The sequence below is a fragment of the Cervus canadensis genome, chromosome 11, assembly GCF_019320065.1.
Source record: "Cervus canadensis isolate Bull #8, Minnesota chromosome 11, ASM1932006v1, whole genome shotgun sequence".
In the NCBI taxonomy this organism is placed as follows: Eukaryota; Metazoa; Chordata; class Mammalia; order Artiodactyla; family Cervidae; genus Cervus; species Cervus canadensis.
This window is the reverse complement of record NC_057396.1, coordinates 27,167,609-27,309,913: the sequence shown is the minus strand read 5'-3', so window position 1 is coordinate 27,309,913 and position 142,305 is coordinate 27,167,609. Positions and strand designations below refer to the sequence as shown.

The 142,305-nt window shown below is 53.0% G+C and overlaps 1 protein-coding gene across 1 annotated transcript; it reads left to right on the top strand.

Annotated features, from left to right (window-relative positions):
* Positions 1-57,603: 57,603 nt before the first annotated feature.
* On the top strand, positions 57,604-130,254 carry NECTIN1 (nectin cell adhesion molecule 1). Its single transcript, XM_043481662.1, has 6 exons — positions 57,604-58,014; positions 112,417-112,767; positions 113,265-113,567; positions 114,046-114,163; positions 115,741-115,892; positions 125,928-130,254. Exons 1-6 carry the CDS (start codon positions 57,936-57,938, stop codon positions 126,470-126,472), a joined length of 1,548 nt encoding a protein of 515 aa, XP_043337597.1. The 5' UTR covers positions 57,604-57,935; the 3' UTR covers positions 126,473-130,254.
* Positions 130,255-142,305: the final 12,051 nt, after the last annotated feature.

Genomic DNA, 142,305 nt, shown 5'->3' with positions numbered 1-142,305 from the left:
TGGAACTCCCCTACCCCAAAACTGCCCACTTTACCCATCCATCCAGGCAGCCAGGGCCGATAGGCATGGCCTCTCAGCCAGTCCAGGGTCCAGGGCCCCTCCTCTGGATAAAGGAAAATGGGCCAAAGAGCCAGAGAGTTGGGGACGGAGGTTCACACCTGCGGGCAGCCCAGCTGATCTCCCCGTGGTGTGTCTGGCCCTGGGCTAGAGGCTGAGGGATAGTGCCTGGAGGTGGAGATGAATGTAAGTCAGGCAGGAAAGGGGCTGAGAGGTCATCTGGGCCTCTTGAATGGGGACAACAAAGCTGGAGAGACAGGAGACCAGATTAAGAGTCAGCGGACTTCTGGTTCAGAGCACCACGCTCAGAGAGAAGCCTAGGTGGCACCAAATGGTGGCCATTGTAGCCAGCCTCAGTTCATCAAAGGTGACTTCCGTGGGGGCCCCCAGGGCTGCGGCCGTCAGCAAAGACTCCCTGGATGAGGTGCTTGAATCAGCTGCCTCTGCCCTCCTGGCTCTCTCCCCTCTGCCCTGTCCCCCACTTTCCACCAGGCAGGGACCCCAGCTCCCCCTTTGTCTGTGTGCCTCTTCAGCTCTGCAGTGAGCAGCCCACCTCCCCAAGGAGGGCAGCGCTTTGTGAGACCTGACCAGAGATCCCGGCAGCTTCCACCCAGAGCTGGAACATCCCAGCTCCCAGTCTGCCCCCTCCTGCCCTCACCCCTACCCTATTTTGCACACGTTGTTGAGCAGGAAGCTGTGTGTTGTAAGGAGCAAGTTCTTTATGGTGTGTGCCCTCAGGAAAGACACCAAACATCTCTGAGATTCATTTTCCTTATCTGTGGATGAAACGGACAGTTAATGACCGCCTTGTGTTGTCATGAGCATTAGACATAGTGCATGCAAAGAGCCTGGAAGCCCAGACACTCCATAAATGGTCATTACTAGCCTCGTGGTTGTCGTAACTCTGGGGTAGGGGTGGGAGAAGCCACAGGCACTCCCAACGAGGCGACGGTTAACAGAGAAATCGCTCAGAGAGGACAGGATGCCCCTGGGCCGTGTGCTTCCGCTCAGCACCCCTGGGCCAGGGCCAGCATGAAGAACAGAAACTGCAGCCCGCGGATAGCAGAGACGGGAGAGTCTGAGCAAGAAATGGCCCTGAAGACTCCTTCTCCTGGTCTGAGTCATAGAACATGGGGCTCAGAGGGACCTCAGGCACCACTCAATCCCAAGTCTCTCTCCCCATTTGACAGAGTAGGAAACTGAGGCCCAAGTCACCCAGTGTCTGAGAACAGAGCCCCTAGCTCTTGGTCCAGTGTTGTATTCGTGACTCAGAGCCAGCTGCCATGCTAACCTCAGTCACAGGCACACAGCCACCTCCTCATCCACTTCCCTGGAAACCCTGGATTTCTCTGATCTAGAAGAAAGACAGCCTGTTTGCAAGAGAGACCTCTGGGAAAAGATAGACTGAGTTGGAAAACACCACAGGAGGACACAGGCATTCCACCCATGAGACACCGCTGGGGTGGGTACCCGGGGCCGCTCCTGCAGCGCTGGAATTGCCCTCGCTGCCATTCAGAAACACCGCCAGGCTTCCTGACTGCCTGAGCCCAGAAACCATCAGCAGGGGGCGAAGGAGGCAGGAGCGCCTGAGCGCAGCAGACGCTGGGGAGTCTTGGGGGCTGCGGGATAGAGGGAGGTGCTGACACCAGGAGGAATGGTGAGGAACTCGAGAACCCAAACCCTGAGACAGGCGTTCTGAAAGGACACCCAGAAACAGAAAGGGTCTGAGAGGTCAGGCCCACTCACCATGACTCCCAGGAAGGTGCTGACTTCCCCTCCCCCACAAGGACTGGATCACATCTGTAAACCTTCATGGAAGGTACCGGTGAGTGGAGGGAGCAAGCCACCTCTCTCACTGGAGCTGACCTCGGGACTCAGTCACTCAGAGTAGGTGCAAGCATGACCTGGGTACTCAGCATGGGAGGCTGCTGGGAAGAGGGTGATCTGAACCTGAGCAGGAAGGAGGTGCAGGTCCGGGAGCAGAAGAGGAGAGGGTGGAGGCGATTGATCATGACCATGACCATTGACCACGATCATGACCAGCAGTGCTGGGGCCACTCTGCAAGGACACAGATCCAGGTGCCCTATTGTGGGCAGCTTGACCTCCTCACCCTGTGGCCAGCATGTCCAGAGCAGAGAGCCCCTCTAACCATGACCTCTGCCCCTGCCGTTGTGCTTAGCACCATGCTGGCACAGGCAGAGCCCACTTGACAGAAGCTGGGTCGGCTTTGAGCTGATCCACTCACCCGGAAGGTGCTAATTGAGCTGATTAATTGAGCCAATTACCTCAGCCTCCCAGGAGGGCCGAGAGCAGGCCTGGCTCCGGGGGACCAGGTGTGAGGCTGCAGGATGGGCTGATGGAGGGAGCTGCAAGAGGCGGAGGTTGTGCTCTGCACCCCCAGGCCAGGCAGCCCAAGCAGGGGCAGAGGGGAGGACTAAGGTGAGTGTGGGCTCCTGGAGAGAGCCGTCAGAAGAGCAGGCGGGGCCGGAGCAGATGCAGGACCTCAAGACAGGAGGGGAGTGCACCGGGTGAATGACTGCATGGGGAAGTGAATTACCCTTTCTGGCCACACCTTCTGCTAATTCTGGGGTGTGAATGAAAGTGAGAGTGAATGTGACGTGTGAGTCCTCGCTGGAGCACTGAGGACTGATGTGCAGGAACAGCACGAACCAGCCGCTGCCGGTCATCAATGGCTGGTCTGCCCAGCCACCTGGGAGGCAGGCCCCACAGTTGCTGCCAGTTTCCAGATAAGGAAAGTGGGGGCAAAGAGGGTGCCCCTGGGCTCAGGACACACTTAACCAGTAAGGGAAGCAGGATTCAGTCCAGTCCTCCCCTCAAAAGCTCTATGGTATAAATGCACAGTGTGCAGTGTGTGGGGGGCTTGAGAGTCAATGAATGTGAGCCTGGGTGTGCAGGAAGGTGGGATTGAGTGTCTGTGAGTGTGCAAACGGGGCGGCTGTCAGGGAATGTCTACCTACTCCAGTATTCCTTCCTAGAGAATTCCATGGACAGAGGCTACCGTCCATGGGGTCACAAAGAGTTTGACATGACTGACTGACAGACTAACATTTTCACACTTAAAATGGGTATATTTTATTTTATGTAAGTCATATGTCATATGACCATAAAGCCGGGCTCACGTGTGTATGAGGGCAGGGCGAGCGGAGCATGTCTGCCCACAGACAGGTGCCTCAAAGCACATGAGTCCTCTCCTGGGACCACCGGCTCCACCCCAGGCCCAGGCCTAGGCCTGGCTGACGGCCAAGGACAGTCCATTGACCTTGGGGAGGGGTGACACATTCCAGCCTGGGAAGGACACAGTGTCCTCTGTCTCCTGCCTCTCTCCTCCCCACCATCACCACAGTCCCCACCAACATCCTGGCTTGTCTGAACTTGTCCAGTGCTTTCCCACTTCCACACCTGCTCCCTTCCAATTTTGTCTCCATACACGAGCCAGAGGGCTTTAAAAAACACACAAATCTAATCATAACCTGTTTGTGTTTTGTCTGTGCAAACAGTGTGGACATCTATTTGGGTAACAAAAACCATAATCGTTTCAGGACAACAATGTACTGTTTTTCAGATATTAACTTTATTGACGTATGACTTACATAAAACAAAATACACCCGTTCTAGTCAGTCATGTTCAAACCTTTGCAACCCCATGGAGTGTGGCCTCTGTCCATGGAATTCTCCAGGTGAGAATACTGAAATGGGTTGCCATTCCCTTCTCCAGGGAATCTTTCCAATCCAGGGATCGAACCTGGGTCTCCTGCATTGCAGGCAGATTCTTAACCATCTGAACCACCAAGAAAGCCCATTTAAAGTGTATAGGTAATGAATTTTGACAAATATATTCACCTGGGTAACCACCAGCCCATTCCATTTCCATCATCTCAGAAAGTTCACTTATATCTCAGACCAGACAACCCCCAGCCCCCTCCCATGCCTGATCCAATTTCTGTAGTTGTTAATTTGTTTTGCCTTTTCTAGAATTTCACACAGTGTGCACTCTTCTGTCCCTGGCTTCCTTGACCCAGGGTAACAACAGTGTTGGATTCACCTACATTGCTGCATGTGTCAATCACTAATACATTCTTTTTTTTTTTTTTTAATACATTCTTTTCCTTGTTCTGTAGTAGTCCATTGTATGGATACAACGTTTGTTTATCTATCCACCAGTTAATGGATGTTTGAGTCATTTCAGTTTGGAGGCTATTTATGAATAAAGCTTCTATGAGTATTGCATACAGGTCTTTTCGTGTATATGTATTTTTATTTCTTTTGGGTAAATACGGAAATTGAAATAGAAACACTAGATACGGTAAGTACGCCTTTAATGCTATAAGAAACTGCCAAACTAGCCCTTAGGACAAATTCTGAGATTCTTTAGCCTGAATAAGGCCCTGCATGCCCTGGCCCCCCTTTCTTTTCAGTCCCATCTCCCCTCCCTTCTTCGCTTGCTTATTGCATATCAACCAATCTCTTTCTTGCTGTTCTTTGAAAATACGAGGCTTCTTTTGACCACAGGATCTTTGTATGTGCTGGTTCTGCTCCCTGAGTGCTTTTCCCACCCTTCTGTTCTTCAGGTCTCATCTTAATATTCATTTCTCATGGGGAGAGGGGGGGGGCTTCCTAACCACCCCTTACTTCATCTTCCTGTGGTGATCCTCATGCCTGCTCGAAGCTTCCTGTGCTTTTTTCCTTATAACACACATCATCATGTTTATCACATATGATTATGTGTATGATGTGTGATTTCATGTTTAAAGTTCCTCCCCTCCAGTCACCTCTAGGTCCTGTGAGTGCAGAAATCATGCACATTCCCTGCGGGTCTAGCACAGGACCTGACATATACGAGTGACTCAAAAGATATTTCAGGGAATTCAATTAAGAAGCCTGAACCCCACAGGCCTAGGATGGAGCTTCCCTGCCCTACTGAGGAGACTGGAAGCCCACCCCTTACAGAGAGGCCCAGGCAGCCAGGCTGGGCTGTCATATCACCCCGGATCCAGTGATCCAATGACTGGGTGGGGAAGGGAGGGAGGGAGCAGGGGAGGACAGGAGGGGGAAAGAGGATGATTCATCTGCAGAGACACATGGCGTGGGGAGAGGAAAGTGCAATTCAGCAGCTTCTTGACCTTCCCTTTGTGAGGGACAAATGCTCCAGCCCCAGTGAGAGGGGGCGGCAATCGGGTACTCCCAGGGCTAGGAGAACATTTGGCTTGGCCTACAAGCTGTAACAAGAGAGATTTCTCAGGCTCTGAGAGAAGTCTCCCCACCCTCAGGCTCTGCCGCTGCGTCCTTGTCCCCATGCTCCCCAAAGGTGGCTGTCCCCACCTCACCCCCAGAGGCTGTGTGTGGCTCTGAGACCGGGAAAGAGAGAATGGCTTCCTCCCAGGACCACTCAAATGCAAAGAAACCTTTTTTCCCAACAGGCAAAAGAGATATGAATGGCTGACCCCAGTACAGGGCACCAGGATGAGGTGGCAGGCAGGAACACCTTGGACATGAGCAAGGCAGGCCTGGGGGTAATTCTCAGAAATCCTCTGTGGTACCTGGAGAAGTCAGGCCCACAAAGGGGAGAGAGGGTGGACGCAGGAGCAGGTGTAGAGGCAGCAGTCCGTAAGGCAGAAGGCCTCTTGGCTCCGGATTGTGTGGCCTGACTCACTGGAGCAATTCCCCTATCCCTAAACAAGAAATCTAGATGGGAAGGGCAGGCTCTCAGCCCAGTGGGGAAATGGTCTGCAGGCTTCGCAGGGCCACAAGTGCTAATGGATGAGGACCTCCCTACAGGGTCATCACCCAGAGCTTAGCAAATCAGGCTTTTAACTTCTCACCGACCAGATCTCCCCCGGCATTCTGTAACCTTTTCTCCTTCATGTGGGGCTTGGTTTATCCTTCCTGAGATGGTTAGAGTGAGTCACCCCCATTCCCCGACCCAGACCCCTTGCTCCCATTCCCTCCTAGGACACACTCAAGATAAAGCCTGTTATCATGACTCATGCCGCCAAGGAAGCAGTCAGGATCTTGACCGTTGGAGAAGCCAGAGTCTTGGAAGGGTTGTTAGCAGATGAATGGGGCAGCCAGAGAAACTCAGCGAGAGAGCCCGGGGATATTCATGGAGGTCAGAAATTCTCTGGATTCTTCAGGGTATAAGTGGGGACAGTGTGAATGTGAGAGCACGGACTTCCAGGTGAGCCTTGGTTCCCTAATCCCAAGATGGGGACAGAAGCACCAACCTAATACTTGTCAGGATTAAAGAAAGTAAATATTCCAAAGAATGATAGTTCATATGATGAATGTACGTTAAATTCTATCACAGTCCATGTTTAATCTTGACATTTTAATCCTCACATGTACAAAGAGTTTCATTATTTATGAAACACTTTCACATTTATGATCTCATTTCATCCTGTAACAATCCTAGAAGCACACGGGACAAACACTGTTAGCCCCATTCTATAGACGAGATAACAGTGACCTAAAAGCATAAACAAATTGGGCAAATTCCACAGGAACTCATGAGTATACAAAACCAGAATGAAAACTTCCTGACTTCTGGTCTGGATTTTCTCCCCCAGGGGACTTCCACTTTGCCATGCACATCCCTAGCAGAAATTAGAAAGTGAATTAAAATCCTTTCCCACAAAATGTCAAATACTCGAGGAAGACAGTAAATACAGGAGTGTATTCATTAACATTCCTTAACCATTGCTGTGTAACAAGTAACCCCAAAACTTAAACAAAAAAAAAATATTTATCATCTCATAGTTTGTGGGGGTCATAAATTTGAGAGAAGCTTGGTGGACTGGTTCCGGCTCCAGCTCTCCTATAAGTTTACAGTCAAGATGCTAGCTGGTGCTTGAGCATCTCAAAGCTTGACTGGGGCTGAAGATTCACTTCCAAGGTAGCTCATTCAGATGGGTGTGGGCAGGTGGCCTCAGCTCCTCCCTACATCAGCTTCCTATAGGACTGCTTGAGTACCATGACATGGTAGCTGCTTCCCCAGAGTCAGAAGAAAGCCACAGTACTTTTTATGACCTAGTCTCAGGAGTCACATACCATCACTTCTGCCTTATTCTATTTGTTAGAAGCAAATCTCAAAGTGCAGCCCACACTCAGGAGAGGAGATTTGGGCTCCCCCATTTAAAGGGAGCATCTGAAAATGTGTGGACATATTTTAAACCACCATAAAGGATTGACCACCCTCAGATAGGCAGACTGTGCCTGGAGCAGGTGCAGGAAATAACCTGCAGGTTGGGACCAATAGGCTGGAGGCCCTCCCAGCAGCACCAGGAGGACCCCCTCACCCCAACCAGAGCCCCTGACTCCTGTCCTCACTGCCGCACAACTCGGGCTACCCTGGATCGAGGGGACCAGGAGCCCCAAGGCAGTAGCTGAGATGGAGGAGGAGAGAGTTTCCAGGATGTGGTGGAGGCTGCCTTCACTCAAGCCCGAGCATGTGCGGGAAGGAGAGATTGGGGTACTTCACGCTCCTGGTAACGGGCTACCCTGCCTGAAGCTGAGACGGGGGAGGGCTCCATCTCTACTCTGCCTGGGTAACAGGAACATTTCTCAGGACACCCTTGACAATGCTCAAGGATATGGAAAGGAATCTGCCTTCCACTGGACCCTGGCTGGCTTAGAGGAAACACTTAGGGTCCCCAACTCCCCCTTCCAACAAACCTGCCCACTTACAATTCCTGAGAAGCCAGCATCTTATACCACCTACCCGAAGCCTGCTGGCCTCATACTATTGGATGAGAAGTAGACACCTGACCCAGCAAGAGACAAGTCATTGGCTGACCAGCAGCCAATCAGATAGCTTCTCTTAAGATTTTTTTTTTTTTTTTTACACTAAAGGCCCAGAGTCTGGGAGTGAGTCTGGGGCAAGTCCTGGAGCTGGAGGTCAGGCAATCAGGGCAGGCTGTAGGGGGAGGCTGGAGCAGCTATTTTAGGAACATGTGTTGATGAGCAAGCGAAGAAAGCTGATCTGCAAAGTAAGGCAGGAAAACGGAGCACGGAGAGCATCAGGGCTGATTCACCGTGTGGCATCAGAGGGGAGAGCAGGCAGGAAGGGCAGTTCACTGGGTTCCCAGGTGCTTCTCAGCTCTCCTGCGACCTGGGTGTTCTGGCTGTGGGTCTCATGAGGCACTCTTGCATCCTTGGGCTAAATCCCTTGCTACTGAAGCAAGCTTGAGTGGTTTCTTTTTAGGCAAACAATCCTGCCTAAGACCTGAAGAAGGTGGAAGAAATAGAAGGACTGTAGCCTGGTTGCAACACCACCACGAAGGACATTTGGGTAAGGGTGTAACATTCACGCACACACTCTTGAAGCCCTGGGAATCCAGAGAAACAAAACATGGCACCTACTCAGCTCTCATGCTGATGTTTTTTTTCCCAATACCACCATCTCCCTGTGTTCCTCCTTACTCTTCCTATGGCTGGCTCCCAGCAGCAATGAGAAATGAAATCTGACAGATGATTCCCCTCCCAGTTCCTTCTGGACTGAGATGAACAGAAAGACAATATGGCCCTAAGTAGCAGGTGTTGGAAAGACAATATGGCCCTTGCTACAGACAAGGTGGCCCTAAGTAGATGGTGTCGGTGTTGTCCTGGGCAGTGACGCCAACAGCCAGTGGGAAGGAGAGGGGAAACAGAGGGACTGGTAGAGCACCTTAGAAAGCTACTTCCTTCATTGTTCATGGCTCCTCTTGCTCTGAGATTGCATCATTCAGCCTTAAAGCAACAGGAATTCCTGCAACAATAACCACACCCATCTTCAAATGAGAGTTAAGTGGAACAGACTTTTGAATTATTCATCGCCTCATTCAGCAAACACTTATTGAGCCCTTTCTATTTGTCAGGCCCTGAACTAGGTACCAAAATCTTGGGCTCCAAAATTACTGCAGATGGTGACTGCAGCCATGAAATTACAAGATGCTTGCTCCTTGGAAGGAAAGCTATGACAGACCTAGACAGCATAATTTAAAAACAGAGACATTACTTTGCTGACAAAGGTCTGTGTAGTCAAAGCTATGGTTTTTCCAGTAGTCATGTATGGATGTGAGAGTTGGACCATAAAGAAAGCTGATCACTGAAGAATTGATGCTTTTGAACTGTGCTGTTGGAGAAGACTCTTGAGAGTCTCTTGGACTACCAGAAGATCCAATCAGTCAATCATAAAGGAAATCAGTCCTGAATATTCATTGGAAGGACTGATGCTGAAGCTGTAGCTCTAATACTTTGGCCACCTGATGTGAAGAACTGACTCATTGGAAAGGACCCTGATGCTGGGAATGATTGAAGGCAGGAGGAGAAGGGGATGACAGAGGATGAGATGGTTGAATGGCATCACCAACTCAATGGACATGAGTTTCAGCAAGCTCTGGGAGTTGGTGATGGACAGGGAGGCCTGGTGTGCTGCAGTCCATGGGGTCACAAAGAGTCAGACACGACTGAGCAACTGAGCTGAGCTAGGTGCAAACTTTTTTTGACTGTGCTGCTGGGTCTTCCTTGTGGCACGCAGGCTCAGTTGTCACAGAGCACGTGTTTCTTTAGATGTGGAACATGGGCTTAGTTGCCCTGAGTCATGCAAGATCTTAGTTCCCCAACCAGGGATCAAACCCATGTCTCTTGCCTTGGAAGGTGGATTCTTAATCACTAAAGCACCAGGGAAGTCCCTGAACTGGATACAAACTTGAAACCAAGCCAATCCCTGACCTCAGGGAGCTCACAGCCCAGGAGGAGTGGTGGTGAGAGGTGGAGAGCACTCATAATTGACACTCATGACAGAGCTTTCAGAGCTCGTGGGAAAGAAGGGTCAGGCCATGAAGAATGGGCAAGATCTGTCGTGGGAGAGAAAGACATCATCATGAATGAGGCATTGGAGGGGCCAGCAGGATGCAGTGAGGAGAAACCTCACTGTGAGGTTGCAGGGGGCCCGGGTTGTAGTTCTGATTCTGTCATTAACTGAGAAGAACCCCTTCCCCTCTCTGGGCCTCAGTTTCCCATCCATCAACAAGGGAGCTTGACTTAGCAGCGCTGGCGTTGGAGAGTCTGTGGTGGCAGATGCTGGGGGGTGAGGGGAGGTTGGGAGGAAAGTTTCTACAGTTTGATTTTGTTCAGTGGTTTTCTAGGCAGCTTGCCTGAGCCAGATGGGCAACTGCCCCTAGTCCAGGCCAGGGCAGCCCCATCTGGTAAGACTCCACCTCATCCTTCTTTCTGTGAACACATTGTTAATTCAACAGGGGGTGGATTCTGCGTGCTAGCCCCTCCGGTAAGGGTCCAGGAGTGAAGTGCTCTGTGACCAAGAACCTTTGATAGTTTGGCAAGATCCAGTTGCCCTCAGGGAAGACATCCTTTTGTCCACCCTGTGCGGTGAGGTCGTTCACATGGGTTTGAGAGCAAAAAAGACAGCAGTAGGTTGCTCGACCACATTCTTACTGGGTGACCAGGCTCCCAGACATCTATAACTGCTCTGTTCCAAAGCCCACTCCTCAGCAAAGGGGACAATACACTTTGTGATTATGTTAATCTGCAATTTTCCTGAAATGGTTGGAGAAATGGTGGTGCGCTGACCACCTAAGGGGAACACGGGCAACATGATCCTGGGACTTGGACCGTGAACACAGGCTAGCCCAGCGTGACTGCTGCTGATGGTGCCTTGGAGGGAAATTAGGCCAGAGCAATCCACCAAGGTCAGATCATGGAAGGTCTTACATGCTGGGTTGAGGAGTTGGGTTTCAGAATGCAGGGGTGGCTGATGGGAGATGAGCTTAGGAAAATATGCTGACAACAGTGAGTGACACAGACTCAGAAGCCTGAGTGTCAGAAGGCAGGAGGGGGCCCCAGCAGCTGGGAGAGGGTCTTCCCCAGACAGAGGGAGAGGGGATGGAAAGGGGCAGGAGTGGGCAGATGGGAGAGATTCTACAGGAGGAGGAACCCACAGGACTTAGCCACTGTCTAGAAGGGGGAAGCCATGGAGAGGGAGAAAAGGGAGGTAGCCTGGGACAGTTCCAGCTTTCCTCCCAGCATGGATCCAGCAAATAATACCTCTCAAATCACAGAACACCATAAGGCTGTCTACATAGCACAAAATACGGACGACTCGAAACATTCAGAAAGCCCCTGGCTGCTATCAGGTCCCCAAATATCCGGAAAGCCATTCTGCTTTTCGTCTAAATGCTTGCAAAGGGCAGGGGAGTGATTTGGCTTCTCTGCCTTTAGCCCCCACGGTCCCCCACAAAGCATTCTGCAGGAAGGCAGCAGAGAGCCAAGGTGCCGGGCAAAGGGGGAGCCAAGCCCCTGCTCTCATCAGAAACCACGCCGGTATTTTTAGCACTGCAATCAACAACAGGGCCCGCCTCTGGATCGGCTCAGGCAGCCTGGGCCGAGCAGGGCTGTTAAAAATGGAACGGCACACACTGCAATCAGTTGCGGCGGGCGAGGGGCACCCGGCGGGGCAGCAGCTGTGGCATCTGAAGCTATTGGCCCTCGAGCTGGCGAGGGGGAGTAGGGGAATAGCCTCCCAAATCAGGCTAGGGTTCTGAGGTCACACATTCCGTACCTTCATGTCCCAGACCCACCTGTGATGCTCCTGAAGCATCCAGGAGTTAGACCCCTGCCCCAAAGCACTGCTTTTACTCCGGCTGTTTACTGTGCCAGAAACCCCACCATTAGCATCAGTACCTGCCCCCTCCCAGCAGGCTTGTCTGTCACAGCCAAGGGCAGGTGCCTGGGGAGCCGAGAGTGAGAGGGGGAAGGGATACAGACCAGGGATGCTCAGGGCCAGAGGATGGGGGAACCCCGAGGAAGCTGGGCAGCACAGGACACAGGGGGCCTATCGTGTCCACTAAAACAGGGGGGACCAACTCTTGCTGCCCCTGCTGCCACTCACTTTCCTGTTTTGATAGGAAAGGAGCTGCACAGGGAGCCCCAGCCAAGACAGTGTCCCTTCCAGGGCGGGGTGTTGTAGTTAGCAGCTGGGACAGTGCGTTCATCACACTGAGGCCCAGGAGGCCTGGGTTTGGAGCCAGTTCTATCTGTCTGTGATAGCCTTCGGGTCTCAAGCAAGAGCCTCCTCTCTCTGGCCGCCATGGCTTTATCTGTAAAATGACAAAGTGGGAGTAAGACATAGACACCCCATATTCTGAGTTGGCAGCAGGATGGGTGCAAAGCGACGGATGCTTCAGGGGTTCTGGTCACATCTCCTTCCCGATCTCAGAGTAGAGGACTCCTGGCCGGGGTAGAGATGGGCCCCGCAAGACAGGGGGACTCTCGGTGCCTCCTCCCAGAGCCCAAGGGACCAGTCAAATTGGGATACTTTTGGCATCATGATATCGCCCCAGTGGGAGCTGAGAGGGCTCTGTGGGGGTGCAGAGAGAACAGGAAGTGAAGCGGGAACCCAGAGTTATCAGAGCAGAAGGGACTCCAAAGGTCAGGCAGCCCCATACCCTTGTTGTGCAAACCCTGGAGCTGAAGTGAGCTTACAGACAAAGGGCACCAGTGACCCAGGCAGACGTGCGCCTGCATGAAGGCGGGCATGGGACAGCCGGAGCGAGGTCAACTCTTCCCGTCCTTCCTCTGGATGCTGGGTCCTTCAAGTGCTCCTTCCCTCGGGGTCTTTAGAACCCTCATTTGCCCCCAACTGAGCCCTCAGCCTCACAGACAGGCTGTGGGGGCTTTGCAGTCATCTGCCAGCCAGCGTGTGGGTGGGCAGACGGGATGGTGGTGTTTATTGAATCCATGGAGAAGCGTAAATCTGCATCAACCTGCCTCAGAAGTGTTCAGCTGGCAGACGTGCTGTCTCGGAAGATGCTTTACTGCTTGTCCTAGAACTCTTTACCCCCCCGCCCTCACACTTCCCCCAGTGGGACGGATTCAGGCCTGACAAGCCAGGCACCTCACATGAAGACGCCCCTTGACAGGTCACTCCTTCCATCCCCCTGCCTCACTCCCCTAGTTTCAGCCATGCCCTGTCAGCATCTTCTTTGCGGAATGCCCTGGACAAACGTGCTCCAGGGCTGGTGGGCCCTGCAGATGTTCAGCAGCTGGATGAGCCCCACTTCAGTCACGGAAAGCCCCCCCAACTGCCTTCTCTGCAGGGACCTGTGCTCCCGGAGTCAGTGGCAGGAGGAAAACACCCCAGTGCTCCCCGCCTGTCTCTGACTGCCCTGCAGGCATCACATCCTCCCACCTGGAAGGTGGACACCCACCCCCCCCCCCGGGAATGCAGACTCAAGCACCCAAGGCTGGCATATGGCAGAGCCATGTACGTCACTGTGGAGTGGGTTGATGGTGCATCTCGTGTTTCCTCAACACCTCAGAAGGCGGGATGAGAGTCTGCTGTCTGACAGCCTCAGGCCCCACAGCCTGCAGAAGGCTCAGTCACACACCTAGCGCTGCAGATGGCTGGGCAAAGTCGGGGGAGGGGGCGACTGGCTCTCTCGCTGCCACTGTTGCTCAGCCTGGGAGATGGGTGATGCCCGCCTACCCAGCAGCAAGGGAAGAGCCGAGTGCCACCCCCCATCCTGGGGCTGTCCTGCTGGGTAGCTGCAGACTTGGCCACTGCCCTCTCTGAGTCTTGGGAGGTTCTCTGCTGATGGCTCGAAGACCCCCAAAGCAGCCGACTGTGGGGGACCAAGAGAGGGGCTGGCTGGGATGCGGCAGAGGGTGAAAAGAAAGAAACTGCATGAAGAAGAAGATTGGCATTTCTCCAAAAACAGCCGAGGGAACAGTGACTTCTCCCAAGAGGAAAGAGGAGCATCCACCCTCCAGGCCAAGTAACAGTCAGAGCTGAGAGAGAGGAGGTCTCAGGAGGGGCAGACAACAGAAAGGGACGAGAAGGAGAGAGTGGGAGATGGGGGTGGGAATGCTTGTGTCTTTACCTGCACAAGGTCCCTGAGGTCTCTCCTGGGCCTGACTCTATGATTCTAGAAAGGCAGAGACGCCGATCAGCGACTTCATTCTCAACATCTCCCTCCAACCCTCTCTACTCTTCCATCCTTTGAGCGGCTCTCAGGGTCTGCCTGGGAGACCCTGCATGCCTCTGTCTTCCCCGATGTCTCCTTGTTCGGTTCTGCCTCTCTCTAGTGGCATGACCCCAACTGAGGGTCCTGTGCAAGGACGCACTTCATGGACATGAGGAAGCGAGCACCCACAGTTCAGAAACACTGGTTTATAACTAAGAACCAGCTCTGTAGAGAGGATAAAGCTGGTCACCAGTGCTGTGCAGAAAAGTAGTGGAGAGACATGAGAAGGGGACCCGCCTGCTGTCCTCTTTAGCACACAGGAGATTCTAGAGCAGCAAGCGGAGGGCTGCCTGTCCTGTAGGCAGTGGTGGAATCAGTGCCGGGTGATCCAAGACAGCAACCCGGGGCATCAGGAAATGTCTCGGAGACAGAACACAGCGCTAGGAGAAAGCATGGATTCTCCTCACTCACCTCCACTCTGTGCTGTGTCCAGGGCACCCTTGCTCTCTAAACTTAGGACTTATGCCAGCTCCTATGTTTTCTAGAGATTTCCTGTGTATCTGTTTTGTCTCCCCAGCTGAACTGTATATAGTCTTTGAGGCCAGAGACTGTATTTTATGTTTCTTCAGACAACCCACTATCTATTTCCACTCCGAGTACTTGATGGAATCATGGCATCTCAAAGTGGAAAGTGACTCCCTGAAGTTTTCTTGTTCAACTTCTCATCCATGCAGAATTCCCCTTTGCATCAGCCCAGCTGCAAGAATACATTGCCTTGGTCACCTCCAGTAATGGAGAGCTCAGCACCACTTAAATCATCTATTCCAGCATTGGATGGGCAATACCATTAGAATGAGGGCTTTTCAATATTCTAGGGCAGCTTGGGGGTGGGGGTGTGAGAGGAGGGAAAGGTGATGCAAAATAGAATGTAGGGTCATATAGGCTGAAATCTTTTATGCAAAAAGAAATATAGCACCTTCTATTTGTGGGAAAGCTGAGAAAGCAAGGTTAGAACCTTCTGGTGCTATAGAGAGGAAGCAGAAATGATCTCCCACTTTTACAGGAGCAGGTGACAGAGGCACAGAGGACCAGTCCCAGCTAGTTACAGAGTGAAGAACAGGAGAGATGGAGCATGAACCCAAGATATGGGCTCCCAGGGACTTTCTAGACCCTTGCCACCCAGCAAAGATGCCTGGGGTGGTGTGTATGCCACATGCACTCAGATGGCCTGTTCTCAGCACCAAGAGCTGTTTAAACATGCTGCCCACCCTACCTGGGGCTACTGAGCACTGGAAATGCAACCAGTGTGAAATGAGATGTGCTCAAGGTATAAAATCTGCCATAGATTTTGAAAAGAAGAGTGTAGAATATCCCATTAATATTTTTTAATATTACATGTTGAAATGATACTGTTGGGTAATGTATATTATTAATTTTTTTTACAAAAGAACTGCTTAAGTTGTGGCATGCCAAAATGGAACAAAGACACACACACATAAAATATGAACTCCTTGTCAGTGTTAAGGGGTCCAGAGAATCAGTGACCCAGGAGTTTAGGAAAGAGAAAGCTCACTGCAGTGTGAAGAAGGGGTTAGGGAGGGGTGATGAGGTGAACAGATGTCAAGAGGAAGAGACCCACATGGTGGGTCTTCCCCACATGGTGGGGAAGTGGGGTGCACTGGCAGGCCAGCATGGTTGGGGAGAGAGGTTCCTTGTGAGGGCAGTAGAAAATTCATCAGGGCAGGGATGATAGCTCCCAACAGAAGCCCATCCAAGGTCCTGTCTTTATTTATGTCAGGATCTCAATCCAAACTTCACTCTCTGTGGCCTCTTTTTGCAAAACTGGGTCAATACATTAATCACTGAAAAGTATTACCACCTGCCAGGCACTCTATTGTGTGTTAGGGGCACAGCAGTGAACAAGATCTCCTTCTCCATCCCTGTCTTCAAGGAGTTTACAGTTGGGACATCAAACAGGCAGAACGTGACCTCCACAAACCCAGTTCCAGCACCTGTAGTCCTGGAAACATGTCCATGAGCGCCCCCCCACCCCCACCTGAAGGACCAGCCCTACCCCAAGACTCCATCGCATTTGCTGACCAATCCTAGGCAGTCAAGATTTCTGAGGGTCCAGTCATGAAAAACCAGTTCACCCAGTATCTTCAGGGCCCAGTTCTGGATCTCCTGGGAGCTCTGAGCATTGACACCCATAAGCACTCGACCCACAGGCCTGGTGGGGGCACCAAAGGGCGTGAAGGGCGGTCCTGCCTTCGCAGCCCTGTCATGAGCCCTGTCCAAGGTGCTGAATTTACTGAGCTTCTCCAGAGGGGGAAAGCACTGCTTTGACTCTACTATCCAATCAGACACTCCTCAAGAAAATGGGGCCATGGACTTTAGCGTATGTTCTCAGATCTGCCAGACTTGAATTCTCAGTCCTGTCTCTCCACCTCTTTGCCAAGTTCACTAAAAGACAAAGTTGCAGAAGGTAGGAATATGAGGGCCAGGCCCAGCCCTCTCCCCAAACCTCCCAGCCTGACCCAGAGGAAGTCAAAAGATGCAGGAACAAAGCATTCCTTGGCTTTCCTGCATTGGATTCTGTCACCCATTAGCATGACTCATTGAATCTCCCCTAAGCAAGAGGAAGTGAATATCCCACTGTCATCCCACAGATCAGAAATTGGGCTTGGAGTTCTGCACACATACTGATACAATATGTGTGCAATTAATGTATATTCTGTGGCCCTTCCTGACTCCACTCCCCCCCACCCCCTGCAACACACACACACACACACACACACACACACGCATACCTGGACACAAAGAAAAGAATTAAGAAAACAGTCCACTGTGTGGAGGCTGCCTCAGTGTAAGAGGGTCTGTCACATCGCTGGCCCCATCAGGAGGCTTTTTGGCAGCCCGTTCTAGTCATTATGACAAGGGCCATCACTCAAGGAAGGAGCTAGATGAAGTTGCTCAGAGATGGGAATGGGGAGGAGCCATCTCATGCCTTAAATCTCCTTCACTAAAGTCCTTGATCCCTCTTTACCCTTTGCCCTGCAGTTCTGAACATCTGGTGACTGTCCCTGCTTCCAGAGAATAAAAGTACAGTGGGAGAAATAGAAGCTAGATAGGAAAGCAAACTCTGGAACAGAAGCCAAGGGAGGCTAGCTTTGTATGACCTTGAATAAGTCATTTTTCCTCTGGGCCTCCATCTCACTCTTTCTAGGAAAGTGAATGATTGCAGAGGTCCCTGACAGCCTCGACATTGAAGGCTCCAGGGTTACATGGGTTTGTCCTCTGGAGCCTGGCATGCTGACAACATGCACATCAGAGCCAACATGAACAACATATGTGCCAAAGGATGGCAATTGTGTCTGCAGGAAATCAGCCTGGCACTGCCCTCTATGGGGACATGGAAAGAACACAGCCCTCCCCTGCATCCCAGGACAGCCCACAGGATCTCTCTATGTACATTGTTAAATGAGAACAAATGCAAGAGCCTGGCTTGGTGCCTGACCCATCGCAGCTACTGCAGAAGGGCCCAATTCCCCTTCCTTCCCCTCTCATGCCTGGAATGTTTATCTATTTTGGAAAGAGGAGGGGGATGAACGAGGTCAGGGAGGCTGGGAGAGTGAGGGGGACAGCAGCTGCCATCATTAATCACCTTCCTTGGCAATCTGCATCTTGTGAATCAGCATCTGTGATACTGATAAAGGCTTCTGGAGGGATGGCAGTGACATAGTCACAGGCAGGATGTGATTGCCTGGGGGAGGAGGTAAGGGTGAGTCGTGCTTTCAGGGTTTAATCTCAGTTGGATACACACACACACACACACACACACACACACACACACATTGCCGTTCTGCAGGCTGCAGAGCCCCCTCCTCCTGCTGCCACCCCATCTGTGCTCAGGCTTCAGCCCCTCTGTCTATTCCCCTTGGCCAAGCAGGACAAGGAAGTATTTTACACATAAGAATTCCAGGAAGGCAGTCCTATTAGAGGGCCAAGGACTGTGCAATGAGGCAACCTGGCATACTGGAAAGTGCAAGAGATGGCCTAGGACACGAGTCCCCTCCCAGTCCTCACATGGAGCCTGCTGGCTGAATGAGACGCCTTTGGTTGGTTCCCAGTAAACCTTGCCACCAACTAGCTGTGTGACCTCGCACAACTCGCGTCTCCTCTCTGGGCCTTGGTTCCATCATCTGTGCGATGTTTGGGTTGGATTACAAGATCCCCAAAGCCCCTGCTGGCTCCAGCAGCCTGTAATCCTCTGATTCTATAAGCTATGTGTGTGTCCCAGCAGATGGCCAAAGGCAATAGTCATTGGTTGAGCTGGTTCCCACCAATTCCCTGTAAGAAATGAGCACATACAGCAAATGCTCTTTTTGGTTGCTATCCATGTGGCAGTCACTGTTTATAATTAAAATTTTGAATTATCAACTGTTTTCATTATAAGCAAGAAAGGGGAGAGCAGAGCAGAACAGAATTGCAGGTGGGGTCTGTGCAACTCTTTTGTTCTATACCTACCACTCTTTCCTATCTTTAAATATCCAATTTCTCTCTCTCTCAGTAAAATATTGTGATAGGCACAATTCTAAGGTAGCCCCAAGAACCCTTCCTCCTCATGCACACAGCCTGTATAATTCTCTTCCCTGCAGTGTGGGTGGGACTCATGAAGATGATGGAGTAAAGTAATTAAGGCCTCAAATCACTTCATTTTGAGTTAATTAAGTGAAAGGTTATCCTGAGTAGGCCTGACTTCACCAGTGAAAGCCCTTAAAGAGGGACTGGCCCTTCCTGAGCAAGGACAGAGTCTCCTGGTGACCTTAAAGAATTTAGCTGCCATGTGGGAAGCAAGCCTATGAGAGCACTACAGGGCGGCAAGCTGAGTGCTTCTAGGAGTCAAGAGAGGTCCCTGGGTCACAGCCAGCAAGAGAATGGGACCCCAGTTCTACAGCGGCAAGGCACTGAATTCTGCCAACAACCGCATGAGCTTAGAAGAAGATTCCACTCCAGAAAGAGATCCAGATGAGCTGACACCTAGATTTCAGCTTTGTGAGACCCTAAGTGGGGAACTAGTTAAGTTGGGCTTGGACTCCTGACTCACAGAATCTGGGAGATGATAAAATGCATGTTGTTTTAAGCTGGTAGTTTAGTGATGATTTATTACCCAGCAATTGAAAATGAATACAAATATCTAATAAATAAAACTCCACACACTAACACTACTTAATAGGATTTTACCTGTATCTGACTCTAATGCCAAGCAAGTGTGGCTCACCTTCTCTGCTATTTGAGAATGGATTAAGACCCTCCCTCTGACCCCAGTCACTGAGTCTAGGCTGCAAAGATGGCTATGCTACCCAGGGAGATGCTGCCTTCTCCCAGATGAAGGCTATGACATCTGTCCAATGCAGTGCCAACACAGGATGGCAGAGACCACCCCAGGGGACAAGTGCCCTTCTATTTCTCCCAGCCAATCTGGTGATAGCGTGCAAATGACTCTCTTAGCTCCCAGGGCAATTGATGGGCCAAGCCATGTGTTATGTAAATTGCCTCTAGGAGGATGTCCACTCCCACCTCCCATAACATAGCACCTTGGCACCTGATCCTGATGCCTGCCCTCTGTACTTCCTCCTCCTGTGTGCTCCCTCCTGCCCCCTCTCTGCCTGCCCCATGGGATACCAGCGCTCACTGCCTTTGCCTGCCACTTCTGCCTTACTGCAGCAGATGCCTCATCCAACGTGACACCAGAGGGCAGAGGGACAGGAAACCCAGCAGAGGGTTTGGAATGTGCCAAGACTCAGGGGATGAGAGGGGAGCAGAGGTTCCATCCCCCTTATCCAAGCGCCCCTCCCGCCCTCCTCTTATCCCCACTACAGATGCCCTCCTCCTTCCCTGATCTGCTCAGGTTGAGGTTGAGCCAGGAGAACTTCTGGAAATGAGTCAGTTCTGTGGTGCAGTCCCAGGGCCCAGAGTGTCTTGATTTTCCCCATGCCTTTGCCCCAACATGCCAAAAGGGCAGCTGCCCCCAAGTCACTGAACAGAAGTCCCTGTTGATTAATTCTTTCCCTGAAAAGTGCCCCCCCAAACTTCTCTGTTTCCCTATCTTCCTTCCTTTGTGTCCCTGTCCCTACTTCCCCTTGGAGCAAGCAGAAAGTGAGAAATGGCCGTACAGGGCAGTGGGGTTTCTAAGACTCACCCCAGAACAGCTTGAAAGACCCCTACAGTTTGTCGTTTTATTAAAAGCAAAGAAATAGCCCCTGTCTATGAAAACTTGAGAAACACAGGAATAGAGAGAAAAGAAACTGGCTCATCAAGAAGTCATTGGCCCTGAAAAAGGACTTGCTGTGTTTGATTTAGTCTTTGGGGCTTGTTGGTACATATCTACAAATGCCCACCCTCCAAGGCTGAGTTCCTGAACACTCAAAATTCACAACCATTCACTCTAGTGCTTCTGGGTCCATCTGTACCAAGTATCCCCTCCTCTGAACAGAGCAGACCTTTTGCTTCTCCTACCTCTGTATAGGCTGGGTCAGAGCCTCTAAAAATATGGAGCTATTAGCAGTGCAGATTCTTGGCCTTCAGCTGCATGCATATTGAAGTTTGAGACCCATTGTCTAGTTTCTCTGCCAGCATTACTCATATTTTGGTATCAAGTGAATACCCAGAGAGAAAACTATGTAGGAACAAGATTATATGCTTGGTTCATTTATTGGATTATGTGGTACATACTGGGAAATTTACTTAATCTCTCCAACACTCGGTTTATGCAACTATAAAATGGGAACACCCATGTTGCAGTGTTCTTACAAAGATTAAAATGACATTTACTTATTCCACAATTATGAATTAAGCCCATATTCTGTACCAAGTACAAAAATAAAGTGAGAGTCTCTGTCTTTCTAGAACATAGTCTTGTAGGCAGAGATGGCTTAGATATAATACCAAAATGCATGATCCATAAAAAAGGATATTGGAAAATTTGGCTTTAGCAAAATTAATAACTTCTGTTCTTTGGAAGACACTAAGAGAATGAAAAGACAAACCAGAGACTGGAAGAAAACATTTGTGAATCACATATATGATAAAGCACTTGTATCTCGAGTTTGAAAAGTACATTGCACTATTCAATAATAAACAACCAATTTGGAAACAACAACCCAATTTTGGAAAATGGATGTAAAATATTTAAACAGACAGTTCACCACAGAAGATCTACAAATGTCAAAGAAGAACAAGAATAATTCCTTAATATTAATTCATCATTAGGGAAATGCAAATTAAAACCACAATGGGCAACTACTCTGTAGCTGTTAGAGTAGCTACAAATAAAAAGATTGACTGCACGGAGGTTTGTCAGGAATGTAGAAGGACTGAACTCTCGTTCACTGCTGCTGGCAATGTGAAATGGTACAACCATTTTGGAAAAGAGCCCGTATAACTTTTTTAAAAGTTAAAGATGATCCAGGCCTTTTGTTCCTGGGTATTTACAAAAGAGAAACAACTCGTACATAAATGTTCATGCAGCTTAATTTATAACAGCCAATCCCTGAAAACAACCCAAAAGTCCATCAACAGGTGAATAGATAAACTAATGGTGGTTGCTCTGTACAATGGTGTGTTACTCAGCAGTACAAAGGGATAAACCATGGATTCATGCAACATGGATAATTCTCCAAATAATCATGCTTTGTGAAAAAAGCCAGACTTTCTCCCAAAACAGTACATGATTCCGTTTATACGAGATTCTTAAAAGTGAAAACTAATCTGTAGTGACAAAAGGCAGATCAGTGGTTGTCACCAGGTGGGAGAGAAAAGGTTGGGAAGGATAGGAGGAAGGAATTTCAAAGACACTAGAAACTTTGGGGATGATGGATACATTGACTATCTTGACAGTAGTTATGGCTTCACCAGTGTTACATATGTCAAAATGTATCCACTGAGCATTTTATCTCAATAAAGCTGCTTTTTAAAAATATAGTGGTAGAATAGAATGTCTCATGACTGCTAGAGATTAGCAATCATGGAAGGCTTCTCTAAGGAGGTGATATTAAGCTGAAATGGAGTGATGAGAAGCAGCAGCAGAGCAGATGTCTGGGGAAAAGCATGGTAGTCAGACGGACCAGAGCATGCAGAAGCCTTGGGAGGCAGGGACACTGGCTTGTTTGAGGAGCAGACTGGTCCACTGTTGGGGAGGGGGCAAGTGATGCAAAGTGGGATCAGAGGGGCAGGTAGGTCCCAAGTTAGGGAGAGCGTCATAGGTCAGGTAGAGAACTGCGGATTTGTATATGAGAAGTCAGATCGTAAGCAAAAGAGTGATATGACTCCCATTTTTAAAGCTAATCTATTTTGTACTAAGGGCATGTATTAACTAGTAAAGCTAAAATATGTATTTAGAGCAAAATCATTTTTGCTGTTACATGGAAGTTAGATGGCAAAAGGGGCCCCGTTAAAAGGCAGCTACAGCTGCCAAATGAGAGGAAGCTTGGCCTAGTGTGGTTGCCATGCACATGGGGAGGATGCCTTTGGTCTCTACTCTGGAGCTCTGGTCTAGAGCACATCTGTGGGGGCAGGGGTTGTGTAGATATCAAAGGGAGTCGGTGTGAGCTGTTGGCCCTCGGGACCCATTAGCTCCCTGATTTCCACAGACCTTCCCCATCGTTCTCTCCCCCCGGGCAGCCCCACAGCATCTGGTACAAACCTTGGCATTGCTCTGGCATGTCTTACGGTGGTTGGTATGTGTCTGGCCCAGGAACTCTTCTTCCAACCTCTGCACCCAATACAGCGCCTGGCACAAGGCTAGCACACAGTAAAGACTTGTGAAATAAATAAATGAAAGAACAAATGTCTAATCAGCAAATTTGCTCATGAGAGTGGAGCGAGGAAAACACTGCAACCTGCTTTGGCCTCAATGTCAGACCTTCTCCTCCACCCCCTGCCCCACCCACCCCAGCTTAAACCCCCGCCCTTCTCCGGCAGCTTCCCCGCTGTCACTCCCCAGGAGCAGCAACCACGTGGCCAGGCCGCTGGGCAGTCAGTGTTGGCCAACTCCTGCCGGCCAGCAGCAGGGCCTGACCTAGTTTGGAGCCGGCCGAGGTGGATGAGCCAGAGTGAAGCAGCTCCTCAGGGCTTAGCATGCTGAGCTCGGAGGCTGGAGTCAGCTTTGAATGTCAGATATTTGGACAGAGCAGTGTCCAGGGGGCTATCCGAGAATGATGTGGGGGACCTGTCCAGAGGAGCCTCTTTGGAGATGCTACTCTTTTCCTGGGAGCCCAGTCTTGGGTTTTTAACCCCTTTTAGGGGGTCCGGACTGTGGGCTCCAAGACTTGTCTTTCCTTGTCCCGTGGGGAGGACCAGGGGACACTGGGAAGGAACAGGGGGTGGAGACGACTCCTTGAGCATTTCTCCCGAAGTCCTTGTCATTGATCAGCTGACTAATCCAAGCATGTTCTAAACAGTTTTTAAATGTCAGCAATGTAGGCCAAGCATAGAGCTACAGTTGAGGGTCCCGAGGTGATGAAGACATTGTCCCAACCCTCAGTCACTCACTGTCAAGAGTCAGGCAGAGACAGCAACCAATCCACACGCAGACAGATGCAGTCACAGTGGAGATGAGCCCAACCAGGCAGCATTCCAGGGGGAGCAGAGGCCAGGGGAGGCCTCTCAGTGGAGGTGGATCTTAAAAAGAGATGCGAAGGACCTGTAGAATCTTTCAAGGTGGCGAAGTCAGTCCTGACAGGGGTCAGCCTTTGGGATGTTTGCAGCCTGATGGATGCAATGGAGGCATGAGGGTGTTAAGGCTGCAGGCAGAGCATGGGGAAGACTTAAGACGGTGGGGCGGAGTAGGGGAGGCCACTTGTGTGATGGAGCTGGAAGGGAAGGCTCAGGCCAGACCCTGAGGGGACAGTCAGGAAGGCCAGGGGAGGAGGGGAGGATGTGGTCAACCTCAATGCTCTGGCCCCGCTTGTGCCTTCTATCCCCAACTCCTCACTCTTTAGGCTGGGTACCTGCAAAGCCACGTGCCCCCCAAACACTTCCTTCCTCAGGGATGCGGACCTGTGCCCTCTCTGCTCTCCCTTCACTGCCCATGACCCCCTCCCCATCCTCAACCTACTGCTGGGTACAGGGAATGGTTGAGAGTGGCAGACACAAAGCTGAAGATGGGCAAGGCAGAAGGGGAGCAAAGCTGGGGGCGAGGGGCTGTAGGTCTCCCTAGAAGCCCATCAGGGTACTCTCTTGGGAGAGGTAAGGTCTAAGGATCTGCATTACAGGTTACCCCTGCATCCAAGAGTCTGTAGGGAGCCATATCTGGGCCAAGCCCACAGAGAGAGGCTGTGGGGTCCTCAAAGCCGGGATGCTGCCCATCAAACCAGGAGCTAGGAAAAGAGCCTGCACCTGGGGAAGATTAGACAGAATTATCGAGGGAACAAGGCTCCCTGTCCCTTGCTGAACACTCAGACCCTAAAATGTGGCCTCTCCCAAAGGCTGGGCACCCAGGAGCCTCTAACTGTATCCCAAAGGGTCAGGAATGCCACCTAGCATGGAACCCAGCAGCAGAAGGGAAAGAGGGCCAGGCAGCTGATCCCTTGGCTGGCGGGAGTAGGTCCTGAGTGCCTGCCTAATGTGGTGTGACACCCAGGACCCCATGGCAGCATAAATATCCATGTCATGGTAACTGAATCTGACATCTCCTCCTTGGCACTCCTGGTGTGCGCCTTCCCCAGCCACCTCTACCCTCAGACACAGCAGGGGCAGGGCCAGGCCAGGGAGGGCCCCAAGCCCCACTGTTATCACAACAGGCTTCCACTGCAGGGCAAGCCTGCCCCTACACCAGCATGGAGGTGGATAGAAGGGGATGCTCCCTGGCCTGTGAGTCAGCTAGGATGAAGCAACAGTTTAGGAGTGGAAGAGGGGCTGGGAGAAGACAAATGTGTTGGTACAACTGAGGCAGGTGAATAAAAGCAGTTTGGTGTGATGGAAAGAGCCCTGGAAATAAGACACCCAGGTCTCATCCTAGCTGGGACACTCACTTGGGCAAGTCTCTTAACCTCCCTGAACCTCAGTATCTTCATCGATAAAAGGGAGAGCAATATTTCTATTACAGAGGGATCTTGCAGAAAACAAAGTGGATACATATAGGGGAGCTCATTGAAAGGAAAATGCTGAACAAAGATCAATCAAGGTTATGGGGAGATGAAGCTAGATCCATTGGCAGTGAGTGCAGGGTGGGCCACCAGGATAGGCAGGAAAGTCAAGTTCTCCCTCTTGGAAACAGAGGTGATCTGCTGTGTGGGTCTGGCTTCATCCATTGCCCCAGGGAATCCTCAGGGATCAAGATTTTGGGGGTTCACCCTACCCAAGTCTTAATCAACTAACCCTTCCCACAGTCTGAAGATCAGACTGGGGACCCCCAAGAACACAGATAACTCCAACTGAGCTCACTCACCCTGGGCTTTCTGATGGGCAGTTTTAGAACCCACATTGACCTTCAAAAGCCTAAACATCTTTCTTACAGAAACCAGTCCATGAGTTAAACTGTATCAAGTGGGACAAAGTAAGAATATATATCCCATAGTAACAGTAGCAATGTGCATGTGTGTGCATGCTCAGTCAGGCAGTTGTGTCCCACTCTTTGCAACCCCAGGGGCTGTAGCCCATCAGGATCCTTCCTCTGTCCGTGGGATTTCCCAGGCAAGAATACTGAAGTGGGTGGGCTTCCACTTCCTCCTCCAGGGGATTTTCCTGACCCATGGATGGAACCCGCGTCTCCTGCATCTCCTGCCTTGGCAGGTGGTTTCTTTACCAATGAACCACCAGGGAAGCCCCAAGAGTAGCAATAGCTTCTAGCATTTGAACAGTATGGTAGAATTTACAAAGCAACTCCACTCTAATGACCTCCTTTTTAAACCTTACTGCCACCCTAGGAAGCAGGTGCTAAGTTATTATCCCCGTTTGCAAGTGAGGAAACCGAGGCTCAGGGAGTCAAATAACTTGCCTAAACTCACACAGCTGTGTGGCGACAGAGCCAGGCTCTGAGCGGCTTCTCTTTCCTGACACCACACCACCAGCCAGGTGACATCACCTGTGTAGCCACCAAGGTGCAGGCACTGTGGGGGCCACTGGTTATATGATGCCACATGGGACCCTCAAAGCCAGAGACAAAAGCCATGGCGGACAGAATCCCATGACTTCACATCAGGAAGCCTTGTGGGATCTAACCCAAGCTCCTCACTCCATAGATGGAGAAAGGAAGACAGAAGTTTCTAGAACGAGGGGTGGCAGACTTTTTCTGTGAAACACCAGGGTAAATATTTTAGGCTCTGCAGCCACACATGTCTCTGCAGCATATGATTCTTTGAGTTGTTTTTTTTTTTTTAAGCAATTCACCCCTTAAAAAATGTAGAAACTGTTCTTAGCTTGAGGGCTATACAAAATAGCCCAGCTGTAGGCAGGATTGGACCCACAGGCTATAGTTGGCCAGTCCCTGTTCTAAGGGATCCTACAACCAGTTGCTTCCTGAGCTGGGTTTCATTCAACTAAACAATTTTTTGAGCACCTGCTAAGTTCCAAGCACTATGCCAAGAGCTGGAGGTACAGAGAATGATGTCATATAGTCTGTGCCTTCAGGTTGCCTACAGCTGGTGGGGAGGTAGACAGGTGAGGAAATAAGGTCACCTCAAGGCATGATGTGAGGCTCTACAGGATAAGTACTCAGAGCAGACAAACCATCCACCTCTTCCTGGAGTCACCTGGCTGCCCCTCCTCATGACATCACAGTGTATTTTAATCTCTATTTACTTCTCTCTGCTCCTCCTCCTAGTCTGTATGTTACTTGGGGACAAGGACCTGTATCCATCCACGTTGTCCACCCTGCCAGCCCAGCACCCAGGACAATGTCTGGCAGTAGTAAGCACGCACTATTTGCTGAATGAATGAATGAGTAGCAGTGACTACAGAGCTACAGCTCTGGTGCTAGCGTGGGGTGGCTGGCGAGACTGAGGAGCGTTCACCCTGTCCACCTCAATTGTTGAACAAAGCAAGTTGATTGAGCCTGGAAATCCAGCCCCGGGCACCAGCAGCCTTCTGTTCCGCTCTATCTGCATCCCCCTGGTCCTCTCCACAACTCTGGCCCAATGCTGATTCACAGCAGCCGCTAATCACACCCCAGTCAAGCATGCTTAATTAAGCCCCAGTTACCCACAGCTTCCTAGCAAGAGGAAAGGATGGGACTCCAGTCAAGTGCCAGGCCAGAGGGGGCTGGGTTGGGTGTGTGAGCTGGCGGGGAGAGGCATGCAGGCGACAGTCAGCCATTCTCTGCGGTTCTGCAGTAGGAATGGTCATGATAATAAAAATGGCACAGCCCTCCAGACTGCGCTATGTCAGGCACGGCTCTCATACTTCCTGTGTGTTAACTGAAGCCTCCTCAGAGCAAACACGACATCAGTACTATTGTTTGCTCCACTATACAGGTGAGCAGATTGAGGCTCAGGAGGCTCTGTGACTTGTCCAAAGTCATACGTCCTAGTAAGTAACAGAGCTGAAAGGACTCTCCTTTTCCCGTTTTCCACTGCCATGGGGGAGGTAGTCTTCACAAAGAGGAAAGGCAGCCATATCCAGAGCCCTGACCTCACTGCCCAGTGGCCTGGGCTCCTCTGGATAGTAAAGCCACCCTGACTCACACAAAGAGATGTAATTCCACTTTAAACTCAACCCACATATATCATATACCTACTATGTGCCAGCTCCTGGAGACAGGAGCTGAAGAGACAGTGTCCCTCCCCCAGAAAGCTTGCAAACCCATGGGGTGGGCAATGTCCATACTGTGGGAGCCAGGCTACATGTACAATAAATATACACCCTTGTGCAATGGAACTGGGGAAGAAAAGTAGCACCTCCTGAATACCTCCTGGTATCAGACACCAGAGATATCACATCCTTTACTTTTCTATCATAACCTATGCATTGGTGTGATCATTTATTAAATATTATTAGTGTTATTGGTGTGATGGATTATTCCACACTAGACCATGTACTCCATGGTACTAGCCAAGTGTCCCAACATCAGACACAGTGCCTAATGTAAAGTTGGTGCTCAGTAAGCATTTTTAAATAAGTGAATGAATGAAACATAGTTCCTGCCCTCAGGGAACTTGCAGTCTAGCCAGGGAAGTGGAGATGTGAACCCACGGTTGCAATGCGGTGGGAGGGATGCAAGACGGGAACCAGAAGACAAAGGTGCATGGGAGCAGGAAGAACAGACACATCTGGAGCAGGGGAGCTAGCAAGGTGTCCCACAAAGGGAGATGCAAGAGCCCTGTCTTTTTAAAAAATATTTATTCATTTTAATTTTGGCTGTGCTGGGTCTTCATCATTGTATGCGGGCTTTCTCTATTTGCAGCGAGCAGGGGCTGCTCTCTAGTTGCAGTGCATGGGCTTCTCATTGCGGGGGCTTCTCTGGTTGTGGAACACAGGCGCTAGGCACGCAGACTCAGTAGTTGTGACACAGAATCTCAGTTGCCCCTCGGCATGTGCGATCCTCCCAGACCAGAGATCAAACCGGTGTCCCTTGCATTGCAAGGTGGATTATTAACCACTGTACCACCAGGGAAGCCCCGGGAAGCCTGGTCTTGAAGAAAGAGCCAGAGCGTCCCAGGGAGCTGGAGGAGAGGGAGGCAATGTGGGGAAGTCCTTAGAGCTGAGAGCACAGCCTGGAATAGACAGAGGTATGACCCATCAGCTTTATTAGAGAAACTCCCAGTGGCTTTGTGAGGCTGGTTTATGGGTGGGGTGTGAGTGAGAGGGAGTCAAGAGAGACAGCTGGAGAGGGGACTGGACCAGACCTCAGAGGGTTTTGCTGCTGTGCCAAGGAGATCGGACCTTATTCCTTAAGCAGTAAGGATTCTGGCAGGATTTAAGCAGTGGGATACGTGGTTCAATTCATTTTAGAAAATGGCCCTGGCAGGGTGTGGAGGATGTTCTGGATGGTGAGCTTTGGGGCAGGCAGCCCAGTCTCAGCCCAGAGACTGGAGAAGGACTGTGAGGGTTTAAAGTGACAGAACCAGTGAGGCTGGGCGTGGAGGCGAAAGGCATAAAATTGAGACCGAATGAACAGACTAAGTGACCATTTGAGGAAAGAGGTCACTTAAGCTCTTAGAGTCTCAGCCTCCTCCACCATCAAATGAGGATAAGATGATCTACCCAACAGGGTCATTGTGAGCCTTCTCGGAGCAAAGACTAAAGGCTCACACGGGGTCTGGCAGGCGGTAGAAGGCTTTCTCCTCTTTGTATCTCACTGTTCCTTTGTGCCACATTTTAGGCTTTTGCAGCAGAGTTTGAGGGAATGCACAATCCTGGGATAGGAGGGAGGCAGCCCTGGGCTCTGGCAGCACCAGGACACGTGCCCTGGCAGAGGGATGGGGTGGCTTGCCCAGAACAAGGCAGCCACGTCTGTAGGCCTCCAGGTCCCAGGCCAATCAACCCAATGAGACCTGCTGCTGGTACACAGCCTTTTCCCTGCAAGGAATACTCAGCACAGTCACTCATGCACCCTGCTCAGCTCACTGAGAAAATAGAAATCACACCAGGCCTTTCAAGCGGAGGGATTTAAATTAGGGATTTAGTTGTGCAGCTGGAGAACAGGTGAAGGTGAAAGTGCTAGTTGCTCAGTTGTGTCCAATTCTTTGCGACGCCGTGGACTGTAGCCCACCAGGCTCCTCTGTCCATGGGGTTCTCCAGGTGAGAGGACTGGAATGGGTTGCCATTTCCTTCTCCAGGGGATCTTCCCAACACAGGGATCAAACTGGGTCTCCTGCATTTCAGGTGGACTCTTTACTGTCTGAGTAGGACAACCCAGAGATCAACAAGAAGCCACCACCTTCCTAGCCCTGGATAGAGGGGGCAGTGTTTCAGGAGCCCAGGAGCCAAGGCCTCCAAGCAGAAATTGGACCAGCTGCTGGCCTGCCAGGAGGAGCTGGGCCATGCAAGAAGGGGTTTTTCCACAGGAGCCAAAGAGGAGACATGGATGTCGCAGAGATCTGGCTGGAAACAGAGTAAGGGGCAAAATATCCTGGCTTTCCCCCTCCTCCCACATTCTACCTTCCTCCAGCACTTCTGATTGGCTGAACCCATCCAGAAGCCAGTAGGTAAAGGCACCTGGGAAATGTAGTTCCCTGTGCCGCAAATCAGGGCAGAGAAAGGCTGGACATGTGTCTGGGAGCAACAAGGAAATGACCAGCATGCTCATTCATTTCTTCACTCACTCAGTAAACATTCATTGAGCACATAGGTGCATGCATACTCAGTCGTGTCCGACTGTGACCCCAGGCACTGCAGCTCGCCAGGTTCCTCTGGCCATGGAATTTCCCAGGCAAGAATGCTAAAGTGGGTTGCCATTTCCTTCTCCAGGGGATCTTTCCAACCAAGGGATCGAACCCATGTCTCCTACACTGGCAGGCAGATTCTTTACCGCTGAGCCACCTGGGAATCCCTAGGTGCTGAGGAGATAATGAATGATAAACAAGAATTCTGTGTCCTGCAACACCTGGACTGCACCCCTTCATGGCCCACGGCCGGCTGGCCATGGATACCTGCTCAACTAGGCTGCAAGATGGGGATGTTGTGGAGTTTCTGGAACCCCTGGGAAGCTGCCAGTATGCAGAGAAGATGGATCCAGGCTCTGCTTAGGCTCTGGATCTGGAGGAGCAAGACTCTCAGCCGGCTCTGCCTCCTCCCCAGCTGAAAGCGCACAGCTCAGAATGCAATGTCTCCAAAAAGGAAAGAAAACCCTTAAATCCCACTGTTTGTCTTTGGAGCCTGGGAAGCAAGGATCTAATGAACATGAAACGTGCAGGCCGCTCAGAAGTTGCCTTTGAAACCTCCCCAGGCCGGCTTTGTCAAGGAGCGGCATTGCCTTTCAAAGCTGCCTGGCTCCAAACTCCTCTCTCCTTCCTTGGTAGCAGGCAGTGGCTAATTAGCTGGAGATGTTAAATGCTCCCTAATTCACTGGAGAAGTCCCCAGGCTTCCAGGGAACTCGTAGCTGGGCTGGCGAGCTGAGTGCTTCCACTCCCCCTACTCTCTCCCCCAGGCAGTCCCCACCCCTGCCAGCCTGGGTCCTCTGGGGTCTCCCCTGTGGCTGGGCTCACCCTCCCCACTCCTTTGCATTGGCCTGTGTCGAACACGACTTATCTTCTGGAATCTGCCTCTTCCAAGAAGCCTCCCCAAATGTACCGCACACATGATGACCAGCCACACCCTGAGTTTTCACCCTCAGCGGGGCATTACATTTACCCTTCTTCATGGGAGCAGGCCAGGCTTCGCTCGCTGCCTACCACTCAGCACAGCGCCCCTGCAGGAAAGAGCCCCAACCCACCCCATGGGGAAGAGAGGCCACAAGGGAAGCACCTTCAGGGCTTCCCCACATAGATGTCCACAGACAGGTCATCTGGCCAAGAGTCAACCTGACCTCATGGTACTCTCCAAGACTTTGGATAAGATAGGCTCCTCTCTGGGCCTCTGTTCGTCGTGAATAACAAGGGCTTGTACTAGCCCAGTGCTTCTCAAACTACAGCTGCCATAGAATCATTGGAGGGTATACGCATAGATCACTGGGCCCACCCCAGATCTCTGACTCAGCAGAATTGGGGTGGGGGCTCCTGAGAACCTGCATTGCTATTAAGTCTCCAGCTATTGCTGCTGCTTCTGGTCCAAGGCCCATACTGGAGAAGCAGTGGGCTGGATGGATGGGTTTTAAGTTATATTTGTCAAAGCTCCATGGAGCTTCAGGAAGCTCACTCGCTCAAGAGACAGTAGGAGTAGGAATTGGGGGTGGGGGATGCTGAGTAGGCTGGCCCCCAGCCCCCAGCCCCCAGCCCCAGTAGTTCGACTCTAACCAGTGTTGTTTGTTTGTACATACAGGTAATGTTTAACCAGAAGCAAGTTTTCATGCTTTAAGTGAAATATTTTGAACCTGCGGACTAGACTAGTGGTCAATGTGGCCCCTTCCAGCTGCGATGTTCCAGGCTCCCATGTTCATTCCACACCTCTCCTGGGCTTCTCACCTATTTCTCTTGTTTACAGTCAAAGGGGGGTGGGGAGCACAGTAAGAACAAGACTATAGATTCAGGTCTTTACTCTTGCGGGGGATGTGGGGACGGGCAGCGAGGCTGTGATCTCGAGGTCATTGTCTTGGGGAGGGGGAACATTTCAACACAGAGATGCACCTCAAAGTGATGTGAGTGTGTGTGCACATGTGTGCAAGTGTGTGCATGCATGTGCATACATTTATATGCATATTCACAAGCCCACACACACGCACACATATGCTCCTCTGCTTACAACCCCCACCCTGAAAAGGAGCCTGGGGCCAGTTCCTGGAAAACATAGTGGAGCTGCTTTTCGGATGGGGTGCATGCCTGTATCTGTGTGTTTGCGTGGATGATGCCCGTGCATACAAATGAGCTACAGAGAGAGAGATGGGGAATGATCAGGGTGTGGACAGATTTTAAATAAAGCAGAGGTCTCCTAGAATCTCAGCCTTCCAGAACTTCACTGGAGACCATCAGCTCCAAACCCCTTGTGTACCCGATAAGGAAACTGAGGTTCTTTTGGAGCTAGAACCAGGGTTTCCTGGCTCCTGGGTCAGTGCTCTGCACCCCCCCTACCCCCACCTACATGGTCTGCAAGGATGTCAAGCCTCTCTCAGGCACCAGGATGATGTCAGCCGAAACCAATGAAACTTCATGGCAAATGGACAAAAATGTTCACCGAAAGGATTCCAAGGCAAACAAATCCCTTCCCAGCCCTGCCTGCCCCCACCCACATCGCCGTCCCCGGCCAGCTGCTCCCGGAGATGCCATTTCCAGGGGGCGACTGCCCAACCCTGCCGCCGGGCTGGGAGAGCCTTCGAGGAGACCACAGAGGAGGAAAACATGAGAAGAAACCACCCAGGCCTTTTAAAGATTCATAGGGTTCTCTGGGATTCAGAGTTGTGTGTGGACTGGAGAGACATTAAAGATCAGCAGACAAGCAGCTGAGAAGCAGAGGGACAAAAAGAGGGTGTGGAAGTGTGTGTCTGTGTGCACACGTGTAAAGAAGACACACAACAGATTATCAGACTGTGCATATGTGTTTGTGCAAACCCAAGAGAAATCAACAGACAGCAGAGTGTTCTGCAGGCTGAGGAGGAACACATATGCATGCGCACTCGTGCACACACACACACAGAGACTGGATGTCGGTGGGGCTGGGAACAGGGGAGCTGAGGTGAGGCCAGGAGGTGAAGGGCTGTTGGAGCGAGCCAGCATGCAGGCCATTTGTGTCTGCGATGGAGTGTGTGACACAGGATGTCAGGGCACGTCTGTACATGTGAACAGGGTGGAGCCCGCCCCAGGGACCCGGAGAGGGAGAGGGGAGGGCGGGCAGCCCACAGCACCCAACGCCCTGCACACACGTGCGCTCATACTTCTGGGGGCCAGGCAGCCCCCACACCGGGTCCCCTTCCCTGGGACCCTGCTGATGGCCACCCTCAGCTGCTGTAAATGTCCTCTCCCGCCTTTCCTCCCATGCTTGCACCCCACCCCTTGGCTGGGGAGTTTCCTCCTTCCGCCCCAGGAGTTAATGTCCCCGGAAAATGATAGTCTCCAGTCTGGGACAAGTCTCTGCTCTCTGCCAGCAACCATGAAATCCCTGCCCACACCCAACCCACCCCCCACTCCCACCCACTTCTGTCTCCCAGCAGGGCAACCAGCACAGACCTCCAGTTACACAACCTCGACTTCAGATCTTATCTCTGCCTCTTATACTGTGTGACCTTGAGCAATACTTAGGCCTTTCTAAGTTCTAGTTTCTTCTGTTTAGAAGAGGAAAAAAAAAGAATCGTGCTCTTGTGAGGATTACATGAGATAATGCGTGTGAAGTCCCTTGCCTTGTGCCAACCACAAAGTACCTTCTCTTTCTAGCTACTTAATGCATGCTCCCAGGGTCAAGGGTTTTGTTTCAAAGCCACAGGGCCTTCCCAAGCAGCCCCAACGCCTTGAAACCCTAAAGCTGGAAGTGACCTTAGAAGTCTTGTGGACTAAGCACCTCCTCCCTTGTTGTAAGTGAAAACACGAGGCTTGAAGACATGTAACTTACATTAATAATGGAACTGAGACCAGAACACAGATCCTCTGCTTGACAACCACCAACTTTCAGCTTTCTCCCTTCAGCCAGAGCAGAGGAAATTCACAGTGATGTTCTTGGAAGGTTTCCACTCCCTTGGTTTGGAGGTGAGCCTGAGCCCTGAGGTGTGAGCTGGGGCAGAGGGTGGAGAGAGATGGCTCTGCAGGACAGGGCCATGTCCCCCTCGAGTCCTGAGCAATACAGCTCTGGCCCCAAAGTTGCAATCCCCAGTAGCAAAGCCAAAGCTCTAGAAAGAATTGGATCCCCTCAGCACTTCCCTCACTGCCACTTAGAAGAAGCTTTCATGATCTGTCTCATGAGGTCCCTTGGGGGGTTAACTGCCCCCCATCCATTGTAAGTAATCAAAGGATTTCTTCCATCTACATCTCCTTGAAAGGTCATGGCAGGCTTCTCCACTTCTTAATATTTCTGTAGCACAGACCCACAATGCCAGGCAGCTGCCTGTCTCTCCAGACCCCTGTTAGGAAAATTAAAGTGGAGGAAGACTTGTCAGAGAGCAGGCCTCTGACTTGATTCTGACCTGCCTGGACACTATCTGGATTCCATGCCTGCCTGCAAGTGCAGCAAGTTAGGCAACACTTTAGATAAGAAAGGGAATGTGTATATGCTAAGTCACTTCAGTCGTGTCCATCTCTGTTCGACCGCATGGACAGTAGCCCGCCAGGCTCCTCTGTCCATGGGATTCTCCAGGCAAGAATACTGGAGTGAGTTGCCATGCCTTTCTCCAGGGGATCTTCCCCGCCCAGGGATCAAACCTGTGTCTCTTATGTCTCCTGCATTGACAGATGGGAGTGGATCTTAGAACTCTTGAGCCACTGAGGGTCTGACCAAGCCCCTGGGATCTAATGAAATCCTATGATTCATAAGGTGAAACACACAGCATCATTGTAAGAAGGTTAAAGTAAAACCAGAGCTACATTTTTGCACACAAACTGATGATGTTATCACTTTGTAGCCTGAGATTATAAGCAGGGGGCCCCCAAAACTGCAATTTGAAGTCTCATCCGTGTGGTGGACACACCGCCTGGGACCTCGTCCCAATTGGGACTCCAGATTGCTGTTAATGAGGGACTTCCCAGGACACTGTTTAAGTCTCGATGTTGGTTGGCCCAATTTGGTAATGTATGTGCTGTTACTTTTCACTGTTGTTTCTATATTTTTCTTCTTTTAATGACTGTATATTGAAGTTAGGTCAATTAATCCTCTATTAAATATTGAAACTGTTTATTGTCTGTGACGGGTGGTTTCTTTTGTTAACGAATCCTTTGAACCTGAAACAAAAGTGAAACTTTCCACAAAATAGCCCAACATCTGTCTCTTTATCTGGCTCTGTGTCCTTCTCATGATAAGGACCCCCAGAGCTGAGGAGATAGGATTACGCTGAAACACGCCCCCTCCCTGGAGGACCGGAGTCCCAGGGGAGGAGCTGAAGGCTGGTTCCCAAGAGGACAGCAGCAGTCATGCTCCTTGTGTTTGCTCATCACCCAGGACAGGAAGGCTCCTGGGAGAGGCTAGTGCATGGGCAGGAGGTGGGTGCAGCAAGGTGAGTTCTGTCCACAGAAAGAGCAGGGCATGCTGGAAAGTAAGCCAGGGGGGAGAGAAATGCTGAAGGAGGTGTGGGGGTCGGGGGGGGGACGGATGTGGCAGGAACCAGGAACGGGGAACCGCTGGGGAACCCATGTGGCAGGAACTTGGAACCAAAAAGTAGAAGCATTGCCAGATTCACCTTCCTCACCCACTCCTGCAGTGACAAAGCAGACCCCCACCCCTACCCAACAGCAGGAGGGACACCAGAGCCCTGGGAGGAGGTGGAGTTCAGGACAGGAAATTCAGGTTCCTGAGTCCAGGTCTGTTCTTGCACTTCCTTAATCCTAGAGAGAGGCAGCCAGGAACCAGGGCAAGTTAGAGACCTCTGAGTGCACAGTCACCGCCTGCCCTTCAGCAGCTGGCTGGGGAGAGGTTGAGCAATGGAAAGGAGACTTCCTCCAAGGAGTCTTTACAGGCCATTTGTGTCCTACTCATCAGGACCATGCAGCCTAATCTTCAGGGTCACACCATTCACTCCCTTCTCCAAAACTCATTTGTCCAAGTATAACACACGTGAAAAACATCTAATGTGTTTCATTCATTCATTTCTTTAGAGAAGAAAGTAGTAGTCCTTGAAAGCAAGGACTCTGGCTGGAGCCAAACTGCCTGGCTTGATCAGTTGATGGCTGTGTGATCTTGGGCAAGTAACTCAACCTCCTTGTACCTTCGTTTCCTCACCTACAAAGTGAGGCTATTAATAACTACCTCATAGGAACATTGTGAGGTTTAAACAGGTCAACAAATGTCAAGAGCTTAGGATAACGGCCAATACATAAGAAAAACTAAATAAGTACTAACTGTACTTATTTAGTACAAGTGTATTTAGTACAAAGTATTATTTATTCAAGCATCAAAAAGTCATTGAGCACTGACTGTGTACTAGATGCTGGTCTGAAATCTGGAATCCGATGATGAGCCATCCAGATGTGGTCCCTACACTGAGGAGATTACATTTTAGTGGTAAAGACAAACATTCAATAATCACTAATAAACTTTACATATTTACAAATTGCAATAAGAGACGTTAAAAACAAAGATAGAGAGCTCTGAGAGCATATAACATGGGACCTAACAAATTTGCTATTTGGGGTCTGATGTTTCTCTCATTCTTCCCTGCTCATTCTGACCATCCTGCGGGGCTGCCATCGCCATCGGCAGGCCCCCATTAAGGACAAAGCTCATCTGTGCCCTTCACGGTTCTGGCCACAACCATGCCCACCACTCATTCTCCGCATGAGAAGCCCAGGTAGGTTGAGTCCCCATCACCTTGCCTGCCACCACCACCACCACCCCATTTCTGGACCTGCTTCTGAACAGAGCCAAAGTCCTGCTCTGGGTGCTCACAGTGTCCAATCAAGAGCAATTGCTCCGAAGGTCATGACTATCAGTCAGGGGTCCTACACACTGGAGAAGACTCTTGAGAGTCCCTTGGACAGCAAGGAGATCAAACCAGTCAATTCTTAAGGAAATAAACCCTGAATATTTATTGGAAGGACTGATGCTGAAGCTGAAGCTCCAGTATTTTGGTCACCTGATGTGAAGAGCCAACTCATTGGAAAAGACCCTGATGCTGGGAAAGATTGAAGACAAAAGGAGAAGAGGGTGGCAGAGGATGAGATGGTTGGACAGCATCACCGATTTAATGGCCATGAACTTGGGCAAACTCCGGGAGATAGTGAGGGACAGGAAGGCCTGGCGTGCTGCAGTCCATGGGGGTCGCAAAGAGTCAAACAGGACTTAGCCACTGAAAACAACACCTGCTCCCTTAGAAACTGTCCTAAATCTAATATCTAGCCAGGAAGATGAAGCAAAGTATTGTGCTAGGTACATTACAATCCATTTAGCAAATGTATTTCAGTTGTCTCTTTTAATCATCACAACACCTCCATGAAGTTGGTATTATTATTATTAGATCTATTTTACAGAAAAGGAAACTGAGGCTCTGAAAGGTTAAATCACTTTCCCAAGGTCACACAGCTTATTCATTGGAACAGCTAGGACCCTGACCTAAGTCTGCTTGACTCCAGATCTGAAGTCTTAAAAAAGCATAGTATGATCTTTTCAATAGCATGAGTAATAATACAATAGCTAACACTTATATAACACTTCCTATGTAGTAGGTACCCTCTTATACACTTAATGTCATTAAATCACTTAACCCTCACAATAATCCTACGAGGAAGATGCTATGGTTATTCTCATTTTACAGGCGAGGAAACCAAGGCACAAAGAGGTGAAGCTGTGTGCCCAGGTCCATTTAGATGAGTCATAAGGTCAAGTCAACCATCTGAGGGTCGCAGAATGGTGGAGTGTAACAAGCTTAGCAGCCTTTCGTGGAGCCTGAGGGAGGAAGGGATGAGCTCACGGCTGTGGTGGAGCCGCTGGTACCTGGGCAGAGCCTGCGTCTCTGCCCCCTGCAGCCTCTCTCACCCACCTGCCTCCAGGGATGCATGTCTAGGCTTCCCCTGGGACCCGGCTGTCTCCTCCCCTCTCCTTGGTTCACCCATGTGAGCCAGGGCGTGGTCACCACCCCATCCAACTCTATCTCCCTCTGTGCACGGGACACACCACCTGGCCCCGGGCCCCCGTCACAGAGCTCTATCAGCAGCTGAGTCCAGTGAGGCTGAGAGTCCAGGGCTGCTCCGCCCACAGTGATGGAAGAAGCAAACAGAGCCGGTCAGCTGATGGCCGGCTCAGAGGCCTCAGGGCAGGACGGCCCCTCCACACCACTCTGGTCTCTTCCTCCAGAAGGTGACCTCAACCCAGTGCAGTGGGCCTATCCTAAGAAACCAAACCCCAGGCAGAGCAGTTGCAAAGGGTGTCCCCTGCAATGTCACAGCTCCCAGCCTGAGGAATTTCAGACAACCAGCTTTCCTGTTCCTGGGTACCCCTCCCTCCCATTCCAGCTAAATCTCTGTCCTTCTCAGGCCCTTCAGGGCCAGCCCTCCCCCAGGGAACAGGCTCTCCTCCATCCTCATCACAGGAAGAGCATGGGGTGATGAACCAGGGCATGGATTAAAGGTGCCAAGGACCTGGGGAGCTGGAGAATTCATTTTACTTTTGTCCTTGCATCTGTGGCACCATCCTGCCAACACCCCCAGGGCCGCAGGGCCCTCCTACTTGGCTCTGCATGGCTTCTGAGAGCTCAGCCTCCTGAAGACGGAAGGGTTCGATCAGGGGTTACCCCAGTGGGAAAAGGTGAGCCCTGTCAGCAGGAGGGCCGGGTGATGTGGGAGCACAGAGGGAGAGGAGCAGGGGCAGGGCGGTGAGCTGCCCACGGCCCTGCAAGGTGACTTGCTGTTGTTTCTCCCTCCTCCGGCCCCCGGGCTTGAGTCTCCAGAGGTCTTGTGTGGAGGACAGAGCAGAGATGAGGAGGAAGGAGCCGCTGCGTGAGGCAGAGAGGACCCCATGGACTAGCTACTGACCTGAGTGGCCCCCGTGGACAGGAAAGCAGGGCCTGTGCGGGTTGGGGTGGGAGCTGCAGATCCTATCGAGGGCATGCCCTCCCTCCAAGCGGCTTAGAAACATCTAGATGAAGCCTTGCGCTGAGCTGGCATGTTTCTACCTCCCAGCTGGACCACAAAACAGGAGGAAACATCCATAAAGTACCCAAGCCGCCTCTGAGGCCCCAAGCCCTGCCAAGGGGCTGCTGGTTCCCCTCTAATTGATCTTAATTTCCATGATTTGCAGGTCCCAGGCTCACCAAGGGCCCATTCCCCACCGTGATGGATGGCAGGAATAGTCGGCCTGGTGAGCTGGCTCCCAGGGGCTCTGGGCCAGTACAGCAGAGTCCTTCGGGGTACAGGACAACCCAGTCCTTCACCTGAGCCCACTCTTGCTGGGTTCCTGCTGATCTGTATGATGCCTCTGCACAAATGTGAAAAAAGATGTCTCTTTCTCCAAATGGATGCAGGCCCCGCCCCGGTCTATGACCCGTGAGAAGAGCATACTCTGGATTTCAGCCCCTGTCCACCTCTCAACTGGGTATCCTTGCACAGTGTACAACCTGCCCACCCGCACGGAGCTGTTAGACTTCAGGGAATACACCCACTGAAGGAGCCTAATAGACAAGTCTCAACCCCTCATTTCACAAGTGAGGAAGTACAGACCCAGGAAGGAAGGGTCATATAGCCAAGGTCACACACCAGGCTGGAGGCAGACCCAAGAGCAAAGATCCAGGCATCCCAGCTCCCAATCTAGGGCTTCTCCCTCCCCCTACTCTATCCAACTCTCACTCTTGGGGACAGATGGCAGAGCCGAGACAGCAGGAGAGCTCCTGAAAGCAGCGCCTGGGGAAGCCTTCTTGCACTAATTAGAGGAGAAGTGATAACCTCATCCCAAACTCTGTCTAGACATAAAATTGAACATAAAACTCTCTGAACCATGCACCACCTAACCCTTGGCTGGTGTGCAACGTGAATATAGCTCTTCTCCAGTTATTCCCTGTCTACAACCTCATCTATCCTAGGCTACTTCACTGTCCGGATGTCCCCGAATGTCTGTCTAGGCTAGTACATCTGTCTTGGCATGGGAACTCCCAAATGAATTTCTTGCTTCCAGAGAACTCCTGTATACATACAAGGGCTCAGAAGATGACTTTTAATTTAGACCAAGATGAAGGCAGTGGTGATGGAGGAGGAAAGGAGGAAGAGGGTTGGGAGAAGAAGAGAAAGAAAAAGATGAAGAGCAGTTTCTAATGCGTTAGTTCCCTGTCCTGGGATCCCAGTTGCCTGTAATATGACTGAGCTGTGCTTCAGGGAAATGGTGGTGAAGATACACACCTGTGTGTGTGCAGAGCGCGCTCCCTCTTGCTCTCATTCTCTGGCTGCTCCCTGCAGTATAATGTGGTGATTGACCTCAGGTGGAGCCAGACTTCCTGGTTCTGAGGCCTGGCTTTGCCACTACCCGGGTGTGAAATTTCAGGCAGAGGACTTAATTTTCCTGTGTGTCAATTTCTTCCTCGGTAAAATGGGCTAACGACAAACCTGACCTCAAAGAATTTTCTGAAGATTGTAAGGGTGAATTGATGGGCAACACTTAATGAGTGCCTCATTGACAGCAGGTATGCAGTAAACACTGGCTATAACATCTATATTGGGGTGCTGTTTCTTGACACCTTGTCTTGGCCCTGTTTTCCTACAGTGTTAGGTGGGCAGGGGTGGGAGGGGATTGTTCAGGCTGCCTGGAACAATTCCCAACTCAGTATTCCAATCGTCTAAGCAGAGATGGACTTCCTTAAGAAGTAGTGAGCTCCCTGTCACCAGGAAAAATCAAGTGGAATCTAGATGAATATTTGGCGTGGATGTGGCAGAAGTAGGGTGGGGGTGGAGGGGTCTCTTCCAAAGTCCCTTCCAAGACCAGTAGACTATGAATATATGAATAAATGTGCATCTCCTGTCACCCACATGGGCACAGCCTTGCCTACAAATGAGGGCACACATTCAAGGGTGCACTCTCCACACTGACTTTGGGGACCAGAAGGAAGTATTTCACACCAGGCAAGCCAGCGTCTCCAGCCAGCCCCTCCCCTGGCACCTGACCTATTCCTGTGTACACACAACAGCCAGGTGGCAGGCAGGACCTTTCAGGGAGGTGCTGAGTGGGAATTCAACAAACCTGTTTTCTACCACTCCCAGTTATCTTTTTACAGGCACCCACTGCCAAGCTCCCCGCCCCCACAGCAGGCCAGCTCCAAGACAGCGCGTGGAGCAGGTGACCAGGCATGGGACAAGGTAACTGGGTGTTGGTTTTACCTCTGATGTAGGTGGACTGATTTGGAACCTAGGCCAGTCCTGGGAACTCTGGCCTCTAAAGCACCAGAGTGTACAGAATTTGAATGCTACAAGAGGTTAGTTCAGTTCAGTTCAGTCACTCAGCCGTGTCCAACTCTTTGTGACCCCATGGACTGCAGCACGCCAGGCCTCTCTGTCCATCACCAACTTCCGGAGTTTACTCAAACTCGTGTCCACTGAGTCGGTGATACCATCCAACCATCTCATCCTCTGTTGTCCCCTTCTCCTCCCACCTTCAATCTTTCCCAGCATCAGGGTCTTTTCAAATGAGTCAGTTCTTCACATCAGGTGGCCAAAGTATTGGAGTTTCAGCTTCAACATCAGTCCTTCCAATGAATATTCAGGACTGATTTCCTTTAGGATGCACTGGTTGGATCTCCTTGCAGTCCAAGGGACTCTCAAGTCTTCTCCAACACCACAAAATTCAGATGCTACAAGATGTAAGGACTTCCCTATTGCAGAAGGAATGAAGAAAGAATTTGTAGGAGGGTCAGATTAGAATTGGAAAAGACCTTGATGCTAGGAAAGTTTGAGGGCAGGAGGAGAAGGGGACAACAGAGGATGAGATGGTTGGATGGCATCAGTGGACATAAGCTTGAGCAAACTCCAGGAGACAGTAAAGGAGAGGGAAGACTGGTGTGCGGCAGTCCATGGGTCGCAAAGAGTCAAACACGACGGAGTGACTAAACAACAACAGATTAGCAACCCCCTTCCAGCCAAACCTATTCCTCCCCCTGCCTTGTTCTGACTAGCACCCCACCTCACACAGTTCCCCAACACTTCCCCTGGGTACTATGTGCCATCCATTAGCCATTCTGTGCAGAGGGCCAAGTACAGATAAATCAGCGCAGCAGCACATTCAAACCTTCCTATCAGCCCGGGATGCACTGCTGTATATTATTTGTCTGCAGCAGCTGCAACAGCAGTTCTTCCTTCCAAACAATACTGGCTTTGCTTGGTATTAAAAAGGGCCCCTAAGTGCCAGGAACACTTTGCCAGGAGAAGAGACCACACACTGGGGGGAATGGGGAACTGGGTCAGCCTGGGATGAACCTTTTGCTCCTGCGCTGGTCCAAAGGTGGATGCAAAAATTAGGTGGGGGAAGGGAGGGAGGAGAAGGCAGAACAGGAGGGGGACAAGGAGCCTCCCAAGGATGCAGAGAGCTTTCCCTGAGGACCAGTGCACCATTCTCCACTCTGCAGGAGGCGGTGTGTGTGTGTGTGTGTGTGTGTGTGTGTGTGTGTGTGTGTGTGTGTGTCTGCTGCACATCCCCTCCAGCTTCTCTGCCACAACCCAGCTACCCTTCTCAATCAATGGCCTCTTTGTGGCTGAGAAGGTATGGGGAGGGTGTGGGTGGGGGGAAGTCACATTATATGCACCTGGGAGCACACGACTCTAGCCTGCTACCCTCAGGTCCAGGGCTCCCAAGAAGGGTCTCCACACCTCTGGACTTACGAGATAGGGCAGCCAGGGCCAGTGGCTGGAGTTTCCCTGACTCTGGGCACAGTCGTCTGTCCCTCAGTCCCGGGAAGACGAGCGCTCCCTAGCCCACGCCCGCTAGGTGGCGCTGGGCAGTGGTGCTCCTCCCATCCCCCCAGCCGCCCCAGCAACTTTGGAGGCCCCAGGACGCCTGGAGGTGAGCAGGGGTGGCTGGTGCATCGAGGTGGGTCAGGGAGAGAGGGGCCCCATTCCCTCTCTCATTTATTCATGTCCAAGGAATTTATAAGGCCTCAGTACTCAGGAACTGAGGATGCCCTTCTCTCTTTTTTAAATTGAAGCATAGCTGATGTACAATATGGTGCTAGCTTCAGGTATACAAACAAATGATTCAGTTATACACATATATATGTCTGCCTGCTCAGTGGCTCAGTCATGTCTGACTTTGTGACTCCATCGACTGTAGCCTACCAGGCTCCTCTGTCCATGGGGTTTCCCAGGCAAGAATACTGTAGTGGGTTGCCATTTCCTACTCCAGGGGACTTGCCGACGCAGGGATCAAACTCAAGTCTCTTGGGCCTTGGCAAGCAGATTCTTTACCACTGCACCACCTGGGAAGAATATATATATATTCTTTTTCAGATTCTTGTAATAGGTTATTACAAGGTATTGAATATAGTTCCCTGTGCTATACAGTAAGTCCTTGTTGTTTATCAAGTTTATACATAGTAGTGTGTATCTGTTAACCCCCAGTTCCAAATTTATCCCTTCCCACCCTTTCCCTTTTGGTAACTATAAGTTTGTCCTCTAAGTCTGTGAGTGAGTTTCTGTTTTGTAAATAAGTTTCCATTGTATCATTTTTTAAGATTCCACATATAAGTGATATTTGTGATATGTGATATTTATCTTTGATTTATTTCAGACTTAGTATGATAATCTCTAGGTCCATCCATGTTGCTGAAAATAATATAATTTCATCATTTTATGGCTGAATAATATTCCATTGTATGTGTGCATATATATATATATGTATTCCACATCTCTGTCCATTCAGATGTCAATCGTGCATGTCCTGCTCTTGAAGTTCTAAATGCCCCACTCCTCCAGAAGCCCACACCGTCAGAGAGACAAGAGATCCAGGAAATGTGAATCCGAGGTAATCTGTGCCAAAGGCCAAATGGAAGTACAGCCAGTGCTCTGAGTTCAGAAACAGCTGTGGGAAGAGACAGAACAGAGCTCTGGTAGGGGTTATCTTGACCATTCTGCTCTGGACCAATCAGATGGGTGAGAGTTATACATCCCTGCCAGGGCCAAGCATGGCACTAGACCCTGAGCATTCGATTGTGACCGGGTAACACAGTCCCTGTCCTCAGAAAGTGTGCAGATGTGTGAGAAAAAGAAACACCAGAAAGATAACCACACAAATAATTAACTGTCATACATGATCAGGTGCGCACTTGCCAGGTGGCGCTAGTGGTAAAGAACTTGCCTGCCAATGCAGGAGATGTAAGAGACATGGGTTTGATCCGTGCCTCGGGAAGATCCCCTGGAGAAGGGCAGGGCAACCCACCCCAGTACTCTTGCCTGGAGAATCCCCATGGACAGAGGGGCTTGGCGGGCTCCAGTCCATAGGGTCGCACAGAGTCAGAAACGACGGAAGCGACTTGGCATGCACGCAAGTGTATAGAGATTTAGGGGGGGAAGATTCCACTCTCACCCTGGGTTGCCTGCTCCAGTCCCAACCAGGGCTGGAAGCAGAAAGTTTACATTATAAAGAACATGAGGCCACTCCCTCTTAGCAGACACGGGAAACAGTTGCCTAACATCCAAAGCACAATCGAGGCTAAAACACTTCCCATCTGGGTAAACGGGGAAGAGAACCAGTGTTACTGAGGGCTTAGTTCCAGGCACCAGCCCGCTTGATGTCTTCTCCTTTAGTCTTCACTTCACTCTGTGGAGTGGATGTTAAGCCCACTTTACAGAAAAAGAGACTGAGGCTCAGGAAGATTAAGGAACTGGCCCAATTTGCCAAAAGCCAGTCTGAGGAGCTAGGATTGAAATCCATAACTACCCGGGTCCTAATCCCACTCTTCTTCTGCTGTAACACGCTGCCTCTGGGGCCATGTCTGGATGCCCTGCTGGGGGCCAACAAAAACAGTACCCGGGAGGGGAGAGAGAGAGAAAGAAAAAGGAGCCTGGCAGGCTAGGAAGTCACCAGATCAGGGCTCCTGTCATCACCTCCTGTTCACACAGCCAGCCCTTTTTCAGCATCCTGACCAAAGCACCACCCGCTTAACATTCCGCTCAGTCTCCATTCCGTTCCGATTCCAAATGTTTATCAACACATGCTGTAATGTAATCAGCTCCTGGGAAAATACACACCAGGTAATGGATGCTGACAAGAGTGTCAAACAGATGTCCCCGCCCTGTCCCTCCTTCCCTCCCTCCCAGCCAGAGCCGGCACACCCAGGAGGCTGGGGAACGCCTCTTGCCACGCCACTCCTCCAGCCCCAGCAAGGGAGGACCTCCTTCCACAGTGGGGCACGGTGCCAGGGGCTCACGCACCTCATCTCATCTCATCCTCATGGCAGCATCTTACGGGTGGTCTTATGGTGCCCATTTTACAGATGCAAAAACTAAAGCAGAAACTAAAATGATGAAGCCGAAGTGAAGCAACAGCACCATTGGAAGCACAAGAAGGGAGGATCACACTGCCTGTTCCTTCACCAGGAGGCCACCTCCCCTGTGGAGCATGGGCCTTTGAAGAAAGCTGTCTCATCACTTTCAAAGTCCTTGGATCCGAGGCCTCAGGGCCAGGTGTCGGGCTGGCGGTCTGTTCTGCATTTCTGTCCCAGCCAGGTTGGGGAGGATGCTGAACGGGTCCTAAAGGCTTAGGACAGGGCAAAAGAGACAGGCTTGTGCTGCAGCGTGGCAGGAGAGAGGGGTCTGAGGGAGGCCGAGGTGGCTTCTTTGTCCTTTTTCTCTCCCTTTCTCATAGAACCAGAGCTCAAGGACCCAAGGGCCAGCTCAGACAGAGATGAGAGGAAGTGCATGGAGCTGGGGCAGCCCAGATGGGACAGCCCCCCACCCCACCCAGGACCTCTGGGCCCTCCGGGATCGGCTGTCCGTGGCGGGACAATCCTACAGGAAATCAGCATTTGCTTTTCCCTCCAACATAGCTCTTACAGCTGCTCCTTTCATCTGACAGGAGTTGTAAATGACACTTTATGGGACTGCTAATGAAGACGGTTTCCCTTTATCAGCCTCCAATTCCCACTCCTCAGCCTGGGTCAACTCCGGGAAGTGTTCCGACCAGGAATCCAGCATCTAGCACCAGGCCCCCCACTACCCCCCCAACCCCCCACTCTGAGTACTGCTTTCCACAGCCACAGCTAGAAGCTGTCAAACAAGCCTTGGGGGCCATGGGAAGCTCACCTCGATGGAGAAGTCAGAGCTGGGTTCCAGGCTGCCTCCCAGATGGTGTATTTAACCTCTCTGGCTTCTGCTTCTTCAGCCGTAAACCTGGGGTAATAATACCTGTTCCACCCACCTACCTCACCGGGCCGCTGTGAGGATCATATGAGATTATAGCCCTGAAAGGCCTTTGAAAAATATAAAGCAATCACCCAGCCTGGTTTGGCTATTATTATTATTGCTGTTGTGATTGTGAGTAGGTGCAGCTGGGAAAGTCAATTATGGCAACTCGTGTGTCTCTGAGAGGGAGCTTGTTTGTGGGCACAGGGGTATTATGTACCAGGTTCGTGGAAAGATGGAGTTCTTGTGTCAGCATCTGCCTTTAAAGATGCCTACGGGCAAAGTATGTGGCTGTAAGTGTATTGGTACACAAGCACACATTCAAGTGTCTTAGTGTAATATCACATCAAATGTAGCAATGTAACAATCTTATGTGCCAGGCATTTCACTGAACACATGATGTGGGGGTTGGGCCCGTGTAGGTAGGTGTACAGGCATCGATGTGAGGCTGGGTATGGAGCAACTGTGACGTCGGCACGTCAGTGCTGGGTGACTGTCATGTAATGTGTACCTATTCGTCTCATGCACACAGCGGGGAATCTCTCTGTGTGCTTGTGTGAGTTTCAGCGAATCAGTGTGTGCACACAAGTATGGGTGTGCACGTACATGCTTATGGGTGCACAGCCATGCTTGCACACCCAGGTACACCTCCCTGTTCCTGGGTCGATGGTGTTAACTGTTCGTGATTTATCAGGCGCCTGGGCTGCCGGAGCCCCACACACACCCTGAGCTCATTGACGTGCAGTCATCAAACCCACACACTCCCGCTGTGCCTGGGAGGGGGCCACCATGGTACTCTCTGGAGCCCAGGTCCATGCCAGGCAGGAGGGCCCCTGCCAGCAGAAGGTACAGATTGACTATACCAGGCTTGAAGCCACAGGAGCGCTCAGCAGATGGACCAGACTTGGGGGGGCGTGGGAGCATAAGACAGCTGAGATCGTAGGTCCAGAGGTCATGGCTATAACAGGCCAGACCCAGTGCCTGGCCCAAAACAAGATCTTACCATATAGGGGTGGGATGCTGAATGGGGTTCCCTGGTAGCTCAGCTGGTAAAGAATCTGCCTGCAATGCAGGAGACCCCAGTTCGATTCCTGGGTCAGGAAGATCCTCTGGGGAAGGGATAGGCTACCCACTCCAGTATTCTTGGGCTTCCCTGGTGGCTCAGACAGTAAAGAATCCACCCGCTGCAAGAGACCTGGGTTCAATCCCTGGGTTGGGAAGATCCCCTGGAGGAGGGTATGGCAACCCACTCCAGTATTCTTGCCTGGAGAATCCCCATGGACAGAAGACACCTGGTGGGCTACATACAGTCCATGGGGTTGCAAAGAGTCAGACACGACTGTGTGTCTAAGCACAGCTAGGTGACCAGGTGTGAAACATCCTTGCTTTCTCTGTTGCACCCACCATGGCTCCTCACTGACCTCAGGATTAAGTCCAAACTTCAGTGTTCAAGGCCCACACCACCTGGGCACACACACCTCCCAGCCGCACCACCACCCCCTGGCCCTCCTCCCCTTGCACTGCACCCACCAGACTGAACTCTCAGTCCTGAATGCACCCAGCCTCCTGGGCCATCTAACTGCCTTTCCTTCTGTCTGATTTCTCCACAGGGTATCTCTGGCTAGCCTGTCCTCACCCCTCGGGGCTCAGCTCACCTCCACAGGAAAGCTTCCCTGACTCTCCCTGAGCCCTTAGATTAGGGAAGGGTTCCCATTTACCGGACACTCCCCTGGGCCCCTAGATTTCCTTATCGTCCCACTTCCTAGTAGAGCCTTTCTTCCACATTAGACTTTGGCCCCAGCCTCTACAGGGGTGTGAACATGTACATGGCTTTATTCCAATGCCTAGCATGGTACCTGGTCATAGGCGGTGCATAAATACTTAGTGAATGGATTATTGTTAAAAGCCTGTTGAGAGAGAGTGCTTGCCTCAAGCGCTCCATGTATATACATCACAATGTGTATATAATGTGTGTATAAACATGCTCCCGGGCTTTCAGATCTCAAGGCTGGGGAGAATCATCCCTTCCCCTATGGCCTCCCCCCATCCCACCCCACCAATCAGCATCGTCACCATCATCCCCAGTTGGGTTTAAGATGGTAGAGTTTACAAAGTGTTTTTACAAAGGTCTTGGCAGTCATCAGCATCCTTTTACATATGAAGAAACTGGGCACAGAGAGATTAAAGTGTCTCATTCACAGGGGACCAGCTCACTCTGGTTTGCCCAGAACTTTCCTAGTTTTGGCACTGACAGTGTCCTGGGGATCCCCTCAGTCATAGACAGAACATGACAGCTGGTCACACCTCTTGTCCAGGATGTAAACCTAGGACTCCTGACTCCAAATCACGTGACTGTTCCCTGACTGCCTCCTGAGGGTCCTTAAAATTCAATGACCTGCCCTTTGGATGTCCCCTCCAAGCCACTTGGCACTGTCCTAGAGCACCTCTTCTCAGAAGCAGGTACTCAAGGAGTGCAGGGCATTAATATTAACGTAAATCAAATACAATTGAGAGAGAGGCTCATTTCTGGAGGAAAAGCACTTTATGTAACATAGAAAAAATTAAATCTATTATTAAAATAACTTCATAATGATATTAAAGCAAACTTTTAGAATAAAAATACTTTACTCAAAAAGTTTTCATTTCTCCATATTGCCTTTGCATTTTTCTCTTTCTCAGTGTGTATTTTTTACAGAACTGAAATGAAGTGCAAGCATCATGTTTGTTCCTTTTTTCACTTCACATTACAGAACTCTCATTTAGATTTGCTTCATTCTGAGTCTTCCGTGTCACCAACACCCATTAGCCTAGATCACAGGGAGTCTGGGCTCAGGGCTGCCTCCTTCCTGAAAAACATCTTTCTCAGCAGGGCTTGCTAACTCAGGGCCCCAGCTGGGCTTCTGCAGGTTGCCATGTAAACACCGTCTTTGTGCATGTGTGCTGTTTGCAGGGCAGAGGGACACAGCTTTCATCTGATCCTGAAAAGATCAGCACCCTTGAGAACACTCAGACTCACATCCACTCCCAGGGTAAGCATCCACCATGCACTTTCTCTGCAGGGCTTAGACTGACCCAGGAACTCTGCTCCTCCCTCTGTTCCATTTCTTGGCTTCCATATGGCTCTCAAGAAAAAAATAAAAATAGGTTCCTCTCAATGAGTAGTCCATCCTGATAATTATCCTGACCCCAGATCTAAAGGGGCCTAGAGAATACTATGAACAGACGAGCCTGGCAGGCTACAGTCCATGGGGTCACAAAAAAGTTGGACATGACTGAGCAACTGCCGCTGCTGCTGCTAAGTCACTTCAGTCTTGTCCGACTCTGTGCGACCCCATAGACGGCAGCCCACCAGGCTCCGCTGTCCCTGGGGTTCTCCAGACAAGAACACTGGAGTGGGTTACCATTTGCTTCTCCAGTGCATGAAAGTGAAAAGTAAAAGTGAAGTTGCTCAGTCGTGTCTGACTCTTCATGACCCCATGGACTGCAGCCTATCAGGCTCCTCCATCCATGGGATTTTCCAGGCTGGAGTGGGTTGCCATTGCCTTCTCTGACTGAGCAACTGACACTTTCTTTTTTCAGGTCTAAAGGCACTGTCGAAAGGGAAAAGACTGTGGGTGGGAGGTTGAGTGCCTTCTTCCTTTCCATAAGTCTTTTTCCCTTTCACCTCTTTCTGCATCAAGAATGCTCCAGGCTGGAGTTCACCCATCCTCTTCCCATCTCTTAGTCCATGCAGATCCTCACTGAAGCTCTCTTCTCAGCACCGCAATTGAGTTTTAAGTATTCCCACCCCAAATCAGGAATGATCCTGCTGTCACGCCCAGAATTCCTTAGGGTTTTAGATGTGCTGATTCACAGGAACGCCTGGATTTGCCTTCATGACCTCCGTCTTTCTAGAGAATTGGGTGGTTCAAGAGGGAACTGGGGTATTTCAGTCATCACTCAGAGCTCCAGGTCCCAGAGCCATGGAAATCCTCGGGAAACCATGGTCCAAGAGGCCAGCTGCCTGTTAGCCACTGAAGTACCACTTTGACACAGTAGATCATCGAACCCAGGGCAGGGGGCAGCTGCGTTCAGCTGATCTGTCGTCTCCCAGAGCAATGGCGGCCGTGGCAATAGAGAGGCTCTGCAGGGATCTCTGTAAAAATAACAATAATTAGATGTTGCTAAGCACTGTGGGATACAGAGGCACCATCATAATCACCACAGCTACCAGGGTGATGATAACAGTAATTAAATGCTGTGGTTTTACCAACCACCCCCCCGGGAGCACTGCCTGGGGTGAGGCTGGCCTGTCAGGTTAGGGAAAGGGGCACCCATGCCAGAGGCTCCTCTCTGGAGCTGGCTGGGTCTTGGGCCACACACTTTCTCCATGAGATTCCTCCTCCTCTTCTCTCCCCCTGCCCTCAGCCTCAAATGACCCCAGATTGGGGACCTGGGTCACAGGAGAGGGGTATTCCCATTCAGCATATCACTCTAATGTAGGTTCATCTTGTCATATCAACAGATTTCAGGTGGTTGGGGGATCTTGGGGACTTCTTAATGGGACTCCCCTCACATCAAAGTGAGCTTTATTAGTCAATTACTGAAAGATAGACTGGGGCCTGGGAGATGAACAGGAGGGCAAGTCTTTATTGTATTGACTTTGGGCCTCTCCCAAGCCCCACAGCTGTCTCTCTGCAAGAGCCCGTGGAAGCCGAGGGAGGGCAGTAGGGACAGCTTCCTGGGGAGGGCAACTTCCTCTTGTCTCTGTCTAGTCGTTGCCTTCAGCCGTGGAGAAAGTGAGAAAGGTGAGCCCGAGGGCTAGTTCTTTTAGGGGTTGTCATTCCAGTAGTCTCTGAGTCTCAGAGTCAGGACAGAAGGTGAAATTCATCCAGTCCCTCCCCACCCAGGGCAACAGTCTCATCCAGGGCACCCCTGATAAATGGACCTGGGGCTTCAGTCTGAAAAGGGATGGGGTGTTGGTTCCATGTTCCATTGATGGGGTTCCCTAAACAGTCTTCCTTAGACTGAGTTGAAATCTACCTCCCTGACCACATGCGCCCACTGGCCATGATTCTTCTCAGTGAAAGCACACAGGATAGGTTGCTCCCTTCCCCTCCGGTATTTTGGAAGCTTGCTAGTCACACCTCCCTTCCACCTCCTTCTCCTTTATGAGATCCAAGGCCACCTTCCAGCCTCTCTCTGTGGTGAACTCCAACACCTACTTTACTGCCATGACCTTATTACTAACTTCCCTGCTTTCTACTCTCAAAACTTCCATCTTCACTGCTCTCTTCACCTTCCCTCCAGGGTCAGAGAAAGATGAGTCCTCTCCTTTGCAAGGCTGACCCTTCTCCACTTTAGTCCCACCACACACGCCTCTTGCAGGACCTGCCTACGGAAGCACACCTCCTTTTGCTTCTCACACTTGTTTTGCCAGTCCTCGCCATCCACTAGCTCTCTTCCTCCTGCCTCAAGATGCTCAGGAACTTCTGATTTCCCATCACCAAGGAGGAAACAAGCCCCTTGGTCTCTGTTGTGCTAATCCTCTCCAAACTTCTGATCGGTTTCGCTCATTCCGTTCACCACCAAACTTGTCAAGAGCAGGGTGGACACCAGCAGCCTCTGCTTTTTCACCTTCCACCCCCTTCTCCTCCCACTTTGATCTGGGTTCTGCTCTGCCCCCAACACCACTCTCCCAAAGGTCACTGGTCTTTTTGCCACTGTATCCAATGACCTCCTCTGCTTCCCACCTGCTCTCTGCAGCGACAGACGCTGTTGGCAACCTCCTCTGTTAAATTCTCTCCTCACTTGGCTTCCATGACAACCCTCTCTCCTTGCTCCCCTCCTCCCTCACTGACCAATCCTCATCTGTCTGTCCTACCCACATTATTGCCAGATTCATCTCCTGGAAGCACAGTTCCAACAGCTCTATGCAACACATAATGTACAAGGTAATAATATGTCTAGGGCTCAAACTTTTTAAGCAGCAGAATCCATTAAGAAGAAGCTTTCGCAGAAGCCTAATATTTGAAGAGCATGATAACAGTATGCTGGGACTTCCCTGGTGGTCCAGTGGTTAAGAATCTGCCTTCCAATGCAGGGGACATGAGCTCAATCCCTGGTCGGGGAACTAAGATCTCATGTGCTGTGTGGCAACTAAGCCTGAATTTCACAACTAGAGAGAAGCTTGCAAGCTGCAACCAAAGAAGCCTGCATGCCACAACTAATACCCAATAATAAATAAATAAATGTCATGATGTATAGAAAGAAAGAATGAAATGAAACAGTATGCTCTTTAAACATGGTTCCTATTGAAGCAGGGGATGGGGTTTCCAGGAAATTCTAGGGCTTTCAAGCCACAGTTGGAAAGCCACTGAGAAAATTAAGTTCCTCAGTCTGCAGCTGACAAAACAGGCCCAGAGAGGAGAAGTGATTGGTAGAAAGTGGCACAGTATGTTAGTCAATCAACACATTTCCACTAGGTGCCTCCTGAATGCCAGGTACATTCTAGGTGCTAACAATTAAGTGGGGACAAGACCCAAGTAGTCCTGCCCTGGAGGGGCTGACAGCCCAGAGGGGTGTGAACCGCGTATTATGAACTACTGAAGTGAGCACAAGCATGCAAAGGAAAGTGAGGGAGCTTTTAGGAAGGGACCCGCCTGGTCTGAAGGGCAGAGAGGACCAACCTGGGGATGAGGCACGTGTAAGCTGAGCCCTAAAGGACATATAGGCAGCTGGTCAGAAGAAGTGGAAGAGCCTTGGAGCAGATGGAACAGTGCAGGTGAAGGATGGGGAAGCCGGTTAGGTGGCCAGAATCTCAGGCAAGCCCAGCAGCTCTGACTCAACACCCTGGAGCAGAATAACAGTGGGTGAGGGTGCAGCCCCTCCAGCCTCCTGGGGACTTGACACTAATCTCAGAGACCGACTGGCCAGGGAAGTGTTCTCAGGCACTGGGACCCAATAATCTGTATTAGAGGACAATCCGATGCTAAATGCAACGTGGTGTTGCTGATTGGATCCTGGAACGTAAGACAGACATTAGTGGAGGAACAAGACATCTGTAGTTGAATTAGTAGTATTATACCAAAGCTTCTTCCTTAGTTTTGACAAATGTACCATGGTTATATAAAATGTTTATGTTAGAGGAGGCTGGATGAAGGACATATGAGAGCTCCGTACCATTTTTGCAACTCTTCTGTAAATCCAAAACTATCTTTTAAAAAAGCCTTAAAAATACATATATCCCTCTGGCACCATGGCAGAGAGCAGCAAAACTGGATGTAGGGAGAGAGGTTATAGTACTAATGATGACTAACACTGAAACAGTCCTTCCTGTTCACTAGGCATTGTTCCCAGCACTTAATGTGTTTAACTCATTTAATCCTCCCAACTCCATGAGGTAAGTACTTTATTTCCCTTCATTTTACACGTGAGGAAGCTGAGAACAGACAGGTTAAGTCAGTGGCCCAAGGACACACAGCCACTGAGTGGCAGAGCTGGGAGTTTAAGGATTCAAATCCAGGCAGCCTAGCTGCAGAGCCCCATCTGCTTGACCATTACCTTGTACCCCATCCCTCAGGGTGCACCGGCTGTACCGCCGAGGATACTGCAAGGAGCAGGGAGAAACCATGAGCATGACGACTAGGGTGATAACAGGAGAAATGGAGCCACGTCACCAGACTTAAGACATATATTGGAGGCACACTCAGCTTCTGCTTTTGAATTGGAATGTGGTAGTTGAAGAGGGGCTTCCCACATGGCGCTAGTGGTAAAGAACCTGCCTGCCAGTGTAGGAGATATAAGAGACACGGGTTCGATCCCTGGGTTGGGAAGATCCCCTGGAGAAGGGCATGGCAACCCACTCCAGTATTCTTGCCTGGAGAATCCCATGGACTGAGGAGCCTGGTGGACTACAGTCCACGGGCTCGCAAAGAGCTGGACACAGAGTAAAGTGACTTAGCACACACACATGCCGGCACTCACGGTTGGGGAAAACGGAAGAAGCAAGAATGGCTCCCGGGCTTCCTTCCAGTTTAACAGTAAGGACCAGAAACTTGGTCCTGTGTTTCTTCCCACCATTGAGGGATACACTCCAGACCTTTCACAGTCTTGTGTGTAGGGACAACCTACCTGTCGCTTTCTCTTTTTATCTTCAAAATACAAAGCAAACTGGACCACCTGCTGCTCCCAAACTTCTCCCACCTCCATGTGCTTGTACAAGCTGTTTCCTCCACCAAAATTCTCTCCTCCATCTCCCCGGGTCCAAATCTGATCCACCCTTCAGGGCCACCTCTTCCAGGAAGCCTTCCCTGCTCTCTACAATGAGAAGCATTCAGACTCTCCTCTGGATGCCGACATTTTTTTCCTTTGGTTCTCTTTGGCAGCATGCAACCTCCATCCTATAATATAGTTATTTGGGTAGGGTCTTGGCTCTTGCTCACTTTGGTATCCTCACTTCACAGTATAGTAGGTGCTCAAAAAGATATCTGTTCAGTGAATCATCTATCTAGTAAACAAGTTCTATCTTATTTCCCTTCACCCCTTCCTTACTCCATTTTCTATCTACTGCAACCTACCACACACACACACACACACACACACACACACTGCTGTTGGTGCTTTGACTATTTCATGTTGGCGCTTTGAATGTTTCAGGGGCTGGTTTAATCCACCTCCATCTTCTTCACCCGACCCATCCCTAGGCAGCCATGCCAACCCCCACACACACACTCTCTGGAAGCCCATTTAAGCGCAGGAAATAAAAAAGAACCTCACCCAAGAATGGAGAGACGGAAGAATACAAGCAGGAAACTAGTGGGCATTGGTCCATCTGGAATTGCCCCTTTAACCTATGGAGTCCAGCTCCTATAACGTGGTCCTGTCCTGGAGGAGCTGACAGTCCAATGGTGAGTGAATCAAGTATTCCGAGGCAGAGCCTGAAACCATTGCAACGAACTCAATCCAGCCCTGTTCCTCAAAGTACTTAGGGCCAGACTGGACTACAACAAGCCAAGTTGATATGACATTCCTCAGCTAAAACCCTCCTGGTGGCTACTGAGGGCTCACTGCAGATCTCTCCTTTCCCCAAGTCTTGGTCTCAGGCTACAGCTTAATGCCACTCTCCTCCAGCACATGGCTCTGTCTGAGAGATGACTCACTCAGTCCCTGTGTCCCTTCCACAGAGAAGCCTTCCCTGATCCCCACCCCAGGCTGAATAGGGCACTTTCTCTGAGACCCATTAAATCATGTGTGCACATCTCTGGGACACACCACACATATTAAAAGCTTGTTTATAACATCTGTTTCTGCCTGTCTTCCCCCTCTGTCCCCTAACTAGATTGAGTGCTCTTAGGGCAATGACCAAGTCTCTGTACCCCCAAGCCTAATGTGATGTTTGGTACAAGAAAGCCCAATTACATTCATTCAGTGTAAAAGATGTGTTGAGGAGTGTGAATGCTCATAGGAGTGCTTTAGTCTACGGACCTCAGCAAGAAACCCAGAGACACTCCAGGGCCAGATTCCAAATAGCGGGAAAGTGGTGCCCTTATTGCCCATCCTCCTGCTCCTCCTATTCCCAGGAACTAGAATTTACATTTTATCAGGATTGGGCCACGCCCCCTCTGCTTCTGCCTGCTGGGCAAAGGGCAGCAATGGGCAAAGGGTGCATTGTCTGGTCAGGCATCTGAGGAGAAACTGCTTCTCCATAGTGGGACACTGTCTCCTCCGGGGGTGAGGATGGGGTCCAGAGGGAAGGAGCAGAGGGCAGACCTGGGGCTGCCAAGGACCGGAGGGCTCAGCTGCCTTGGCTGGAAGCCAACCGCACCCGGATGTGGTGGGTGGCCAACGGGATCTGCCGGAGAGTTCCTGCTTCGCGTGGACACGGACTGGTCCCTTTCTCGGGTACCCCGCAAATCGTTCAAAACAGAGGTTCCCCCCAAGGGGGCACAGTTCTACTTCTTGCTATATTTAGGGAGGGGAGAGGGCCTCAGTGTTTGGAAAAGGAACTCCTGAAGGGAGAGCGGGTTAGAAAAGATCAGAATCCTCAGGGGCCCCATCTCACCCGCGAATGCCCACCACCGATTCCCGGAAGGTCCCCGTTGAGTGTTCACATGATGCAGAGGCGTGAGAGCTCTGGTTGCTGAGTTCGAGTCCGAGGCCTGCCACTTTTCTGCTCGTGCCCCTGGGGAAATCGCCCCCCACCCGGGTCTTTGTTTCCTCATCAGTAAAACGAGGCTAGGGCTGGAGGAGAGGGCCTGGAGAAGCCCTGTTCGGCTCGGACACTGCGGGATCCCGGATTCTCCATACTGCACGCCCGCTCCTCCACAGCCTCCCCCCACCCCACTCCGCCCATCCACCCCGTCTTAACTCCACCCCCACCGAGCGGCTTCTCCCCCGACGCCGGCCGCTAGGGGTCACTGCCTCCCTTTGTCAGCGACGGAGGAGGGCGGCTAGCCCTCCGGCCCTCTCCCCGGCAGAAAGGCGACCGAGGGGCATCTCCCGAGCCAGTGGGCCTGAGCGCGACCCCCACGGCCCTCGCCGGGGATCACGCCTCTGCCCGGGGCGGGAGGGTGTACGGGGCGGGGCGGGGCGGAGGCCGGGGCCGGGCGCGGGCCGCGCGTGGGCATCCAGGAGGGGGTTAACGCTAACCCCTCCCCCTCGGGCTGACATCACGGGGAGAGCGGCTGAGAGGCTGGAGCTCGGCGAGTGAGAGAAAGAGAGGGAGAGGAGCGAGCGCGGCTCTACTCGGCGCCCGGGCAGCTCCACATTGTTGCGGATCGCCGGGACCCGGCAGAGCGAGCGGCCGCCGCGCGGCGGGGGACGCGGCGCCCCCGGATCGCTCGCCTGGCGCGGAGCCGCGCCGCCCGATCGCCCCGGCTTGCCGAGTCGCGCGCCCCGCCGCCTGGGCCCCGAGCCCACCGCGCCGCCCGCCCGCCGCCCTCGATCGTCCCGCCGCCCTCGGAGGACGGCCGGCCATGGACGCCTGCAAGTTGGAGCCGAGCGGGAGGGTGTGAGCGCGCCGGGGGCCGGGAGCCCGCGCCGGGCAGCCGGGCGCGCCGGGGGTGGGTCCCTCTCCCCTGCCCGGCTCTGCGTGGAAGAAGAAGAGGGCGGGGACCGGCACCGGGAGGAGAGCGGAGGAGGAGAAGGGGCATGACTCGTGCAACTTGCGGCGGGCATCTGCCGAGCCTCTGAGTCGGCGGCGGCCCGGGGCCCGGATTGCGGCCGCGCCGATCCCACCCAGCCCACCCCGCCCCGGCCGACGGCTGAAGCTGACCTGGATCCTCGGAGCGCCCGCCGGCCGGCAGGGATCGCCTTCGTCTTCCGGGCTGCTTTCTGGAGCGCGAGGAGCGCTCTCCTCGCGGCTCCTCTCGCTGGACCCCCGGCCCCCGATGGCTCGGATGGGGCTTGCGGGCGCCGCTGGACGCTGGTGGGGACTCGCTCTCGGCTTGACCGCCTTCTTCCTCCCAGGTGAGCGCGTTCCGCCCCCTGCCTTCCCCCCCACCCCCAGCCCCAACCCCCCCATCCAATGCCTCCCCGGGGCTGGGAGCTGGATGGCGGGCACGTCTGGGTTGTAGGGAGTGGAAGGAGCCAGAAAAGTTGGGTCACGGCTTAGGTAAGGGGGGTGCGGGTGGTTCGGCGGATAGAGAGGCTGAGGAGCCCAACAGCCTGCCCTGCAGGAAAGCAGTCGGATGCACGTTTCTGTGTTGCAAGAAAGCACTTTCTCCGCGCAGTTTTTCACACAAAAAAATAATAATATATAATAGCGTTCTATTTATTTAATAACCAGCTCTCAGCTCGGGAAGCAGTTTGGAAACACTGCATGTTACATAAACGCAAAATAATCACCGTAATCACAGTCTCAGGGTAGGAGACAACAGCCCCAGGGGGAGGGCGTCAGTCTCGGAACTGGTGGGCTGTGGGCTTGGCGGATGGAAGGGGGGCTTCGGTTTTTTTCCTCCAGCCCCTTTGCCAAGAGGTTTCGGGCGCTCGGGCCCCCTCCCGCACTACGTCGCCCCACCACCCGCGCGGGGAGCAGGCTCCTGCGGCAGAGGCGGCTTCTCGCTCACCTGCGGTTCTCTTTCCGGGAGGGTGAGGCCCGGCGGCGCGCTATCGCAACCTCCCCGCCTAGCGCGGAGCTAGGCTTTGCCTTGGAACTCCGGTCCCAGTTTGGGGGGCTCTCCCGCAGGAGGCGCCGCGGGCTTCGTGCCAGCCAAGTGGCTGCGTGACCCACTTTCCCGAGGATGCCCCGCATGTCCTTCCTCGAGATGCTGGCGGCCGAGGGGTTAACCCGACGCCCGACTCCCGGGGTGGCCCCCGGTGGCCCCTCTGACGGATGGGGTAGGGGCGGAGGCTGGGACCGGTCCGGGCGTATTGTGCTGGGGAATGAACTGGAAAATGCGTTTAGGAGGCAAATCCGAGCGAGTCCCCGCGGCTGAGTTTAACCCTTTGTGTCCCTGGGGAAGCTGCCCGGCTCCCACGGTGGCTGGGGACACCGGCGCAGGTGGGGCAGAGACTGGGGGAGTTCCTCCAGCCTTCTTGGAAGAAACCTGAGACGACCTCCCGCCCTAGCTAGGTGGGGGGTTTGGGAAGGCGGGGTACGGTGGGGGCTCGGTTGAAGCACGTGGCCCTGGCCTTAGGTGGTAAAAGAAGGGGTGAAAGTGCAGAGACCAGCTCTGCGTGGGGCAAGAATGTTGGGTCTGGGCTCCGCTCGCTGCTAGCGAAGGAGATGTGGAGATATGTTCGATGCCGCAGACACAAACGGCAGTTTGTTGCCTAGACGTGGGGCTGGGGTGCGCTCCTGGGAGCCTGGCCTCATTCACTTCTATACCCCGTCTGCCGCCTGCTCCCGGCCAGGGCTCTGCAAATGTCTTGGAGTGGCCCATGGCTCCAAAGTGGTTTGTGAAAGGCGCACCAGGGTGCCCCCAGCCCTGCAGCCTCCGGTGGGGGTGTGGGGGTGCTGCCCGGCTAGGTCGGTGGGGGTAAATTCCAGGGCACACAGGGGTCACTGCCCATTTCAAAGGTGCATGATTGAGTCCCTCGCAACAAGGGTGGTTCCGGTAAGAATGAAAGGTCTTCACCTTACACTGGACCTCCTGGGAAGCCAACGGGAGATGCTGGAAGCTCCAGTTCTAGCATTTGTCTGACCACCGGGGTTCTGGAACCCTTCAATTCCATATTGCCCACACTCAGAACCCAGCAAAAGACCAGCTTTCCTGGGGCCTGACTAGTCCAGCGTACTAGGGGTTAATCTAATCCTGGGTCAGACAAAGAGCGGGAAGATTTGGGGAGGGGGAGTGAACTCACCCCCCTCCTTTTGTTGCTCTCTCTCCCAGCTTTGTGGTGCTGTCCCTGGTAGTTAATTCCATCTTTGGAGGGGCTGGAGGCCTGTGCTGCTCCATCCCACTCGGGGAGTGGGGGCAGGGAGGTGATGCTCTCACCTGGTTCAAGTGTAGACACCTGCCCTCCCCCAACCAAAACTCCAGATTGAGGGAGTGGGGTGCAGATAAGGAATCACAGCTCAGATGGGCACTTAATAAGCACTCCTTGACTGATACTAATTGTCATGGCTGGGTAGCATCAGAGGGGCAGCCGGAGTTCCCTGACCAGCCAAGCTCTTCTACCTGGTGCCCGCAGCCCTGGTGCCTCTGTGAAGACAGGTGGATGTGGTGGTGCCCACATGACACTTGGACAGAGGCTGGGGCAAGTCGCCTTCCAAACCCCATCTACCGTCATTCTCAGGCAAGCTCCTTCTCCCTGGGGACCTGCCAGCCTGATGCTCTTTTCTGGGTTCCCTGTGGCAGGGAGTATAGAGGGATGAGGAGAGGAGCCTGATGAGGTGGGAGAGGGGACCCCCCCACCCTGGGTGAGTGTGGTGGCCTCCTGACTTCAAAACACTCCAAATCTGGCTTAGTGTGTAAACACAGAAGTGTGTTTTCAACAACACAGATTTGACCAGGCAGGGTGGTGAAGCTCCATCAGCCTCTGAGATGAGTCTGGGGTTTCTGCCTGATCACTCAGAGGAAAGAGCCAGTGGGACCCGGGGGCTGCATCCCAGAGGAACAGGGGAAGCCCAGGAGAGGAAGCAGAGAAACTGCCTTAGAAGCAGGTGCGCTGAGCTGGTGTCCCACCTACACCACACCCTCCCTAATTGGCTTCCCCAAACCTTTTGTCTGGGAAGAGAACACACACCCCAGGTGTCGAGCACACCCTCGGAGGACCTGTCGGGCCACAGCAGCACCCTCTTCTCTGCAGCCTATGCAGAGCTCGCCGTCATGATGGTTTCCTTTGAAACCCAGGGAGTCAGGACTGTTGAGTTATCTTCCTGTCTCCCCATCACTCACAGACAGTGGTGTGTCCAGGCTTGCTGGGCAAGACATTATGGCAAAACCTATTCCACTGGCCTGAGGTTTGTAAGCGAATATAAGCAAGAATCCCAGTGCCCATGTCAGAGGAGTGTCTCCGAATCAGATTCAAGGCCAAATAGTCAAGGCTGGAAGGGAGGAGGAGATATTGCAGTGCCTGGGCCCAGCACCTGGGGCTGAGTGGTCTAGAAGCTGTCTCTGAGCCTGACTCTCTGTGTTTATGGGACAGGCAACCCCTGGTCGCCTGATGCTGGCTGAGGCTATGATGTCCATTCCCTTCTCGGTTGCTCAATTTTGCACAATGAATCCACCTCATTGGCCTGATCCAGGACCCAGTTGTACACTGCCAGGATGGTCTCGGGCCAGAACCCTAGTGCTGACGACTGAGCAAGTGGGCCAGGCTAGAGAGGGTGGGGGACCAGGGGGCAGCCCCAGTTGCTGTGTCTTGATAACTGCCATTGTTTAGCAGCTGACTAATGTTCATTGTTCAGCACAAACAGAAAATACCCAAGGGAGGTATAAATTTACCTTCAATTTTCCTGATTGTATCTTTCCTGGTTAACCTGGTAAATCGAATGTCTCCTACCTGCTGTGGGAGCAGAAAGGGTATTTATATATATTTACCTGTTTTGCTGATTTTTTTTTTTTTCCTAATGTTGAATGTCAGCCTGTGGGCCAGGCTGGCAGGGGTAATAGCCAGCTATGGGACTTAGGCTATAACATTTCTGATAATTTGCTTACAGCCTCACCATCAGTGTAGAGTGGGTGCACACACATGTGTGCAAGACTGTGTGCTTGTGTTGGCCATCTACAATTCACTGTGCACATACAGACCCACCGGGAGTAGGGCAAGGAAGTATGTGCACTGGGATTGTGGGTCACCGTGGGACAGAGGCATAAGTATACATCAAATGCATAATCACATGCAATTGATTTCTTATGGCTTTCCGACTGGGATTTTGTGAGAAGCCTGTGTTTATATCAGAGTGTCAGTGAGGGTAACTTTGGAGGAGACCTAGGATTTGCCCTTAGCCAGCTCCTTCTAAGACTGAGCTGCCACATCCTTTGGGGGTAGGAAGCCTGGACACCCCTTTCTTTTTCTGCTCTGTCCTTGACCTCAGGCTGGGCCTCTGCATCCTCACAGGGAGATGCTCACCTGGAGAGATTTTCCTCTGCTTCTCAGGATTCCTGAGCAGCCGGGAGGGGCCACAGGAAATAGGTTTTCAGCTACTACTTTGGCATCTCTGCTTCCTGCATGAATACTTGAGGAAAAGGGTCATCTGGGGAAAGGTGATGTACTCTGGGCATTTAAAAGGAGCTCTGAGTCGTAGGCTGTGAAAAACCCTGTCGAACCATATGTGTGCCCAGTTCAGCAGCACACATGTGCCTGGAGCGCCCCAGTTCACAGAGCAGAAGACAGTAGCCCCCTTGTTGGAAAGGCAAGTGGGAATGAAGGGCAAGCAGTGGGGAAGAGGGCAGTCCTGGGAGCCCAGGTCCCGATGCCCAAGTCAGGCTGGCAAGCGTTTCTGCCCCGTGGTGTCCGCCCCTCTCCATAGAGACCTCGTCTGTAGAGCCAGCAGCAGATGTGCTGGCTGGGGCTAGAGGTAACTTAAGATCTGAGCAGGGATCACCTTGCACAGGGAAAGCCCTGAGCTGGAGATAACACTCCTTAGCCCAGTTAACCCTTTAAGCTCTGGATTCTCCTGTGCTGTTTGGAACTGGGAAATAGGGAGAGGGGAAAGATAGGAGAAAACACGTCGGACCTAATATCTGAACCCTGACAAGGAGAGATTAACTCAATGCCACAGGAGAAACCTAAGGACACAAAGAAAGCCTTCCTGATCACAGACTGTATGTAGGCTGTTCAGGGCAAGGGGTAATCCCAAGGGTTATCCTGAGGTGGGGGAGGGGCAGTAGGTATGTATTCTCAGAGGCTCATGAGATCTGTGCCTTTCACCGTCTTCTAGGGGCAAAGCAGCTATGGTGCCAGGGCCCAGTCCAGAGGGAGCAGCAGAGAGCTCAGTCCCTCTCCCCTCAACCTGGAGATCACCCCATTTTGACTGCCCAGCAGAGTGAGACAGCAAAGCAAGGCCAGCTGGACTGTATTTGAATCCCAGCTCTACCAATTGCTAACTGGGTGGGCCTGGTTAAATTGCTTTGGCTTTGTAGGCCTCAGTTTTCCCATCTGTAAAATGGGTTTCTGCTACTATACTTTCAAAGGTTTGTGAAGATTAGGGCAATATGAAAAGTGCTCAGTGCATTGCCCAGCTCTTGATAAATGTGCGATAGTGGCAGCTACTCCTGTGTTCTATGCCTTTCCTCTGAGTGGTCCTGGCTCCCTCTGTATCTGCCAGCTGGACACTGCCAACTGCACACTCTCTTGAGAAAGAGCCACTCAGTTGCCTGCCCACTGCTGACCTCACTTCCCCACCTGGAAATGACGGCAAGGGCTGCAGCGACCGTGGGGACTCAGGTGGCCTGGTTGGCTGCAGGCACCTGCCTGAGCCCAGGCTTGGTGGTCGTGTGCTGCCCGAGCAGCAGGTGCTGTGTGGCCTTTGTTCTGCAACCTGTTGCCAAGGGCTCTCCCCAGCACCCACCTCGCTCCTTGGCTGCAACCCAGCTGGGCACTGCAGCTCATCTGGAACACTGGCTGGGGTGGCAGCCTGAGGCTGGCGTGGAGAACCCAGGACTCAGCCCCTGCAAACTTCTACATTTGGCACGGGGGCAGGCCACAGGCCCTTCTCCCAGCAGTCCATGCACCAGCTCTTCAGGCAAGATGGTACAGCCAGAGAGGTAGAGATCCCTCCCGGGGTCATGCCCTTCTCACTGGCAGAAAGTCCTTCAGTTTCTCCTGCTGCAGATTGATGCCTTCACCAATAATAATAAAGATGTTTGTGATCCTCTTTTCAGCTCATAACTTCAGCTGATCCTCTCAATAACCCCATATAAAGGGTATCGGTAGTTCTCCCATCTTACAGATGGGAAAAGTGAGATGTAGGTCTAGTACCTTGCTGCCCATCTCATGCCAGTGCAACCAGATTAGACGCCAGGCTTTCTGCTCCAAATCCAGTAGATGAGGAAAGGTGAGATGGACTGGGATGGACAGATGCAGAAGAGGCTGAGCCAGACCACAATAGAATGTGTCCAGTGGGGCAGTCATTTGCTTTGTTGGCAACCACCAGCTTATAATGTCCCCCACCTGGTGAAGTGAGGTATACATGGAGATATAGGTTAGAGGGTGGCCCTGCTAGAGCTGACCACAGTTCAGGATGACACAAAGCACAGATGCCCAATAACAGAATGGGTGAAGGGGAGCATGTCCTTCCAAATGCTAAAGCATCACTCCCAGGATCTGACCCGAAATGTGGGCATGGCCCCAAGGTGTGAGCACAGAGCTCCAGGACACAGGCAGGCACACAGCCAATGTGCTGGCAATGCTCAGAAAGCTTTGTGGACTTGACCGGAGCAATGGAGAGTGGGAGGGGCTGAGAATTGGTAGGCAGAGTTGAGTACCTCTCCTGGGCTACCCCCACCCCTCTCTGGTCCACGCAGATCCCAGTTTCATTCCCAGTTTATGAGGAGTCTCATTACCAAGCCACAGACAATAAAACCCGCCCGGCCACTCTGGCCCGGATCTCATTAGAGGACATTAGTTCCGCTGGCTTGGTGGCCCCATTGGGACACAGCTGCAGGCGTGGCCCAGGCAGCAAAACAGGCCAGTGGCCACAGGCACAGGAATGTCCCATTGGGAGTTGAGTTTGATCTATGGGCTTGAGTAGGGTCCTCCCTCCCCACCTCCATCCATGCATTCTTGAAATGCATGTTCCCCAAAGCTGGAAACATGAGGTCCCTCCTGCCCACTTGGACCCTCAGTTCTACCCACCACCCCCCACCACTGCCCCCTCCCTTCAGGAGATAAGGACACAGCTCCTTCCAGAGCTGGGCAGGGGAGTCCGCCTTCTGAGAAGCTCAACCAAACACTGTCATTCCATGGAGGAGGGCCTTTGGGGACAGGGACAGCAAGCCTACTCACAGCCATAGGTCTGGGGACACTCTTAAGAGACACGTCTGAATCGCAGCCCACCTTTCTGTCCAAAAGGTGGGGATAGAGACTTGGGGGCCCCGTGTCAGAAGCATTTTTCATCCCCTATAGATGCAGTTTCACCATCTGGTGGCCTTGGGGTGGTGGGAGGGGGGAGCCTCCTGGCCCTACTCCTCTCCCTAAGTTAGATTAATTTGCCCACAATGGCTGTGATGGAGCACTGGTTGCATCTTGGGGTTCTTCCCACCAAAGACAGGATTATTCCATTCTTAGCAAATTCTGGTGCCTTTTGACAGCCAGCTTCTCTGCCCTCCCCTCCCCTTCTGCTTTATCTCTCTTCCCACCTCCAGACCAGCCCATCACCAAAACATCACCAGGGCTCAGTGGATGTAGCCGTGAAAAACAAGATGAGGGCAAAGAAAACCTTGCCCCATCTTAGTGCCTCAGTCTTCTAGAGGAAAGAGAGTCCAGGCCGGAGTAACTGGTTCTTAGTGCTCCATGCAGGGGTCACGCAGGCCAGCCCACACTTCAGGTCAGGAGCGCCCGCCAAATGAGTCAGCGGAGATGGGAACACTGATCTGTTTGGGCAGATGTCGGCAAGTCAGCCCTGCTCTGGAGAAAAGGGGGCTGGAGACTTGTACCAGCCCCTGATGGTTGCTCCCCTGTAAGACCCTGCAGCTTGTTTGGAATTTGAGCCCCAAGTGGGGTTGGTCGGCTGCCCCCATGGGGTCCAGTCTCTGGCCCCTGAGCAGCACCCCAGGTATCCCCTCCCTTAGTCCTGGTCTCTCTTGGGCAAATGCTGTCAGCTGCTGGGACAAAGCGAGCAGACAAGGTGCCTCAGAGCCAAACCGGCCTTGCTGCCTCTTGATGACGGTCCCACTGCAGGAGAAGCTGGCAGTGGTGTCCTCACTCGGGGGACCACTGCAGCAGCCCCTGGCTCACCTCTGTCCCTGACTCCTGGCTCTCCAGCTCCAAATTGCCTGCACTGCCTCTTGGATGAATATACTTAATCCGCGCCTGAAAAGGATGCTCACAAGCACAGAAGCATTTGATGACTGCTCCCCTCCTGGCTCAGCTCCAACCACCCCTCCCAGCCAGCCACACATCCTGTGCATTTTCCCACCTCAGGGCCTTTGCATGTGCCTTTCCCACCAACCCTCCCCTATTTCCCATATCCAAAAACTGAAGCTGAGAGTATTTCTATCAGGAAGCCCCCAGTCGGAAATGACCTCTTTCACTCAGAGATCCACCCCCTTGTTGCAGCACCTCATCCATGCCACCCATGGCAATAGCCACTCTACATCTTGCTATTAGTTATTTGGGCCTGGGGTTTATCTTCATAGGATTCAGAGCTCCAAAAGGACAGGGTCCATTGCTGAGGGGGCTTGGATTCCCCAGGGCATTACACAGGGTTGGCCACTCTGTGGGCTGATGACAGGTAGGCGGATACATCGTTACATAGTCCAATGTTAAGTGGATACATCATTGCATAGTAGCTACTAGGTGGATCCATCTTTGTTTGTTTGGACAGTGATGATAATAAAAACAGCAAACTGTTATCAAGAGTTTTTAGACACTCAGACACTATTATGAACATCTTACCAGTAATAACTTATTCAATCTCCATAACAATACTTAACTTCTTGTGGAGGATTCTTCTCATTTTTAACATATGAACAAATGAGGCCCGAGCAGAGGTTAGATAACTGGCCTCCGGTCACAAAGCTATTTAGTGGCAGAGCCAGGATTCGGATCCAGGAAATCAGGCCCAGTGTCCATGATCCTTACTAAGCCTGGGGTAACATAGGACCTTGCCTCCAGAATGCCTATCACCCCTGTGTAGCATCGTAGAGCCTACCCACCTGCTCCCTTTGATGATGCAGGAATGACCTGGGGCCTTCCTGGAGCATTGGGGGCTTATTAATGCTTATCATCAGAAATTTTCAGCGGTTGTTACTACTTTATCTCTTGGATACCTTGTAAGTACTAGAAGTACAGTTGTTACACTCCTGGTGTATCCTGCCACTATCTCTGTTGTGTCTTGGGAGTGTTGATGTGCCTCTGCTGGAGGGAGATGTCTTGACATTATTGCTCTTTCATCCCCTGAGCGTTTGCGCATCACTGATGCCATCTGAGGGCCTCCCACCATGTTTCCCTGTGAGACCAGAGGCAGGTATAATAGCGCCCCTTGGAGAGTCTGCCTGGAATTGCCCCCAGTAGGTGTTCCCAGGCTGGTTCCACATCCCGGGTGGGTCCACGGCTCAGCAAACTGCTCCTATGCCAGGACCTATCCTAAGCTTCTGGAAGGTTCCACTCTCTCTTGCCCTCACCCAGAGATCTGAAAAGATGGCAAGGGAGGGGCCCCTACCTGGGGAGTGGGGCAGGGAGAGGATTTAGGGTGTTCGCCTGTGCCAGATGCTTTGATCTCCTGGGATGAAAGGGCCTGGTGCTTCCTATGCCCCAGGCAGGTTCAGGATGGGGAACCAGCGGACAGAGGCATTGGCCACCTCACAGCTGGGGTAGCGAACTTCCGGGGAAGGACGATCGTGGGAGCAGAAAAATCAACACCCTTTCCCAGTGTTGTAGCCAAGGACCAAGAGGGGAGTCCAGATGGCCCACCTGTGGATTGTCCTCCCGAGGGTCACCTGGGGCCACACCCTGCCCCACACCCTGACCCTGCAGGTCACCACGTGCGCTCAGGCCTCACAAACTCCCTTGCTTAATTAGGAAGGTAACTCGGCTGCAAACAGTCATCTGATACGTTTCGACGCCAAAGAGAAATTCCTCCCAGACTCTCCGCTGTTCTAGATTATCCATGCTCCGTTAGCTTGAATTACAGAGTGGCCTCTGTGGCCCAGACCCAGGCCAGAGCTGCGGGATGGTTCCTGGGGCTGGGATCTGCCCCCCTACCCTCCCTGGAAAGCACTTAGAAGCCATAGGGGCAAGGAGGCCTTAAGACCTGTATGACCTCCATGCAGACCTAAGGATTGCCTTGTCAGCACAGAGGGGCCAGCTCTGCCCCGCACCTGCCTGCCCTAGGGCCTGCGATGCCTATGGGTGCTTTTGAGTCAAGCCACTTGGATGCTCCTCTTGTGTCCCCTCTGGGCCAGGCCTCCTTCAAGGGCTTTGAGTCAGTGGCAGAAGCTTCTGCAGTGGCTCCCGAGTGAAAAATTGGAGCAGGGGCAGGGACAGGATTCTCCTCGAGTATAAATGAGACCAGAGCGGAGCAGCCACACTGCACTGTAGATTATTTTATGATGATTGCCCACCTCCCCCGCCCCCAAACAACCTGATCTCATTGGCCTAGATTGCTGCATCTCTCAGAATGATGGATGGGCCACCTCTCGCTTCCCAGGCAGGGTGGTCGGCCCTGCTACCGAGACACCTCCTCCCCAGTCCCTTCCCAGATTTATTCCCTGTGTTTGCGGTGCCTACAGAGTAATCAGCATCCTGGGCCGGCTGCACACTCTGATTATCTCCGCTCAGTTGATGGATGAGCCTTTGGGGAACTTGGATGACAGCCCCCGGCCCCTGCTCCCCTGTGCCCACCCCTGCCTGGGCCTCAGCACCCTTCCCAACCCTCCTCACCTCCCAGGAGTCAGATAATGGGCCTCCAGGTTGAATCTGAAGCAGGGGACGGGGGCGGGGGGCATGGGGCGGGGTGTTAGTCGTGGGAGGAGGGAAGGCAACACTCTTTAGCCCCCACCTCTCAACACTGCTTGTGGGATAACCGGGAAGGGTGTTGGTGGCTCCCCTTTCCCTCCTGGGAGCTCGGGACAGGGCACAGACAGTGCCACCAGGGAGCTTCTCTGCAGGTCACCCCCTACACACACACATAGACCCCAGCTCTGCGTAAAAACACCCTTAACAGGAAAGAGCTCCATTATCCTCTTCTGTCTCCATCACTCCATTACTCCTACCCCCTCGGCACTTGTGTACACAGTTTGCACTGTAATGATAATTTGTGCTGGTTTATGTGTTTCTTTACAAGTGTTTTTATGTCCTCTGTGTGTGTATGAGAGAGGTTTATGGCTTGTGTTTGTGTGCGTGTGTTCGCACATGAGGTCACGTGCTGTGTGTGTGTGTGTGTGTGTGTGTGTCTGCTCCTGATCAGCCTCTGATAGCCATCTTCTCTCCCGTGGAGGTGGGGGGGCTCTCACCCAGCTCCCTGTTGGGAGAAGGGCAGAATCTGGATCCTGGGGGTGAGGAGAAGAAGGGGGAAAGGGCGGGCAGTCAAAGATGATGACTGTTGAGGCAGGGTTTTGCACTGCCCCCCAGCCGCCAGTTGGAGAATGCAGAAGGTCAATCTTAGATAATTGTTTTGTCTATAGGATCACAAACAACTGGTTTGACTATTTTTTTCCAGCAAACTGACTGAACCCACTGGTTGTTTTGGAGCCAAGTGGTCTCTGCCTTTTATTGCTCACGTGTGGCCAAGTATATATCTGCGTCTTGTCTTCTCTAAACTTGAGTTTTCTTCACTGGAAAACGGGGATGCAATACTGGGAGGTTTAGAAGAGCTAAACAATGCCTGTAACATGATTAGCACAGTGCCTGGTACAGAGCGAGTCTTTACACCACTTAGCTATTATTAGCTGCCGCCTGCCCAAGGACCCTGGGTCTAGAGGGAGGGCCCTTCCCCAGGGCTGGAAGCCAGGCCCAGGAGCCTCCCAGCAGTTCATGACCCAGCACACTGGCAGGGGGAGGGGATCCCTTGCAGGGTTCCATGACCTTTCTAGGGTGATCAACTCAGGAAGGATCAAGTACTCAGACCCCTGGGCTCCTGAAAAACCACCCACATGGTCACCTGGGAAGGTATGTGGTGACCCATGCCATCCTGTGCTCCCTTCTCAAAGGGTTGGTGTTGTTTAAGTCGCTAAGTCATGTCTGACTCTTCGTGACCCGGTGGACTGTCGCCCGCCAGGCTCCTCTGTCCATGGGATCTCCTAGGCAAGAATACTGGAGCAGGTTGCCATTGCCTTCTCCAGGGGATCTTCTCAACCCGAAGATCGAACCCACTTCTCCTGCATTGGCAGTCAGGTTCTTTACCACTGAGCCACCAGGGAAGCTCTTCGTAGATGGTAGTTAGAAGCAAGAGTTACATGCTCTCGACCAAGCTACCCCAGGTGCAGGAGTCTAGCTGCCCTGAGAGCCCAGTGCCAGCACTTATGGGGTTCCCACTGCCCTGGTGTGCAAGGGGAGAGGGGTGGTGGGCCCGTCGACCACCCACTTGACCTCGCATGCAATCATGCCTCCTGGAGCTCCTAGTCCAGCATGGGACAGCACCCGCCCTCTGACCTCCCAACACAGCAGGTGACACCCCAGGGTGCCACCTCTTCGTGCCCATGGGGCAGGGGCCTGACCGGGAGATGGCAGAGGAGCTGGGGCCTCACGATGTTATTACTGAAGCCTGTCCTCTCCCTAAGCTCTCCCTCCTGGGACATGAAGGGACAGAAGTGACTGGCAGGAGGTTGAGTGCTCCTTCACCCTTCAAGCCAGCTTGCACATCTGAGCCCGATTGTTCCCTCCCAGCCCCAGGTCTGGAAAGAGCCTTCCAGCCGGACTCTCAGCTGAGGGTACCCTCTGCCCTGCAGGGGAAGGGAAGACCAGAAGGGTAGGTCATGGATCACCCAGAGTCTTGGCGTTGGAAGGGGAGTCAAATAAGGTAACACCCAGTCACTTCTTAAAACCCTTCAACCACATCCTACCTGTTGGTTGATCATCCAGCTTCAGCATGGATATCTGCAGTGACGGGGAGCTCACCACCCCACATGGAAGCCGATACAGCTGTGACTACCCCAAATTCTTCCTTGTACTGAGCAGAAATCTGTTTCCCTGAAGTTCCTACCAGTTACTCCTGTTTCTACCCCATTGGAATTGTGTGGAACACATCTGATTCTGCACAGGGGGTCTTTCAGGCATTTAAAGACAGCCTCTGGCATGCAGGGTCTTCTTTCCCATGAGTTCATCCAGTCAAGTCTGACACCCCCTCCATCTCAGATGCTTTCCTGGGAAGCAAGTTGTCTAGATCCCCAGTAACAGGTGTGATGCTCCAAACACAGGCTTCCTGACCCAGGGATTTCAGCCTAGGAGTCCCCAGTCACAGCCACTGTCCCAGGGCCAAGAGGAGGAAGAGGGAATTGACTGCCTTCACCCTTCCCCACCTCCACCCCACCCCTTCCCCACCTCCATCTCACCCCTTCCCCACCTCCACCTCACCCCTTCCCAAAGCCTATTTTCCTTTGGATTAATAATAAATTGCAGTGAGAGATCTGTTTATCTCCTGTGGGAATTAAGGAGTTAAGCTGGTGAGGGGCCTGAGAGAGGGACCATATTGCAGAGATTCAGGGCATAAGGAGGACAGTGGGGAGGGCAGAGGACTGCCTGCAGTCACTTCACCAGGAGGCGGTGCCGGCACCCCCCAAATTCTCCCAGGAGCCTGTGTCCTAGTGGGCATAGGTGGGGACCGGTTGGAATGGGTGTAGTCACTGGTGCACACAAGGATGCCACCAGTGGGATGATCGCCCCGCAGCCTCTCCTGTCGCCTGGCGCTTCCTGCCACGGTGCAGCCGCTCTGTGGCATGTCCCGGGGCTGGGAGAGCAAGCCACAGCATGTAGCAGGGTGTGGCACCTCACCGTCTGACCTGGTGATCTACAATCTGCAATACAGATTCTATAGCCACACGTCTACCACCACCACCCCCAACAGGCAGTCCATCAGCACCGACCAGACACTATTCACTCCCTACCGCCCCACCCTACAGACCCTTGTGGGTTTCTTGGTGGTGAATTCCCAGGGCCAGTGGTGAAATGAGTCTTTGGCCACTGGAGAGTCTGAGCTTCCCTTTATCCTAACAGTAAACCAGAAATCTCCTTCCTGAACCCCTAGAGGAGGTTAGTCAGGATGCACTCCCCCAAGTCTCCACCCTATTCATCTCCAATACCCCACCCCTGGAACCCAGGAGGCATTGCTTGGAGTTCCTTCTCCCCCATCTCACAGGCTTACTGCTCCTTGCCAACTGCCCCCATCCCTCCTGCATGAGACCCTGGTCCCCTCACCAAACCCTACAGCTCAGCAGGGGGAGATAAGGCATTTAGCTACCCTTGGAGGGTGGGAGTGAGGAGGTGGGAAGTGAGAGGGGATGGCTCCTCCCCCCGACTGCCCCCTAGGTCACCCAGTCATGTCCCCAAATAATAGTTTCAATCACTGTCATCCCTCTCTCTCCAGACACCCCACCAGAGCAGGGAGTAGGAGTTGATACTCAATGATAGCGGCCACCAGGAAGGGCATGGAGAGATGAAAAGCAAGGCTGGGCTGGAGATAACCTGCAGGGGGTGGGACGGCAGGCAGGGTGGGGGTGGGGAGTCCCAGAGGTGCTTGGGATTCAACCCTGGCGAAGGGGGAAAGCCAGAAATTAGGCCCTCCAGTCCAAGAGTCTAACTGGTTAATAATTAGTAACTTGGGTTAATAAATCATTAGTGTTTTCTTCCCACTTTCAGTTCCCCCACCTCCAACCTGGAGTTCTTTCTAGCTTCTTCCCTGGGCCTCTGAAAAGAAGCCCCACCTCCCCCACCCCTGTGCCTGGTTTCTGGTCTCTTCAGCCAGCATGGTGTTTAATCTCCAAGAGAGATTAGGGACTGACTGCAGGCCTGCCCCACAGGCTCTTTGGATGCAACTAGATATTTCCTCCTGGGAGGGTAGGCCCTTAGACCACCCCAGAGCATCCCTGTAATCACTAATCACTCTCCTTGGTGCCCGCTGACTCACTTGGTCAACTTGGCCCGTTCTGCTGGCCAGTTGGGGTCCTGGGGTGATCCTGTGGGTAGCTCTTCCCTGTTCCTTTAGGTGAGGTCAGTTAGTCAACAGATGCTCTTTGAGCATCTTTTAAGTACCAGGTACCTCTTGGCAAGAAAAAGTAATTTTAGCCATTTAAATTGAGGTTAAAGGCTTTATTCAAAGGGGGCAGAATGGGATGGGGAGAAGAGGAGGCACATGTCCTTGTGGTTTGGCCTTTGGGTGGCGTTTTTGATTTGTAATTGCTGGAAAACTTCCCATTGGCAATTTGTCCAGATTTTCAAGCCTTTTCCTGGATCCTTGGTGCCAGCCCATCCTGGTGGCTATCAGAACATTTCTTTTGTAAGCTGTGTGGCCAGGGGAGCAGGAGGCTGTGAGGGAAGGGCAGAATATGAGAAAGGGAAAGGAGGCAATGGGCTGATGCCTGGAACCTCGGAGCCTCTCCTGCCTGTCTCAATCTTTGGTGAGAGCTGGGGCTGAGCCAAGTCATGAGGTACTGTCTGAAAACAGGTGTTTGCCTGCTCCGAGCATTACTTAAGTGATTAAAGTCCACACAGGGTTGTGAGGAAGACACCCAGGCCCTAACCGAGGGGAGGCTTCCCTGGGGATGTGACCTTGATGCTAAGACCTGGAATCGGAGTGGCAGTGGGAGGAGGAAGCACCAGGAGAGTGACCAGGGCCGCCTGAGAAGCCACCCGTGGACACACATGAAAGAAGTCTGGAGTCTTCTGGCGTGTCTTCAGGATGGGGGGGCCGCAGAAGGAGCTGGGAAGGCTGGGTGGAGGATTTGGGGCCTCAGAGAATGGTCTTCTCTACCTGCTGTGTCCAATGTCAGCCTGCCCTGTGCCCTGGGTCAGCTCCTCGGACTGCCGGCTGGACAGTCCCACTTCAGGCTCTGCATGCAGGCCTTCTCTTCCCAGGACACAGCCCTCGCTGGGCTCTCCCCAGTTCTGTGCTCGGAACCCCAATTCTGCCTTCACTGGAGCTGGGCCCTTTCTCCTCCATCCTCTGCATCTGGTTTGTTGTCAGCTCTTACTGGTCCCATTTCTACAGGACCCCCATCCCCACCCCAGTCTCAACGCTGCCACCCTCTGAAACTTGGGAGTGCAGGGGGCTCTCCCTGTTCCCGTGTGGCCTGCACACACAGAGCAAGGAGATGTTGGGGCACGTCACACTCCTGCTCCACCGGAAGCCCTCGTGGCTCCCTCCCGCCCCCCCACCTAGTGCTGCTTCTTAAGCACAGACTCTGTGACTGAGGCTGGGGCTCTCACCCACAGTTGGCACTGCTGACGTCCTGGGCCGGGTAATTCCACGCATAGTAGAATGTTCAGCACCATCTCTGGCTTCCATCCATGTAGATGCCAGTGGCGTCCTCCCACCACCCTCCATGAGACAATAAAAAATGCCTTCAGACATTGCTAAATGTTCCCTGGGACAAAGATACCCCCAGTTAGGAACCACTGGCCTAGGCTCTTGCTGTAGCCAGAAGCTACTTTTCCAAAGCCATCTCCCCCGGCCTGCCATTGGCACATTCAAGGTTCCATGTCTTCCATCTTCCTAACCCAGGGATTGAACCCAAGTCTCCTGCATTGCAGCAGATGCTTTACCCTCTGAGCCACCAGGGAAGCCCATTCAAGGTTCCAGCAGGAATTAACTGCTCCCTCTCAGCTCCTCCACTCCTGCCCCTGGGCCTTGGCTCCTACTGCTGGGTCAGTCCAAAGCCCCCCATGTGAAAACTGCTGTGAAATGCTTGGTTGCCAAAGGGCCCCACCCCCTGAGTTCTTCGCCAGTCTCTGGGACTACGTTGTCTGGAACTTTCTCTCCACCCCTCACCCTAGACCCTGAGGTCTTTGAAGGGGAGGACTGAACCTGACAATGTCTTCAGGCCCCAGCTCAGTGCTCTGAACACAGTAGGTGTTCCATAAACGTGCAGTACGCCGATGGGAGCTACTGGCTTGCCTTCCTTCTCAAGCCCAGTAAGCTCAGAGATTTCCTTCCTCTGCATACCTCTCTGTTTTCCTGGCCCTTTGTCTAACCCTAAAACCAAGGCAGGAGAAGAGGGCAACAGAGGATGAGATGGTTAGATAGAATCACTGATTCAATGGACATGAACTTAAGCAAACTCTGGGAGATAGTGAGAGACAGGGAGGCCTGGCATGCTGTAGTCGATGGAGTTGCAAAGAGTTGGACATGACTTGGTGACTGAACAACAAGAACATAACCAAGATGCTAAAACTTCTGATGTTTCCCTCTCTCCTGACACTTCCCATACTCCCCTCGTGCTGTTTGCAGCAAACAAAAGCATCTTTTTCCCACTTAGTCAACATTTACTAAGTACCTCCCATGCATGGAGCCCTGGGGAGCAGGGGACTCTGATTTTTGTGTGTGTGTGAAGGTGTTCATGGATATGTGGTTTCCCAGTGTGTGAGCTGGTGCATCACTAGGCACGTTTGTGTTTGAGTGCAAGTTTGTAAGGGGTCTGCTCCTCCACTAGCTGCTGCACCCTGGGCTCACCCCCTCTACTCCCTATCCCTCACCTTTCATTCCTCCAGGACTTGGATCGCACTGTCTTTTCTACTTAGGGGTCCTAGTTCGCTGCCTGGCAAAGTCCCACTCATCCTTCAAGGCCCTTTCTTTTCTAAACACCCCTCCCAAGTTCATCATTTCCTCCCTGTTACTGTCATGGCACTTGTAAACATTTCTACCATGGCACCTGATCGCAATATTAGTCCATCGTCCCTTGAGTCCAGGACCATATCACTCCTTTACTCGTGTGTGTGTGTGTGTGTGTGTGTGTGTGTGTGAAAGAGTGTGTGTATCTAATTCCTTCTTTCAGGCACTTGATAGATTCTTAATACATGTTTATTAAGTAAATTGAAATAAATTGCGTATTTCGTCTCCTAAAGCATTTTCTTTGTACTGTTGTAAGAATGTGTCTCTGATTAATGACTTTGCTTAACCTTTTTGCATGTGCCCTTATGTGTTTCTGTGCCTGCAAATGTGCACAAACACACGTGTGTATGTATACAGCACCGTTTAATTACACATGTGTACTTGGTCATATATGCAGGCAGGCATGTGTTTCGTTTCAGTGTTTCTGTAGGTTTAAATGTGTGTTCCCCCCAGTGCAGCCCTTCTCCAAGCCGCTCACATTTGGGAACTGAGAGAGTGAGGGTGCAGGAGACTGGGGATGACTCCCTCCAGGAGGTTTCTCTGCCCGTTCTGAGAGGCTCCTTCCAGAATTCCCTTCTGACCCCACCCCTGGTCTGCTGGAAGTGACCAGGGACTTCCTGTCCATCCTGTGCAGACCAGCATGGGCAGGTGGGGTTGGAGGGCAGAGCCTTCTATGGCCCAGTCACATCACACCCCCTTTCTGATCCATCTCTGCCCTGTTTAATTGGAATTTGGCTAGTGGAGACCATCTGTTCTATTCCGTCCTGTTTCCATGACAACCAAGTGGCTTGAGACTGAGGTTTGTGGTTAGAGAAGTGGCCTGGGGGATGCTGGGAAAAATCAGCGAGGTCCTCCCCCTCAGACCGGCTCCACCTCGCCTTCTCCTCTCTGCCCTGCCCTCGTCCCCAAGCCCAGAGTAAAAATAAAGCGATTGCCTGCCAGGGCGTGAAGTCCCCCAGCAGCCCTCTGCCAGCCCTGCCGGCCCTGCTCTCTCCCAGGCTCCTCTGGGCTCCCCACACACGGCTCCCTCCCGCTTCCATTCATAAGCTCCGGCTGGGAGATAGCCCTGCCCTTTTACCCACATCTGGGGCTGGAAGGGAAATCTGGGGGCTTGAAGGCCTGCAGCTTCTGCCTGTGATTTTCAGTCTCAGCCACCCCTGCCTCCAAACCGCTGCCTCACCCCATCCAGGCATCTTAAAATGTCCTACAACCAAGGATCAAATACAGGCACACACACACCCCCCTCATTTACAAGCATCAGAACTTTCAACCCACTTTGATGGACAGTGCATTTCCCCTCCCCGGCCTGTGTCCAGGGAACCTCAGTCCCCACGAACCTTCCAGATGACAGGACTTCCCTCCCAAGGGGATGAGTGCTTCCTCAGCCACCTTAGAAACACTCAGGGCCCCCACACAAAGGACTCTGTTAGAGCCTCTGTGCCCAGGGCTCTCCCATCCCCCTACCCCCCAACCCTGATGAGTAGGGTGGCCCCAGCAAGTGCATTTCAGACGGAAAATCTCTGAGCCTAGTGGGGATGGGGGTGGGGGAATGGCCCCAGGGTTCCCAGGAGCTCAGACAGGCTCTGACACACTGGGATGGGGGGGTGAGGCTTTTTCTCTCCTATTTCTGGACAGACAGTTGTGTTTTCACGGTGTTATTTTCTGCCCTAATTTCCCCGTCTACGGCAAAGCTGCTTCCGTGCCTGCTCTATTACCAGGGGACCCGCCTGTCTTCAAAAATAAGTGGTGTGGCTTGTCAGGTGACCTGTCTGTCACTCTGGTCCCAGGTGTAACGGGCTGAGCCACCACACCTCCTGGATGCGGGGCGGGGAGACGGGGTGGGGAGCCTGTCCAGAGGTGGGGTCCCAGGATCTCTAGTGCCCCCCGACCCCAGCAGAATCAGCCCAGGGCCGGGAAGGAAGAGAGACCTCAGCAAGTCGATGCTTAGAGAAGCAGGGCTGAGCCAGGGACCCCCACGTTTGGGGGATGCTGCCGTCCTGCAGAGGTCTCCTAGTGGCCAGCCTTCCTCTATCCGGGTGGGGTCTAGCTCCCTGCCATGCATCATTCTTCATGTGCCTCTTCTTTTATTATTGAGATGTAATTCACCTACCATAAAATTCACCCTCTTAAAGTGTATGATGCGGTGAGGTTAGTATACTCACAAAGTTGTGCAGCCATCACCACTGCCTAATACAGAACAATTTTGTCACCCCAAAAAGAAGCCCTGTGCCCCTGTGCCATTCCCCATGATCCCAGCCACCCCTAACCCGTGGCAATCACTGTCAACTTCTGTGTCTGGATTCGCCTGTTCACCACAGTTAGCATCAGTGGGAGCACACACGGGGTGGCCTTTGTGGTGGTGCCCTGCACTGAGCATCCTACATGCCTCTTTCCATGTCACCCCCCTGCTTCAGCAGCACCAGTGGCTCTCAGGTGCCGGCCGACTGAAGGGCAGACCCTTGTCTGGAACAGAGCTGTCTATAAACTGGTGCTCACTTCCCTTTCCTGTCACCTCCTCAGCACACAGCCAGCACCCACAGCCAGGCTTTTAAAGATCCTCTTCCCTCATCCCATTCCCTCTTCTCTCTCTGAGGGGCTCCTGCTTATACTGTAAGACCCAGCTAAACAATCTCACTGCTTCCATGATCCTCCACCATCTTCAGAATCGCTCCTCGTATGAGCTCCTGTGGATTTTGGTTCATACTTTAAAAAACAAACAAACAAAACATAGCGCTTATCACTCAGTAATTATTTGTTTTCATGTCTGGTCTCCTGCTTGGCAGAAAGCGAAGGAGAACTAAAGAGCCACTTGATGAAAGTGAAAGAGGAGAGTGAAAAAGTTGGCTTAAAACTCAACATTCAGGAAACTAAGATCATGGCATCTGGTCCCATCACTTCATGGCAAATAGATGGGCAAACAATGGAAACAGTGAGAGACTATATTTTGGGGCTCCAAAATCACTGCAGATGGTGACTACAGCCATGAAATTAAAAGATGCTTGCTCCTTGGAAGGAAAGTTATGACCAACCTAGACAGCATATTGAAAAACAGGGACATTACTTTGCCAACAAAGGTCAGTCTAGTCAAAGCTATGGTTTTTCCAGTAATCATGCATGGATGTGAGAGTTGGAGTATAAAGAAAGCTGAGCACCAAAGAATTGATGCTTTTGAACTGTGGTGTTGGAGAAGACTCTTGAGAGTCCCTTGGACTGCAAGGAGATCCAACCAGTCCATCCTAAAGGAAATCAGTCCTAAATATTCATTGGAAGGACTGATGTTGAAGCTGAAACTCCAATACTTTGGCCACCTGATGTGAAGAACTGACTCCTTGGTAAAGACCCTGATGCTGGGAAAGATTGAAGCCAGGAGGAGAAGGGGATGACAGAGGATGAGATGGTTGAATGGCATCACTGACTCAATAGACATGAGTTTGAGTAAGCTCCAGGAGTTGGTGATGGACAGGAAAGCCTGGAACGCTGCAGTCCATGGGGTCACAAAGAGTCGGACACAACTGAGTGACTGAACTGAACTGAACTGGTCCGCTGCTAGACTGAACTTGCACAGAAAAAGAAAGTGTCTTATTCTCCTCTCTTATCCCTCTACCTTCCTGTCTCTTGCCACTATCACCATGGCCTCTACCCAATCAACTAACACAGTGCTTGGCACACACGATGTGCTCCGTAACACTTCACAGGCACATAAGGGCCAGTGCCTAAAATATCCTAGAGGAGAGAAGCCAGTGCAGGAAGAGGGAGGGCAGCATGAGGCTTAGCCTGGCGGGGTGAGCAGGAACCCCATTGCCCAGGGATATTTATGACAAGGTAAGGATGGTAGCCTTCACACCTGTGTCTGATGAAAACCTCCCCATCCTTTAAGGGTCCCTTCAGGATGGAGGAACTCTCCCTGACTACCTCAGCCTGCAGGGGTATCAGTGGTCCTATGGTCCTGGTCAGACAGAAACTACTAGATAGAAACTCAGTTCAGTCAATCAGTTATGTCCAACTCTTTGTGACCGCATGGATTGCAGCGTGCCAAGCTTCCCTGTCCTTCACCAACTCCTGGAGCTTGCTCAAACTCATGTCCATTGAGTTGGTGATGCCATCCAACCATCTTATCCTTTGTCATCCCCTTCTCCTGGCTTCAATCTTTCCCAGCATCAGGGTCTTTTCCAAGGAATAAGTTCTTCACATCAGGTGGCCAAAGTATTGGAGTTTCAGCTTCAACATCAGTCCTTCCAATGAATATTTAGGACTGATTTCCTTTAGGATGGACTGGCTGGATCTCCTTGCAGTCCAAGGGACTCAAGAGTCTTCTCCAACAGTACAGTTCAAAAGCATCAATTCTTCAGTGATCAGCTTTCTTTATGGTCCAACTCTCACATCCATACCTGACTACTGGAAAAACTGTAGCTTTGATCATGCGGATCTTTGTCAGTTAAGGAATGTCTCTTCTTTCTAATATGCTGTCTAGGTTTGTTATAGTAGAAGGAAACTACTGGAAGGCAAATGATGGATTCTAAACCCTCTTGCTCCTTACCAGTATCATGGGAAAGAATTGAAAATCCTCTCTTTTTTTTTTCTGCCAAACCACGGGGCATGGGGAGTCTATAGTTCCTCAGCCAGGGACTGAACCTTTGCCCGCTGCAGTGGATGCACAGAGTCCTAAGCACTGGACCACCAGGGAAGTCCCTTGAGGGGCCTCTCTGACCTTCTCTCCTCCTATAGATATTGGTCAAGTGAGTATAAAAGCAGGATGATAATAATATGGATCTTTGAGAGTTTAATTGAGGATTAAATGAGAGGGGGCAAACAAATGCTCTGAAAGGTCTGGGGTGGGGGAGCACATTTATTTATTCTCAAGGGTGTTATCAGCACAGATTAACTGAGAGAAGGAAGTGGCGGCCCAGGATCTCTGGTGTGAAGGAATCACTAAGGCCGCTTCTCTTTGCTTGTCTTTTATGTCCTTTCCAAGAGATTAGAAACCTTGATGGAGCAGTTCCATGCTGTTTATTATTATTTGAAATAGGCTGGAAAGCAATCAGAATTGGATTTTCTTGAAGGGAGGGTGGTGAGAGAGACAAATTAAGCCTCCACCCCTACTCCAAGAGTTGGGTTTGTAGGAAAAAGAGAATGGGCTGGACTGGGGGGGGCGGGTCCCGGGTCCCTTCCTCTTCTTGGACACCAGCAACTGAGGGAAGACGGTCCTTCCTGCTGCTGGGGGAACAATGAGGGGCTGACAGCCGGAGTGGGCTGGGACCTAGCGAGGCTCACAGCCTTCTCCACGGGGAGTCAGCAGAGCCGCTGGCCCTCCCCACAGTGGGATCAGGTTCCCAAGGAGGGTGCCAGGCAGACCTTCTGCCCCTGCAAAAACAAAGCTGCCTAATTGCCTTTTAATCTGGGGATGTCGGTCTGCTGGTGTCGGTCTGCTGGTGTCGGTGCTGAATTGTAAGGGGAGATAGTATCTTTCCCTTTGAGTGAGAAGTTATTTGATCTCTGCGTCAGAGGAAGGCCTGTGCCCAGGGAAGAGGTGGGACAGAAGGGAAGGTGAGGAGAGAGAGGAGCGAGGGCCTGGCTCCTGGCCGACCTGAGGCTTTATTTCTCCCCATAACAATCATAAATAAAGGGAAACAAGCATCGTTCTTGTCTTGGCTCAAGGCCATTGTTTGGTGCAGGCTTCTTCCTCACCCCTGCCCCTCCCAGCCTCCATTTCAGGCCCAGGAAGGGAAAGACAGCTTGTCTGCAAGGAGAGGGAGTGGGCTGCCAGCTGTCTCACCTGGAGAGGTGGGAGGGGGACTCCCAACACCTGAGTGCACCCCTTGCCCGCCCCACATTGCCTCTGGCCTCAGCTCTCCCTCCCCATCTTTGCAGAGGCCGCTAAGATGTCTAAGGTGACTGCAGGAGCCTCCTAACCAGTGCCTCGGCCTGCATGCCCTAGTGTCAGCAGCCTTACCCTAACTCATGTGTCTCCCCAGCCCCTCCCGCTCATACTCCCCAGCGGCCCCCATCTCGCTCGGAGGGGAGGCCTGGGCCCTCCACCATCCGGCCCCTGCACCTCTCCTCTCAAGACTCGCCCACCAAGCTTACCAGACCCATGCCCACCTCAGGGCCTTTGCAACGCTCCTCCCGCCTGAAATGCTGTTCTCCCAGCCGGACACACGGTCGGTCAGCAGGCTTGCCTCCTTGGTTCTTTCCTCAGATGCCCCCTGTCTCAGTGAGGCCTTCACTGGCCACCGTCGATCTCAAGTGAAGCAGCCATCACAGACACCCAAGCAGACACACCCACACGGTCCCCTTGAAAGTCCTTTCGCCACAACCTTCTCCAGGAGCTGTCCCTGACCCGTGCGTCCCTGCCCCTCCGACAGTGCCCCACCTCCTGCAGGGTTTTATAGCATCTACAGAGTGCGCGCGCCTCATTCTCCCAGCATCCTCTGCGGGTCAAGGTGGACACCCCGATGTATCCTTGAGGAGGGCTCTGAGAGGCCCAGGACTCGCTGGAGAACCCCACTTGTGAGTGGCAGGCTCTTAGTCAGAGCCATGCACATTCTTCATAGAAGCTTCTGCTGGGCTGAGTGGGTGAAGGTCCGAGCACTCCCCCAGGCTCAGGCCTGACAAGTGGCCTAGGAGGCAGGCCGTCTGTCCTGGGAGTGGCTCAGCGCCTGCTACCCCAGGGCCCAGCTCATCTGGGTCCCCTCCTGCCTCCCCTTACTCTCTGGCATGAGCACAGGCCCAAATGGTCTTTCAGCCATTTTTCTGCACCTATCTGCCTGGCTGGAGAGACCTTCCTGGGAGGGGGCAGGCCTGTCTCCACTCCAGGGAGGAGAATCAGGCACCCTCTGAGCCCTCACAGCGCTTAGTACTCGAAGTTATGGACGGAGAGGTGGACGCTGGGAGGGCCTCAGGAGGACCTCTTCCTGGGCTCAGGTCAGCTCTCTGCCTCCAGAAGCCCTTCTCTCGCAGCTCTGGGCTCTCTGCATGTCAAGAAACAGTGGGGGAGCCCTGGGAAAGACCCAGGAGGAGGAGAGGGAGACAGCCAGCCCTGCACCAGCAGGGACACAGGGACACCCGCTGTGTGCCCTTGGATAAGGTACTCCTCCCACCATAGATCCATGTCCCTGGTGCTAAGGTGGGTCCCTGAGCTGGGAGCTTGAGGGGCTCGTGGGAGCAGGTTCCTGATGTATCTGAGCCCAGAGGGTTGAAAAGAGTGGTGACTGGTCCTGGAGAAGAGGCAAGTACCAAGCATGCATTAGATTAACCTGGCAGCAGGCTACCTTGCATCATATGTAATTGATCCATTGGGAATCTTACTTGGAGTGTTAAAGGTGGGAGTTACTTTGGCAATAATGCAGGGTGACAGGAATCAAATGTGGAAGTCTCACTGGAAGTGGCTTTGCTGACGTGGGCTGTGAGCTTTCTGGGAAAGAGCACTAGCCTCTGGTGTAAGAGTCCTGCTCAGCCACTTGCTGGCTGAGTCACCAAGGGCACTCTATGACCTCAGTTTCCACATCTGTACAAGAGGGTTGAGCTTCCCTAATAGCTCAGTGGTAAAGAACCCATCTGCTAATGCAGGAAATGCAGTTTCAATCCCCGGGTTCAGAAGATCCCCAGAGAAGGAAACAGTGACCCACTCCAGTATTCTTGCCTGGAGAATTTCATGCACAGAGGAGCCTGGTAGGCTACAGTCCAGGGGGTCACAAAGAGTCTGAGATGACTTAACGACTAACCCATGACCACCACAGTGAGAGGGTTAGACCAGGTGTCCCTGTGAGCCCCTGCTGGCCCATACTCGGTGACCAGTGATCCAGGATGTGACCAGTGACCAGACTTCACCACTTGAGGAAGTCCGTGGCCCTCAGAGACCAAGAAGGGCGTAGGAGAGTGCGGCGCTGGGGCTTCCCATAGGTCGGCTGGTCCCTGAGCCCTGGAGATGTCCAAGTGCCCTTTCTATCAGACATCTCTCTGTCCCTTTGGCAGCTGGTGTGAAGGCCCTTCCTGACTACTGTTGGGCCTCAGAATGGAGCCAGGCAGGACCAGGCCCCCTCTGTCTCTGCCAGAATTTCTCAAACCTGCTGGGTCCCAGACTCTTTCCACTGGGGTGGGGGAAGCTCAGCGCCTTGGCTCCCTTGGGTCATGTCAGGCATTGGTCAACTCTCGATGACCAATCACTAAGGCCCACAGGCAGGTCTTGGCAGGTCCAGCCTTGAGCAGTTGGGCGCCATCTGTGTTCTCATGGAGCTTATGGTCTAGTGGAAAACAGACAGCGAACAGGTCACTGTGGATGGGGAAGTGGCCAAATGGGATGGCCCGGCTGCACACAGAAAGGGGGCTTACCCCAGTCTGAGGGGACTTGAAGGATGAGCACCAGAGAGAGAGGAAAAAGAGGAGGGGGGCCCTGCATCTAGAGCAGGCGTGGTGCCCTTGGGGGCCAGTCGGCGTGATGGGCAGCAGCACTGTGACAGGCTCTGCTCTCAGGGCTCTGTTTACGGAAATCCATTTCATCTTCCCAACAGCCTGTGAGGAAGTCAGCGGCATTTGTTCCTTGTGTGATCTGCTGATCATACATGAATGTCTTCTGATTTGTTAAACACCCATACAGAGGATGACTTCCCTGAGGACACATTACCATGTTTTTTTACCTCACATAGCCAAATCCCCGTGTCAGTTGCTGAGTTCCGCCCCCCAGCCTTTAACTGCAAGTGTTGTGTCTTTGGGGCTTCCCAGGTGGCTCAGTGGTAAAAAAAAAAAAAAAAAAAAAAAAAAACCCACCTACCAACGCAGGAGACGTGAGATCGATTCCTGGGTGGGGAAGATCCCCTGGAGGAGGAAATGGCAATCCTCTCCAGCATTCTTGACTGGAAAATCCCATGGACCAAGGAGCCTAGTGGGCTACAGGCCATCTGGTCTCAGAGAGTCGGACATGACTTAGCTACTGAGCAGCAGCAGCTCCATCTTCATAGATGGATACAAGTTCAATACAGAAGGCATGTAATCACACAGCCAGCCAGTGGCAGGGCTGAGATTTGAACCCAGGAGCCTGAAGCCAGAGCCTCTCTGCTATTCAACTCGAGAGAACCTGGGGTCCCCAGCAGATGCCCCTGATGAGGTAGGACGAGGACGGGGGCTAGTGGCAGGCCCAGCGCAGCCAGAATCAAAAGGGAAGCCACATGTTCTTGCAGCTCAGAGCTGACTCAGCAGTCTACAGACAGCCTCTTTCCCCAACCCAGGACTGGCCTGGATGAGGTCTGGCAGGGGCTGACCTTCTCCCAGGCTCTGTATCAGAAGGCGTGGGGAAATGCCCTTGTTGTTTAGTGAAAGGGATCAAGAGGAAACAGCAGGAAGAATTTCCCAGCTGTCATGAGCATACAGTATGAAAACAGGCAGCCGAGGGAGGTGGAGGCCCCTGGTGGAGAAGGTCAGTGTCTTGGTCACTCAGAGCTGCGGAAGAGGGGAGTGGAGGCAAGGGAGGTATGGGATGACCCCTCCTGCTGGGTCTCCGCTCGTCTGGAAGGTGAGATGATGTCAGACAGGTCGCAGGCACTGTCCCACAGAAAGAGGCTCTCCGCCGTCCCCAAGCTGGTGCCACCCTCTTTCCGGGGACCCTGTCTGCCCCAGGCCTGCCATCGGACTTCATTAAATTGCATTTTCCCAGAGCAGGGCAGGCTGGTGACAGAATGAGTCAACGCCAGCTTGCTACAACTGTCGCCCCTGGAGCCGGCGGGCACGGAGGGAGATAATTGGGAGTGGTTTGACAGCTTAATGTCTGGGGTTGGCTTCCTGGAGCATTGAAGGGGCGGGGTGGGGTGGGCGCTGGCAGCCCGCCCCGAGGAGGCGGCAAGGTGATGGGGCTGCGTCCATTCAGACTGACCCCACCAGCCAGCACATTTCCCCTCCATTTCCCTAGCAGCAGCTTGTTGGGCAGGAAAATAAAGCACGGGGAAGGAAATTAGATCTGGAGAATAAATGAGGCTTTCTTTATTAATTTGTCAGAACTAATTAACGTCTCCCCCAGATTCATCTCCTCTCCAGCTGCCCCCCTGAGCAGGAGGGAGGGAGGGGTCTGGGAGAGGCCAGATCTGGGCTTCGGGGTCCTATTCTGGGGCTGCAGGCTGAAAGGCACCCCACCAAGTTCTCTGGTCCCCTTACCTGGGGTCCTGAGTCCCACTGAGGGTGATACAGCTCGGGGGGTGGAGCCCCAGAAAACCCCCAGGACCAGGTCTCAGCTACTCCACCTCTCTGAGCTTCTGCCAGTTCATCTGAGAAACTGAGTCAGTGCCTCAGGGCTCTTGGAAGGGTATGAAGCAGCCAGTACCTTCCTGGTGCAAAGTCAGCTCTCCATGTGACTCTGGGAGACGGAACTTAAGTACAGTACTGGAAGGGTCTCTAAGTTCCTTCATTTTCTCAAGGTCATTTTTAGTTTGACCCTAACAGTAACCTCAAGAGGTGTTAAGAAACAGTTAATTGGTGTTCCCATGTCACAGATGTCCAAAAGGGAGCACAGAGTGGTTAAAAACTTTATGGAAACCACACAGTGAATTGCTGCGGAGACAGAACTAGAACTCAGCTGGGCACCTGCTCTGCTCCCTGACCTGTCTCACCCCCACCCCCCCCACCCCTACCCCTGGGCTCTGCAGAGACCTGACTCACCGCCGGAGTCTCACTTACTAATCGCTGCCTCACTTCCTGGGTTTGAGCTCAAGGTCTTCAGCCCAGGAGCCCCCCAATCCTGCCGGGGAGCTCCTTCAGGCAGGCCCTTGACTTGGGTGAGAGCTGGCATTTTGTCTGGCAGACTTTGGTGCCTTCCCTCGCCTCCCGCCCCCATCCCAGAACCGGGCCCAGCGCCTCCATTTCAGAGAATAACCAGCTCTGAGAAACGCCTCTCCACAACCAGGCAGAGGAGAAGCCCTTGAGTACCAGCCACGCCTGGGTTGCAAAACCCAGTTTGTTCTCTCGCCTGCCATGCTGTGGTCGCGTCCTAGACGTTCCGTTTCTGCCAATCGGCAGCTCCCTGGAGCCTGGGAACCTGTGAAGTGAAAGCCTCCCACCCGCAGCATCTCCCCTGCGGCCCCGGAGCTTGATGCCTTCTGCACATGGAACAGGGTGGGGGCTGGCTAGAAGCAGAGACTCCCTGACTGCCCGGGCCAGGGTCAGGGCCGGCATGGGGGCGTGGGGGGTGCGTACCTGAAGGAAGCATAGAATATCCAGCTCCTGTGTTTGAAGTGAGGAAACTTCACTTAGGTGAGGCCTCGAAGAGAAAGTCACAAGTTTCATGGGCTCATGGCAGCACCAGAGTCTGCACCTGGGTTTCTCCTGACCCCCAGCCCCAGCCCTTTCAGGAGCTAGGTGTTAGCTCTTGGTAAATGGCTTCACAAAAGGATGAATGTATTACATCAGGGACCCTCAGAGCCAAGAACAGGCTGAGGGCTGGTGGCAGCAAGACGGGGCAGCGTGTCTGAGGTTGGGGGGTGAGGGGACATCCGCCCTGCGGGCCAGACCACAAGGCCCAGGTCCAAGGGCAAGGTCACGACCTCTACACCCTCCAGGCCCCCTAGCAGAACTCTCAGGAGCGGCCTCAACCCTACAGGGCACAAGGCCATGCTCCCTGCCCTCAGATCATGGCCCCACAGGAGCCAGACACCTCTCTTGCAGCAGCACCGGTCTCTACAGAGCTTGTCCATTTGATGCCCTCAACTGACCCACAAGTGCCGGCATTGTGGTGGTTGGAATTCCCACTGTACAGATGGGAACAGAGATTCAGAGAGGCGCTAGGTTTCCCCGTCTTCGTGAGCCTGAAAAGCAGTGTCTTCATTCTGCCTTGAGAGGAGGGGGTTTCATCCACACCCCTCTGCCCACCAACCTTGGTGGTCTGAGCATCTCTGAGCCTCAGTTTCCCTGCCTATCTCCCAACACCTGCTCTGGAAGGCAGTGCCCAGGCCCGGTGAGTCCACCAATGTCTTTCCAAAGGCCTTACGCCACGCCCCTGCCACTGTCCCTCACACACGTGTGAGTGGCGAGGGAGCCCAGAGAGATGTCAGAAAGGGCCCTCCCAGCCCTCCTGTGACTCCAGCCCCGAGGCCCGAGGTGCCAGAGTGCAGGGGTGTGGCGGGCAGCTGGACAGGGGCCTCTGCTCTCCAGGACTTGGGCTGGGCCCTGACAGCGCTGGGTGCGGCCTGCCTGGGGTGGTGGGAGAGGGACGCGGGGAGAGGGTGGGGCTGGTGTAGTTGGCGTCGGCCGGCCGGACCTGGGAAGGAGTCCCAGAGTTCCCGTGAGGACACAGAACTTCCTTAGACTCCGGGCATGGAGTTTGGGAGAAGCCCCTGAGCCCAAGTCGAATCTCTGGCCCCTCTGGTCCTGCTTTCTTCTGCATCTTGAGAGCCCACAGTGTGAATACTGGTCTGTGCTGGCACCCCCCCCCCCAGAGGCCCCTTACCCTCTGTGGGAGCATCCTCCAAGCTCTCCTGGGTCCCCAGCCCAGTCGCCATAGGACTCCAAGGCCAGTCTATCCACCAGACTGAAGATGCCAGTTTGGAGGGGGGGGAATAATTGAGTCATCTGAGATCTGTCATACAGCATTAGGACTGCCCATTTTTCTGCAGAAGGGCACGGGGCAGCTTCTAGAATCAAGATAAACAGGAATAACCTTGGTCTTTGGGGAGGACCTAGAGTCTACTTTGGGGTGCTAGAAAGAGCCTGCTGCAACCCCAGGGGACTGTTTCAGCCTGTTGGCTCTGTCTGTGACCCTAAAGTACCTACAGACCAGCAGTCGCCTCCTGAGCAATTACTCTTTGTCACACTATCTCTGAACATACATTATTTTATTGAATCCTTGTAGCCCATTTTGTGATAAGATATTAAGTTCATTTTACAGATAAGGAAACTGAGGCTTATGAGGACTCACCGCCAGTGAGTGGAAGAGCTCAAGCCAGGTCTGTCTGCTTCCTGCATCCCCTGCCTACCTCTCATGTTCTCTCCGTAAGAGGAGGACCTGCCTGATCTCCAGCTCTGGCCCCAGATCCAGGCCCCAGCCACCGAGGGACAGAGTGTACTTCCTCTGCAGTTAGAGGGATTAAGGACAGACTTCACAAAGATCCTTGCTGTCAACAAAGTGTCTAGTACATTTTAGCAGTTTCCCAGGGAAAATGTAGGACCTCCTCCAATGAAGACCTTGAAAGAATGGGAAGAAATTTATTCAGTCACCTGGGCAGAGTTTTGGGGGGTCAAGGTTTGTCAGCGGCAGAGGGTAGTTGACCTCTGACCTCTGGTTGGGGAGTTCAGAAGTTCAGGCTTCCACCTCTGTCTGCTGACTGCCCTCTGCCGCTGCCACCTGGCCCAGAGGGTCAGGCATGGATGTCACCTTGCCCAGGACATGCTTTCTTGCCCAAGTCCACTTGGAGCCCTTGCCAACCGGCGCCTGAGGCGGCAGGCGGGGATGGGCAAGGTAGGGCCTGGGTAGGTGTGGCACTCAGCTCTCTGTCCAGGCACCGTTTAGTTCCGTGGGGAGAGCTCAGCCACTCCAAAGCGCCGGTCTCTGCTCCTTTTCCCTCTCCTGCTCCCAGAACTGGGCTGGCAGGAGACGCGGACTGGGCACATTGCCAAGGGCTTCAGCCTCTGATGCCCGCCCTGTCCTTTGGGAAAGTCCATTGTATTCATTTCAGCAAATCTGCAGAAAACCTCCGAAAGTCAGCCAGCGAGTTGAGCACTGCCCTCCTAGAAAGCTGGAATCTAGTCTTGGGAGAGGTTCTAGTTGAACAGAAAGAAAAACAGGGCAGTCTCATTCTGAAAGTGCACAGAAACCAGCAGACAGCAGCTCAGTTCTGGACACACCACTATTTGGCAATGCAACTTGGCAGTTTCTCAACCACTGGACCTCAGTTTCCTCCTCTGTAAAATGGGTATGTCAATACTTGCTCCAAAGAACGAAAGTGAGAATGATATGAGATCCTCAGTGGAAAACACTTCCCTGTACATAGGAGGGGTTCAGTCAGTATTGGAGGAAATAAAATAACTTGCTGCAAGAATTCTGGGAGGCAGGAAGCAAATACCAGTACTTATTTTCAGGGGTGAGGGAGTCTACAAAGCAGGGGGGCTGGGCCTCATGAAAACTTAGGGACACACGCAATCTGTCTGATCACTTGGAAAATGAAAAGTTGCTGGGAAATGCCAACCATTCTGATGGGACGAGGGCTGAAGCAAAGATGAAGAGACACAGCAAGGCAGGTTGTGTAAAATAAAATGCATATTTTTAATTGCTTAAGTTCACATCTCATAAAAGAAAAAAAAAAATCACAAGCCCTGGCCGTCCCCCGCTTTCTCTGCCATGAGTCAAGAACCAGTTCCCACCAGTCTGTCTTGGGTTCAAAGCGTCTCCCCGCCCTAATCCTCACCCCGACCTCCCCACCCCCTACAACTACTGTGGGCGAGGAGGCCCTTCCCCGAGCAGAGCAGCGTGGGCACTGCCCCTCCCCAGGCCACCCCCTGCCCGCTGCGGAGGGCAGCGCCCAGTTGTCAGGCCTGATGGGAGAAGGGGCGGGGGGTGGGGGACGGTGGAGATGGAAGGTAGGAGATAAAGGCAGCTTTCCCACCTCTGCCTGCTAGCCTCCTGTTGATGGCAGCTCACTGTCAAGGTGAAGTGGCCCAGCTATCTCACTATGGTCAGGCCTCGCCAAACTCTTCCCCAGACAACAGCGGCTAGATGTTGCCTCTTACCTGGCCACACAGCCAGCAGTCCTGCTCCCCGGGCCTGTCCGAGCCTGTAACTGGGGAAGCAGGCACATTGGGCCAAAGCCCGCTGAGCCAACTCTGTTTCCCTACCACCCTGGAGACCCACCCTTCCCCTTGTTCCTGCCTGTTCCTAGTCCCCATGTCTCCTGAGATGGGGCAGACCCCCCAGCCCCCTGCCTGTCCCTCTCTTTTCCCCTTGGGTCTCCCCTCCTCCCCTGGCTCCTCCCCCTTCCCCTGGCCCTGACTCACCGCCTCACTTCCCACTCAAGCTGTTCTCTGGGACGTGTTGGGACAGGGCACCTGGGTTCTGGTCCTACAGGCTCCAACTCTGCCTGCTCTCAGTGGGGGTGGGGCACGTGGGGAGGATCTGCTTTGACCTGCTTCTTCAGGCTTCCTCCCTCCTCCATCCCCACCCCGAGGGGGCAGGCTGGGGGTGAACTCCAGAACACCTCCTGACTGCAGCCTTAAGGGGCCCAGCCTAAAGCCACCGAGGGGAATAGGGGAGATGCCCACCTTCACCTGGATCTGGGCCAGCCTGGGTCTCTGAAAACAGGTCATGGGGCTCCAGCCTGCCCACCAAGGACTCCTACCCAGACGCCTTCACTCAGCCAGACGCCTTCACTCAGCCCGGTGCTGTCTACGCCATTTCTCTTCCTCATCCCTTTGGGACCAGGATAATAAAAGGAGCATCAAGAGACTTGGATTCACTCTCTGCTCTCAGTTAATTTATTGTATGCATGCATGCATGTGCATGCTAAGTCGCTTCAGTCATGTCTGACTCTTTGCGACCCTATGGACTATAGCCCACCAGGCTCCTCTGTCCATGTTATTCTCCAGGCAAGAATACTGGAGTGGGTTGCCGTGCCCTCCTCCAGGGGATCTTCCCGACCCAGGGATCGAACTCAAGTCTCTTACATCTCCTGCGTTGGCAGGCAGGTTCTTTACCACTAGCACCACCTGGGAAGCCCAATTTATTGTATAGCCTTGAGTAATCACCTCACCCTTCTGGGTCTCAATTTCAAAGTCTACCAAATGGGCAGCACCTTCCTCTGAATCATTCCAGAATCTAGGATCATCAGGGTAAATGGGTCTGAAAGCAAAGTGATAGGATTAGCCTTGGCAGGCTGAACTGGATTGCAAAGGAAGGGTGGGGGGCAAACTGGTTATACAGTTTGGTGTTGTTTACAGGGGCTCTGAAGAGCTCCAGTACCAGAGTCCTTTATGTCTCCACACAGAAAGAATTCGGTGAAAGGCAAAGCGATAGATAAGGAGTGATTCATTAGAATAGGATGCTTGTAAGGCTCATAAGCCGGCAGGCAAGAGGATGCCTCACTCGCAAACTTAGTGGACTACAGCTTTATAATCAAAGGAAAAGTGGGGAGAGAGAGAAGAACTTTTGTCATTCTTGGGTAGATGTCATGCTTCTAGCATTGGCTCCTCCAGGCTGGGCAGGGGAGTTTTCTTGTCCTCACCTGGTCAAGCTGGGTCCACAACTTGTTGTTATGTGTGCAGACAGGATGAGATGGTTCCATAGCATCACTAACTCAAAGGACATGAATTTGAGCAAACTCTGGGAGATAGTAGGGGACAGGGAAGCCTGGTGTGTTGCAGACCATGGGGTCGCGAAGAGTCGGACATGACTTAGCAGCTGAACAACAGCAACAATGTGTGCAGAGAGCATGTCCTATGGATCATTAATTTACCGAGTTCACTGGCAGGATGTGTGGGTCTCGTGTCACCATTGTTTTATTGTTTGGGGGACAGGTTTTTTGCTAAGCAAGCCTGCTTGGTTTTGTGGTTAAGCAAACCTGCTCTCTTGAGTAATCATTAATTTATAGGGGTCTCCCCCACTTTTTCTATTTATAGTCCCCTAGTGGGATTAACTATTTAATCACCTACTTTGTCCTTTTACTCTGTCCCTACCAGGGGGCCTCCCACCCTCCCACTGGGACCTGGATTTCGGTGCATCTCTCACATACGGGGCCTCTCAGCCTTTCTCTTATAGAGAATTCTTCCTTTTTATACATAATCATGGCATTCTCCAGGGATACTGCTCCTCCTTTGATCGTGAGCCCCCTAAGAATTCTTGATTAAAAGATCTTGGTGACCGGAGCAGTCAGCAGAGCGCCCCGTCCCAGAGTCTGTTGTCTGAGATTTGATGCTAGCCGGGCTCACAGCTCATGAAGCAAATGCGGATGGGGGTCCTGCCTTATGCAGGTGCGGGGGTTTCAGAGTGACTCAGAGACAACCAGTACTGCCTCCCCCTCCCCAGGGAGAGCAGGTGCTGCGGGCCCTGGAGCACAGGGGACCTGACTGTTGCGGAGGGTGGGGACATGGGAGAGCTGGAGAAGGAGCTGGGAGTACAGGCAGGGACAGACTGTGAAGGCTGATAAGCAGCTCAGATTTGCTTTAGATTTCCCCCGAGGCAGTGGATAGCAGGCGGGGACCAGTGTGCCGAGATCTGCTTTGTGTTCAAATCCACTTGTGGGTTAGACGGACCCCTTCACCAGCCTGAGCCTCAGTTTCCCACCGTGAATGGGAAGACTTCTCTGGGAGGAATTTTGTGAGGATGAAATGAGATTCACCACCTAACATTACCTCTTAGGTAGTGAGCACTCACTAAAGGTGGGCTGTTTTTGGTGTAATCTGTGCCAGGACTCCAGATTAGAAATAGCAGAGGCCTAAATTCCCAACTGAGCTTCAATAAGCATCAGAAGGGCTCCCCAATTGGCACTTGTGGTAAAGAACCCACCTGCCATTGCAGGAGACATAAGAGACAGGTTTGATCCCTGGGTCCGAAAGATCCCTTGGAGGAGGGCATGGCAACCCACTCCAGTATTCTTGGCTGGGAAATCCCATGGACAGAGGAGCCTGGCGGGCTATGGTCCATGGGGTCACAAAGAGTCAGACACGGCTGAAGCAACTTAGCATGAGGATCAGAAGGTCAAGGGCTCTACTCTAGAAATGCAGAGGAAGGAGAGTCAAGTGGATGTAATGAGGTGACTGATGTGGTGGGGCCTGGAAGGGGTGGAGCAGCTGGAGAGAAGAGTTCAGATGGCAGGTGGATGCTGGGGGCCCTCTACATAGAGGCATCACCAAGGCTACAGAGGCACGTGGGCCCACCTAGAGTGGACTGAACATCCACTGCCAGGCAGCTGGCCTCTCCCCTCTTCACTTCATGCTCCTTCCTTCAGCCTTCTCCCCTCCCCATAGTAGTACAAAACATCTAGGTCACAGTGAGGTTCCAGGGGCAAGTGTCTTCTCCACCTCATCATCCTCCCATCACATCCAGATGAGGCTGGTGAGTGTGAGCCAAGTAGGAAAGACACAGGAGATGCCTTCAGAGATGGCTGAGGAGACAGCCATCCAGCCCTTTCCATATGAACCAGAGGGGAGAGAGAACCCAGCTAGAGGAGGTGTAGGGGTGGTAGCCTTCCACTACCGCCCACCACTCTTTCTACACCTGACTGCCTCCTGGCTTGATGAGCTGTTTGCTTATCTAAGGGCCCAGAGGCAGGGCCCTTGTAACCACAACAAGAGAAACACCCACAGTACATCTAAGGGCTGGTGTCTGGCTGATAACCGTCCTCAGGTGCTCTCGTGTTCATTGTCACAGTACTGAGCTCAGGTTGCTAAAGTTACACCTTCCCACTGCTCTTCTTTGAGGACCCAGCTTTGCCAGTTCCTCCTTCCCCCATTCCCACCAACTTCTTGGCCACTTCAGATGAGTTGCTCTTCTCTGCACCTCTCTTTCCTCACCTATAACTGGGGAGGTTAGGCCAGATGGTCCCCAGCAAAGGGACCCACCACAGCTGAAGGATTCTTAGACTGGTCCTTCCTCCCTGTGTCTGTCTGAATTCTCTGTCCCTTTGACTTTCCTATCTATTTATACACAAAATTCACCCACAACATTTCAGTTTTCCAATAGCATCATTAATTACCCCAGTAATTAAACCCAATTAGCTGGTGTAGGGGCCTTTCTGAGTGAGGAGCCATTAGCCAGGGTGAAAATGCATGGGAATGAGAGAGAAAGAAAATCCACCCTTTCCCAGCATTAAAAATGAAAGCCTGAGACGGCACGGCAGAGCAGAGGGCCCCAATTAAAACTGGGGCCTCACTCATTAAGCTAATTTGACCTGCCATCCCACCCAGCAGCCTCTGATGGGAAGCCGCAGGAGGAGCCGGCTGAGAGATGTGTCCAAGCTTCTTGCTCATCTTGGGGACTGAGCTGGGCCCCCCAGCACCCCCTCCAGACGCCTGCTCGGGAAGGGACATGAAGAGTCTGCCCATTTTTCATTAGCACCTGCTGCCCACTTCTTGGGCTTCAGGGCAGAGAATAACCCAGAGTGGGTGGGGCTCAGCTGGGGGTGGTGCAGGACACATGGGAGGAGCAGGGATGAAAAAAGGGAAGAAAAAGAAAAACTCTACGTTTCTGGGGCCTTGGGAAAAGCAGAAGTCAGCACTCTCCTCTCTGGGCCCGAGGCTGGGGAGACCCCACCACCACCCCAGGATGGCTGTGAAGATTGAGATTATATATGTCAATGCCTGACACATCACAGGTGCTTAATTAATGGTGACCAGCATTAGCCCTTTGCAGGCCTGGTCCTCCCAGCCCCACAGCCACAGAGGTAATGGGGGAAGAGGTGGCCACCAGCCTTTCACAGGTAGGGAGTCCCAGGGACAGAAAGAGGAAGCTCCACAGTCAGAGATCAGACTGGAAGTCAAGTTTCTTAGCTCCCGGACTGGGAGGAAAAGAGTGCAGGGGAAGAATGAGTTTGAGGTGCCTAGAATTATCCCTTTGGCCAGAGCTGCCCTGGGCCTAGCCAGCCCTGTGGTCTGGATAGCAGTGGGATTAGGGGGCTCAGCCTCACCCAGAGCCTGGAGGACAGGGGATGGCGTCTGCCCTCCCAGCCCCATCACCATGGCTGCCAACAGGCAAGGGTCCCAAGCGTCACGTGCACCCTCACCCATGATTCTGGGCCTCAGTATATGTGTGCTGGCCGCTAGCCACTTCATGCAGCGGGGAGAAGGAGGCCACGAGCAGCCGGTGTAGTGGTGAGGAGCCTCTGGAGCCAGACTGCCACACCAAACAGGCTTCACCCACCATGTGACCTTGGGCAGGTTACTTGACCTCTCTGTTTCCTCATCTCTAAGAGATAATAATGGTATGGAGCTCCCGGAGTTGTTGTGAGGATTAAGTGAGTTAATATCTGTAAACATTCAGACCTGGGCCTGGCACAGACAGGTAATATACATGTGTTACCTGCTCTTGCCATTGGCAGGACCCTGGCAGGGAACGTCATACTTTCATCCTTTCGGTCCTCGGGAGGTGGGGATCACACGGGACCCCAGGCTTCAGCTGCTAAGGGGAGGGGCTCACTCTTGGGGAGGTAGCAGGTAGGGGGCAACACACTTCCCAGACTTAGTGGAACATGGGGGCCTGCGCCTCCCCCATGCGCATACGTGCTCCCTCCGGGGGCCCCTGCTGGACTTTCAGGGACCATGCCTGGCAGAGCGGTGAGCAGGGCGAGGAGGGCATGGGAATGGGAAGGAGAGGGAGGGAGGGGAAGGAGAGGGAGGGAGGGGAAGGAGAGGGAGGGAGGGGAAGGAGGGGGAGGGAGGGGAAGGAGAGGGAGGGAGGGGAAGGGAAGGGAGGCAGGTGGCCACAGAGGCTGGGCTGCATCCTCGCAGCCGGGCACTGTGCCCTGCCACCTACGTGCTCGCTCTCTCCACTAGGCAGGACGAGAAGCAGGTCCCGGCATGCCAGCCCCTACCCAGCGACTCCTGAAACCCCAACAAGTCTGAGCTGGAAGTGGGACTGGGCGAGGTTCCTGATAGATTCATGTTGGGCAGAGGGATGGCGGGGAAGAGAGGTGGGGAGAATGGGAAAGAAGACCCCCACACACACTCGAAACTCTGGCATTGCCAGTGGCAGGGCAGAGCGCGCAGGGCTGGAGGGGCGGCAATGACAGGGCTTGGGGCTTTCTCCTCCCGCCTCTCGAGTCCCCTCTCACCCCACCTGCCCGCTAGGGTGGAGAGAGGACAGGCTATGACAATGGCAGGGACCTGTCCTCAGCATTTTGCCAAGAAGGGGGAGATGATTTCAGTGCGGCCAGGAAAAGGAGCTAAAGAGAAGGGCAAAGGAGGGCAGATGGCAGCCCGGTGCTGGGAGCACTGCAGGGCAGGCAGGAGGGATCCCAGGACCCTGGGACCACGGAGGTCGTTTTACACAGAGGCCCTCACTCCATCCTTACTCCAGCCGAAGGGGTACATGTGCTTATGCCCATTTTATGGGTGAGAGAGGCTGGGCTTCGGGAAGGTTGTGGGACGCGATTGTAGGTCCCTATGCTAGTGATCGATGATGCTGAAATTGCAGTGGGAAAAATTGGGTAACATGTACCACCCCTTTCAGCCTCCTGAGTGCTGGGGAAAGGACAACCCAGGGACTGGGTGTATCCACAAGGTCCTGGGCTGTGGGGTGGCATGGGGAGAAAACAGAATGAGCCACCAGTCAGACACAGACCCACCCCATAGGGAGGCCTTCAAGCTCAGCTGGCCTCTCCCTGAAACTCGATTGTCAGGACCCTTAGAAGAGCCCCCTTTCTTTGGCCGCCCCAAGGGGGAACTATTGGGTAGGAAGAAAGCCATGAGCCGTGACTGCCTGCCTTCCCGGACGCCGCAGAGCTGAGGCTGAGTTCAGACCTGAGGTTAGATTCACATGTAGGATTCTGCTTCATTCTGTGGTTAAAACCAGGAAGAGGTTAGCACGCGTGTTAGGGTCGTGACCCAGGTCTTGTGGTCTAGGTTGGCACCGACGTGGAGACTTGGCTGGGGCTGGTATTGGGGTTCACGTTGGTGGTTGAGGAGGATGCTATTCTGGGTTAACCCTGAGGTGGGTACGGTCAATTTGGGGTTTCACAGCTAAGGGGTGTTATAGAGACGCTGAGGATCCAGCACCGACAGCTTACGTTTGAAGGAGAAATGGTTACTTTCACTTGAGCCTTGGACTGGGGAGAGGAGCAGTGCTGAGGGTGGTGGCTGAACCAGAGCAGGTTGAGTGTAGGGGTATGAAAAAGGGAGGGTGTCTGAATGTAATGGAAGGACCTTTAAAAAGACTCTCCCTTCCCTTTGCCCAAAGCCTGGGAGCAGATCTTATAGGCTGAGAGGAAAGTCTCTTGGAGGGGTGAAGACAGTCCTGAACCAAGACGTGTGAAGAGAGAGGCTGATCTGCTGGAGTCTGGGGCCAGGTTGAGGCAACCAGACATCCAGGAGTGATTATCCAGGGAGGGGCCCTCCTGCTGCACCCAAGACTCTTTCCCTGAACCCGAGTCCAGGTTTAGAGGAGGCCCCATCTGAACACCCTATTCCCATCCCCTGCCCCCATGGTCTGCAGAAAGTGTCCCAGGAGCCCAGCTCAGTCCTTGTACCATGTGTGAAGTGAGGGGGCCCAGCAGAGACCCGGCCCCTCCTGCCCTGCCTGGGAATGTTATGTCTGAGCTAAACCTCGGGCTGCAATGCGGCCACAGGATCATTCATTTGGTCTGGACCAGTACTTCCTACCCATAGATGAAATAGCAGGTTTGGTGGTGGCTGCAGCAGCCACCCTTCCCTTCTCAGGCCCCTTTTCCTTCTTAAGGCTCATCAGAAGCAGGTGGAGGGGAAGAGGTTGCCCTGGGCCCTAATTTCTGACCCTCACGCCTTGTCCAAGAGTCCAGGGTCACCACTGTGTCTTGGCTACAAAGCGTCTTCCTAGAGGCTGCTGCATTTCAGCGCTAGAGACAGTTGAGATCCAGGACTTCCTGCAGAGCAGGGTCAAGAGCCCATCTTCCCCCGCCCCCACCCCAGCATCCTTCCCAGGACCATCACCGCTGCACGGGCAGGGTGAGGCCAGCGCAATCCTGCCCCCTTGTTGGGCGTGTGGCCCTGGCGTAAGTGGACATGGCCTCCTGAGTCGCAGGGCCACCGCCTCCTCACTGTCCTGTGACCAGCAGTGCCCCAGGCCCCACCCTGCAGCCTGGACGGGTGAACCCTCTCACACCAGCCCTAGAGTCCCTCCCGGCAGGAAGAATTCTGACCCTAAAGCCTTTCCTAGGAGGAGCCCCCAGGGGCGGGAGCTGGGGAGTGGGGTAGGACTCAGAGCTGCCCGCCCACGTGGAGGAGCCTGGGGTGTGGACAGAGATGCTGGGAGCCACAAATGCCAGCCCAGGGTGGGACGGGCACAAGGGCTGGTGCTGGAGGGTCTAAATGCCACAGGGAGGGGTGGTGAGAGTGTGTGTGCGTGTGTGTGTGTGTGTGTGTGTGTACATAAGTGTGTACACGAGCTCATCTCCTGAGGCCTCGAGGCTGAACAACCTGCATGGCAGCCCTCAGGCCACCTGCGTTAAAAGGAAAGACAGAGGCGAGCCAGGCCTGGGGTGAGAAGAGCAAACAGCAAAACGTAATGACTTTAATATGAAAGAATTTGCCACTAATTAAGCACAAACACTCCACTAATGCAGAGAACACATGTTGTGGATTTCACTTAAGCAGGAACCAAATGAGGTGAAAATCCTTCCGAAATGATAGCAGTTTACCAGCCGAAGGAGGATGCTGCCGACCACGTTCCTTCTCTTAGAAACACAGCCCTCTCGTCTTCGTGGCCTCTCTGCAGCACGTGTCCCCCTGTCTGCATCTCTTTCCCCGGCTCTCCCTTCCCCATGCTTTCCTGTCCTCTTAGGACTGCGTGCCCCTCCGTCACCTGTGTTCTGACAGCAAACAGCAGTCGGATCCAAACTCCCTGGGCCTCTGGTTCTCTCCACCTATGCCCTGCCCCCCAAACATATACCTCCTCTCCAGACTGGAGCCTGAAGTCCTCTGCCCCGGACAGATGCGGACACATCCCCTCCAGAGTGCCCCCAGCCCTGTGCCCACCCCACCTCCTCGCCCAGGTAGCTCTGCCCTGAACATCCACCCCACACTCCAGCACCCCTGCCTGAGCTCCATGCCCCTTCCCCTCGGCGAGTGGTCCTAACTGGAGGCAGGTTTGCCCCCCAGGGAACACTTGGCAATGTGTCACACCTGAGGGCGGCTGCTACTGCATGGAGCAGATAGAGGCTAGTGACGCTGCTAAATGCCCTCACGGTGCACAGGACAGCCCACACCACCAGGGATTATCAGCCCCTGAGTGTCAGCAGTGCCAAGGGGAGTGGTCTTACCACGACAGGGACTCACTCAGGATCACGGGGTGGGCTGGTAGGGCTGGGATGCAAACCAGCCTCCCCGACTCCTCCGCGCTCTTTCCCCGAGACCACAATACTAACAATAGTACAACCATTCATGTAGTATAACTATGCCACGCACTGTGCTAAGGGCTGATGTGAACTATTTAATTTTCAAATACATCCCATGAGACAGTCCTATATGCTTCCCCCCTTTTTTAAATTTTTATTTTATTTATTTATGGTTTATTTAATTTTTTTGCTGCACTGGGTCTTCTTAGTTGCCCTGCAATGTGTGGGATCTTAGTTCCTCAACCAGGAATCGAACCTACAGCCACTGCAATGGAAGGCAGATTCTTAACCCCTGGAACCCCAGAGAAGTCCTGAGTTTATGCGAGAGAAAACTGAAGCACAGAGATGTTGATGCAACTTGCTCAGTCACCCAGCAAATAGGAGCAGATAGAAGCCTGGGTCTATCTGAGTCCAAAGTCAGTGCTCATGGATGAATGAACTACTTATATCAGTCTGTTCAGTTCAGCCGCTCAGTCGTGTCCGACTCTTTGCGACCCCATGAATCTCAGCACGCAGGGCCTCCCTGTCCATCACCAACTCCCAGAGTTTACTCAAACTCAAGTTCATCGAGTCGGCGATGCCATCCAGCCATCTCATCCTCTGTCGTCCCCTTCCCCTCCTGCCCCCAATCCCTACCAACATCAGGGTCTTTTCCAATGAGTCAACTCTTCCCATGAGGTGGCCAAAGTATTGGAGTTTCAGCTTCAGCATCAGTCCTTCCAATGAACACCCAGGACTGATCTTTAGCATGGACTGGTTGGATCTCCTTGCAGTCCAAGGGACTCTCAAGAGTCTTCTCCAACACCACAGTTCAAAAGCATCAATTTTTCGGCCCTCAGCTTTCTTCACAGTCCAACTCTCACATCCATACATGACCACTGGAAAAACCATAGCCTTGACCAGATGGATCTTTGTTTGCAAAGTAATGTCTCTGCTTTTTAATATGCTATCTAGGTTGGTCATAACTTTCCTTCCAAGGAGTAAGCGTCTTTTAATGTCATGGCTGCAGTCACCATCTGCAGTGATTTTGGAGCCCAAAAAATAAAGTCTGACACTGTTTCCACTGTCTCCCCATCCATTTCCCATGAGGTGATGGGACCAGATGTCATGATCTTAGTTTTCTGAATGTTAAGCTTTAAGCCAACTTTTTCACTCTCCTCTTTCACTTTCATCAAGAGGCTTTTTAGTTCCTCTTCACTTTCTGCCATAAGGGTGGTGTCATCTGCATATCTGAGGTTATTGATATTTCTCCCAGCAATCCTGATTCCAGTTTGTGCTTCCTCCAGCCCAGCGTTTCTCATGATGTACTCTGCATATAAGTTAAATAAGCAGGGTGACAATATACAGCCTTGACGTACTCCTTTTCCTATTTGGAACCAATCTGTTGTTCCATGTCCAGTTCTAACTGTTGCTTCCTGACCTGCATACAGGTTTCTCAAGAGGCATGTCAGGTGGTCTGGTATTCCCATCTCCCTCAGAATTTTCCACAGTTTATTGTGATCCACACAGTCGAAGGCTTTGGCGTAGTCAATAAAGCAGAAATAGATGTTTTTCTGGAACTCTCTTGCTTTTTCGATGATCCAGCAGATATTGGCAATTTGATCTCTGGTTCCTCTGCCTTTTCTAAAACCAGCTTGAACATCTGGAAGTTCTCGGTTCATGTATTGCTGAAGCCTGGCTTGGAGAATTTTGAGCATTACTTTACTAGCGTGTGAGATGAGTGCAATTGTGTGGTAGTTTGAGCATTCTTTGGGATTGCCTTTCTTAGGGATTGGAATGAAAACAGACCTTTTCCAGTCTTGTGGCCACTGCTGAGTTTTCCAAATTTGCTGGCATATTGAGTGCAGCACTTTCACAGCATCATCTCTCAGGATTTGAAATAGCTCAACTGGAATTCCATCACATCCACTAGCTTTTTTCATAGTGATGCTTTCTAAGGCCCACTTGACTTCACATTCCAGAATGTCTGGCTCTAGGTGAACTACTTATATACTCCACCCCCATATCCTCTTAACCCCTCCCCTATCAGTCTCCCCAACCCTGACCTTTTAGAATGAACCTTCCCTGAAGCTGGCACTATAAACCCACCTGACTACCTTCCCTCCCCGCACAGGCCCAGCCCCCAGCCATTGGAGCAGGCAGCTGCCTGGAGCTGGATGGGGCTTCTGCAGAGCTAAGCAGAGCTGGGCCCTGGGGTGGTCTGACAGGCCCCTCCCAGTAAGAGGCAGACCAAGAGACCTCTACTTCTATACAGGTGGTGACCATTGGCACAGAGCTCAAGGGCTGACCCAATGCATCTGTCACCCCTGAGCTTTTAGAAGGTTCTCCTTGGGACGTCTGGGGATTCTCCCTGTGTTTTCTTGCGGCCCCCAGCTTCTCCCACCCCCACACTAGCCTTCCAAGGAGACTGCTGCCTACACTTCCCAAGATGTGTCAAAAACACACACTTGCTGAGGGGAATCCAGGCTGCCACGTGTCTGCTGGGAGACATGTCGTCTGCAGCAACTGGGGTGGAGAGAGCTGGTGTCAGCCGTAGAGAAGGGACCTGTCCGAATGCCAGCCTGAGAGCCAGGTGGTTCCAGGTCCTTGGAGCCTGAAAAAGCCTGGCCAGGTGGGGACAAATCCAGACTGTGGAGGAGGTGGTGTGAAGCTGGGGAGCGTGCCGGCTTAGCAGGGCTGAGACCTGGGGAGCAGGGCCTCGGGGCCTCAGGGCCACAGCTCACTGGGGTGAGAAGAATATTTTTCACCTTATGGTCTGGAGTGAGGAAGGAAGTGGGGCTGGGTGCTAGGAACTGGGGCAGAGGACAGAGGGAAGAATCTGGAAGTGGCAAGCAGGGAGCAAGCAGAGGACGTGGGGCTGGGAGACCTATGAGAGGTCAGGCAGACCTGCACCCTTTAGGGTGTGGCTTCCTGGTTGCCTCTAGAAGGAGGAGATTCACACCCTCGCCTGCTTTCTTTCCGGGCAGATGGGAGGCCTCACCTTCTGCCTCTGTCCTCTGGCCCTAACTGGCCACACCAAACTGTGTCCTCCCATACAGGCCCCGCCCCTCAACCAGAGTAGAATTTGCAGGAAGCCGCAGTCAGACCTGAGAAACTGCGAAGCCTGGCCCAGGACCCCATCTGGCTCACAGTCTTCTCCAGCAACCCCTTGAGGCCCCTTATGCTTTCTAGACCCCAGGCACAGGGCTGAAGTCCTGGTCTTTCCACTCAGTAGGGGAAATGCCATGACCGGTGAAAGCTGAGATCCTAGGGCCCTCAGGGTGCAGGAACACCTCACTCACGGGATCCAGGGGAGAAAGCTTCCCCAGAAGTCATGGCTAAGGGCTTTCAGGAAGGATGAAGAGGTGTGGGCAGGTAGAAGGGCGTGTGTTTTGTTTGTTTTTTATTTATTTGACTGCATCAGGTCTTAGTTGCACATTACATTATCTTTAGTTGTGGCATAAAAACTCTTGGGTTTCCCTGATAGCTCAGTTGGTAAAGAATCCTATTGCAATGCTAGAGACCCCAGCTCACCTCCAGGAAGATTCACTGGAGAAGGGATAGACTACCCACTCCGAATTCTTGGGCTTCCCTTGTGGCTCAGCTGGTAAAGAATCTGTCCGCAATGCAGGAGACCTGGGTTCGATCCCTGGGTTGGAAAGATCTCCTGGAGAAGAGGAAAGGCTACCCACTCCAGTATTCTGGCCTGGAGAATTCCATGGACTGTAGTCCATGGGGTTACAAAGAGTCAGACACGACTGAGTGACTTCCACTTTCACTTTGGAAACTCTTAGTTGAGGCATGTGGGATCTAGTTCCCTGGCCAGGGATCAAACCCCGGGCCCCCTGCCTTGGGAGCGGGGAGTCTTAGCCACTGGACCACCAGGGAAGTCCCTAGGGCAAGTGTTTAACAGAGGGAAGAACATGGCAGGGAACTGGTGGTCTTGCCCTGTGTGGTGGGAGAGAAAGAGCAGGAGGAGGCTGCTGGAAACTGGAATGCCCAGGATGAGATCCAAAGCCCAAAAGGACTTTGGACTTGATCCTCAGGACTGCAGGAAGCCATGGGAGGATTTTAAATCATGATTTTATGTTTTAAAGGGGCAAGCCTGGAGGCAGGTATGTATCTTTGTCACAGTAGTACAGTAGGCAGCAGTGAGAGATGACTGTGGCCTGCCCCAGGGGCAAGGCCTGGGGAGAAGGGGTCAAGGCACCTGGGATGAGATAGCAGGTGCTAGGTTCAAAGGAAAGGGGTTGGGGTTTACTTAACTGGGATTTCCCAGCCCAGGAATGTTGAGAAAATAAGGAAGTGAGACTCTGCTGGAGGTGGAGGGGCAGGGAAGGGGCTGAGCTGGGGGGAGGAGACTTAGAAGTCTAGATTGGGGCCAGAGGGGATGGAGAACAAAGATGAAATCAAAGGCATTTAGGAGCCAGTATCGGCTGTGCTTGGTGATTACGTGTCCCTGGAAGAGACCTGTGCACCCAGCTCTGCTGTTGCGCAGCCTGGATGTTCCTGGCTTGCCGCTTAATCCGGGAGGTCTTCCTGGAGGAGCTGGGCAGTATACAGAGAAGTGCCTGGTAGAGAAGTTCCAGAGGCTGATCCAAGGCCAAGTGCAGAGCTGGAGCAGAGAGAGAGCTGGACAGGTGACATCCAAAGTCGAGTCATCCAGGGTCAGGGGGTCTAACTCTTATTTTACAGAAAAGGAAACTAAAGTCAGAAAAGCAAACTGCCCTACCTAAGGCCATACAGAAAAAAAGGGCCAAGTAATGGGGGCCAGAGCCCGCCTCTCCCAATCTCCAGTAGGAGCCCTCTCTTCCCACCACCTGGTCAGAGAAGAGGTGGCAGGTACACGATGAGCAGAAGAGACAGGACCGAGAGGTGGACCCTGGAGGCTGGCGATGGAGGGAGGGAGCAGAACCAAGAGAGGCTCCTGTTCCCGGGATGCTGAGGGGAGTCAGCAGCCACCCGGGACCAGCCTGCCCTGGGCTTTGGGGATGGGCAGCCAGCATGAATCAGCCTGTAGGAGAGCCGTCCAGGCGTCCCTGGCCACTTGCTCCTCAGTGGGAGAAGGCAAAGGCTCACTCCCAGGCTCATCCCCGTCCCCCAACCCGTCCTGCTGGCTTTCAGGGAGAGATGGGACTTGCCGGAGCAGCCCCCACCACCAATCCCCCGGGGCTTTCAGACTGCCAGAGCGCAGGGCTGGCCAGGCCTGCCTGGAAGATCCTGGGCTCCCACTCCGGCTCCTTCTGGGCTTTTCCCAGGCTGCCGCGCCCCCTCCTCTCCCACGCACTGTGCTGATCCGCCCAAGGCGCCGGGCGCCATCCACAGCCCATCATTAGACAGCCCCGTGTGGGGAGTTGGGGGTGGGGGGTGCATCAACCAAGAGGAAAACATCGGCAGTTTCTGTGACCCCAAATGAGGGCGGAGGCGCCTGGATTTGGACAGCAGCAATTAGCCGCCAACTGTGGGATCATGGGAAGTTATCACCTCTGCTGGCAAGGTGGATGTGGAGGGAACTCAAGGACCCAGGACAGCCTGGGGCCACCCCAGGAGGCACTGCTCCCAGAGAGAAGCCCACCAGGCAAAGGCCGTGTGCTGCAGGAGGCAAGGGACGCCTTCATGCTGAGCTAACAGGGGCGCCGCGGGGCAGACTCGGGCCCTCACGCCCCCGGACCAGGTGAGGGGTGCTAGGGGTTGCAGGTACAAGAGCTGGGCCAGCTTCTGCTTCTCCGTTTTCCTTGCCAAGCCCTCTGCCCTCGTCACCCTGGACCCCATCCTGGACGTAGCAGGGAGGCTGGAGGCTGGGAGTGTAGCCTGGGCTCTTGGAAAGTTCCCGAACCAACAGGGAAACATGCCCGGGGCGTAGATACAAGATAGGACAAGTTCAAAGGACTTCAGTGAGAGCCTTGCTCATGCGGGTTCCTGCTGACAGAAACGACTGGGTCCAGGTGACACTGATTGGCAAGACTTTCCCAAAGAAGATGACCCCAGAATGGGGCTTGCTTTCACATCTCTCCTCTGCCTCACCAGCCTGTCCCCCAGGAGGCTAGGTCGTGACACCAGAAAGAGAAGAGCCAGCCAGCCAGCCCTGGCAGCTGACATTTGGAGAATGTAGCAGGGCTGGGAGAAGGGGACCTATAACCTTTAGGTCACTGTGCTGACTCAGCAAGGTTTCATCTGGCGGCCACAGTGAGTGAGTCATCCCCACTTACCACTTAGCTGGTTTCTCCCCGGATGTCCTGTTCCTTTCTGTCAGTTCCAGGGCAGGAAGCAAGGGAGCATCCCTGGAAAGCCCTAGAGATGGATCCAAAAGGATGCCAGTTTCAGAGAGGCCTTGTTGGGAAGCCCAGAGTCTCCCACCCAGGCCTGCCACTTCTGCCCACCTGACTGAGGGCACCAGGGCAGAGTCTCCGGAAAGAAGTGGGGCACAGAAGAAGACGTAGCCCATGTCCGAATTCTCTGAATGCCCCATCCCCGGCCTTCACCCACTACATAGGCCCAGTCCCACCTGCTCAGCTAGGGAGAAGAGGGGTCTGAGGTTTCAAAGGTTAGGAGGAGAAACTGATCCAGGTGGTGTGGGGAGAAGAGCGCCCCCCCCCCCGGCACACACACACACATACACACACACTGAGACACACCCAACTGCGTGGGAACCTGTGGCCCCAGCCTTGGATTAGCTCAATGGCAGGCAGGGCAGGGCCTTGGGGAGCAGGTTTGTCGGCCACAACTGAGGAGCCTTTGTGTTTTGTTGCTGAGCTGGGGCTTTTGCAGGTCCATGACGTCTCGGAGGCCGGCCCGACGCCTGCCTTCTTGGCTCAGCACTTCTGAGAAGCCGTGAAGGAGGCCCAAACTGCCCAACCTCAGCCCCGGTGGGGAAACTGAGGCACGGGTGCAGACCTGGATCCCAGACCCTAGAGCTCATAGGATGACCAGGGACAAAAAAGCAGTGCTCAAGGTCAGGAAAAGCAACGGACTCATTCTTTGATATCCCCTGGATGCAAGAACCCCTCTGCCAAGGACACGGGCACTCTCCCCCCTCACTCCCCACCTCCCTGGCTTTTTCCTGCTCTGCACATAGCAGCCCCCTGCAGGTGCCCCCAACCTGGGTTCCTAAAAGTCCCTGTTCCTGACCGAGCACCTGACACCCAGTCAATGGACTCCATCCCTGCCCCCAGTCCCTTGACCTACCTGCCCACCAAGCCCAGTGTAGGCTAGCCCGCAGGCCCGGTGATTGCAGGACTGTAACTGGTGTTTCTGTGTCAATGGAGACACTGAGGTTACATTCCAGGAGGGACACCACCCAGAATGAGATCCTGGGGAGTTAGCTGGAGAACCTGGGTATATTTTTATGGCAGGGTGGCAAGAGCACTGGGCTGGATGCTACGGTTCTGTATCCCCGAGCAAGTGACCCAACCACTCTGGACCTTCATCTCCTTTGTAAAATGATGTGTTGCCTGGTCTTTTGAGCTCCACCGTGGTACCTTTTTGGTGGTCCTGATTCCCATATCTGGGGCACCCTCTGCTTCTCATGTACACACTACTATCTTTAAAACAGATAACCAATAAGGACCTACTGTATAGCACAGGGAACATTGTTCAATGTTAGGTGGCAGCCTGGATGGGAGGGGAATCAGGGGAAGAACGGATACATGTATATGTATGGCTGAATCCCTTCACTGTTAAGAAACTATCACAACATTGTTAATCGGCTGCATCCCAACACAAAATAAAAAGTTCATAGAAGAAAAGAGGGAGCCTGTGGGGAAGAAGAGATAGTGCCTTCTGCCCACCAGACAGCTGATGGAACAGCCCTAGTTGTTAAGGGAACCAGAGAGAGTCTGTAGGGTACTCGGCCATGACATGATCAGCTCAACCCAAAGCCAAACCTGGCTCCTTCCCTCTCCCACAAGGGGACTGTGGTCTGTTTAGAGACAGTGGGGATACAATAGAAATCATGCTAAACACACATGTCAGGAAACAAAAAAGGGTGCATACTCAAGTAATATGCAGTTGGGCAATAGAATAGAGGTGTCAGCTGAGTAAGAGGTGATGAGTGTCCAGAAGGGCTTCCTGGAAGAGGGGAACTAGGAGCACCCCCACCATGCCTAGTACTGGTAGGTGCCCAATAAGCATTTGTTGAGTGAAGTTCCAGGAAGGGAGGCCTCCTTCTTCATAAATGAGAAATGATGGTGATGATGATGATTGTGATGGTGATGAAACCCAGAGAAGGCTTCCGACCCACCTCTTCTGCACAGAGAAGGGCCCTGTTCCTGGGCCGCACCCCCATCTAGCCCTTTCTCCTCCTTTTTGGTGGTGCCTGCAGCTACCAGAGTTGCTGGGGTGGGGTGTGCCCCCCTCTCTGAAAAACCTCCCAATCCACCCAATCTAAAGAACAAGGAACATTCTATCCCATCTGGATCCCACAGATGGGAGGTGGGGGGAGATTGGATTCTAAGTCCCTGAGCCTGGAGTGGGGGGAAGGTAAGAGAGGGTCTTCAACCCTTATCAGTCTTCCCACCCCCTCCCAATTTCACCTCTGGGATCCTTGTTCTCAGTGACCCCAAACCCCAAACTCCGAGGGTTCCCTTATGCCCTACCCAACCCTGCTAACAACAGCAGTTCTAGGTACTTTCACCGAAAGCATTTTTACTGCAAACACTTGGCCACATGATGAATTGGCTATGAGGCAATTTTGCCAGGAAAGATGAAATAACTGGTTGACAGTTTGGTTTCATCTGGTTGAGGTGCTTTTCTTCTAGTTAGTGATATTACTGATGGCTTTATTAAGCTGACAGAAGATGACAGTTTGCCCTAAGAGTTGGTTTTATATTTTTAAACACACTACATTGGAGGAGAAAGAGGCCAAGGGCCTCCAAGGTACAGAGTTGAGCCCGCATTTCCCATAAAACTTTTTTGAGTCTATCAACAGACATGAGGCAATGCGCTAAGAAAACACTACAGTGTGGAGGCTTTCCCAGTGCAACTCAAGGGTCAATTACAAACACGCACCCTAATGTTTGGAAACTGATACCTCTCTCAATAAAGGAAGAAACTTCAGTAAAAAACGAAAAAGCTCAATGCCAGCTGAGGAAACGAATCAACAAGCAAAGAAAAAACAAGTATAAAATACTGTGAATGAAAGACTTGGTAGGCAAGTGCTTACTGCTTAGACAAGGACAACCCACAAAACAAAGTCAGTTCTCTGCACAGTATTGCCATGCATTCACACACACCTTCTCCGGTGGCTCAGTGGTAAAGAACCCACCTGCCAATGCAGGAGACGTGGGTTCGATCCCTGGAGAAGGAAATGGCAACCCACTCTAGTATTCTTGCCTAGGAAATCCCATGGACAGAAGAGCCTGTCCATGAGGGCGCAAAAGAGTCAGACACAACTTGGCAACTAAACAACAACAATTTTGTTTCTCCTGTTTCACTACATCCTTTTTAATGTCCCTCTTCTTTTTTATTATTTTATCTTTTTCGGCAAAATTGCCTTAAGGACAATTAGTTACACAGCAAAAATGTGGCAAAGATGTTTAAGGTGCAAATAGCGGACAAAGCTAACAGTGGGCTGTGGGCAGAGAGGCCCAGGTCAGGATGCCCCTGCCTGCTCCTTGGAAGTCCTCCCACCTGCCTGTCTGCCCATCACGGGGCAGAGGAGCAGGGGCCCAGGCCACCCACTTAGTGCCCAGTGAGGGCACTCAGGCACTTTCCTCATTGCCCCGCCCGCCTTGGGGTTGCTTCTGGGGGAGTCACACGGGACGGGAGGCAGCAGCCTCATCCCAAAACACATGCAAGGCGGGCAGGGCCACCCCAGCCTAGTGAGGCGATAATGGGTGAGACGCAGCACCCCCGGGGCACCGGAACCCCTTGCAGCGGCCTCCCCGCCCCACGCCCCGGCCGCTGTCCGCCTTCCCCCCTGCTGGCACTCTGCAGGGTGAGGTCACTGCTGAAGATGTGAAAAATGAATGTCAATCTGTGCTCCAGGCACTGAACACCACCTGTCCCCACACCCCAGTAGGTGAAAGGAGATGGGGTCGCTGCAGGCTTGGTGGGCTGTGTCCTACTGTAGGTCCCACCACCGTGCCCTGGCACCAATCCCAAGGTGGATCCGTCCTACCACTGCCATCCCCACCCCGCCCCCCCCAACCCCCCAGTGGCCCGAGCCCTCCCAACTGGCTTTTCCTGTTCCCGGCTTTGTGTGGTGAAAGTTCCCCAATTATACCCACATTATCTCAGCTGCTGGGCAGCCTCCAGCAGACTTGAGGAGTGGAGGCTTGGGGGTGGGGGAGGGAGCACCCACTTACTCTGCTGGGAGGGCCTAGGGCTTAGGTCCTCGCCAACTGGCCAGTCAGCAGGAGAACTGGGCTGACTGGCCCACTGACCTCACTGTGGGATGGTGTCTGGGGTGGGGCACCACTGGGCTGGGCTGTGGTTCAGAGAAATCAGACAGTGGAGGCCAGAAAGGACCAAGGAGATGCTGAAGTCCAGTCTGCTCCCTCCCAGGGGAGGAGAATAGGGCTCAGAAAGGGGAAGTGACCTGCCGAGGTGCCAAGGCGAGCTCTAGATGGAGCCGGGCTAGAAGCCAGCACCCCTGACCTGCTGCTCAGTGCCACCTCCATGATTCCCCCACCACCCACAGTGTTCTCTGTCGGGGACAAGTCAGAAGCCCAGAGACCGGCCAAGGGGATGGCTGGAGGGATGGGGTGGCGGTACCCCAGGTGGACCTTGAAGGGCTGTGTGGATGTGACCGGATGCAGAGGAGGTGAGCATAGGGAAGCTTTCAGAATGTGGCAAGGGCCTGGCTTCGAGGGCCAAAGATACGTTTATTCAGCAGGCATGTCCTGAGTGCCAGCTGTGTGCCAAACTTGGGGATGCCATTCTGACCTAGAGAGACCTGGCTGGTACCTTCTTAGGGGAGGTGTGAAGGGCAGCATACTTCACTGACCATAGTCTTAGGAGCCTTCAGAGGAATACGCTCTGCTCCCGCCTCCATCATGCAGAGGCAAGTGTAGCCCCGAGTTCCCACTCTGGAAAGCAGACTCCCTTGGGGGCCCATTTAAGCCATCCCCTGCCTCGGGGTCAGTCCAGGGCCTGATGTTGATCTTAACTGATGGTGCTCAATAAAGTGAGTGAAATAAGAAAGCAAGGATGGCTGATGACAGAACTCAGGAGTGAGCCCACTGGAGGGCATGGCAGGCCCAGGTAGATCAGGGGGCTGAGCCAAGTTCAGAGTTAGGGAAAAACTCAGACAAAAGCCATTCGAGAGGGAATAAAGCAAAATCGGCAGGGAGACTAGAGGGTGTTCATTCATTCACTTGATGCCACCGATCACTCCATGCCACTGATCACTCCGTCCTGCCTGCAAGTCTCTCGTCTCCATCTTCCACTGCCATCTGTCCGGCCACAAATGTTGACTGAGCACCTACTATGACCGGAGGCTGGGCCCAGCACCGGGGATACAGGGATGGAAAAGACTCAGAGGCTGCTCTGAGGAGCTCATCATCTGGCAGAGGAGAAGCCAGAGGTGTGAACAACCACATTCCCAGGCAGAAAAGAGCCACAATAGGGTGAGAGGATCGGGGAAGCTTCCCAAAGGAGGTGGCCTGAGTCGGACAGCCATAGGTGGAAAAGGGCCTAGGCCTTCTAGGGAACCGCAGGAACAGGAGTCTAGATGTGTAGCATCAGGCATTCCCTGGGGGCCCAGTGGTTAGGACTCTGTGTTCTCACTGCCAAGGGCCCCAGTCTGATCTCACAAGTCTCACTGTGTGGCCCCCCTCCCCCCAAAATTAGATGTGTAGCTTCTACAGCTCTGTGCTCCTTGGAGGCTGGGACTCATTGACGTGACTCCAGTTCTGATAACAGACTCAAAAAGTGGCACAAAAACGGGAGGAGGGAGGAAGGAGACACAGAAATGTGGCCTATTCCGCGGAACGGTCCAGTCGGATTTGGTCGGAAGGCCTCGTGTACAGAGTGATGTGGACAGAAAGGCAGGGTCCAGATGATGAGGACGTCAAATGCCAAGTTATGACAGCCAGACGTGACTGTGAAGGCGAACATGAGCCAGAGAGGCTGAGCCTCATGCAGTGCCTGCATCTCTCAGCCTGGTTGGGTAGGGGGGCTGAGCCAGTGCACTCCAGGGCCCAGGCACTCAGCCCTTTGCGGGGAGAAGACAGTGGGTGTGGCCTTACTGATGGGGCCCCCGGGAATCCCCTAGCGCTTCCTGCCTCCTGACACGTCCTCATCCATCATACCATTTGGTTCTCTTAGCAACCTGTGAGCTAGAGAGGACTGGATTATCCACCCCATTTATCAGACGAGGGAGCCGAGGCCCAGAAAGGTGAAGAAGCTGGTGGCTCCTCAGCTGGGCCTCTGCCCAAAAAAGCAGCACATTCAACCCTCATCAAAAATAAGGGTGCAGAGGGATATTTACTGCCACAGAGCAGCATCGATAATAATATCACTAGGTGAAAGTACAGCTTAAGGACTAGTGTGTACACTATGACTCTGATTTCGTTTTAAAAAAAAACACATGGTTACCAAGATATACGGAGAAGAATGTAAAAGAGGTTGTGCGTGCATGCTACGTCACTTTAGTCATATCTGACTCTGCAACACTATGGACTATAGCCTGCCAGGCTTCTCTGTCTATGGGATTCTCCAGGCAAGCATACTGGAGTGGGTTGCCATGCTCTTCTCCAGGGGATCTTCCCGACCCAGGATCTAGCCCGAATCTCTTCTGTCTCCTGCATTGACAGGTGGGTTCTTTTACCACTAGTGCCACCTGAAAAGCCCGAACAAAAGGTTACTTCCCATCAGGTGATCAATGATAACGTCTGTGTGGTGGAATCATGGGTTGTCATTTTCTTCTCAGTATTTTTCAATATCCCCCACAGTGTTTCTAAAAACAGGCAATTATGATTTTTATTGTCAGAATTTTTTAAATATGACTGCTGGAAAATAAAAGACCAGCACACAGGGAATCGGGGTGGGGGCTCTGGCTGATCCTGACCACCCTCCGCCCTCTCTCTCTATCAGGAGCCCACACACAGATGGTCCAGGTGAACGACTCCATGTATGGTTTCATCGGCACGGACGTGGTGCTTCACTGCAGCTTCGCCAACCCGCTGCCGGGCGTGAAGATCACCCAGGTCACATGGCAGAAGGCCACCAATGGCTCCAAGCAGAACGTGGCCATCTACAACCCAGCCATGGGCGTCTCGGTGCTGGCCCCCTACCGCGAGCGTGTGGAGTTCCTGCGGCCCTCCTTCACAGACGGTACCATCCGCCTCTCCCGCCTGGAGCTGAAGGACGAGGGCGTCTACATCTGCGAGTTTGCCACCTTCCCTGCGGGCAACCGAGAGAGCCAGCTCAATCTCACTGTGATGGGTAAGCTGACCTAACCGCGCCTCTCTGCTTGGGCACAGCCTGGGGGCTGGGCCATCTTCAGTGGATGCAGAGGTTCTCCTTGGGTCGGCATGCTCCCAAGCTCTGGATGTGGCACTTTCAGTCCCTTCTCGCCACACTGTCCCCATTCACTAGGGATGGGGGCTGGCCTTAGCTGTGAGCAGAGCTGAGGATCAGTATTCAGGTTGGAGCCCCACTGTGGGGCGCAGGAAGACACCATGGTAAGAGAGCCTGCCGAGACTCCAGGAAGACTTGCGCTAGACAAAAGCTCATACAAAGAACAGAGCAGGAAGACCATGGGTGAGACCCAAGGAGGTCCCTGTTAGAAGTGCTGGGAGGGGCCTTGGTGAAGCACAGCTGAGTGGCAAGGATGCCCAGGGCAACCTGAAGCAAGGCCTGACAGGTGCCTGCCCTCCCGGCCTGTGTGTCCTTGATGAGGCAGGAGAGCCAGACCCATGGAGCTCTCTTGTTCCCGGCAGCCAAACCCACCAATTGGATAGAGGGCACCCACACAGTGCTTCGAGCCAGGAAGGGGCAGGATGACAAGGTCCTGGTGGCCACCTGCACGTCAGCCAATGGGAAACCTCCCAGTGTGGTGTCCTGGGAAACGCGGCTGAAGGGCGAGGCGGAATACCAGGAGATCCGGAACCCCAACGGCACGGTGACCGTCATCAGCCGCTACCGCCTGGTGCCCAGCCGGGAAGCCCACCGGCAGTCCCTGGCCTGCATAGTCAACTACCACATGGACCGCTTCCGGGAAAGCCTCACCCTCGACGTGCAGTGTGAGCGCGGCAGGGCGTTGGGGGCGGGGCCTCCGGGCGGGGGCGGGGCGCGTACTGTCCCCTCCCACCGCCCCACTCACCAGCCCTCCCTCCGTTGGGGGTGGGGCCTCCGGGCGGGGGCGGGGCGCGTACTGTCCCCTCCCACCGCCCCACTCTCACCAGCCCTCCCCCGCCGCCTCTTCGCTGGCTGGCTTGTGCTTCCTTTTTCCTCTTTCGCTTCCTCCTCCCTTTCTGGGGGCACTCTGTCCTCTCTTCCCCCCTTCTCCCTTTGTCCACCATCTCCCCCCCGGCCTTGTTCCCTGCTGCTCCTACTCTGAGGGCCTGCGACCTCCCAACCCTGGCACTCTTCCCCCTCTTCTGGCTTTTTCCTTGTCTTTTCCCCATCTGAGGCTCATCACCCTCTGAGGCTCCCCCCTCCACGCCCTAAGTCCTGCTCTCCCGACCTCACCCTTTCCACACATCGCCCCTTGTCTCACAGACGAGCCCGAGGTGACCATTGAGGGGTTTGATGGCAACTGGTACCTGCAGCGGATGGATGTGAAGCTCACGTGCAAAGCCGATGCCAACCCCCCAGCCACTGAGTACCACTGGACCACGTAAGTGCTGCGGGGCTGGCTGGTCGCCTTGCAAGGAACCTTGCTGCACCCACTCCACCTCCAGGAGCCTTGGACAGGGAGGAAATGAAGGTCTAGATTCAGGTTTCTCAGTGAGGAGAAAGGCCATGACAGACACACACACAGGCACCCTCCCATGTTTGACTGCATTAGGGTCAGCAGAACAAACCATTCTGCCAGGGGGGCTTCCCTCGTGATCTGCCTCCTTTCTGCTCCCTAATCAAAAACGTTGTCATTCTCCTTTGGTGATTCAGTCTGAGTCACTCCCATCCCAGCCCCCAGTATTTATTTTTATCAAGGTGTCCCCAGGGAGGTTGGCTTTCTGGAGCATCTCAGATCTCTCTTTGTTCCTTTTCCTTCTCTCCAGCACCCTCAGATTCTCAGGGAGAGGCAGCAGTCAGCCCAGAATGCCTGTGTTCATGGAGTGCTTGCCCCAAGGCCAATCCCATTCTTGGCTTCGTGGTTTTTGGGCTTAAACCTCTCAGGGTCTAGTCTCCCCCTCCAGCCAGCTGTGACAGCCTGAGCCAGGGTTCTTCCCAGAGAACAGCTGGATGGAACACACAGAAGGAGAGGGGCATGGGGAAGCCAAGAAGTAGGTTGACTTGGGTGGCCAGAGAGGATGGCTGCCCAGACTGTGTCTGCATTCTTTTTCCAAGAAATGGAGGGCACTGGCACACCCTCGCTGTTTATTACCATCCACTTCCTGGGACCAGGAGTGGCTCTGAAGGTGTGAATGGGCAGGGCCTCCCTGCCAGTTTCAGTTCTGGGTCCAACAGTTTTGTGGCACTGAGGATCAAGAGGAAGGAAAAAGGTCTTCTGGGTCCAGGAAACTTCTGGAACTCTCTCGGCATAAAAAAGACTTGTGACATGCCCAGCAAGGAAAGGAGATGGTGAAATGGAACACAGTTCCTAAACACGGGTCATATCTCATTACCCAAGTAGCCTGTTACAATTCTAGGCCAGGACCCCAGCTTTAGTAGATTTGAGGTTATTGTTGTTTAGTCGCTAAGTCATGTCCAACTCCCCACAACTCCATGAACTGTAGCCCACCAGGTTCCTCTGTCCATGGGATTTTCTAGGCAAAAGTACTGGAGTGGGTTGCCATTTCCTACCTCAGATTCAGTGTTAGGACTCTAGATTATTAACCAACTGCCTAGGGAACCAAGAACTAACTACCAAGAGCCAGTGTAGTAAAAAGAGCACTGTGCTGAGAGTCCAAAGATCTGGTGAGATCCCCAGTTGTCAGTTTCTAGCTATGTTTCCTTGGCCTTGAACCTGGTTTCTCCTACGTAGTATCTCTTAGATACTGTGGGGCCAGTATCTACCTGTACCATCTGCATTTCAGTGCTGTGATGAGCAAATGTGAGACACCGAATAATGTAAAACTGCCACATGCAAGAGATTACTGTTGCTTTTATTGTTTTTACTCCTTCCAAGACAGATGCTGCCTGTTAACTCAGCCAAAGGGCTGATGGTGTTGGAGTCAGGAGGATGACACAGGGGTAGCTTCGTGGGGCTGGAGAATCATAACCCTCTGCCTTGTCTCCCAACCCTTGCAGGCAGAATGGCTCCCTCCCCAAGGGTGTGGAGGCCCAGAACAGAACTCTTTTCTTCAGGGGACCCATCAACTACAGCCTGGCAGGAACCTATGTCTGTGAGGCCACCAACCCCATCGGCACCCGCTCAGGCCAGGTGGAGGTCAATATCACAGGTAGGAAGTTGCACTCTTCCCTGCCTCTCCCCACCCACTGCTTCCTCCACTGCCAGTGTCCCCCACCTTAGGGCTGGGTCATCGGAGGAAGTTTGCTTCTCCTGTTCCTGCTTCTCTGGTTCTCCTTTGAGCTGTGGCCATTGGCCTCATTTTACGTTTCTCTTTCTTCTATGAAGGCTGTGTGTGAAACAGGGTGACCCCTCCTCAATCAGAGCGACCGAGACAGAGTTTCCAGGAGGGAGGGAGGAAGTGCTGTTTACTGCAGTGCTGGGGGTGGTGGGGGCTGGTAAGAGCCTTCTCCTGGATCTGCGACCACACACCTGTGATGCTGGCTTGATAGAGTGGGCTGGAGGGAGGACCATATCTCCTCTGAGTTCTGTTCCTGCAGTTCAGAAAATCCTCGTGGGCTGGAGGGTGGGGCTTACCTCAAGCAGGGATACAGAGGGGAAGGCCAGGAGTGAGCCCACAGTCATGGTGGTCTGTGTGCTGCGAGTGGATTGCTGTTTTCCCTGCATTTTTCTCTGTCAGGGCAGATGGGAGGGAGATTCAGCCTCCTGACCTCTTAGGGCAAAGAGAACACAAGGGCTGGGATGTTCTGGGGGAGACATCACATGGGACGTGAAAGGAGTGTGGGCTTCATTGTCAGACAGCTGCACACAAGCCCTCATCTGTAAAATGGGCATAATATGACGTGCCTGGAAGACTTGCTGTCAGAATTTACATATGTACGCCCAGCACCTAGCACAGACCAGTCTGTCAATAAATGGCCCGTGTTCTGTGGTTATTATCTTGGCTCTGTCATTATCATTATTAATGGAAGGATCAAAACAAGCTGATAGAGGGGTAAATTACCATCACAACTTTGCAACCAGGGTGTCTTTAACCTGTACCTGAGCTAGCTGCAGGGTGAGAAAGTGACAGAAAAAAACTCTTAGGACAGGAAGTAACCTGTGAAAGTGTAATGCTGCTGCAGAGCTGGACAGGAAGTGACCTCAGGGAGACCTGAGCCAGGCTCAGGGATACAGGGAGTTTGGTGGTGGTTACTGGGCTCCAGGCGCAGAGCTTGAGCAAGTTCTGAGGATTCATTGGTTCTGAACCTGTTTCTCAGAAGTAGGAGACCTCATCTAGGGGTATGTAGAAGGCTCAGCTGCTGATAGAACCTCCCAAAGCTGTCCAGGGGCTGTACCTACCTGTCTTTGGGGCTGCTCTGTCACCTCTCTAGCCAGGGGTCAGGAGGAGGGTCACTTGTCACTTGCTCTTTTCTTCAACTCCCTGCGTTTGGCCCTCGGACTGATTAAGGTTGTAGAAGTGCCAGAGGGACACACCGTTTTTAAGGGCATGAGCCCACTCTGTCCCTCCTTGCCTGGCAAAGTAATAAAGCTATTCCTTTCTACTTTACCCCCTCCCCCAAAAAAGAGGTGTCAGAGGTGGAGCCTGAGGAAAGCTGAGGCAATCTAGGATTTGGGGGTTCCCGTAAGTTGGCAAGGGTGGAAAGGCTAGAGTCACACACTTCTTACCCCCTGGAGAAAGTCTGAGCAAAGGAAAGCTCAGTAAGAGCCTCCTGGGGGCATCAGCTCTGGCCCTGGGGCCATGCAGCACAGAGGGGTGAACACTAGTCATAAGGGAACATGCTCCCCTGCGGGGAGGCAGGTCGTGTGAAGGATAGCACAGACTTGGCCTGACTATGTTTGCGTATGGGCTCTTCCTGGCTCTGTGTGGCCTTCACCTTGTTGAGCCTCAGCTTCCTGTTCTGTAATATGGAGACCAGCATATTTATCTCGGGCTTCTTGTGCTCATACCAAGTCCACTTTCCATGTCCCAGCGCACAGCGTGGATGCCCTGCATGGGGTACCTTCCCCCAGCAGAGGACCACTGACACAATCACTGCATCACTGCATCCCCCTCAAGCAGGCAGGCTTTCTGGGGAAATTGCTGACTGGGAAATCAAGGGTAGAGGCCAAGAAACCCCAGAGGAATGACATCTCTTTGATCGTATTCCCCAGCATGAGCGGACTGGCCAGAGGCCTCAGAGCCAAATAGTGTGCCCTATCCCAGAGACAGGGCCAGGAAGGAATGTCAGGGCCTCCCTTCTCCCAAAGCCCAGGGGGACGCAGGACCACCGTGAAGGCAGGGCTGCTCATCAGAGGGAGTCCTCAGGTCCAGGAGCAAGGCGGAAGAAAAGAGGGCAACTTCCCAGGTCCAGACTGGGAACAGAAAGGAAGCAAGGGAAACCAGCGTGGAGGTGAGCCATCTCCTAGGACATGATTGTGCCAATGACACCCTCTGTGGGATCTATGGTCAGGCCGAGGTGGTCTTCAGGGAAAGGTGGACGAGGCCGGGGTCACACGGGGCTCCAGCTGAAAGAGGCACGCAGCGTGTCCCCTCGTGCTCCCTGAGTACAGAGAAGGATGGGGGTGGTCACCAAAGATTCACACGTTGGGGGCGAGACGGGCCTTGTATAAGGGGACTCTGTTGTTGACAACCCAGTTAAGCAGGAGCCAGGGAGATGTGATGCTCGCGGAATCACTGATGGACTCAGGAGCTGTGTGACTAGCTGTCCCTGAGAGAAGGTCTCTCAGCCACTCAGGAAGACTCAACCAGGCGGCCTGAGCCTTTTCAAAGCTGTTTGTTCTCATACTCAAGGGCAATATCTGTGTAGTCGCTAACCCCACCCGCCTTCATCCCTGTAGACTGGTCTTTGGGGGGAACACAGCCTTGCCCTGTGCTCCAAGCCCCTCTGGTCTGGAGGGAATGCATGAACGAGATGGATAAGTGGAAATTTAATTTTTCATTCTGGCCATCCATCCTGGTAATAGTTCTGCCCTGGGCTCATCTGGAGAGGGAGAGATGAAGAGCAGGGCAGGGAAAGGTGTGCAGCAGGGTATGTGCCAGAGACACATGTGTGTGCAGGGTCGCCACATCGCCTGGACAGACCCACTTTATCCCTGACTTCTTGGGGGAGTCCCAGATCCTGGAAAAGGTCGTCTCTGAGTTGTTCCTCCAAGGATGAGTGGTGGGCGGTGATGGGGAAAGTGGGGGTTCCCCGGCAGGGGGAGCATGTGGAAAGACAATGGCTGAGCAAGTGGGCAGGAACAGAGGAGCGGGGAGCCTCCTCTCTCTTGGCCACGGGGAGCCCCTGAAGGGTGCTCAGCAGAGAAGCAGTGAGATGAGGAGGGTGACCGAGACCAAGCACCTGCAGGGCTGTGTGGATGGCACTTGGGAACCAGTTAGGGGTTGTGTGCACAATGAGGGTTTTTCTAGAGGGAAACCACAGGCCAGGCAGTGGCCGTGCAGCTGAGAGCAGAGGAGACAGCAGAGTTTGCGGGTATGCTTCACGGGGCCCTCAGGGAAGCCCATTTCCCAGGAGCAGTTTCTTGGGTTTGGCCCCATAGCCATAAAACAAAAGCTGTGAATTCTCCTTCCTCCACCCTCTGGGGGCAATGCTGGGGGCAGAAGGAGCCCAGGGTACGGCCTTGACCAGACTAAAGAGGCCAAAGGAGGCGGCATCGGTCTGGTCCATGGGACAGGGGTGTCCTAAGAAGAGTGTCCAGGGCCCTCCCAGGAGCTGGCAGGGAAGCCCCTGGAGTGCAGGGGGTCCCCAATTTCCATTTCCAATGCAGAGCCCACTCAACCATCGGGGTGGGGAGAGGGGGTGAAGGCAACAAGGTCTGCACCTTAGGCTGGGAGTCCTTCCAACCAAGGGCTGGTGGGGCTTGGAGGTCCCTCCGGAGGGGAAGGCTGTGTGAGCTTGTGAGTAGGCGTGTGCCTCTGAGCGTGTAGACGTGCACAGGCAAGCAGGCAAGCGCTGTCTGAGTGCTGAGTGTGCAGAGGGCCGAGGGCCTTCGTGCCCTGCTCCAGGCCACACATGGCAGCCCGCTGGGGAGCCTGTGGGGTGGGCAGCTGCGTCCGCACCCCTGGGAGAATTCAGTTCTCCTCCAGCGCCGCCGCGATGAGGCCCTGCCCGCTGCTCTGAGCCGTGTGCAGCTGCTGCAGCTGCAGGAAAAGGGCTTCCCAGAGCTTGACCTCAGGCCTCCCCACGCCCGCCCCCGGGCCAGCAGCGCTGCGTGCTGGGAGGTGTAGTTCTCACAGCCTCCCTGGCCCAGGCTTCTGGGGCCCGCGCTCTGCCTGCCTGCCTGCCTGCCTGCCTGCCTGTCTTCCTGAAGAAGCAGCGGGTGTTGAGAAGCCCAGACATTCTGTTTGACCCCAAACCTCCTCTGAATCCTAGAACCATACAGTAAACCCTAACCCTCACTCCACCTCCAAGCCATCCAAGGCCCCCACATACCAGCCCACCCACCTCAGTCAGGAAACCCCTAGCCCCAAGGAAATGTGGATCCCCCACTGCCCCGGGGGTCCCAGCCAGCCTATGATCCCAGAGGGGAGGCTGCCAGCCTTCAGCAATGGGGCCCGGCTGCCCCTTTGTTAGCGGAAGTGAGGGGAGCCGGCAGGCCCCCACCAGGAAATGCACAAGACCCCCACGGCCCAACTCTTCTCTCCCGCCAGCTGCGGCCTTTGAGGCTCTGCTCCTGGCACGAAGACAGGAGCTACTGGCTGAATGTGACAGCTGGAGGGGTGGAAGGGGGGGGCTCTCCATTCCACGCCAGACAGCCACCTCTGCTTACAAATGAGTTAGGTCCCCCCATCCACTCCTTCCACACCCTCACTCAGCATCTTCACGTCGAAGCCTGCAAGACTGGAAGGGCATCCTAACCAGTCCTCTGCCTCTAGGCAGGCTGACCCTCAAGTTGGCAAAATAGCCAAGGTTCCCTTTGGTCCCAGAAATCTCCAGGGAAGAATAAGCTGGCTTAGGACTTAGGGCATGCTTGCATATATGCACTCATGCATGCTAAGTCGCCTCAGTCATGTCCGACTTTCTGTGACTCTATGGACTGTAGCCCGCCAGGCTCTTCTGTCCATGGAATTCTCCAGGCAAGAAGTAGGACTTAGGGCAGGGGGAATTATATGAAGGCTCTAGAGGGGAAAGAGACCTAGAGACTCACCTCTAAGACATGACCTTGCCTTTGTAGTATTCACTCACCAAATGTTCTTGAACTCTGACCATGTGCCAAGCAGCCTATGTGCCTCAGGGTACATCGGTGAGCCAAAGCCACCGTCCCCATGGAGTTTATGCTTTAGCTTAAGGAGGACTGACAACAAATAACAGATAAAATACATTTGAAAAATTATGTGGTCATTTTGAAGGTGATATGGAAAAAAGAAAAAAGCAGGGTAAGACATTCACAGTGCTAGGGGCAGGCTGTGATTTGCAATAAGTTAGGGAAGGTCTCTGTGAGAGGTGACCTCGATGAGCAGGAGGCAAAAGGAGTGAGCCTAGGACCTCTGGGGCAGGAGCCTTCCAGGGTACAGAGCTGCCAGTGCAAAGGCCCTGAGGAAGCTGGGAGCGGAGTGAGCTGGGAGGAAAGCAAGAGATGAAGGCAGAGGCACAGATCATGGAGAGTGTCTTCAGCTCTTAGAGTTAATGGCCTCTCTGTGGTTGCCGTGTTGAGAATAGTCTATAGAGGAAAGGGAATCGGGGAAGCCGGTTAGGCAGCTATTGCAATAATCCAGGTGAAAGATGACAGTGGCTGGGATCAGGGTAGTAGTGATGGAGAAGGTGAGAAGAGGTCAGGTTCAAGATTTACTTTGAATTTGGATTTACAGCTAGTTTGGGACACCAGCCACTCATGAAATGGGTAATACAGTCAACTTTACCATACCATGACGAGTAGGCCCTCCAAAATTCAATGTAGTCAAGTGAAAAGTAGGAGGGATTTGCTTTTCTTGGGTTTCTGTTTCTATAGAAAGCATAAAAGTAAATACAGTGGAACTAATGTTGTACACAACTGTAACACATTGAATTGTCAGTCCCCAATTATCATGATGCTGCCACCTCCTCCACCCCCTTCCCTGTTTCTGCAGAAGAGAAGAATTTTAGCCTCTTGAAAACTGGCAGAAGGACCAGAGCCAATCATGGTAGATCCTAATTTGCATTTATTGCAGGTTGTTCTATCAGGCTTTACTGTAATATGTTAGTATATGATTAACAAAATGGAATGAGCTATTGTTTATACCAGAATGAGAGCTACAGACCACTGGTACATAAAAATTCTGAAGAAAAAAGAGAAGTGTGAGCTGGAGATGAGAAAGCAAAACAAAGAAGAGACAGAAGCACTAAAATAAGCAGAAGGGGATGAGGCAGGGCAATTCCTGGCAGGGGAATCAGCAAGAACAAGATCAGCAGTAAAGAATCAACGTGGACAGCAAGTTGGCCAGACCCAAGATGAAGTCGTGTGATGGAAGTGTTGAAAACCAGACTGGCGTGACTCAACAGGCAATGGGGAAGTCATTGTGAGTCTTTGAGAAAGGGAGTGATGGTGTCTACACAGTGAAAATTAACCTGGTGACTATGGATGGAGTGACTAAAGGGGGGCAGAGACCAAATGAAGGTGGGAGATTCAAGGATCTGCTATAACAGTAAAACATGGTGTCAAGAGAGAAGCTGTTCAATAGGAAGAGTCAACAAGATTTGATGGCAGATCTTGACCCAAGAGATGCTGAAGGAATAGTCAAAGGTGAATGAAATTCCAAGCCATAAGAGTAGACAGATGGTGGTGGAGTTGTGGTGTTGAGTGGAGGGGGTTTGAGGAAAGATGGTGGACACGTTGCGGGAGGATGGGGGTGGAGAGGATTCCAAAGGAGGATGTGCTACAGAAGAACGTTCAAAGCATGTCCCCAAATACTTGTCTTGTGAATGGTCCTTGAGTCAGGAAGGGTGGGGTTTGTGTTCCAGTAGGCTAGGAAGCACTGCATCTTCCTCTTACAGTTCACAGTGTGCATGAGAAGATGGGCTCTGATGCTTTGTCTGCAGCGACATCTCCCAAAGCATTTGACCCAGTATTTTTGCCAACCATCTGAGCCGATGGCTCAAGGTTCCATGGCCATGGCTGGGGAACTGTGGTCTGTGAGGCCTTTGCAGTTAAAGCCTCAGAGTTGTGGGGAGAGCTAGCTACCCAAGATGATTTGGAGAGCCAGCAGGATCGAGGTAACTCATGACCCTGAGGCCAGGACTTCCCCGAGGACGGAGAGCAGGGGGTAAGGTCCGAGGATGGAGCCCCCAGCCAGGCTCCTGGAGCAGAGAGAAGGCCCCACAGTACAGTCTGCACACAGAATGCTCCAAACAGAAAGTCAAGGATTCCTTGTATTTATCGGAAGGCAAGGGAAACATGTCAGAAAGGAAGGGTAGGTCTCTCTACCTGATGCCTTCCTTATTCTGCTGGCCTCTCCAAGTCCTCATCGTCTTTCAAGGCTTGGCCTCGTTTTCTCTTCTCCAAGAAGCCTTTCCAAGTGCCAGGCTACAATGCTGTCTTGCCCTGCACTCCTGAAGCCCCTAACCACCAGCGCCCTTGATGTCTGCATGCTGCTTTGCCTAAGAGTGTCATTTGGTTCCTCAGCTGGGTCCTGAGTTCTTTGTTTCCTGTGACTAGTGAAATAAATAGATGGTCGGTACGTGTTTGCTGAGTGGATGGGTGAGTCGATGGGTGGGTGGAGCGATGATGAGGCAGGTGGCAAGAGGCGAGAGTACGCAGGTATGGGGTAAGAACTGAAGGGGGAGCTGGCAGGTTGAAAGTACAGAGGCGGTCAGGTTCCTGCCAGCTGCCTCTCGGGCATTTCTTGTGGCGGCAGCTCCCACCTCGCAGGGAGCAGGTGTGCAGCCCTTGTCAAGGCGGTAGACAGATGGGACCTGGAGAACCAGGAGAAGACGCTTGAGCTTCAGGGAGATTGTTCTGGAAGTGGGCGGTGAGGACAGATATTCCGTAAACATTTATTGGGCAGCCACTCAGTGACCTGCAATGAGGACACAGTGACAGGTGGGATGCTGAGTCTTCGGTGGATGCACTTCTTTCTACCAACTCCCCCCTGCGAGAGGCCAGGCGCAGGAGCCTCTGGGTGGCTCTGAAACCATCGAGTGGCATTTCGGGGGCTCTGAAGTGTCCCGGTACTATAGGTCTCAGTGCAGCAAGAAATCAGCGAGAAGCAAAGTGATAGATAAGTGATTTATTAGAATAGGATGCTTGTGAGGCTTACAAGCAGGTGGGCGAGGGGGTGCCACACCCCAAGAAGTTACTGAGCTACAGTTTTTTAATCCAAAAAAATAAATAAGTAAGTGGGAAGGGAGAGAAGACGTCTTTGTCATCCTTAAGTAGACGTCATGCTTCCATCATCAGCTCCTCCTCCAGGTTGAGCAGGGAAGTTTCCTTGTCCCTACATGGTCAAGCTAGGTCCACCAATTGCTGTTTTTTATGTGTGCAGAGACCCTGTCCTAGGGATCATTAATTTACTGAGTTCACTGGTCAGGATGTGGGTCTCATGTCACCATTGTTTTATTGCCTGGGGGCAGGTCTTATGCTTCTGTCGCGGGGTTTTTTTGCTAAACAAGCCTGCTTGGTTTTGTGGTTAAGCAAACTTGCTCTCTTGAGTAATCATTAGCTTACAGGGGTCTCCCACATTTTTTTCTACTTACGATCCCCTAGGGGGATCAACTACTTAATCACCCACTTTGCTTTGTCTTTACTGAGGCAAATGGACCCCTTCCTTTGGTCCCCATGTCCTCACTGGCCCTTGTAGCATGAGCTCCTGGACAGCCCTTCATCTTCTCTTCAAAAATCCTGCCCTGCTCCCGCCCGCTGCAGACAGCACACCACACACTCACACCCCAGACCAGCTCCACTTCTGGGAGGAGGGACTGGCCTCCTAGGAGGAACAGAATTCCCACGGAGTGAGTGATGCTGAATCAGGGAGTGAGCTGGCAGGAACCGATTCCCAGAGGCCAAAACATGGGCCCACATCGACCCTCTCCCTTGGCCGGAAGAGAGGAGGGCTGAGAGCAGCCAGGGTCAGCCGCCCAGGCCTGCCCCAGACCTGCCCCAGACCTGCCCACCGGCTCCTCCTGTCCAAGGCCAGCTGCGGTCTCCAGCGCCACCCTGTGGTGGTGCTGGGCACCGCCTCCCTCAGCCTCACCTGGGGACCCCTTCGGCCTCTGGCCTGGCCCCAGGGGCACCCACCCGGCCTTCCCTTCCCACCCACCCTCTTCCTTTCTCTTTTCACTTTTTCTGCCTTCTAGTTTCTCCTCCATCCTTAGCATGCACATGGTTGTACACACACGTTCATCACAGCAGCACAGGTATGTGGGCTGGTGTGACAGCTAGGGCGTGTGCCTGCGCACGTGCTCCCCTGTGTATACTTGTCATCTTTGCTACTCACGTGCTCTCACGCCCCCTTTCTGCACGGTCATGCTGAGTGTCTCCTGCTCGTAGCCCGCGTTGGCTACACCCCCGGCCCCCACCTTGCCCTGCAGGGCCAGACCTCAGCCAAGAACCACAGCCCAGCTTTCTGGCACACACACAGGGCATCTACAGGGCCAGCACTGGGGCGCCCGTCCTCCTCTCTGTACCCTGGGAGCAGATGAAGTCAGGCGTGGGGCACCCCGTCTGCTCCAGGCTCGGCGTCTCAGAAGCCAAGGTGTGGTGCTCGGGCACAGTGACCAGCAGGTGTCAGGCAGAGGGGCAGTGGTGACCTTCGCACAGGCTTTCCGTGCAAGAGAACCAACGATGTGTCATTGGCTGGTGGCCTCGGGAAAATTACTTAACCTCTGTAAGCCCTGTCTCGTCGTGTGCCGGATGGAAATGAATAGCATACTACTTTACGGGGTGTCAGGAACACTGGATGTCATGCAGCTGGTGTGGACACTGGGTCGTGGCTGGGCTGGCTCCACGTTCAAGGAGAAAGTCAGTGTGGGGGCTCTGGGGCCACGGGACTGTCTCTTCTCTGTCTTCTCCAGCTCCAGCGCAGCTCGCCGGTCTCCTGGATGGGGAGGGGGGTGCCGGGGGCGCCTCTGGAACAAGAGCTGGCCTTGGGCTCACTTCCTGCCTTCGCCTCCCCGTCTCCCTCTCTCCTTCCTTCCCTGCCACCCCTGCTGACTCCGCCCGCCGGAGCAGACACTGACACTGTCCCCCTCCTTCTCTTTTCCTCACCCAGAGTTCCCCTACACCCCGTCTCCTCCCGAACACGGGCGGCGCGCCGGGCCCGTGCCCACGGCCATCATTGGGGGCGTGGTGGGCAGCATCCTGCTGGTGTTGATTGTGGTCGGCGGGATCGTGGTGGCCCTGCGCCGGCGCCGGCACACCTTCAAGGGCGACTACAGCACCAAGAAGCACGTGTACGGCAACGGCTACAGCAAGGCGGGCATCCCCCAGCACCACCCGCCCATGGCCCAGAACCTGCAGTACCCGGAGGACTCGGACGACGACAAGAAAGCCGGCCCCCTGGGCGGGAGCAGCTACGAGGAGGAAGAGGAGGAGGAGGGCGGAGGGGGCGAGCGCAAGGTGGGCGGCCCCCACCCCAAGTACGACGAGGACGCCAAGCGGCCCTACTTCACGGTGGACGAGGCTGAGGCCCGTCAGGACGGCTACGGGGACCGGACTCTGGGCTACCAATACGACCCCGAGCAGCTGGACTTGGCCGAGAACATGGTCTCTCAGAACGACGGGTCTTTCATTTCCAAGAAGGAGTGGTACGTGTAGACCCCCGCCCAGAGCCTCCGTCCCAGCCCCCACCCGCACGCCCCCTGCCCGCCCCCACCGCCCACTCCTCCAGGAGCTCGCCAGAGACTCACGCACGCAGCTGCCCGGGGAACCCGGGAGCCCAGGGCACACGACCTGGCTTGGTTTTGATTTCCTCCCTGCCCCCGGCCCTGCCCCATGGTGTCGTGTTCACTGTGGCTTCGGTGTTGCTGTACCTTTCCTTCCCAACACCCCCCCTGCCGCCCTCTGCGGGGAGCCCTGTTCTCGTCTTGTGTACCTGGGCGTCCCTCCAGGGTTTGGGGAGCCAGCCCTCCCCTGCCCCCAACACTGGAATTTGTTCGTATCCTTCCCCTTGCTGGTGGACGGCTGAAGGGGCTCCAAGAGGAAGAGCCCCCTCCCCTGGACCCGAGATGCTGCTCGTTTTTCCCTGGGAGAGGGAACCCAGCAACCTCCCCATCCCACCACGAGCTGACACAGTGGGTGTTTGGACCCCTGGTCTAGGCAGCCATGGCACGCAAGAGGTAGGGGGTGGGGGCAGCTTTTCCAAAGCACGCAGGGCTGTCTTTGTTCGTTACCTGAATCAAGTTGAGGTCTCTACCTGGAGCCTTGGGCAGTGTGTTTTCCTGAAGGCTGGTTTTCCTTTTTTTTCCCTCATCGGCCTCCCAAGAGTTAAGTTGGCACAGCTCCGGTGGTTCCTGTTCGCCCATCTGCACCCTACATAGCAGGACTGCAGGTCACTCTGGCCCACACTTCCCATACACCTCTACCAACACATACCCACACCTACATGCACACACATGTTGTTCGTGTCTCCCCCTGTGCTCCCCCTGGGGTCACATGCCTTACCCAGGCTGGACACTGCCCAAGGCCCGCCTCTCTGCCCCACCTCTCCCCTTCCTTCCAGCGGAGGATGGGGGCAGGCGGCCTTCAGAAGCTTCCAGGGAGAGCTGAGACAAGCCCCCCAGGTGCCTCCACCCTGGCATCTCAGGCCGGCTCTTAACCGCATGGAAATTTCTTGTATTTCTCCCTGCCTATCAAGTGCAAGCAACTCTTGATTCTCTTGGGAGTCAGAGCTGGGATCCCAGAAAGGAGTGATCCCCGAGAGTGGAGGTGTATCCACGTGGAGGGCACTAGAGGAGGCAGCGAGCACTGAAGGAGCTCCGCGATCGCGGGCTGATGAGACTGTAGGGTGCAGGGAGCTCCTCGCCCACGAGAAGGCCAGTGTAGCGGCCCTGGACCTGCCAGACAGCGTGAGGGGAGGCGGGGTCGAGGATCCTGAGTCAGCCCTTCCTGCTCACCACCCGCCCCGTCCTGCTCAGCTCTCCCTGGTCCCCACCGGGTGCGGGTGCGGTGGGTGGCGGGGGAACCCTGGAGATGCTTTCCCTTTGAGTTGTAGATTCCCTTCTTGAATGGGGCTCTGGGTTCCTGTCAATCACCCAAGACCGATGGTCTTCCTGGAGGAAGGCCCCTTCCGGCCCCCCTCTCTGTTCCCCCAACTCAAAGTGCCTCAGTTCCTCCATCTGCCCAGCCCGTCCCCCCCAGCACTCCGGATGGGAGAGACCCTGGGATAGGAGAGGCAGGTTCGTGTCTGCCCGCAAGGATTCTGGTGAACTCAGCCCAGGGTGCAGAGGCTCTGTGGGATGGCAAGTGTTGGGGGGAGGGAGGCAGACCACTCTGTGCCCCACGGGCACCAACCTACCCTTGCCATAGGCTTCCCAAGGGAGCCCCCAGCCCCCTGTCCTCCTCCTCCCCTCCCTGGTGCTGCTATTGAACCCCTAGCCAGCTCCATCTCTGCCCTGGCAACCCTGGACCCACCAGCTGGGTCACCCTTCTCGCCCAGCCCCCACTGCCCTAGCCCCAGCCCAGTCCACCCAGTAGCCACGTAGCAGAAGTCTGAAGCCATGCCAGCCCTGGGGCGGTGCTCCCCTCTCTTGGCATTGGGGGTACTGGATGGGGTGGAGTTGGGAGAAAATTCTGGGGTCTTTCTAGTCACAGGGCAGAGAGGGTAGAGGAGCTGGGCTGCGTTTCCCAGCAGTATTAGTGTCCCCTCACCCCAGGGCAGAGGAGCTTTTCCATGTTACATCACTGCCCCGTCCCGCCTGATACCACTCTGGCCCCTCTGCTTGGCCTCCTTGCCCCCTAGCAGGAGGAAATCCCAGGGGCCTGCCTGATAGAGGCATTCTCCACCCCCTTGAAATCATAAGACCGAAAGGACTCCTCTTGTGTCTCCCTTATCCTGCACTGCCACTCTCTCTTCCTCTTTCTGTGATGGACTTAGGAGGCCCCCAGGCCTAGCCAAAGCACTGAGTCCCCCTTAAGGCACCTCCCAGCCCTCCCCTCCAGCAAAGCACAAATTTGGGGGTCCGTGCCACATGTGTGGGCCATGTGGGAGGCTCCAGACTTGCCAGAGGCCCAGCAGCAGCATGCCCAGCCGGGGTGCCGCTACCTGGGGCCGAGAGCGGGCATGAGGCCAGGGTCTCATGGGGTCAGCACTTGGGCCTGCAGAGATGCGGTTTGTGTGCCCTAAGTTTGTGGGGAGGTGGGTACTACTGATGGGCCCGCAGGCAGCTGTCATGGGTAGTGGGGGAGGGGGTCTGGCCCAGCAGAGACCAGGACGTCTTGCTTCTCCTCCATGACCCCAGCATGAACTGAGCTTCTGCCTTTTGCTGGAAATGAAATAAACTTGGTCTTCATTGTGCCAAGGCCTCCCCACTTGTCATCCTGCCTCTTGTGACCCTCATGGTCCTTGCCCGCCCCCTCCCCCACTCCACCGATAAACCCCCTTTCCTTAAGATTTTGATATTGTTCTCATGTGTAACAACCCTCCGAGTCCCCTTTGATCAGAAGGATCTGAAGAGCAGCAGCACAGAATCGGGGAACGCAGGCATGCACGTGCAGCCACGTCAGGCCCGGTCCACGCGTGCACGAGTTTGCACAGGTGCCCAGCACACACACGGGAGCTCACCCCCAACCCCACAGATACACCAGGGGGCTGGCCTGGCCCTGCTGAAAGCCCTTCAGGAAAAACGGATGTCCCAGCGCTCGGACCATAAGAAAGACTCACCCGGGCCCTGTCTCCCAGGCACGTGCCCCCCGCCCTGCCTCCCGCACCCACCAACCCCCACCATGTGCCCAAGTCACTGGTGCAATAAATTTTCTGCCATCCTCCTGAGCAGAGGAATTGGGGATCGAGTGAGGTGATGTGGGCAGCTCGCCTGGAAGGAGGGGAGGGCTGCCAGGCCTCCCGGGGGCCACACAGAGACCTCCTGGGCCGACTGCCCCCAGGAGCCTGCAGGTGGGCCCCCCAGGCCCCAGGCCCACGGGGAGATGTGCCAGGGGTCCCTGTGCCGAGAGGCACTTCCGGGACCTCATTGCTGCTGCTGCTGCCGCTGCCACCCCCCCAATTGTGAGGCCAGAGGAGCCCCCATCCCACCGGTGCTGCTGCTCTTCCGACTCCCGCTGTGAGGAATGGGATTCTTGGCCAGGAAAACAAAAGTGGTTTTCTTTTTTTTTTTTTTTTTTTGTATAAATGGAAAGAAAATCCAGGAGAAGCTGCCCCTCCCCTCCCCCCAGAGTGTGATGCACTACCTTTGCTTCAATTTCTTAGTCACTGTTTTCGTCTTTGGTCCAGGGACCGCCCAGCAGATTCTCCTGGTTCTAACCCAGGGGGTGTTTGCGTCACCCCCTTTTACTTGTATAAGAAAAAAAAAAAAATGATGGGTTGAAAAATGTACTGAGGAAAAAAAAAATGTACTTTTTTATAAATAAAGTCTTTAAAACAACCCTGGTTGCCTCGCGTCACTCAGGAGCTGGGCCCTTCCCCACGGCTGTTGTGGGGGGAGGGCAGGGTACAGCTGGGTTGAGGCTGGAGCCCCAGAGCAAGGAAGGCAGCCCCCACCCCACGCCCCGGGTCCTGTGGTTCTGGGACAGAGACTCGTACCCTGAAGGACCCCCTACACAGGCCAGAGGAGCCCCAAGAGCGAACATGCGAGTCCCGCCTGGGTCCTCGCCGCAGCTCACAGGCTGCTGCTGAACCATCTTGCACGCAAGTGGCCCGCAGCCTCGGGACAGCTTGGCTGTTGAGGCACGAGCAGTGAGGACCTGCAGGTTGAGAGACTGGGGAGACCAACCGTGCAGAGAGAGGGGCCTGCGCTGTCCTCCGGCCCCAGAGCTCCTACTCGGGCTCCTTCAACACCCCTCCTCACCCCACCTCCCACTGTCCCGCTCCCCCTGCCGAGTCCCCTCCTGTGGCTGTTAGGAGAACCAGGAGTGTCACACCTGTCGTGTTGGATCCCCAGGGACAGGACAGAGACAAGCGCTTTACCCTTTCATTTCTGGGGAAGATCCTGCTGGCTGCATCCCCACCGCATCCCCCCCACCCCCCACAGGAGGCTGGTTGGAGGAAGGTCTCCTGGTTCCTTGGTTACCTCCCCCCACCCCACCCCCATCCAGTACCATCTGCTTCCCATCTCCTGGGCTGGAATGCAGGACAAATCGATCCTGGGGTGGGAGTGGCAGGGGCTTCAGTGACTGCCCCCCTGCCAGCCACCCCAGCGGCATCTCCTTTCAGTGAAATCCACACCATACCCCACCCCTGAGAAAAGCGGGTGGGGACGCTGGAAGCCTAACCGAGGCCCAGCAGCAAGCTCTCAGGCTCCTCTGGGGCAAGACCACACCCTCCACACCTAGGAATGGGGCTGGAGGAGTTGGAGGCGGGAGTAGGAGAAGCCAGCAGCTGCTGGCAGCTGGCTGGGCCCCTCACTCAAAGGCCAAACCCAGCACCCCAGGCTGTGTTTGGATATTGATACTTGAATGAGATGCAAATTGGTCGCTTAAGCGGTCACTTCCTCAGTTTTTCAGGCTGTCCGTTTAAGTTAATTTTTAATTTGTGCAGGCAATAAATGCTTAATTACATTATTAATATATTGTAAGATAGCAATGGACAGGATGTCCTAATTGGCATTTAACTAGAACGTTCCGGCAAATTAGCCAAGACTTTCTCCGGCAGTGGAAGGAGGGCAAGCCGATTAGTCCCAGGCACAGCCTCTCCAGGTTGGAGAAGCCAGACCCAGCCGCATCCCCCAGGGTACCAGAAGGCGGGGACATACCTAGCCTTCAAGTCGAGCTAGGCTTTGGAAGAATATCCAGGTAGTTAGGCTACTTCTGCCCAAACCTCAACCCTTGCCCCCATCCCCTACCCCATCCCCACCCTCAGCAGAGCAGAGGACCAGACCCCGGATGGCTTGGAGACAGGATTCATCTGAGAGGCTAAGGTTCCCCTGGGATATGCCCTACCTCAACCATGGGACTAAGATGTAGATATCTGGGTGGCCAGAGCTCCTCTCTGGAAATCATGGCAGCCTCTCTCCCATCCTCCTTACCTTACCCTCTGCAGATGGCTAAAGGAATGAAATTGGCAAATTGAAGGATTCATTTATCCTCATGAAATCCGTTCATTTGGCCACCCTGAGCGAGGCATTGTGCCACACTGTGATAGTCCCACCCAGAATCCCTGGTTTCAAAGAATTCAGATCCTCCAGGGTCTTAAACCCCCAAACAGTGCCATGCTAGCCACGGACTGAAACAAAGCTATGTGCAAAGTGCCATGGTTGCACTGAACAGGAATGTTTAATTTTGTCTGGGAAGGTCTGAAAGGCTTGTAGATGAGGTCGCGTGTCCCCCTGGACCCTGATGGATGTGTAGGAGTTCTCCGGACCAGAGGTGTATTAAGAGTATTCCAGGCCAACTTGGAATTTAGCATCTTATATTAATTGTTATATTAATTGTTCTAAAAGAGATCGTTCTAGTTCAGTACGCTCATTTGGCACATGGAGACCTGAAGCCTAGAAAGGAAGCTAAGGTTTGGCACCCAGACCGTCAGAAAGCATGTGCTGAGCATGCTAAAGGGCAAGACCGTGTCCAGTAGGAGCAGGAGGAGTCCAGGGGAAGGGGTAGTAGCAGGCACTAGTGTCTCATTTCCCCACCGCCAGTGTAGTATGAACACCCACAGGGCACAAACAGGGCTTTCAGAAGCCACGCTTGGTGTCGAGTGGAGCCGTCAAAGCCTGATAGAGCCCATGGGGATGACTTCCTAGAAGAGGCAAAGTGACTCTGGTCCCAATTCTGATGTAATTTTTTTTCCCACGCCACTGAACAAGCAACTCAATTCTAACAGAACCTACCCAGAGGTAGTACCAGATCTCACAAGCTGAGGGCTCAGCCTCAGAAGACTGCTTCTGCTTCAGGTGCCAATCACAAGTCCAGATGGTTTCCTGTGCTTTTGACCTACTGGCTAAGAAATCAGAGGTTCCCATGACTCTCCCCCACCTTTGATTAATTTGCTAGAGCAGCTCATAGAATTTAGGAAACCGGTTTACTCGCTAGGTTTAGTGTAAAAGGATCCAAACCAGGAACAGCCAGATGGAAGAGATGCAAAGGGCAAGGTATATAGGAAGGGGCATGGGTCTCCCATGCCTTCTCCAGGAAGTACCCTCTCCCAGCACAAAAAGTCCCTCCAAACCCGTCCTTTTGGGGTTTTATGGAGGCTTCATCACATAGGCATGATCAATTAACATATTGGCCATTGGTGACTGAACTCAATTTCCAGCCCCTCTCCCCTCCCCAGAGGTCAGGGATGGGGCTGAAATTTCCCAGCCTCTAATCACGCAATTGGTTCACCTGGCAACCAATCTGGATCCTAGGTGCTTTCCCAAAGTCAACTCACTAACATAGACTCAAGTGTAGTTGAAAGGGATGTCTTAAGAAAATCAAGACAACTTTATCACTCCTATTTCTTCAGTTCAGTTCAGTTCAGTCGCTCAGTTGTGTCTGACTCTTTGGGACCTCATGAACCGCAACTCGCCAGGCCTCCCTGTCCATCACCAACTCCCAGAGTCCACCCAAACCCATGTCCATTGAGTCGGTGATGCCATCCAACCATCTCATCCTCTGCCGTCCGCTTCTCCTCCTGCCCTCAATCCCTCCCAGCATCAGGGTCTTTTCCAATGAGTCAGCTCTTCGCATCAGGTGGCCAAAGTATTGGAGTTTCAGCTTCAGCATCAGTCCTTCCAATGAACACCCAGGACTGATCTCCTTTAGGATGGACTTGTTGGAACCCCTTGCAGTCCAAGGGACTCTCAAGAGTCTTCTCCAACACCACATGTCAAAAGCATCAATTCTTCGGCACTCAGTTTTCTTTATACTCCAACTCTCACATCCATACATGACCATTGGAAAAACCATAGCCTTGACTAGACGGATCTTTGTTGGCAAAGTAATGTCTCTGCTTTTTAATATGCTGTCTAGGTTGGTTATAACTTTCCTTCCAAGGAGTAAGCGTCTTTTAATTTCATTGCTGCAATCACCATCTGCAGTGATTTTGGAGCCCAGAAAAATAAAGTCAGCCACTGTTTCCACTGTTTCCCCACCTATTTGCCATGAAGTGATAGGACCAGCTGCCATGATCTTAGTTTTCTGAATGTTGAGCTTTAAGCCAACTCTTTCACTCTCCTCTTTCACTTTCATCAAGAGGCTCTTCAGTTTTTCTTCAATTTCTGCCATAAGGGTGGTATCATCTGCATATCTGAGGTTATTGATATTTCTCCCGGCAATCTTGATTCCAGCTTGTGCTTCCTCCAGCCCAGCGTTTCTCATGATGTACTCTGCATATAAGTTAGATAAGCAGGGTGACAATATACAGCCTTGACGTACTCCTTTTCCTGTTTGGAACCAGTCTGTTGTTCCATGTCCAGTTCTAACTGTTGCTTCCTGACCTGCACACAGGTTTCTCAAGAGGCAGGTCAGGTGGTCTGGTATGCCCATCTCTCTCAGAAATCCTATTTCTTAGGAAATTCCAAAAGTTTTAGAATTTGTACCAGGAACAGGATCAAGGTCAAATATATACTCCCTGTTATAAGTCATAATATCGCAGGTGGTATCTGTGATGGTTTTGTGGGAAGAGAGGCACACAGTTGGGTGGGAAAGTGGAGGAGAAAGGGACTCTGGAAAAACTTGAGGAGAGCTTTCCCAGCCAGACTCCTCAACAAACCGCTCTACCCTGTCCCCATAGCCAGACGCTTCTGGGGAGCAGTTCTTGGGCTCCACCTTGGTCCTGGCTTAAAGGACCCCCAAACCTTACTTGCTCTATTGACTGACAGTCCTGATGTCAGACCCTTGGTCAAATCCCACTCCCCCCACTCCCCACCATCAACTCCCAGATGAGAGACTGCAGGCACCACCCTCCCCCTCCCCTCCTCTCTGCCAGCCACTCCTTCCCCAGCTGGAGGGTGCCCTCCCTTCATTCCCTGGGGCCTCATCTACGTTGGCCCCGCTGGCCCTGCTGCATCCAAGCTCCTCTTGAGCAGGGAAACATCTAGAAATGGACTTGCTTGGCTCAGGAATCAGCCCCAGAGCATCATCAACACACATATCACAGGCTCTATTGAGCCAGAAAACTCAATCCTGGACATACAACCCAAATCACCTAAGGATTTAAAAAATCCAGGCCCCATCCCAGGCCAGTAGGATCAGAGCTCTGGAGTGGAGCCCAAACAGGTATATTTTCGACAACCACCCAGGAGGTCCAATGGACAGCCAGATTCACAGCCCCTAGTGTAGAGGCAGAGGTCATCTGAGGTGTCAATCATTAGGAAGAGGCAAATCTTGAGAAACTGGGACTGAAGGGTGGGGAGTTGGGCACTTCAGTGTGTTAAGGCACAGAAGAGTCTGGGTACCAAATATGCTATGTACCATCATCACCATCAGTCATCTTCATCATCATCATCCTCATCCTGCCTGAGATGGATCCAGGTGACAGTGATTGCAATAGAGGCCAATCCCTGGAGGAAACTGAGGAGCCAGGATGGAGCTGTGCTTGTAATGCTAACCAAGCAGATTTTCTGGTTTTAGAACATTTCTGAGCCCTTGGCCTCTGGGCACTTGTCAGAAAGCAAAGTGGGATCCTGAAAGCCTAGGCAGGCAGTCCTGCAGGTCCATCCCGAATGGAGACCTTGCTCCGTAGTGTTACCACCTTAGAAGAAGTGAATGAAGTTTATGAAGAAAAGTGACAGCCCCCTTAGGGCCTGGTGAAGCAGATGAGGGAGGACCCTCCAAGAGAGGTAGAGGGGGGAGGCAGCACACCTGTACCCCAGAAGTCCTTTCCTCTCTGCCCAAGGACTGTCTGGAGGACCCCACAGAGCCTTCTCTGAGGAAGGTGTTCTATCCCATAGGGAACACAGACCTTGGGGGAATGACTGACTCAGAGGCCTGCAGGCTGGGGTGCCCTCAGCCTGAGCTCCTCGCACCCACTGTCCCCTCAGTTAGTGGCCAGCTCATCTCCATGGGACCTTCAGCCACAACAGAGCCTCCATGGATGAGAAAAGAGTCAGCAAGTGATGGAACCACACCAGCTGCCTCCCCACCAGGCTGCATGCCCTTGGGCCAGGCATCCTGACTTATCCATCCCTAGTACCCATCCCAGGGTGGGCAGAACAGGTGGTCAATAAACATTCAACAAACTGAACTTATCCAAGTGAGAGTCAAGAGGCTTTGCAGGGGGCATGGCCCAAACTCTCCAAGGCAGGGCTGTCCCCAAGCATCCCTTGTACCTCTGAAGATGGGCAGCTCACTACCTCTGGAGCTAAGCCCCACCATCAGAGGGCAACTTCTCTATTCAGACGAAATTTCCCTCCCCTAAGTTTCACCCATGAGTCTAGGTATTTCCTGGAGAAGATACATAGCCTGGCCTTCCTAAGACAGTCCTTCACTTCTCAGTTGGCTCAGAGGAAAAGAACCCACCTGCCGATGCAGGAGACCCGGGTTCGATCCCTGGATTGGGAAGATCCCCTGGAGGAGGGCATGGCAACCCACTCCAGTATTCTTGCCAGAGAAATCCCTTGGACAGAGGAATTTGGCGGGCTATAGTCCATGGGGTCAAAAAGATTTGGACACGACTGAGCCACTAAACAACAACAACAACTCCTGGCCAAACGTCTTTTTCGTAGGTTTCTTCCTCTGCTCTAGTCATCAGGCCACTTCGCAACACATCTGTTAGGAACCCGGACTCAGGAGTCGGGGAAACCTGGGTTCAAGTCTTGGCTGAGTGACCAACAGCTATGGGAAAGCATTATCACAATTCCCAGCACAGAGAAAGTCTCAAACCTGCATCAAAAATGCCTGTGATCTTTGAACTTTGTGTGGTCATAGCATATCTATGATCATGGCATCTGGTCCCATCACTTCATGGGAAATAGATGGGGAGACAGTGGAAACAGTGGCTGACTTTATTTTGGGGGGCTCCAAAATCACTGCAGATGGTGATTGCAGCCATAAAATTAAAATATGCTTACTCCTTGGAAGGGAAGTTATAACCAACCTAGATAGCATATTAAAAAGCAGAGACATTACTTTGTCAACAAAGATCCATCTAGTCAAAGCTATGGTTTTTCCAGTGGTCATGTATGGATGCGAAAGTTGAACTGTGAAGAAAGCTGAGTGCCAAAGAATTGATGCTTTTGAACTGTGGTGTTGGAGAAGACTCTTGAGAGTCCCTTGGACTACAAGGGGATCCAACCAGTCCATCCTAAAGGAGATCAGTCCTGGGTGTTCATTGGAAGGACTGATGCTGAAACTGAAACTCCAATACTTTGGCCACCTCATGGGAAGAGTTGACTCATTGGAAAAGACTCTGATGCTGGGAGGGATTGGGGGCAGGAGGGGAAGGGGACGACAGAGGATGAAATGGCTGGATGGCATCACTGACTTGATGGACATGAGTTTGAGTAAACTCTGGGAGTTGGTGATGGACAGGGAAGCCTGGCGTGCTGTGATTCATGGGGTCGCAAAGAGTCGGACATGACTGAGCGACTGAACTGAACTGAACTGAGCATATCTATCTATAAAAGTTCATTGATTATAACAAATACACAACTCTGGTGTGGGATTTGGGTAGTAGTGGATAAGACTATTTGAGGGGCAGTGGGATATAGGGAAAGTCTCTGTATGTTTCACTCAATTTTGCCAGAAACCTAAAAGTGCTCTGAAAAATAGCCTTTAATAAAAAATCCCAGGCACTCCAGCTGTTCCTGAAAAGAAAAGAAAGGAAAAAAAAAAACCCCATTACAGGCTCCCTCCCATTCCGAGGGCCAGGGAATAAATACGGTTTCCTGGAACTGATCTGACCAGCAGGGGGTGGGGGTGGAGAGGTAGGGGGTTATCTGCATGTCTTCCCTGAACCTGGTCTACTCTCTCTTACTCTGTGGGCACAGCCAACCCAGCTGACCTCATGGTGGTGGCATGGAACACAGAGGGGCTTCCTTCTGGTGGCTAAATCTCTGGATGGATGGCGGATAGATGGATGAGTAAACCTGGGAGTCTTTTTCGTGTGTGCTGCCTCTAAGCAGATCTCTCTCTCATCCTGTACTTGCGCTATTTTTTTCCCCCTAAATGTGGTGATTTTCATGTACCTCTGCTGTGTTTTATCTTAATGACAGAGGCAGCATTTCAGCCTGTTGTGACCCTTTCAGATGCTGGTTCTATCATCAGTTTAGTTCACAGCAGACATTTATTGAAAACCTGGTGAAAGGAAAGAGGCAGGGCTTTAAGGTCCGCTGACCTCAATTCAATCCCTAATTCTACCACTTGTGGGCTGTGTGGACCTTGGGCAAGTCGCTTGCCATCCCTGGACTTTATTTCTCAATCCAGGTAAACAGAATTCTGGGATGAATAAAGATAGCTGTATATAGAGAAATTTGTAAAGCAGATGCACCCACCACAGAGGGCTGCTGTAGGGATTAAAGGAGAATCATCCTTTGGGTTTGCCTGTTGGCTCAGATAGTAAAGTATCTGCCTGTAGTGCAGGAGACCCAGGTTTGACCTCTGGGTCAGGAAGATCCCCTGGAGAAGGTCATGACAAGTATTCTTGCCTGGAGAATTCCATGGGGAGAGGGGCCTTGCAGGGGGGTCCATGGGGTCGCAAAGAGTCAGACACAACTAAACTAACACTTTCACATCCTTTGTAAAGTACTTAACACAATGCCAGGAACAGAGTGAGTGCTCAGTTAAGCTAGGATAATATTAGCTTTTACTATTGTTTTCACCACTGTGCATCTTCCCTAAGCAGCAGCAAACTGCAGCCGGAAAAGAGAACCTGTGGTGGAAACTTCAGGCTTTAGGATTCTCACCAAGTTCAAGTGGAATCCCAGCTCTACGCCTTCCTGGCTATGGGGTGACCCCCATCCCCTGAGTTTCTTCCTCTCTGATTTGCATCATCTTACATGACTAGCCACTAGCTGGTGGGAGGGGCACAGGCATGGAGGGACTGTGATGTGTCCCTCACGGCCATGGCCTTGGTGGGGATCCCTGCGCTAAGACATCTCTTGGTGGTGGGGGACTGGGGCCAGCTGTGAGAACATGATGCCACATTTTCTCTAGAGCAGGCTCTTTGATCCCTAGGTCAGGAAGACTCCCTGGAGGAGGACATGGCAACCAACCCACTCCAGTGTTCTTGTCTGGGAAATCCCATGAACAGAGGAGCCTGGCAGGGTATAGTCGATGGGGTCACAAAAGAGCTGGAACAACTTAGTGACTAAACAAATTCTTAGCTTTAAAAAATGTTTATTGAAGATTACAAATAGTATAATGTCAAATCTTTTTTTTTTTTTTTTTAAAGCCATGGTCTGGAAGGTGCCAGCAAGGTGGTGTGTGGGGTTGAGCCTGGGGTGTGTACTATTTTCTTCGAGCTCTTCATATTATTTTATGTATTTATTTATTTTTGGACACGAACCCTGCAGTGGAAGCATGGAGTCCTAACCACTGGACCACCAGGGAATTCCCAAAGTGTCAAATCTTAAGGGAACAGCTCTATATTTATACATCCATGTCACATATGGGCTTACCTTGTGGCTATGATGGTAAAGGATCTGCCTGCAATGCGGGATGCCTGGGTTTGATCCCCGTGTTGAGAAGATTCCCTGGAGGAGGGCATGGCAACCCACTCCAGTATTCTTGCCTGGAAGAATCTCATGGACAGAGGAGCCTGGCAGGCAGCAGTCCATGGCATTGCAAAGAGACAGACATGACTGAGTGACTAAGCACACATATCATATATAAACACCCTTGTCATCAGCCCCAGATCAAGTCACAGAGACTCGCTCTAACTCCCTCCCAGGCAACACCTCCATTCTGAAACTCCACATAAATGGGATCATACAGCGTGTGTACTTAGTGTGTGTCTGGGTTCCTTCACTCAATCCAGTGTCTGTGAGATGTATCTGTGTGGTGTGTTTTTCCTGGCTGTGTAATATTCCATTGTGTGAATGTGCCACAAGGTAGCCCTCTATTCTGATATTAGTGGATATATATGTGGTTTCCAGTTTGGGGCAATTATGAGTAAAATTACTACAAAGAATCTTGCATGTAACTTTGGGGCACTTACTCATTTCTGTTTTGTGTGTATGCAAGAGCGGAATTAGGATTAGTGTGGGCATGTGTGCCAAGTCACGTCAGTCGTGTCTGACTCTTTTCAACCCAAAAGCCTGTAGCCCATGGCTCCTCTGTCCATGGGATTCTCCAGGCAAGAATACTGGAGTGGGTTGCCATACCCTCCTCCAGGGGATCTTCCCAACCCAAGGATTGAATTTGTGTCTCCTGAGGCTCCTGCATGGCAGGCAGATTCTTTACCCCTGAGCCATCAGGGAAGCCCACTAGGATTAGCGGATACAGCCAACTTTCCAGAGTGGTTGTGCCAATGTATGCTGCAGTGTAAGAGGGTTCTGATGTCCCCACCTCCTTGCCCACACTTGATATCATCTTGCCCTTCTAGATTTAGCCATCTGCCAAGGGCATAGTGGTATCTCATTGTGATTTTAATTTGAATTGCCGTGAAGACTAAGGATGTCGACACTTCCATATGTCTATCAGAGGTTTGGAGTTTTGTAAGGATCCTCGACTTGAAAAAATTGTTTTAATAAATTGTCATGCATTCCCTGGAGGAGAGGTTAGTGTCCATCCAGCCACACTGCGGTCCTCTGAGGTCAGGTCCCTGTTTTGGGTTCCTGGGGGGCACTGGGGAGTGAGGACAGGATGAGTAGAACCAGAGAAGGAGGAAGAAAGGAGAAGTCCCAGAGCAGCGGGGGAAAGCGCCAGGAATCAGGAATTCGGACACAAGACACAAAGCAACGCCCTGTGACTGAAGTGAGCTGTTGAAGGGTCATGAGGATGACGCCAGGGGGAATGAGTTGAGAGCCCTTCCTTCACTCCACACAATCGATTCATAAGCAGTGCAGATTTCCTGGCGTTTCACCAAAAAGGAGGCGGGGACCGTGAGCCACACACAGATGGGCTTCTCACTGATGACTATAATGGTTTGGCAGGGAAGTGCAGGTGGTCAGGGCTGGACCACAAGCAGGAGGCAAGGAACCTGCTAGAAAGACTCCTGGTCTAGGACCCAGGAGGCTGAGCTCTGCTTCCTCTTTCTGCCACTTCTCACAGAGTGACCTTGAGCAACACCCTTCACCTCTCTGATTCCATGACTTTATACACATGGAACAAGGAGCCGGGGAGATGAGAGCTTGGTGGCCTCTCCTGGGCAATCCCTGCAGATAAAGCTGGGCTGGGGTGACAGCTCCCCGGCAGCCCCGACAGTGATGAATCACTGTGCCCCGTTCCATCGCCTCTATCCACTGTAACTGATCCTGAGGCCAGGTGTCTGGGGTGATAGTGGGCAGGGCCAGCTTCCAGAGGAGTGTGGCTTGCTGTGGCAGGGGGAGCACGGAGGAGTGTAGGCAGTAGCCCCCTCACTGGTGAGAATACCCCCCGCCACCCTCCTCTGCAGAGAAGTGACTGATCTGCTCTGATAGTAGAGCAGAGATCCAAGCCTCTACAAGAGCTGAGCAGAGAAGGGGTCCCCACCGGGAATAGCACGGTGGGAGTGGGCTCCCCATGTCTCCTCTGGCAGCACACTTAGGGAGTACCAGTTGCTATCTCTATCTCCAGGGTTTTCCTATGAAGTTCACCCTAGGAAGAGTTGATCTTTGGAGTTTTGATCAATGATAAGTGTGAGTCCCTTATATTCAAATCTTTCAGGAGACATCACAGGCTTGCAAGGGAACTGGAGTCCAAAGCTGGCTGGGACTCTTCCTCCTGCAGGCTCTGGGGAAAATGGCACACAGGGCCTCCCTGCCTGGGAAGGCTCACCCTCCAATACTCGCTGCCTCCTCTTGGGTGTTTTCTGCCATCACGTCCCAGGGATCAGCCTCTCCCCTCCTGAGCCTGGGTCCCAGAGTGCCGCGCCATGTGCCCCATCCGACTGCCCCTACAGCACAACATGTGCTGATTCCAAGCAAAACATCTATCTACCTACTTGAGAATTACAGACCATGAGAACCAGAGCAACCTCAAGATCATTTGCCCCAACCCACAAATGGCTATACTGAGTCCCAGAAAGTTAACAACAGTAAGAACTCCTTACATTTATATAATGTTCGGAAATTACAAAGTGAATGGAGATCTTTTAATAATAGCTAAGACTTATCACTCAGTGAGTGCCAGGCACTGTTTAAGTTACTTTATGGTATTAAATCCTTACCTCAGATTTAGAATTACTATTATCACTATTACCAGGGAAATGAAGAGAGTTACCCAAAGTCATAGAACTTGCTGGTGGGGGACTGGGCTTCGCATCCAGTCAGTCTGGCCTCAGAGGCCACGCTGTAACTGCTGAACTATCCTGCCCACAGTCTCTCCTAAAGGGCAGCGCCATGTCCGGACAGCAGAGCGCAGAAGCGGTCACACCAGCCTAACTCCTGGGGCGATTGTGGGCCTGACACAGATTTCAA

Bases quoted from the DNA above. Each gene is read 5' to 3' on its own strand.
- NECTIN1 (XM_043481662.1), top strand. From the start codon at position 57,936: ATGGCTCGGATGGGGCTTGCGGGCGCCGCTGGACGCTGGTGGGGACTC. The intron at 58,015-112,416 runs GTGAGCGCGTTC...TCTCTCTATCAG, and splicing joins GACCGCCTTCTTCCTCCCAG to GAGCCCACACACAGATGGTC. The intron at 115,893-125,927 runs GTAGGAAGTTGC...TTCCTCACCCAG, and splicing joins GGTGGAGGTCAATATCACAG to AGTTCCCCTACACCCCGTCT.